Here is a 121,498-nt window from a genome sequence, read left to right as displayed (position 1 = left end):
TATTGTATGCAATGCAATCGCCATGTAATTGCTTTACTTTATCACTGAGTGGTGGCGATAGTCGTAGAAGCAATAGTTAGCGAGACGAGAATGATGCTTCGATGGAGATCAAGGTGTCAAGCCGGTGACGATGGTGACCATGACGGTGCTTTGGAGATGGAGATCAAAGGCACAAGATGATGATGGCCATATCATATCACTTATATTGATTGCATGTGATGTTTATCCTTTATGCATCTTATTTTGCTTAGTTCGACGGTAGCATTATAAGATAATCTCTCACTAAATTTCAAGGTATAAGTGTTCTCTCTGATTATGCACCGTTGCTACAGTTCGTCATGCCGAGACACCACGTGATGATCGGGTGTGATAAGCTCTACGTTCACATACAACGGGTGCAAGCTAGTTTTGCACACGCAGAATACTCGGGTTAAACATGACGAGCCTAGCATATGCAGATATGGCCTCGGAACACTGAGACCGAAAGGTCGAGCGTGAATCATATAGTAGATATGATCAACATAGTGATGTTCACCATTGAAAACTACTCCATATCACGTGATGATCGGACATGGTTTAGTTGATATGGATCACGTGATCACTTAGATGATTAGAGAGATGTCTATCTAAGTGGGAGTTCTTAAGTAATATGATTAATTAAACTTTAATTTATCATGAACTTAGTACCTGATAGTATTTTTCATGTCTATGTTGTTGTAGATAGATGGCCCGTGTTGTTGTTCCGTTGAATTTTAATGTGTTCCTAGAGAAAGCTAAGTTGAAAGGTGATGGTAACAATTACACGGGCTGGGTCCGTAACTTGAGGATTATCCCCAATGCTGCACAGAAGAATTACGTCCTGAAAGCATCGCTAGGTGACAAACCCGCTGCAGGAGCAACACCAGATCTTATGAACGTCTGGCAGAGCAAAGCTGATGACTACTCGATAGTTCAGTGTGCCATGCTTTATGGCTTAGAACCGGGACTTCAACGACGTTTTGAATGTCATGGAGCATATGAGATGTTCCAGAAGTTGAAGTTAATATTTCAAGAAAATGCCCAGATTGAGATATATGAAGTCTCTAATAAGTTCTACAGCTGCAAAGTGGAGGAGAATAGTTCTGTCAGTGAACATATACTCAGAATGTCTGGGTACCATAACCACTTGACTCAGCTGGGAGTTAATCTTCCCGATGATAGTGTCATTGACAGAGTTCTTCAATCACTGTCACCAAGCTACAAGTGCTTCGTGATGAACTATAATATGCAAGGGATGGTACAACTTATTATATCTGGTGCCAACGTTGAGCATGAACATTATATCTGGATCTTTTTTGATGCGAGACGGTTATTCATTTAAATCAGAGAATAATGGTGGTTCTATTTATATGAGTAATATCTTTTATGGTCATGCACCCTTGATGAGTGGTCTATTTTTACTAAATCTTGATAGTAGTGATACACATGTTCATAGTATTGAAGCCAAAAGATATAAGTTTAATAATGATAGTACAACTTATTTGTGGCACTGCCGTTTAGGTCATATTGGTGTAAAGCGCATGAAGAAACTCCATGCTGATGGACTTTTGGAATCACTTGATTATGACTCACTTGATGCTTGCGAACCATGCCTCATGGGCAAGATGACTAAGACTCCGTTCTCCGGAACAATGGAACGAGCAACAGACTTGTTGGAAATAATACATACTGATGTATGCGGTCCGATGAGTGTTGATGCTCGCGGCAGGTATCATTATTTTCTTACCTTCACAGATGATTTGAGCAGATATGGGTATATCTACTTGATGAAACATAAGTCTGAAACATTTCAAAAGTTCAAAGAATTTCATAGTGAAGTGGAAAATCATCATAACAAGAAAATTAAATTTCTACGATCTGATCGTGGAGGTGAATATTTGAGTTATGAGTTTGGTCTTCATTTGAAACAATGCGGAATAGTTTCGCAACTCACGCCACCTGGAACACCACAGCGTAATGGTGTGTCCGAACGTCGTAACCGCACTTTATTAGATATGGTGCGATCTATGATGTCTCTTACTGATTTACCGCTATCATTTTGGGGTTATGCTTTAGAGACGGCTACATTCACATTAAATAGGGCACCATCGAAATCCGTTGAGACGACACCTTATGAACTGTGGTTTGGCAAGAAACCCAAGTTGTCGTTTTTTAAAGTTTGGGGCTGCGATGCTTATGTCAAAAAGCTTCAACCTGATAAGCTCGAACCCAAATTGGAGAAATGTGTCTTCAAAGGATACCCAAAGGAGACTGTTGGGTACACCTTCTATCACAAATCCGAAGGCAAGACATTCGTTGCTAAGAGTGGATCCTTTCTAGAGAAGGAGTTTCTCTCGAAAGAAGTGAGTGGGAGGAAAGTAGAACTTGATGAGGTAACTGTACCTGCTCCCTTATTGAAAAGTAGTTCATCACAGGAATCGGTTCCGGTGATTCCTACACCAGTAAGTGAGGAAGCTAATGATGATGATCATGAAACTTCTGATCAAGTTACTACCAAACCTCGTAGGTCAATCAGAGTAAGATCCGCACCAGAGTGGTACGGTAATCCTGTTCTGGAGGTCATGTTACTTGACCATGATGAACCTACGAACTATGAGGAAGCGATGATGAGCCCTGATACTTCTCCAATGTATCTATAATTTTGATTGTTCCATGCTATTATATTATCTGTTTTGGATGTTTAATGGACTTTAATATACCTTTTTATATTATTTTTGGGACTAACCTATTAACCGAAAGCCCAGTGCAAATTGCTGGTTTTTTGCCTATTTCAGTGTTTTGCTGAAAAGGAATATCAAACGGAATCCAAACGGAATGAAACCTTTGCGAGGATCGTTTTTGGAACAAACGCAATCCAGGAGACTTGGAGTGGATGTCAAGGAAGCAGCGAGGAAGCCACGAGGTAGGAGGGCGCGCCCCCACCCTTGTGAGCCCCTCACAGCTCCACCGACCTACTTCTTTCGCCTATATATATACTCTTATACCCTGAAACCTTCGGGGGGAGCCACGGAACACCTTTTCCACTGCCGCAACCTTCTGTACCCATGAGATCCCATCTTGGGGCCTTTTTCGGCGATCTGTCGGAGGGGGATTCGATCACGGAGGGCTTCTACATCAACACCATAGCCTCTCCAATGATGTGTGAGTACTTTACCACAGACCTTCGGGTCCATAGTTATTAGCTAGATGGCTTCTTCTCTCTCTTTGGATCTCAATACAAAGTTCTCCTCGATCTTCTTAGAGATCTATTCGATGTAACTCTTTTTGCGGTGTGTTTGCCGAGATCTGATGAATTGTGGGTTTATGAACTTGATTATCTATGAATATTACTTGATTCTTCTCTGAATTCTTATATGCATGATTTCATATCTTTGCAAGTCTCTTTGAATTATCGGTTTAGCTTGGCCTACTAGACTAATCTTTCTTGCGATGGGAGAAGTGCTTAGCTTTGGGTTCAATCTTGCGGTGCTCGATCCCAGTGACAGAAAGGGAAACGACACGTATTGTATTGTTGCCATCGAGGATAAAAAGATGGGGTTTATATCATATTGCTTGAGTTTATCCCTCTACACCATGTCATCTTGCCTAATGCGTTACTCCGTTCTTATGAACTTAATACTCTAGATGCATGCTGGATAGCGGTCGATGTATGGAGAAATAGTAGTAGATGCAGAATCGTTTTGGTCTACTTGTCACAGACGTGATGCCTATATTCATGATCATTGCCTTAGATATCATCATAACTATGCGCTTTTCTATCAATTGCTCGGCAGTAATTTGTTCACCCACCGTAATACATGCTATCTTGAGAGAAGCCACTAGTGAAACCTATGGCCCCTGGGTCTACTTTACATCATATAAGTTTCCAATCTACAATTCTAGTTTACTATTTATTTTGCAATCTTTATTTTCCAATCTATACCACAAAAATACCAAAAATATTTATCTTATTATCTCTATTAGATCTCACTTTCGCAAGTGACCGTGAAGGGATTGACAACCCCTTTATCACGTTGGTTGCGAGGTTCTTGTTTGTTTGTGCAGGTACTAGGAGACTTGTGTGTAGTCTCCTACTAGATTGATACATTGGTTCTCAAAGACTGAGGGAAGTACTTACAGTACTTTGCTGCATCACCCTTTCCTCTTCAAGGGAAAACCAAACGCATGCTCAAGAGGCAGCAAGAAGGATTTCTGGCGCCGTTGCCGGGGAGATCTACGCACAAGTCAAGACATACTAAGTACCCATCACAAACTCTTATCCATCGCATTACATTATTTGCCATTCGCCTCTCGTTTTCCTCTCCCTCACTTCACCTTTGCCGTTTTCTTTCGCCCTACTTCTGTTCGATCTTGTGTTACCATGTACCTTCTTTTTGCTTGCATCTTCGCTTGCTAAAAGTTTATGGATCATCATCCACTTGTTAATCTCTTTAAGATATCTAATTATGATGAACCAATTGCTAGTGAGTTGAGTGCAATAGATTATCTTTATGGAGTTTTGCTTGAAATCCGTGAATCTAAAAATTGTGATGAAGTGCTTTATAAAGTGATTCACGATAGATCTTTGAATAAAAACCATGATTGCAATGATGTTATTATAAATTCTATGAATGTTATTGTGCTAATAATATGCAAAACCCTAAGCTTGGGGATGCTAGTTGTGCTATGTCCTCTACTTGTTGCAATGATCATGATTGGGGTGATTTTTCTTATGATCTTGAAATTTTATTTAAGCCCCATGATGAATACGAGATTGATAATAGTGTTTGCAATAATATTTCAAGTGGGTTTGGAAGAGTGTCAAATTTAGATCCCACATATTTGGAGAATGTTCAATCTTATGAAATTTTTGATAAAAGTGGGTTTGGCGAGGTCATGACTTTAGTTAATGTTAATCCCACTGTCGGTGTCAAAACCGGCGGATCTTGGGTAGGGGGTCCCGAACTGTGCGTCAAGGCCGGATGGTAATAGGAGGCAGGGGACACGATGTTTTACCTAGGTTCGGGCCCTCTCGATGGAGGTAAAACCCTACGTCCTGCTTGATTAATATTGATGATATGGGTAGTACAAGAGTAGATCTACCACGAGATTAGAGAGGCTAAACCCTAGAAGCTAGCCTATGGTATGATTGTTGTTCGTCCTATGGACTAAAACCCTCCGGTTTATATAGACACCGGAGAGGGCTAGGGTTACACAGAGTCGGTTACAATGGTAGGAGATCTACATATCCGTATCGACAAGCTTGCCTTCCACGCCAAGGAAAGTCCCTTCCGGACATGGGACGAAGTCTTCAATCTTGTATCTTCATAGTCCAGGAGTCCGGCCGAAGATATAGTCGGGCTACCCGGACACCCCCTAATCCAGGACTCCCTCAGTAGCCCCCGAACCAGGCTTCAATGACGACGAGTCCGGCGCGCATATTGTCTTCGGCATTGCAAGGTGGGTTCTCCTTCAAATTCTGTGTACCTGTCGAATAATGTCCGGTTTCTTGTAAATGTAGCGCTCCTTGGCTTCTACGCCCAATAATGGCCGTCTTCCACGTGTCAAACGAATACGGAAAGTCAGGGTGTTTTCATATTTACACCCCTAGCCGCGTAAATGAGCCGCCTATTTAAGGAGACGAGGATTTAGATCCAAACCACATCTTCTCCCTTCCGCGAGTATTCATCAGAGCGCGTCCGACAGAGGTCCATTCTATCATGGCCGGCCGTCACAGCTCCTCCTCTCGCCCTTCCAGCCCTCAGCCTGAAGATTGGAAGAGATGCTCCATCCCGCACAGCGAGTTAGTGACGCTCCAGACCAAGGGATTTCTCCCTCCGGCCTATATGGTCCCGGTTCGAGCCGGACTTGCCACCTATAATGGCGGAGAGCAAGCGGAGAGCGCCCCCAATCCCTCCAAAGGAGAGCGGGTATGCCTTGTCCCTTACTTAATAAGAGGGCTCGGATTTCCGATTCATCCGTTTCTCCGGGGGCTCCTGGAGTTCTATGGCCTCCAGCTGCACAACCTCACGCCTGCCTCCATATTGCATATCGCGGGCTTCGTAGCCCTTTGCGAGCTGTTTTTGGGCTGCCAGGCTCATTTCGCGCTGTGTAAAAGGCTATTCTGCCTTGTGCCCCGTTCTCAGAAGGGGTCAATATATCAAGTGGGCAGAGCCGAAGTGTGGCGCATCGCCGGGACCGGATATCTATCCGGAACCCCAAAGAAGGCGTTCGAGGACTGGCCTTTGGAATGGTTTTACATAGAGGATGTCCCGTTGCCGGATCCTGTTCGGATCGGCCTCCCTGAGTTCAACAGTGCTCCCCTGAAGAAGCGCCTAAGCTGGCGTCCACGGAGCCCTCAGAGGGAAAGCGACAAGGACGTTCTTTACCTGATGGGCCGGATAAGATTGTTGGCTCATTCCGGACTGACCACGATCGGGGTTATGGCCGAATGCATCATGCGAGGGGTGCAGCCGCTTCAGTATAGAGGCCACCCCATGTGGGACTTCAACGGGGAGGACGACGCCACCCGCAACAGCCGTAAGGGGCCGGATTCGGCTGCCGCTCTACTAAAGAACTTGTCCACTTTGTACAAGGGAGAAGAGGAGGAATTTGTCCACGTCAACCCACAGGGTGGATTTTCTATGTACAATCCCCCAAGCTGGGTAAGCGGTCACTTTTACTTGCCCATGCGTTTCATATTCCCATCGTTAAATATTCAGTCTAACGACTTCAACACAGGAACTGCGCCAGGCTGTTAAAGAAATAAACAGCCCTCCTCCACAACCCGAGGACCCAGGAAGGTCTCTCGACCCGTCCTCTCAAGTGGATCCGGTCTTATCTGTGGAGCTGATTGATGGGGTATTTCATCAATTGAGCAAGGACAACACCTTGGTGGCCATTACGGCCGATTACCCAGGGTTACTCCTAGCCTCCCAGGTAACTGAGACCGAAGTCCCAGCACTTTGAAAAGGGATATGTCCTCGCATGTTTTTGACTGCCATATGACAACCATGTTTTGCACGGGAGGTCCTTGAGACGGGAGGCCGAGCCTGCGGCGACTAGCCAACGAGGGGCGGCGAGGCCCCGCGGGCTGAAAAGAAGTGTGGTCCGGACTGAGATGCCGGCGCAAAGGTATAGCGCGCCATCCTATTCCCAGGTGTTATCCCTTCAAGGTATATTAACGCTCGTGCTTTCTTCAGGACGAAGAGACCGGGCCGGACTATATCCGGAGAGGTTGCCAATCGCGCCTCCACCAGCCAGGCTCCAAAGCCTGGTCCGGAAGCGGAGGCAAACACAAGGTGCGCACCGGACGCTCCTCTGACAGAGGATACGGATAGGCTATCTTCCACCAATTCCGAGGTGGAGAGTGCCATGAACCACAGGCGTCGCCGGACTGTTCTTCGCGACGCTTGTTTCTCCCAAGAGGCATTGGATGCCTTCAATTCGGGAGATGCGTACCTCCGTGCCGCTCAAAATGGTCTAGCCAGAGCCACGGAGCAATATGTAAAAGACATGCAGGTAAGAAAATTTTGGTAATTATATATATACCAGTAGCCCCCGAGACTTGAAACAGTTAGAATAACTGATTTAAGGATCATTTGTTATGCAGGTTCTTACAGAAAAGAATACCCTACTGTCCCAGGAGCTGGAAGAGTGCAAAGCCCAACTTGAGGCCGCATTGGCCACAACAGGGGAGCCTAAGGAGACCCCCTCTGGTAATATACGCTTTGAAAGATAAGTATTTTGCGAAGTGCAGCATGGGTGCAAATCTGACAAATGGAATTGTAGATGACGCCGGATTTAATCCGGACAAGCAACATCTCCTACGCCAGCTGAAGGCTGGTGAGAATGTGCTGACAAAGGTGAGGCGGGAGAAGAACGATCTCCAAGATGCCAACACCAAGCTGGGCGTGGAACTGAAGGATGTTCGTGCCCAGCTGTTGGACTCCGTTAAGGAGAATCAACGGCTTCGACGCGGCATATATAGTAAGTGCTTAAACGAACTTTGAAAAAAGAGTTCGGCGAGGAAATCGACTAACAGAGTAATGTCTGTAGGTATGCTAACAGGTCGTCCTGCAGAGGAAATGCCCGGTTCTACGGGTGACCTTCTTCCCGGGCTCTCACAACTGCACGAGCGAGTTCGGCTGGTGATGCAAGGCGTCGCCCAGGCTTTGTGACCATCCATCTCCATGCCCGAAGGCCTTGGAGAGCTTGTAGAGAAGCTGAAGGGAGCGCGGTGGCGCTTCCGATTGTGGAAGATGTCGGACTGCCGTCAAGGCACTAGGGAGGCCTGGGCCATGGTGAAGACGTGGTACACGAAGGCTGACCCAAACCACATGGCCGAGGTCGGACCCGTAGGGCCCGATGGGAAGGAGATCCCTGTGAGCTTAGTATCCGGCCAAGTAGGGTTGGCCGCAAAGTATTCCCAACAGGACTGTAAACTAGACAGCCTGTTAGATGCTATTGAAGAGGAATACAATCAGTCAGATTGATTATGTAATTTTAATTGACATGTGTAATGCCTTCTAGCCGGATTGTAGATCGTTTGTCATGGCCGACCTTTTCGCTTCAACCTCGGGACCTGACGGTCCGGAGTGTGTCCGAATACCCTCGCGGTTATATAAGAACCGGGGTATGCATGGAGACCAGGCGTAGGGGTCATTAGTGCTTGAACAGACAAGTGCCCAACTAGTTGTGTTATATTACATGGTTAGTAAGAAACATCTTCCAGGGAGAATAGTTCCGTTAGGGGTTCCTTTCCCTGGGAGGCATGCCCTAAAGTGCATGTCCATTCTGCGAAAAGAGGCGCAGGAAAAACATCTGGGGGCGTGTAGATAAAAAAAGAGATCATCTTTAGTTCACCGACCGAATATTCCCTTAAGAACGCTAGCTTTCGGCTTCACCCAGTCTGAGGTACACATCCGGCTGACCCGGCAGTGACAATCGCAGAGGTGCTCCCTTTACCACCTAGCCGAACAATCGGGAACGTAGGGTAAGCACAGGAGACAGGCAACCCAGCTTGGCCAAAACTTAAGTCATATCGATGCATATCATGGCGAATAAAAGGTACATGCGGAAGTGTGACACATGTGTTGGGCATGAAGCCCGTATAAATAAACTTCTGTTTAAAGAAGCCCCCAGGTTTAATGAGCGTGGATAGCGTGTCATTTTATGAGCCTTTAAAGGCTATAAGAGAGAGAGGAGAAGAAGAGAAATGTAAGACAGAAAGTATGTAAAAAATGGAGAGAGGAAGGAGACGAACACAGAGTCCGGCGCTAGGCATAGAATCTTCGGAGACGGGCTGGGTTCCAGGGGTTCGGCTCGAGTCGGTTATCCGATGCATCTCGCAGGCGGTACGCTCCACCAGTCAGGACTTGGTCAATTATGAAGGGACCTTCCCACTTGGGCTTGAGTTTGTCCTTTTTCTTGTCCGGCAGGCGTAGAACTAATTCGCCAACGTTGTAATTTTTGGCCCGTACTTCTCTGCTTTGGTATCTTCGAGCCTGCTGTTGATAGAATGCGGAACGGGCTTTTGCCACGTCTCGCTCTTCCTCCAAGGCGTCCAAACTGTCCTGTCGATCGAGCTCGGCTTCTCTTTCTTCGTACATGCGCACTCGAGGTGAGTCATGAATTATGTCGCAGGGCAAAACTGCCTCTGCGCCGTACACCATGAAGAATGGTGTGTATCCGGTGGTGCGATTCGGCGTGGTCCGCAGCCCCCAGAGTACGGAGTCGAGCTCCTCTACCCAGTGCGTATTAGATTCCTTGAGGGACCGCACTAATCTGGGTTTGATGCCGCTCATGATAAGACCATTTGCACGTTCGACCTGGCCATTGGTTTGTGGGTGATAGACGGAAGCATAATCGAGCTTGATGCCCAAGTTTTTGCACCAAATTTTTACCTCATCGGCCGTAAAGTTCATGCAGTTATCAGTGATGATGCTGTGGGGGACGCCGTAACGGTGTACAACCCCGGATATAAAGTCTATCACCGGTCCGGATTCGGCCGTCTTAACAGGCTTGGCTTCTATCCATTTGGTGAACTTATCCACCATGACCAGTAATTATTTTTTCTTGTGGGTTCTGCCTTTAAGGGGTCCGACCATGTCAAGCCCCTAGACCGCGAAGGGCCAGGTGATGGGGATAGTTTGGAGGGCGGTGGGTGGCATATGGCTTTGGTTTGCAAAAAGCTGGCAACCGACGCATCATTGGACTAAGTCCTGGGCGTCTGCCTGGGCCGTCGGCCAATAAAAGCATGTACGGAAGGCCTTGCTTACAAGAGTCCGGCATGAATTTCAGCCAGGAGGTTCCGCCCTTCCTCTTGGGAGATGCACCTTTGAAGGACTTCGGTAGTGCTTTTCTTATAAAGCTCTCCCTCGTGGACTTTATAGGCTTTAGATCGCCACACTATGCAGCGTGCCTCATTTTGGTCCTCAGGGAGTTCCTGCCTGGTAAGGTAGGCGAGGAATGGTTCTGTCCACAGGGCGATGACGGTCATTATAACATGGGCTGAAGGTGTTATTTCATTGGCAGAGCCTCCAATTATGTCAGAGTGTTCGGTGTCGGGCAGTGCGGTTGGGTCTGGGCTGTTATTGCCAGGTTCCCCTTCCCATACTACGGACGGTTTGAACAGCCTTTCCAAGAAGATGTTGGGGGGACTACATCACGTTTTGCGCCGATGCGTGCCAGGACATCTGCCGCCTGATTATTTTCCCGGGCTATATGGTGAAATTCGAGGCCTTCGAACCGAGCTGACATTTTTAGGACGGCGTTGCGATAAGCTGCCATTTTTGGATCCTTGGCATCAAAGTCTCCATTTATTTGGGATATTGCGAGGTTTGAGTCCCCGCGCACCTCTAGGCGTTGAATGCCCATGGATACTGCCATCCGGAGACCATGTAAAAGGGCCTCATATTCGGCTGCGTTGTTGGAGTCTGTGTACATTATCTGGAGTACATATTGAACTGTGTCTCCTGTGGGGGATGTCAAAACGACGCCAGCCCCTAGACCGGCCAACATTTTGGAGCCGTCGAAGTGCATGACCCAGTTTGAATATGTGCCGTACTCTTTAGGGAGTTCGGCCTCCGTCCATTCTGCGACGAAGTCGGCCAAAACTTGCGACTTGATAGCTCACCGTGGCTTGTAAGTTATGTCGAACGGGAGGAGCTCAATGGCCCATTTTGCAATCCGGCCCGTCGCGTCGCGGTTGTTTATAATATCGTTAAGTGGCACTTCCGAGACTACTGTTATTGAACACTCTTGAAAGTAGTGTCGCAGCTTCCGGGATGCCATAAATACCGCGTACGCAATCTTTTGATAATGCGGGTACCGTGATTTGCATGGAGTAAGGACAGTGGACACATAATAGACCGGCTTTTGAAGGGGGAATTTGTGTCCGTCCGTTTCTCGTTCGACGACGAGCACTGCGCTTACGACCTGATGGGTTGCTGCAATGTATAATAGCATTGGTTCACCAATGTTTGGCGCGGCCAGGACTGGGTTTGTTGCCAAGATGGCTTTTATTTCGTCGAGTCCAGTCGTGGCTGCATCCGTCCACTCGAAGTGTTCGGTGCGCCGAAGGAGGCGGTAAAGGGGTAGGGCCTTTTCTCCTAAGCGGGAGATAAAGCGGCTTAGAGCCGCCACGCATCCGGTTAATTTTTGTATTTGTTTGAGGTCCTTCGGGATATCGAATTGTGATAGAGCTCGGATCTTGGCTGGATTTGCTTCAATTCCTCTACCGGATACAATGAAGCCCAAGAGCTTTCCGGCTGGAACGCCGAAAATGCATTTTTCTGGGTTGAGCTTGATGTCATATGTTCGGAGGTTATCGAATGTTAGCCTCAAGTCGTCTACTAGAGATTCGACATGTCTTATTTTGACGACCAAATCATCTATGTATGCCTCCACTGTTTTGCCGATCTGGTTGGCCAAACATGTCGGAATCATGTGCTGATATGTTGCGCCGGCGTTTTTGAGCCCGAAGGGCATTGTGTTGAAGCAGAATGGGCCGTATGGTGTGATGAATGCTGTTGCGGCTTGGTCTGATTCTGCCATCTTTATTTGATGGTAGCCGGAGTATGCGTCGAGGAAACACAATGAATCGTGTCCTGCGGTAGCGTCGATAATTTGATCGATGCGGGGGAGAGGGAAGGGATCCTTTGGGCAAGCCTTGTTAAGTTCTTTGAAATCAACGCACAGGCGCCAGGATTTGTCCTTCTTTAGTACCATCACTAGGTTTGCTAGCCAGTCCGGATGTTTTATATCTTTGATGAATCCGGCCTCCAATAGCTTGGCTAGTTCCTCTCCCATGGCATGTCTCTTAGGTTCGGAAAAACGTCGAAGAGCCTGTTTGACTGGCTTGAATCCTTTTAGGATATTTAAGCTGTGTTCGGCCAGCCTGCGTGGGATTCCTGGCTCAAATCCGAAACCTCACCCAATCTGAGACCCAGGGGCCAAGGAGTTTCCGAACTCGGAAGTTTGGATTCTTGGATGTTGTCCAATGAATCTAGCCCGTTACTTGACTTTAAGTTCAGGTCTTGAGTGATGTCCTCCCCTCCACGGGTATCCGACTTGGAGGGATTGGTAATCCAGACATATCTAGTCCTTAAGATAGATGAAGGGTCGCCGCACTGTCCCTCTACCATGGCAACGTGATGGGTGACCTGGGGGGAGTTAATCTCTCTCAGATCGGGTTTAGACCCAATCTGGTCGTAATCCGTAGCGACTCCTGGGACGGCGAAGCGATCCAAGAGCTCGTTTAGGGAAGAGAGCTCCATTGGATCTAGCTGCTCGGCGAATTCCGAGCTGACGTGAAGATTGCTTTCGATGACCCGAGAGGTCATCGTCGGCGCAGCAGCCGAACGGGTGGTCATAAGGAAACCACCTGGCCTGAGAGTCTGGCCGACAGCCAAAGCTCCCTTAGCAACGGTGCCGTCTTTAAAGACGGGATGAGGCATCCTTCCTGATGGTGACGGTATAGAGGAACTCTCAATGAAAGCACCAATGTCGGTGTCAAAACCGGCGGATCTCGGGTAGGGGGTCCCGAACTGTGCGTCTAGGCCGGATGGTAACATGAGGCAGGGGACACGATGTTTTATCCAGGTTCGGGCCCTCTCGATGGAGGTAAAACCCTACGTCCTGCTTGATTAATATTGATGATATGGGTAGTACAAGAGTAGATCTACCACGAGATCAGAGAGGCTAAACCCTAGAAGCTAGCCTATGGTATGATTGTTGTTCATCCTATGGACTAAAACCCTCCGGTTTATATAGACACCGGAGAGGGCTAGGGTTACACAGAGTCGGTTACAATGGTAGGAGATCTACATATCCGTATCGCCAAGCTTGCCTTCCACGCCAAGGAAAGTCTCTTCCGGACATGGGACGAAGTCTTCAATCTTGTATCTTCATAGTCCAGGAGTCCGACCGAAGATATAGTCCGGCTACCCGGACACCCCCTAATCCAGGACTCCCTCACCCACTATTTTAGAAGAGTGTCAACTTTGCATGCATGTGGATCATGAAGAGAAAATTTCATGTGATAGCTATATTGTTGAATTTGATTATGATCCTACATGTAATTATTATGAGAGAGGAAAATATGGTTGTAGAAATTTTCATGTTACTAAATTACCTCTCGTCATGTTGAGATTGCTATTGTTTCTTTTTTCTTCCATGCATATGCTAGTTTTTGCTTGTCTTGATAATTTGTTTGCTTATAAAGTGCCTATGCATAGGAAGTATGTTAGACTTAGATGTGTTTGTCATGTGTTTTGTGATGCTCTCTTTGTGCTTCAATTCTTGTCTTTCATGTGAGCACCATTGAAATTATCAATGCCTAGCTAGGGGCGTTAAACGATAGCGCTTGTTAGGAGGTAACCCAATTTTATTTTTGTTCCTTGCTTTTTGTTACTGTTTAGTGATAAATAAATCATCTATCCTATGTTATGATTGTGTTTTTATGCTTTAATTAGTGTTTGTGCCAAGTAAAGCCTTTAGGATCTTCTTGGATGATTGTTGTTTGATCTTGCTAGAAAAAAAACAAAAAGTATGCGGTCACGAGAATAATTTTCATTTTATACCAGAGAGCGATAAATACCAATTCCAACTGCAGTAGATTAATACAAATTACCCTGGTCGTCCTAATTTGGTAGAATTTTTGGAGTTACAGAAGTATTTGAAACCTACAGATTGCTACAGACTGTTCTGTTTTTGACAGATTCTGTTTTTCGTGTGTTGTTTGCTTATTTTGATGAATCTATGGCTAGTATCGGGGGGTATGAACCATAGAGAAGTTGGAATACAGTAGGTTTAACACCAATATAAATAAAGAATGAGTTCATTACAATACCTTAAGGTGGTGGTTTGTTTTCTTATACTAACGGAGCTCATGAGATTTTCTGTTGAGTTTTGTATTGTGAAGTTTTCAAGTTTTTGGGTAAAGATTTGATGGATTATGGAATAAGGAGTGGCAAGAGCCTATGATTGGGGATGCCCAAGGCACCCCAAGGTAAAATTCAAGGAAAACCAAAATCCTAAGCATGGGGATGCCCCGGAAGGCATCCCCTCTTTCGTCTTCCTCTATTGGTAACTTTACTTGAGGCTATATTTTTATTCACCACATGATATGTGTTTTGCTTGGAGCGTCTTGTATGATTTGAGTCTTTGCTCTTTAGTTTACCACAATCATCCTTGCTGTACACACCTTTTGGGAGAGACACACATGAATCGGAATTTATTAGAATACTCTATGTGCTTCACTTATATCTTTTGAGCTAGATAAATTTTTCTCTAGTGCTTCACTTATATTTTTTAGAGCACGGTGGTGGTTTATTGATCTCTCATGCTTCACTTGTATTATTTTGAGAGTATTTTAAAATAGCATGGTAATTTGCTTTGGCTATAAAATTAGTCTTAATATGATAGGAATTCAAGATGGGTATGATAAAAACCTTCATATAGAGTGCATTGAATACTATGATACTTGATATATGTTTTGAGATATAAAGGTGGTAATGTTAGAGTCATGCTAGTTGGGCAATTGTGAAATTGATAAATACTTGTGTTAAAGTAGGCAAGTCCCGTAGCATGCACGTATGGTAAATGTTGTGTGACAAATTTGAAGCATGGGGTGTTCTTTGAGTGCTTTCCTTATGAGTGGCGGTCGGGGACGAGCGATGGTCTTTTCCTACCAATCTATCCCTCTAGGGGCATGCGTAGTAGTACTTTGCTTCGAGGGCTAATAAACTTTTGCAATAAGTACATGAGTTCTTTATGACTAATGTGAGTACATGGATCATATGCACTCTTACCTTTCCGCAATTTGCTAGCCTCTACGGTACCGTGCATTGCCCTTTCTCACCTCGAGAGTTGGTGCAAACTTCGCTGGTGCATCCAAACCCCATGATATGATACGCTCTATCACACATAAGCCTCCTTATATCTTCCTCAAAACAGCCACCATACCTACCTATTATGGCATTTCCATAGCCATTCCGAGATATATTGCCATGCAACTTGCCACCGTTCCGTTTATTATGACATGCTCCATCATTGTCATATTGCTTTGCATGATCATGTAGTTGACATCGTATTTGTGGCAAAGCCACTTTCATAATTCTTTCATACATGTCGCTCTTGATTCATCGCATATCCCGGTACACCACCGGAGGCATTCACATAGAGTCATATTTTTGTTCTATTATCGAGTTGTAACATTGAGTTATGAGTAAATAAAAGTGTGATGATCATCATTATTAGAGCATTGTCCCATATGAGGTGAAATAAATAATAAAAAAGAGAGGCCAAAGAAGCCCAAACAAAAAAATGAGAGAAAAAGAGAGAAGGGACAATGTTACTATCCTTTTCCACACTTGTGCTTCAGAATAGCACCATGGTCTTCATGATAGAGAGTTTCTTATTTTTTTCACTTTCATATACTAGTGGGAATTTTTCATTATAGAACTTGGCTTGTATATTCCAATAATGGGCTTCCTCAAAATGCCCTAGGTCTTAATGAGCAAGCAAGTTGGATGCACACCCACTTAGTTTCTTTAGATGAGCTTTCATACACTTATAACTCTAGTACATCCGTTGCATGGCAATCCCTACTCCTCATATTGACATCAATTGATGGGCATCTCCATAGCCCGTTGATTAGCCGCGTCAATGTGAGACTTTCTCCTTTTTTGTCTTCTCACATAACCCCCATCATCATATACTATTCCACCTATAGTGTTATATCCATGGCTTGCGCTCATGTATTGCGTAAGGGTTGAAAAGGCTGAAGCGCGTTAAAAAGTATGAACCAATTGCTCGGCCTATCATCGGGGTTATGCATGAGGGGAGCATCTTGTGTGACGAAAATGAAGCATGGCCAAACTATATGATTTTGTAGGGATAACCTTTCTTTGGCTATGTTATTTTGATAAGACATAATTGCTTGGTTAGCATGCTTGAAGTATTACTATTTTTATGTCAATATTAAACTTTTATCTTGAATCTCTTGGATCTGAACATTCATGCCACAATAAAGAGAATTACATTGAAAAATTATGTTACGGAGCATTCCACATCAAAAATTCTATTTTTATCATTTACCTACTCGAGGGCGAGTAGGAATTAAGCTTTGGGATGCTTGATACGTCTCCAACGTATCTATAATTTTTGATTACTATTATATTATCTGTTTTGGATGTTTAATGGGCTTTAATATACCTTTTTATATTATTTTTGGGACTAACCTATTAACCGAAAGCCCAGTGCAAATTGTTGTTTTTTGCCTATTTCAGTGTTTCGCAGAAAAGGAATATCAACTGGAATCCAAACGGAATGGAACCTTCGCGAGGATCATTTTTGGAACAAACGCAATCCAGGAGACTTGGAGTGGACGTCAAGGAAGCAGCGAGGAAGCCATGAGGCAGGAGGGCACGCCCTAGGGGGGTGGGCGCACCCCCACCCTCGTGGGCCCCTCGCAGCTCCACCGACCTACTTCTTTTGCCTATATATACTCTTATACCCTGAAACCTTCGGGGCGAGCCACAAACACCTTTTCCACCGCCGCAACCTTCTGTACCCGTGAGATCCCATCTTGGGGCCTTTTCCAGTGATCTGCCGCAGGGGGATTCGATCACGGAGGGCTTCTACATCAGCACCATAGCCTCTCTGATGATGTGTGAGTAGTTTACCACAGACCTTCGGGTCCATAGTTAGTAGCTAGATGGCTTCTTCTATCTCCTTGGATCTCAATACAAAGTTCTCCTCGATCTTCTTGGAGATCTATTCGATGTAACTCTTTTTGCGGTGTGTTTGCCGAGATCTGATGACTTGTGGGTTTATGAACTTGATTATCTATAAATATTATTTGATTCTTCTCTGAATTATTATATGCATGATTTGATATCTTTGCAAGTCTCTTTGAATTATCGGTTTATAGCTTGGCCTACTAGATTGATCTTTCTTGCAATGGGAGAAGTGCTTAGCTTTGGGTTCAATCTTGCGGTGCTCGATCCCAGTGACAGCAAGGGAAACGACACGTATTGTATTGTTGCCATCGAGGATAAAAAGATGGGGTTTATATCATATTACTTGAGTTTATCCCTCTATATCATGTCATCTTGCCTAATGGTTACTCCATTCTTATGAACTTAATACTCTAGATGCATGATGGATAACGATCGATGTGTGGAGTAATAGTAGTAGATGCAGAATCGTTTCGGTCTACTTGTCACGGACGTGATGCCTATATTCATGATCATTGCCTTAGATATCATCATAACTATGCGCTTTTCTATCAATTGTTCGGCAGTAAATTGTTCACCCACCGTAATACATGCTATCTTGAGAGAAGCCACTAGTGAAACCTATGGCAGGTACTAGGAGACTTGCGTGTAGTCTCCTACTGGATTGATACCTTGGTTCTCAAAGACTGAGGGAAATACTTACGCTACTTTGCTACATCACCCTTTCCTCTTCAAGGGAAAACCAACGCATGCTCAAGAGGTAGCAAGCCCAGATTCCGCAAAATGGCTTGAGGCCATGAAATCTGAGATGGGATCCATGTATGAGAACAAAGTGTGGACTTTGGTTGACTTTGCCCGATGATCGGAAAGCCATAGAGAATAAATGGATCTTCAAGAAGAAGGCTGACGCTGATGGTAATGTTACTGTCTATAAAGCTCAACTTGTTGCAAAAGGTTTTCGACAAGTTCAGGGAGTTGACTGCGATAAGACCTTCTCACCCGTAGCGATGCTTAAGTCCACCCGGATCATGTTAGCAATTGCCGCATTTTATGATTATGAAATTTGGCAAATGGATGTCAAAACTGCATTCCTTAATGGATATCTTAAAGAAGAGTTGTATATGATGCAACCGGAAGGTTTTGTCGACCCAAAAGGTGCTAAAAAGTGTGCAAGCTCCAGCGATCCATTTATGGACTGGTGCAAGCCTCTCGGAGTTGGAACATACACTTTGATAGTATGATCAAAGCATATGGTTTTATACAGACTTTTGGAGAAGCCTGTATTTACAAGAAAGTGAATGGGAGCTCTGTAGCATTTCTGATATTATATGTAGATGACATATTCTTGATCGGAAATTATACTGAATTTCTGAATAACATAAGGGTACTTGAATAAGAATATTTCAATGAAAGACCTCGGTGAAGCTGCTTAATATCAATACGCTTAATTGGACTTTCACAAAGCACATACCTTGATATAGTTTTGAAGAAGTTCAAAATAGATCAAGCAAAGAAAGGGTTCTTGCCTGTGTTACAACGTGTGAAGTTGAGTAAGACTCAATGCCTGACCACTACAGAAGATAGAGAGAAAATGAAAGTCATTCCCTATGCTTCAGTCATAGGTTCTATCATGTATGCAATGTTGTGTACCAGACCTAATGTGTGCCTTGCTATTAGTTTAGCAGGGAGGTACCAAAGTAATCCAGGACTGGATCACTGGATAGCAGCCAAGAACATCCTGAAATACCTGAAAATGACTAAGGATATGTTTCTCATTTATGGAGGTGACAAAGAGCTCGTCGTAAACGGTTACGTTGATGCAAGCTTTGACATTGATCCGGATGACTCTAAGTCACAAACCGGATACGTATTTTTATTAAATGGTGGAGCTGTCAGTTGGTGCAGGTCCAAGCAGAGCGTCATGGCGGGATCTACGTGTGAAGCGGAGTACATAGCTTCTTCGGAAGCAACAAATGAAGGAGTTTGGATGAAGGAGTTCATATCCGATCTAGGTGTCATACCTAGTGCATCAGGTCCAATGAAAATCTTTTGTGACAACACTGGTGCAATTGCCTTGGCAAAGGAATCCAGACTTCACAAGAGAACCAAGCACATCAAAAGACGCTTCAATTCCATCCGCGATCAAGTCAAGGAGGGAGACATAGAGATTTGCAAGATACATACGGATCTGAATGTTGCAGACCCGTTGACTAAGCCTCTCTCATGAGAAAAAAATGATCAGCACCAAGACTCCATGGGTGTTAGAAACATTACAATGTAATCTAGATTATTGGCTCTAGTGCAAGTGGGAGACTGAAGGAAATATGCCCTAGAGGCAATAATAAAGTTGTTATTTATATCTCCTTATATCATGATAAATTTTTATTATTCATGCTAGAATTGTATTAACCGAAAACTTAATACATGTGTGAATACATAGACAAACAGGGTGTCACTAGTATGCCTCTACTTGACTAGCTCGTTAATCAAAGATGGTTAAGTTTCCTAGCCATGGACAAAGAGTTGTCATTTGATAAATGGGATCACATCATTAGAGAATGATGTGATTGACTTGACCCATCCGTTAACTTAGCACAATGATCATTTAGTTTACTGCTATTGCTTTCTCCATAACTTATACATGTTCCTATGACTATGAGATTATGCATCTCCCGAATACCGGAGGAACACTTAGTGTTCTATCAAACGTCACAACGTAACTGGGTGACTATAAAGATGCTCTACAAGTGTCTCTGATGGTGCTTGTTGAGTTGGCATAGATCGAGATTAGGATTTATCACTTCATGTATCAGATAGGTATCTTTAGGCCCTCTCGGTAATGCACATCACTATAAGCCTTGCAAGCAATGTGACTAATGAGTTAGTTACGGGATGTTGCATTACGAAACGGGTAAAGAGACTTGCCGGTAACGAGATTGAACTAGGTATTGAGATACCGATGATCGAATCTCGAGCAAGTAACATACCAATGACAAAGGGAACAATGTATGTTGTTATGCGGTTTAACCGATAAAGATCTTCGTAGAATATGTAGGAACCAATATGAGCATCCAGGTTCCGCTAATGGTTATTGACCGGAGATGAGTCTCGGTCATGTCTACATAGTTCTCAAACCCATAGGGTCCGCACGCTTAACATTCGGTGACAATCGGTATTATGAGTTTATGTGTTTTGATGTACCTAAGGTTGTCCAGAGTCCCGGATGAGATCACGGACATGACGAGCAGTCCCGAAATGGTCGAGACATAAAGATCGATATATTGGAAGGATATGTTTGGGCATCAGAATGGTTCCGGGTGAGTTCGGGCATTTACCGGAGTACCGGGGGGTTGCCGGAACCCCCCTAGGGAGTCAATGGGCCTTATTGGGCCCTAGTGGGAGAGAAGAGGAGGCAACCAGGTGGAGGGTGCCCCCCAGCCCAATCCGAATTGGGTGGGGGGCCTTTCCTTTCTCCTTCTCCCTCTTCCTTCTTTTCCTAGTGGGACTAGGAAACGGGGAAGTCCTACTCCTACTAGGAGGAGGACTCCTCCCCCCTTGGCATGCCTAGAGGGCCGGCCGGCCTCCTCCTCCCTCCTTTATATATGTGGGGAGGGGGGCACCCTAGAACACACCAAATTTGATTGTTTAGCCGTGTGCGGTTCCCCCCTCCATAGATTTCCACCTCGGTCATATCGTTGTAGAGCTTAGGTGAAGCCCTGCGTCGGTAACTTCATCATCACCGTCATCATGCCGTCGTGCTAACAAAACTCTCCCTCGACCTCAGCTGGATCTAGAGTTCGTGGGACGTCACCGGGCTGAACGTGTGCAGATCGCGGAGGTGCCGTACCTTCGGTGCTAGGATCGGTCGGATCGTGAAGACGTACGACTACATCAACCACGTTGTCATAACGCTTTCGCTTACGGTCTATGAGGGTACGTGGACAGCACTCTCCCCTCTCGTTGTTATGCATCACCTAGATGGATCTTGTGTGTGCGTAGGAATTTTTTTGAAATTACTACGTTCCCCAACAAGTTCATTCTGGAAAGAGTTGTTCAGAATATGGGGAATTGAGTCACAAATGAGCACGGCATATGACCCACGGACAGATGGGCAAGCAGAACGGGTCAATCAATGTTTGGAAATATATCTGAGGTGTGCAGTACATGATTTTCCTACCAAGTGGGCAACCTAGCTGCCTCAAGCTGAATTCTGGTACAATTCTACATATCACTCATCACTGGACTATACTCCATACAAAGCTCTTTATGGTTATGATCCAAACACGGGCCGGCTCTTGGGACACATGCCCTCTCTCAACCCCGATGTCAATGAATGGTTGGCCACGCATACTCAACATACAACTGCTCTTAAGGATCACTTGGCATGTGCCCAGTGCAAATACAAACACTTTGCCAACAAGAAGCGCTCTGACAGAGTATTTGCACAAGGGGAAATTGACTATTTGAGACTGCAGCCTTATGCTCAATCAACAGTGGTGAATCGCCCTTGTCGGAAGTTGGCGCTGAAGTTCTTTGGACCATACAAGATACTGGACAGGATCGGCAGTGCTGCATACAAGTTGGAGTTGCCAAGAGGAAGTCAAGTCCATCCGGTTTTCCATATGTCACAGCTCAAGAATCATGTGCCAGATCATACGCCGGTGTTCACCACTCTGCCAGTACCGATCGATCTCTCTGCTCCGGGGGTTTGTCTTGAAGAAATACTGGACCAACGATTGGTCAAGAAAGGGAACGCGTCCCATCTTCAGATACTGGTCAAGTGGGCGAAAATTCCTGCTGCTTCAGCCACCTGGGAGGACTACGAGGTGCTCAAGGAACGCTTTCCAATAGCACCAGCATGGGGACACGCTGGTTCTTCAGGGACGGGTACTGTAAGAGCATCTCCAGCCGTTGGCCCCCCCAGGACGCATAAAAATCACCCCCTAGGGGCGAGCCGGCGATACAATCGGCGCTGGGGGCGGTTTTGCGCCCAGTCGTCGCCCCCAGCTCCCCCCAGGCGTCGAAATTGGCCCACTTTGCAGCCCCATTTCGGCGAATAAAGGGCCCATATGGGCGAGAATAGGCCCATATTCGGCGTGGTTCACCGTGTCTCGGCGTTCAATTATCAACACAATTTTTTCTTACCACATATTTCATCACAGAAAAATCAAATACTTCAACAAAATAGTACAACAACAAATAGTTCAATACAAATTATATAGTTCAACAAATAAAAACTCGTATTTCATCACACGGCGTCCCCCTTGAGCCTCCATAGGTGCTCAATCAGATCTTTCTACAGTTGATGATGCACTTGTGGGTCTCGGATCTCCTGACGCATACTGAGATAGGCAGTCCAAGTTGCCGGTAGCTGGTGATCAACTTCGGCTAGAGGACCCTGCCTGTAGTATGGTTCAGTGTCAAACACTGGGTCTTCTTGCTCGCTCTCGATGATCATGTTGTGCAAGATGACACAGCAAGTCATAATCTCCCACATTTGATCTTTGGACCATGTCTGAGCGGGGTACCGGACAACAGCAAATCGAGATTGGAGCACACCAAATGCCCGCTCGACATCCTTCCTGCACGCCTCCTGAATCTTCGCAAACCAGGCGTTCTTGCCTCCTGGCACAGGGTTTGAGATGGTCTTCACAAATGTCGACCATCTCGGATAGATGCCATCAGCTAGATAGTACCCCTCGTTGTTGTGCCGCCCATTGATCTCGAAGTTCACCGGAGGAGAATGACCTTCAACAAGCTTGGCAAAGACAGGAGAGCACTGCAGCACGTTGATGTCATTGTGAGTTCCTGGCATACCAAAGAAGGAGTGCCAAATCCAGAGGTCCTGTGTGGCCACCGCCTCAAGCACCACACTGCAACCGCCTTTGGCGCCTTTGTACATCAACTGCCAATCAAATGTGCAATTCTTCCATTTCCAATGCATGCAGTCGATGCTTCCAAGCATCCCAGGAAATCCTCTTGCTGCATTTTGTGCTAGGATCCAAGCAGTGTCTTCCGCATTGGGTGTTCTCAAGTATTGTGGTCCAAACACTGCCACCACTGCCCGACAGAACTTGTAGAAACACTCTATGCTGGTGGACTCGGCCATGCGCCTATAGTCGTCGAGTGAATCACCGGGAGCTCCATATGCAAGCATCCTCATCGCTGCCGCGCACTTCTGGATGGAGGTGAATCTAAGAGCGCCGGTGCAATCCATCTTGCACTTGAAGTAGTTGTCGAATTCCCGGATGGAATTCACAATCCTGAGGAAGAGCTTTCGGCTCATCCGATAACGGCGCCGAAATGTTTTCTCGCCGTGAAGTGGAGCATTGGCGAAGTAGTCGGAGTAGAGCATGCAGTAGCCTTCGAGACGATGCCGGTTCTTTGCTTTCACCCGCCCAGGCGCCGAGCCACCTCGCCGCGGCTTTTCATTGCTCGCCAGCAGCTGGGCGAGGGCGGCAAGCACCATGAGATGCTCTTCTTTCTGGACGTCGGCCTCGGCTTCCTCCTCCAGCAGCGCGGCGAGCGCTTCCTCGTCATCCGAGTCCATCGCCGAGGCAGGCAAATCGCCGAACACCTTGCGCCCGGTAGGCGTGTACCCGCCGTTAAACTGCTCCTCCGCGGCCGGAAACGCCCAGCTGCTGTTGGAGGGGCTGCCGCGGCGAAGCGCTGCTATTTTTCCGGCGGGGAATGACTATCTAGCGGTGAAGGGTGGCGGGCGGCGCCGGGATATAGCTAGTGGTGGCCGAGGGCGCGGGGGGTGGGAGGCGAGTCTGGGAAGAAAATCTTGACTTTTCCCCTGACGACGTGGGCCAGCCACGCTTTTCCCTTGCGCCGGAGCCCCCAACTGCTCCCTAGTGCGCCGGGTTCGGCCTGTGACCGCCGGGCGGAAAAAATGACCGAGCCGGCGATTTTCGGCGTCCTGGAGACGCGACTGGGCCATTTTTTTCGCGCCGGCGACGAAAAAGTGGTCTGAGGGGGTCTATTGGGGGCGCGGCTAGAAATGCTCTAAGTGACAAGGAGTCAAGTACAGAGGCGATCGCAGCGGCAAAGGCGCGAAGAGTTTAAAAGATGACCAAGGGGCTTTTGGGTCGTGTGATCTACGGGCCGCTGGGCCGAGTGTTGGGTTGTAAGCCGCGCTATATAAGCGAGCGAGTAGCGTGCTGTACGGTATGAAGTTTGAAATTGAAATCATTCTAGCCTCTCACTTTCTATTATTTTCTCCTGTGCTCTCTCTCTCTCTCTCTTTCTTCCTCAGCTTTGTATCTATCCTCCCCTCAAAGTCCTCAAGCAACCATGGAAGCAAAAACAAAGCAAAAGCAAAGCAGCCACAGGTTGCACGGCCGTAGCCTGCCCTCCCGTTATAAAACCGAGGGGGCCGAGGCCGCAGGACAAAAGCTCCTCACCCCTCTCCCTCTCCCCCTCACAGCTTCCCCAAACCTTACCTTTCCCCACACCCAGACCTCAACAGCTTGCTCCGCGGTCTTCTTCTTGCTTGGTACCCCGGTCGCCTCTTGCTTCCTCGAGCCCCTCTCCTCCTCGCCCAAGTTTCTCTCTCTGAACCATACCAGTCCCCGGCCACAGGGGGTTCTTGGATTGCCGGAGAAGAGCCATGCTTCACGGCGGCAGGCCGCTGTCCCTCAGGGGGTCCCTCAAGGCCCTCGAAGCCGATATCTTCCCCTACTTGCTACTCCGGCTAGCCGCCGTCGATTCCGTCCGTCCCTAGGGCGTGACAGGCACATGCATGCACGCGTGCCTAGCCAGCTACAAACGTACGTGCATGCACTCCCTCCGCTCCATGCTACTCCCTCCGAGTCCCATAATATAAGAGCATCTACGGCTGAACGTATCAAACTCATCTCATATGTCCAGGAGGACAGCCCAATCATTGCCCGATCATATTTTTTCACCCAGACAGATGTCTCAAATGGGTCTCAAATGCCTGGGCTTACTGGCACCCCTCATATCCAGCCCAAATATGGGCCGGATATGAGGGCGCCCGGGCGCGCCCGCCACGTCGGACCTGGCTCACGCTGGCCCACCTGACCCTATATATATCCGTTCCCAACCCGACCAGTCCTACGAGGTCACCGTCTGCTACAAATTAGTTTAGGTTTTAGTTGAACCGATGAAATATCATTCAATTTATATAAAATATATCCAATTTATGTCTGTTTGCATGAATTATACCATCTTTGCATGAATTATTAGGGGTTGGGGCGCCCCTGGCGGCGCCTCCTGAAAGGAAGTTAGGGCGGTGCCAGGTGGGAGACGCCCCTTCCACTCTTCTATTTATAATGAAACAATTATAGTTGGTATAAAGATCCAGACAAGTTATTCAATGAAATTCCACAAAATATTCAAAGCTAATTCAACACTGATCGGTCACTGGTTCAGTAATGAAATTATACTTTCTAATTAAAATACAACATTTTTAACTAATATGCGGAACAGCTTTAGCACTGATTAATCACTGGCTCAGGAAAAGAACTTCTGATTGCTATTTAAACTACTATGGTAAAGGGATTCAAAACTCTACATTTAGTCAACTCTTACTATAGTGCCTTTTTTTCCATTCAGTGAGAACATGCACAATCCTTTGAATCACAACATCATGTAGCACACAAGCAAGCTTATAGCATCACCTCTTAATGTTCTCTTCAACTATTTCAATTCTTCACTGCATTGCAACGAACCTACAGAAACCCAAAAGAGCAAGCTACGATGGGAGTGGATGTGGGTCATCTGGTTTGAATGAATGTGCGGTCACCTGAAGATCCGATTCCTTGCTCGAACTCTTCCTCTCCCAAGGATCTGTGTTCGAGAAACAACTCAATGTCACAAAAGTCCATTACCCTACAGTTTTACTCCAAACCAAATCAACCATCCTTCAGTTTCAATAAACCGATCTAATTTGAGTCTTCTGAGATACACGAGATATGATTTTAGATGGATAAACAGATATGAACACAAACACGTTGTAGACACTTTTCCAGTTGGGATTCAGGACAAACATGCTTATATGATACATGATGCAGTAATATTTCAAACATGATGAACAGCGCACGTGCTTACCGCGGATGATGTACTCTGGATGTTCGTCGTCGCGCTATCGAGCATGTGTTGACAGAATTGTTAGTGTGAGAAATAAGAAAGATATTTGTTTGCAATGGAAACGACGTATATGAGATTGAATAGAATAGAACATGGATTCTGAGACATGTCTGCAAAGCACCCATACCATTCAATAAACCAGAAATTGTGTAGACATCAACTGGAGTCAAAAAAATGCTTTCATTGATAACCGGCGGAGGAAGTCAAAAAATGCTTTCATTGATGCTTTCATTGATAACCGGCGGAGGAAGTCAAAAAATTCTTCAACATGTCTCCTAGCATGTCTCCTAAGAACAGACAAACCACCATGGGTACTCGTATTCGAAGTTCTCAGAGTCTTGCAAAAGGAATATATGATGCCTTTCTCGGGTTCTTGTGACTCATGACCCAAGCTTTTGAGCCCACCTTACTAATTAAGGGGATTCAAACAGGGAAATGTATGATTGTACATGTAAACAAGAACATGAGACATAACTAACAAAGTACACTGCTACATGTAAACAGGAAAATGAAACAGAACTAACAGGACCATTGGACCATCTTGTGGAACATATAACACAACTTGGGACAATAGTCAGGTTAACTCAAATGCCCCCAGCAGAAAATATAAGGGCGCCATGCATCAAAATGTAATGAAAAACAAAAAAATTAACCAAATGAAGTGGCATATGAAACAGGCTTGAATGTTTGAAAAATCAGAAGATGTTATGAATCATCTGACTAAACTCTTCCTCGTGAGATGACAGGTGAATAATTTCATGGCTCAGGTTAGGGAGCAATGGTGCAGTAACAACAGATGATGCAATATGTACCTTCGTGTCCCTACAATGGAAATCTGAGTCAAATTCCTAGAATAGATTGCATGGTTCATCTGTGCTGGTGCAGAGTTCATAAATGAACATGTATGCGTTTTAAATTTAAGTGACCGGAGAGGAGGGGGGAAAGATAAAATTTGCATGGTTTCAATAACCATAAAAACTAACTCTGCACCAACCATTCCCTCAAAAATCTGAACTAACCAACTATGCAGAACTTATGAATCAAAGATAGCAACGATTGTCCAGTCGACGAACATATGACCAAAGATAGCAATGAGCGTCAAGCCGGCGACCATATGAACCAAAGATAGCAGCGAGTGTTCAGCAGAGGACCATATGAATTGAAGATATTCACTATATAAGCAGTACACTTCTAAGTATATCCCGGATTGTAGTAGTGAAGGATGTACCTAGAATCTGGATCATAGAATCATCTGTACCTGCAGAAAATAGGATAGGTGACATACAATTATACTGATAGAAATATAAATTGCAGTGTTTGATTATAAATTCAAATCTAAAATAAATTCATGAGGATGGCAGGGAACAACCAATAGCTTAATGATGCTCCCAGGGACAATCTCTATGAGGACAAAGCTAATATCCACCAAATTAGACAGCGAGAACCCTTGATATGGCCACAGGCTAGAATAGATGGGAGCCAACATATAGATGGGCTCTAAGCTACTGTCTCTAATTCTGGGAAAATAGCAAATAAAAGAGCAATACATACTGAGATAACAGGCCGAGAAGATACTTCGTATTCATTTGATTTGGTTAGTTGCAACTATTAAATATCAGGTTGACGTCATGCTGTTCGCCATTAGTAATCGCACCTTTTAGTCTGGCCTATTTACCCCAAGTGCAAAGCGAGTTAATTAGCATAATTCTAATCAGGCCACCAAGAAGAAGATGATTATGTACTACAGTAAAGACGTTCTTGTCTTGCAAGCAGGTGTGTACAGGTTTCTGAAACACAAAGCAAAAAACTTACAGTCTGAATAATTATGTCTTTAGAGCTTAATATTCCTACCAAAAAAATACAGAGCATGTCTGAATTTGCACGAAACAGGGTTCAGTCAGAGGGATATCATGTGTCGAGTACTGCCTATCCGCGGCAGCCGGAGCTATGTGTGCCTAACAAACAAATATGTAAGCAAATTTGTTAACACCCCAAATTCCAGAACCTATCATCATGTCAACAAAAATGATAGGAGAAAAACATTTATATGCTTACAAAGTGCATACAGTCCTCTTAATTTCCAAAAAGAGATGAACAAGGTAGCAACATTCGGAATGAAATAAACAGTGCGATCTTTGCATATATGGGCAGAAAGAGAGAGAGTGACAAAGATCAGGAGTTAAAGGGGGAGAAGGATTGACAAAAGCTCACCTTGACATCAGCCATCCCTCGGTGACGCTTCCCTGCAGATCCATGACGCTACTGCTCCTTGTCAGTATCATGCCTGGGTCTCCGGCCTCGCTGCTCCATCCCACCGCAGACTGGATGCATGGTACATATGCATCAAAATGAAAAGAGTAGCTCCGCCCTCAATTCCTCAATGGCAATCTTAGATTGGCATCGACGAACGATTTTTATCCATATGAAGGTTGGTCGGGGGTGGATATGCAGTTCGATTAGTTCGGTGATGGAACAGTTTAGCTACTGCTCCTCTTTCACACTCTGTTTTAACAATAAAATGAAAAGAACCATATTAAGATTCTATGTGAACCATTGTAAGCATTGATACGATGAAAAGAAATGTTAACATAGATAACACAAGTTCGGCATTTTTTTTCCTTTTTGCATAGGCGTGGACTATCGAAGGTAATTATTTATTAAGATTTAACTAAGATAAAATACAACATATCAGGAGGAGCTCAGCCAGCAGAAGGAAGGCTCTATCAGAAAATTTATTACCTTAAAACATATTTAGAAAATATCTTCCAGCGTTCATTCTCCTGAGCTTCAAGTAAGTGTATGTAAAACTCAATTGATCATGTGAGGTGAAACGGTTGGCCTCATTGAACCAAAGGCATGAAAATAAATTAGACATTGGTGTATGGGCACGCACGATGAAAGAACCTTCGGGCACATCTGCACAATTATTATACACTTGATCAATTCATTTACTCATAGGAGAATTTATCAAAAATAAGTAAATGCTACCTACAACTCGGTAGAACAGGATCTTGGCCAGAGGCATTAAACTTCACAGGACGTCAGACTGATAAAAGTAAAATTGCTCGTCGATAGCAGTGTGATTGTACTTGCTTAAGCGCTTGTTCTGAAGAACTTCCTCCCAGACACAGGTGTGATCATAGTGCGCTGAAATGGCATACTCTGCTGTCTTTCTCCGTAAGAAATACTCAATGATAAGCATTGAATCAGCATTAAAACACGATTTGCTATCCAACCAGATGGAGTACCTAACAGGTAAAATGTGTTATGTTAGCAATGGAGAAAGAATGTGTGCAGTGAAAATACATATATGTGCCAGTTAAAAGAAAACTATGAAAAACTACAAGATCCTAAGGCAATTCAGTTATGCAGTCTGAGAAGAGAGTAACTGGGCAAGCAGCAGTGATATAAAACTTTAATAGAGTATGTTGTTTCACAGATTGCGCACACAGATAATCAGGCATACGTCTTGTACTAAGTGGAATTAGCTAGTACTGGACTCCCTTTACAGAATGGCACATACAGATAATGAGCCATGCATCTCGCAGTGAAAAGAATAGGTAACAGTACACTGAATGAGTCCAATTGTAGGATCAAACAGGAAGAAAGAGTGCAGGAAATGAAAATGAAATGGTATCAGTTTATATGATGGTGACTCAGCAATGATGTATGTAAAATTGTGACTAAGCACACGCTGTGTGTCGATGTGGTAAGCACTTCCTTAGATAGATTTAACATTTTTTAGGATTCAACGAATTCCTAAAATGAAAGAAGCTTCGTTTGATTCAGTTCTGCATAAGCTTTCTATGGAGCATGTTGATACATGAGTACAATGTAGTGGCTGAAAATGAAATGATATGATTTACAAGTTTCATGTCATTGTCAAAACTGATTCTTAGAGATTGAAAAATTAAGATTTAGGTAGAAACAGAGCTTCTATTAGTGGCTGAGTTGATCGAAGGCTTTTTGTTCCTTCAAAATCTGTTGACGTATCTACTGGACGAACATGATATGTCACAATTTTCTCGCCTGGCTGAGATGGTACAAGTGCACTGCACTGACCAGAGAGACATTTTAGGCATAGAGATGGGAACATCCTTCCAGAATCCATGGGCAAGCGGTACGTACCTCGTTCCCTCGCAGAAGATCTGGATGGGGAGGTGCCGATCTTGGTTCCGCCGGCCACCATGCCCTCGTCGCCCAGCTCCTCCTCATTTTGCCTGCTGCCGACCCGTCTCCTCGACATCTTCCGATGCATCTTGCCCGTTCTCCTTCCTCCGCCTCCGCCTCCGCCCACCGCTTCCTCTGCCTCGCCATCCCTTCTTCTTCCTCCGCCTCCTAGCCTCCACCTTCTCTGCATCGCTGCGGCCGCTGCTAGTCCACGCACTTCTGCCAGTTGCCAGACGCCAACCGGCACCTCTACGGAGGCGCCTTTGCCGCTGCTCACCTCGCTGCTGCTGCCATGGATCTGGAGCTCGGGGGAGAGGGGCGCCGCTGCTTCCTATCAACCTTGCCTGATCCCGGCCGCCGAGGTACGACACCATCGACCCAGCGCGGCAGCGCCGGTGGCGTGCTTGCAGCCGCTTCCTCTCCTCCACATGCAGCGTGTTTGGTTCGGTGGAATTGGAGAGAGGGAATGGAAGTTTGAGGCTTAGAGAGTTTTATTCCTTTGTTTGTTTAGGTGGAATGGGAATTTGACAGGGAAGTGAAAGGGAAATTCAGGTGTAAAAGTCCCACTTATCTATTACCTGGGGGAGGGCTGGTAAAACTCCTATTCCTCTTCCCTTCGTTTGCCAAACAGGCTGTGGGAGAGGAAACGAGAGAGAGGGGAAGATCGCGTGCTGGGCCGCCTTTGTGATGACTGGGGAAGAGAAGGAAAGAATTCACCGTGGGGAGGTGTTATCTAGGGTAGTGTAGATATATGCGACAGTAAAAATCCACGACATGGCATTGGCGAGGAGGCGGCCTTACCGCGACTGTTAATGGGTTGTATGTCTGAATCTATTTTTATTACAGACGAAGGTTTACAGTTAACTTTGAACGGCCGGCTCTTCGTATCACTTTTCGCAGACACGTTTATAAACAAATATTATATCCGGCGTTGAAGATGCCCTAAGAAAATACACACATAATAAAATACAATGCTTGTATTTGCTTAGAAGGTACACGGGTTGACGGTTGTTTATATATACTACTCAAGTAAGTATTGCGAATTATTACTACAAATACATCACGCATCACTAAAACCTTGACTGGAAGTTTTGAATACTACTTAAAGGAAAATCATATGTTTTTTTTACGATGAGAAAAACAAACTCTCGACCTATAAGTATACAATAAGACTGTAGTAGTAACAACAATCTTCTGAACTACAAATGATCTAAAAGGAAAAACAACATTTCTATCAGTTTTCTATCAATTTTTCCTTGGTTTTCTTTGGGTTTTTTCTTCTTCTTTTCTTCCATTTTATGTTTTATAATACATGTCTATTTTATGCAACACAAGTTGTACATTTTTGTGTATATAAGAAATATTATTTAAATACACATTGAACAATTTTCAATTATGTGATTAATATTTTAGGAAATACATCATTTTCAATATTTTTTTGAATATGTGTTGACCATTTTCCAAATACAAGGTGATGCTTTTTTGTTGAATGACAGGGAACATTTTTCAAACTACGCGGTCATTTTTTTACATCATATAGTAACATTTTTTTAAATGTCAAAGACATCTTTTGAAATGCGTGAGCATTTTTAAATGCAGCGCACCTTTTTTTGAATGGTATGAATTATTTTTTTAATTACAGAAACATATTTTTCACACTATAAAAATATTTCACGTACATCTTTTTGAAATGAATACTTTTTAAATATCACATACATTTTTTGAGTGATATCAACATATTTTATAACTATGCTAACAATATTTTTACATTGCATAAACAATTTTCAAATTCATGGTTTTACATTATTTAAGTAATTTATCATTTTGAAATGTATGTATTAGAATATTTATCCTTTTGCACGACGGGGAACTCGTCAAGATTGGAACACATCCGTCGCCGTCGGCTACAAATTAGTTTAGGTTTTAGTTGAACGGATGAAATACCATTCGATTTATATAAAATATATCAAATTTATGTCCGTTCGCATGAATTATGTCTGAATCTATTTGTATTACGGATGAAGGTTTACGGTAAGCGTTGGATGGCCGGCTCTTTATATCACTATTTATGAACATGACCACACACAATATTCGGCGTTGGAGATGCCCTAAGAAAATACACACATAATAGAATACAATGCTTGTATTTGCGTAGAAGGTTTATATACATATAATACTCAAGTAAGTATTGTAAATTATTACGACAAATACATCACGCATCACTAAAAGAACCCTTGACTGGAAGTTTTGAATACTACGAAAAGGAAAATCAAGTGTTCTTATTTTTGCGATGAGAAAAACAAACGCTTGACCTATAATAAGTATATAAAACTGCAGTAGTAATAACAATCTTCTGAACTACCAATGATCGACGCAAGTGCGCAATATATTTAACCGGCGGCAGGCGGCATGAGTCCGTTGCACATTCGAATTCTTGACCAAGGACGTTGCTCGTGTGCGATTCTGATCGACCGTGGAAGAAGAACTAATGCTGCAGGCCCTGAAGCAGGCCTCGGAACCTCTCCGCGTTGCCACCGAACCGCCCGTCCTTCAAAATCCTGAAGGCCAGAAGTGCGCGCACGCCGGCGGCGCCTGCGAGGCGAGGGCTCCCCCACGGCGGGTGGATGCGCAGGTTAGTGGCGATGTGGTCCAGCCCCACCGGCATGCCCGTGCAGTTGGCCGCCATCGTGGCGACGTCGTAGACATGCTGGCCGAGGTAGTACTGGATGGCGCCGAGGAACCCGGCCACGTCGTGCGGCAGCGGGGCGCCGCCCGTGACAATCTTGAGAAGGTACGCCACGTCGTAGGCGCCGGCGTGGGTGATCCACGACAGCGGCCGCCCGTGTCCGGCGCCGATGAGGCCGGAACCCATGAGCAGCGCGCCAAGCATGTAGGCGTCGACGCCGTGGTTGCGGAGCGTGTCGAGGTCGAGGCCGCGGCGGGCGAGGTAGTCGAGGGCCTTGTCGTCGTGCGGGTCGGCGAGGCCGCAGAAGTCGCGGAGGTTGAACTCCCAGGCGACCTGCTGGCCTTGGTGGTCGCAGACGGCGATGCCGACCTGGAGCGGCTTGAGGCCGTCCACGTTGGCCTTCATGAGCGCGTAGCGGTGCTCCACCGGCAGGCTGTTGAGGTCCTGGTCGGCGGCGTGGACGAGTCCAGGGTAGTGCACGTCGACAGCGATGTAGCGGGCGCACGCGGCGAAGCTCTGGAGGTAGCCCCACTCTTCGTTGAAGTTCCCCGCCCACACAGGGCGCACCTGGACCGGCAGCTCCGGCTGTACCGGCGGCAGGGGAGCAGCGTGGAAGGCAAACGGCGGGGGCTGCACCACCTGCACGGGAAACATGTGGTTGAAGTTGAAGCGCGGCGGCGGCGGCGGAAACATGGCGAACGTGACGGCGGCCGGGTTCACGGCGATGCGCCCACGGTGCATATCTCGATCTCGATCTCTTGTTGACTTGTTGTTAGATTAGAGATCTCTTGTTGTAATTGTGTTGCTATAAGCGGCGCAGAGGCGTATATAAAAGGAGGGTGCGGAGCTGCGGTCGGACAAGAAAAGGAGCTGCGGTCGGAGTCGGACACAGGATTGGGTTTCGAGTTAGATACGGTACGACGCTCATATAGAAATTGTGGGACTCGGACACACGTCGGTGGGGTGGCGACGCGCGCTCCCTCGTCGCCGCCGTCTTCGGTGGGTTCTTCGTCTCAGTTTCTTTGCGCCATAATCGATTAATCGAGGGGGACTGTGTGCAGCCGGTACGGTGATCGGCAGCGTGCCCGGCCTCCTGTGAGGCTGAGTCGACGATGATGTGAGTGCCATGATCCATCAATGGAAGATTTTGTGCTCGGGCGATCAATCGGTGCTACTTCGGAGACACTTGCGACTACTAGATCGTCGAAGAAGAGAACTTCTGCAGATCGCCTGGTGAAGATGAGTGCGAGCAAGGAGGATATGCAGCTGGGCTTCCTAGGTCTCACTCTCGCTGTTGCGATCGTTTTTTTCCTGTAATATGTAAGCTCGCCGTGCTGTATCCCCTCCATGGCACTAAGGCCACCCGGAGACTAGGCGGAGCCGCGGCGGCGCCAGCGCGAGGAGGAGAAAACTTAAGCTTGGAAGAGGAGGCAGCACTAAAAATTGTGCCTCGTTTTTAATAAAATACGTTAGGAGGCAACCCCTTTCTTTTCAAAAGAAAATCCGTGCAAAAAATAAAGAGATCATGAAGCATCAATGCTTCCCTGATGTTCTAAAAAGAGACCATGAAGTCAATAGATATATGAGCCACGGACGAAAATGAAAAAAAAATTGCGACGCCTGAGAGATTCGAACTCTCGCGGGGAAACCCCATGTACTTAGCAGGCACACGCCTTAACCACTCGGCCAAAGCGTCGCTTGTTGTTCTAGCACCTACTTCTCCCTGAAAAATGGTTGTGATATCTAAACCCAACTCGCTCCCTGAAATCCCACCACCAGCCAAGGCCCCAAGAAACAGCAGTCAGACCATGGACGGCGGCGGAGGCGTGAGGCCATCGCTCCCGTCCGCGGCGGCGGGAGGAGCCTCCGGCGCGGACGAGCCTCGCGACGCGCGCGTGGTGCGGGAGCTCCTCCGCTCGATGGGGCTCGGCGAGGGCGAGTACGAGCCGCGCGTCGTGCACCAGTTCCTGGACCTGGCCTACCGCTACGTCGGGGACGTGCTCGGCGATGCCCAGGTCTACGCCGACCACGCGGCCAAGCCCCAGATGGACGCCGACGACGTCCGCCTCGCCATCCAGGCCAAGGTCAACTTCTCCTTCTCCCAGCCGCCGCCGCGCGAGGTACGTTTTCTTTTTTTTCCTTTTATTGTAGGAATTTTGGAGTACCATCAATCTCACCAAAAACCCTAGAGTATATCTTCGTTAGATTCGGACAAATTACCAGGTCCCGTAGCTTCATTCATTTGGTGAATGACGAGGATAAGGGGCCACTTTAAATTCTAGATCGAGGAGCGGCTTTCCTGTGAACCTATCAGATTCGGAGGGAGTAATGTTGTGGACTCCGATTGGGAAAAGAATAAGCACAGTAGAGGATGCGCCGATGTGTCGCGGATTCAGTTCAGTGAGTTCATATATGGTTCTTGGCTGAGAGATATTTTGGGGAAAATATAAATTTCAAATAAGGGTCAGCTTATCGATTAAATGAATGCATTCCACAATAAGAACACATCAATCAAAGTTTCAGACATGGTGGTTAGAAGCAGCCATCTGCAACCAAGGAATTGCGGTTTTGAGTCCTTCAGCTCACGAAATGTCATTTTGTCTACACTCGTAGCCATCCAGGGTACCAGCATATCAGTCAGTGTTATACTGAAATTTCAGGAAAACATATGAGGGAATGTGGGATTCGAACCCAGAACGTCTCGAGTAGAACTCTCAAGTCTCAACCCTACCGCTAGGGCCAAGATGAGTGCTGTATCCTTTAGGAAGTTGGACCAAACTTTTGCCAATCTGGTGGGCAACCAGGGAGTGCTGAGATTTAAATCCATGGGTGAAGCTCGTAGCAAATGATGCAAGGATAGTTAAGTTGGGGCAGAAGATCGACCTCCAATTTAGTCCATGTCTTGTTAGGAATGTTCAGCTGAGCCCATATCTTGTTTGGAAAGTTGGATGCTTATCTGCTTAAGGGTCCAAAATCTTAGAATCATGTGCAACTATTTCCATACACACAATGCAACCTTAGTGCAGAGATGCTGCTGGTAATGTAGCAGCCTCCTGACTGTTGGAACTGGAAACAAGACTACTCAGTTTCTTGATGAGGCTTTACTTATATTATGTGCATTATCCATAACTTTCATTATATTTGGACGCTCTTCATGGCATGGGTTATGTCGAATAACCACATAGAAAGGGATCATCTGTTAGGGCCTCTTGACCGGAGGGTATGCCTGAGGCCAGGAGGCGCTAGAGGGCTGATGAGGTATCGACGAGGAGGCACTGTCGCCAGCGCAGATCAGAAAGGTAACTTGGTAGTTGGGAATAGAAATTAGGGGAAGACTTCTCGATTAAATGAATGCATTCCCACATCAACCAAAGCTTCAGACATGGTGGTTAGAAGCTACTATTCGCAACAGCAGAGATTGTGTTTTTGAGTAATTGAGCTTACAAAATGTTGTTTCATGTACACTTGTAGTCATTCGAGGGACCAGCATATCAGTCAGTGTTATACTGAAATTATAAGGAAAACATATGAGGGGAATGTGGGATTTGAACCCAGATTCATCTCAAGTAGTACTCTACCACTCTACCACCAGGACCAAGATGACTCCTTTATCCTTTAGGAAGTTCGAACCGACCGAACTTTTGCCAGTTTGGTGGGTAACCAGGGAGTGGCGACATTTAAAGGTGCAGATAGTAGCAGATGATGCAAGGAGAGTCCAGTTGCGGCAGAAGATTGACATTCAGTTTAGTCCATGTCTTTTTAGAAATTTGCAGCTGAGCCTATGTCTTGTTAGGAATGTTAGCTGAGCCCATGTCTTGTTAGGAATGTTCAGCTGAGCCCATGTCTTGTTTGGAAAGTTGAATGCTTATCTGCTTAAGGGTCCAAAATCTTAGGAATCATGTGCAACTAGTTCCATATACACAATGTAACCTTTGAGAACCAAGCAAGATGTAAATAACCTCTTCTGTTAGCGCAGAGATCCTGCTGGTACTGTAAGCAGCCGCCTTTACTGTTGGACATGGAAACAAGAATACTCGTTGTCTTCATTAGTTGGCTTTACTCTTTAGATATATTATGTGTACGAACATCATATGATTCTTAATGTGTATGAGGCTGGCACATGAAGATACACCTAAAATGTTATGAATCATATTAGGTAGATATTAGGGTCGTGCACAAGTCTACTCACTTGCGTGTTAGTAGCTGCTAGGTGCAACTAAAGAAGATATTGCATAGATAAAGGCTATGAACAACTTTGTGGTTATGCTTTGAAGTTAAAGTGCTTGTTTTACGCGTTATCAGATCCCATGAAATTTAAATCTGACACAAAATAGTCTATAATTATATGCCTAGGTGGATGACAAGTCATTCCCCACATAACATTCCGTAATGACGGTTAGCTGCCAATTCACTGATGCACTGGTGCCTCCACTCCCACCCCTCCAATTCTTTGGGAACAGGCTACATATAGTGTGTTTTTTTTTGCGGGTACAGGCTACATATAGTAGAAACCAATGTTTTGGAATGCATGGCCAGACTTTTATAGAAACACGAAACGAACAGGGTATGATTCTTATTTGTGTACGAGGCTGGTATCTGAAGATTATGTAAAATGTTGATGAATCATATTAGTAGTACAAAGATATTAGAGATTGAGGGTCATGCACAAGTATACTCCCTTGCATGTTAGCTGCCAGTGCCTTCAACTAAATAAGATCTTGCGTAGATAAAGGGCTATGAGCAACTCATGTGGTTATGCTTTGAAGTCAAGTGCTTGTTTTATGTTTAATCAGATCCCTGGAAATTCAAGTTGACACGAAGTACTCTATATGCATAGGTTGATGACAAGTCATTTTCTGATGTTACACAGGTTCTACTCGAGTTGGCACGCAGCCGGAACAAGATCCCTTTGCCCAAGTCTATAGCTCCACCCGGCTCGATTCCCTTGCCACCCGAACAGGACACATTGTTGAGTGAAAACTACCAACTCCTACCTGCATTGAAGCCGCCAACTCAGACCGAGGAAGCAGAAGATGACAATGAGGGAGCCGGCGCAAGCCCTACCAATCCTAATCCAAACTATCCGCAGGATCAGAGGGGCAGCGAGCAACACCAGCCTCAGAGCCAGAGGGGGGTTTCTTTCCAGCTGAATGCGGTGGCCGCCGCAGCTGCAAAACGTTCTCTAGTGACAGTTGATCAGTTGAACATGGGCTAACTAGCTGTAGATCGTTGGCTGGTTCCTAGTGCTTGCTCCCGCAAGCCTGCTTGCTGATGCTTGTGTAGCTGCTGGGATGACCCTCCTATTTCACCATGAAAACTGCCGATTGTTGAGGAAAGGGAGCAGCCTTGCATGTAGTGTAGTTGTAGCCGTGCACCTCTCTGGTTAATTAATTCCTGTCCATTATTTGTCAACTTATGGATTTTGTTGAACTTGGTCTGTTCCGTCGTTGTTTCGGACTGTGAAATCAGTGTTCCTACTGCGACTGTTCCTATCATGTTTTTGATGGCATGTACTCCCTCTATAAACTAATATAAGAACGTTTAGATTACTAAAATAGTGATCTAAACGTTCTTATATTAGTTTACGGAGGGAGTAGCACATTTGGTTGGTTAAAATGAGGACCTAAACATGTAGAGATAAATATGTACTGTCAGATGCACCCATTTTTTTATCAGGAATTTGCTGATATCTTTTGTGCGTGTAGCATGGAACACTTATTGATAAATAAAAGTGAAAACAACAAAGCCCGTCTAGCTCAGTTGGTAGAGCGCAAGGCTCTTAACCTTGTGGTCGTGGGTTCGAGCCCCACGGTGGGCGCTTTGTGTATTTTTTTACTCTCCAGGAATCCAGTTTTCATATGCAGTGCATAAATGAATGATGATGGATGGCCATTGCACTACAAATAGCCCATGGTTACTTTGAGATTCATTTTACTTTTCTGGTTGTTGTCCAAATTTATCTCGTTCCAAAATGTTTTGCTCGGTTTTTGTCTTGTTTCAACGTGTAGCACCATGTGACACTTGTTTTGGATCAGGTTTGCTAATATGCGATGATACACAATGAAACATTAAAGGACACTTTGGAACAAGAAGAAAACCTAATGTAACACTTTGAAACAAGACAAAATCTAAAAACAATCACACAATTAGCACTAATCTCAAAAGCAAACATGGATGATGGATCATTCCCGGAATATCCCGTGCACGTTTGAATTGTATTTCTCCGCGTCAAATGTTGTAAACATACTGCTTTTAAATGAAATGATTCAGATGATGGAACTTCTTCCCCTTAAATGTCAAAAAAAATGTTTTTTTAGTGAAATGATCCAGGTGATGACCCCCCCCCCTCCCATTGAAAATTGAAAAATAAAATAAAAGGGTAAGATCGTCCAACAACTTTGATGATACCTTCCTCTTCCTCTTGTTAGAGCATCCCTAGACTCTAATCGATCCTCCCAAAATTATATTTGGGACATGAATTTTCTGTTTAAAGAATTAAGACCCATCTTTTATATCTCTTATTTTCTTTAATCCCTCAAAAAGTAACTTTTCACCCCCACAAAACTTTCCCCTATGTCTCATTTTTCTCTAAGAAGAGCACTACTCAATAGAAAAAATAGGGAGACTGCTCCGTCCCACATTCATGGCCTGGTGACCGGTGCGCTGACCAATTGGCCCGCCTCTGACTATAACCCACCCCTCCAAACCATAGCCTACCCCGCCGCTCATCCATTTTCACTATCGGCGCTCGGCCACTCTGGCCTCTCGAGGCTTGCACCACCTTTGTGGCACCGCCACCGCCTTCTTGTGCGGCTCACCACCTTCCCCTCTAGCTCATGCCGTTGTCCGGAGCTGTTGCCTCCTTCACTGAGCGCCTGTGCAGCCGATCATGTCACAGCCGCCGCCGCTGTCGAAGTACCACGACGTGAGGCTCTAGTCGTGGGGCAAGTGGGTGACGATCTGTAACCCGGACGCGGGGGCGCAAGTGTGTCTTGGCATGTTTGCGCGCGGAGGAGGTTGTCTGCATGCGTCGACACTGTATTTTTTTTACTCTCCAGGAATCCAGTTTTCATATGCAGTGCATGAATGAATGATGATGGATGGCCATTGCACTACAAATAGCCCATGGTTACTTTGAGATTCATTTTACTTTTCTGGTTGTTGTCCAAATTTATCTCGTTCCAAAATGTTTTGCTCGGGTTTTGTCTTGTTTCAACGTGTAGCACCATGTGACACTTGTTTTGGACCAGGTTTGCTGATATGCGATGATACACAATGAAACATTAAAGGACACTTTGGAACAAGAAGAAAACCTAATGTAACACTTTGAAACAAGACAAAATCTAAAAACAATCACACAATTAGCACTAATCTCAAAAGAAAACATGGATGATGGATCATTCCCGGAATATCCCGTGCACGCTTGAATTGTATTTCTCCACGTCAAATGTTGTAAACATACTGCTTTTAAATGAAATGATTCAGATGGTGGAACTTCTTCCCCTTAAATGTCAAAAAAATGTTTTTTTAGTGAAATGATCCAGGTGATGACCCCCCCCTCCCATTGAAAATTGAAAAATAAAATAAAAGGGTAAGATCGTCCAACAACTTTGATGATACCTTCCTCTTCCTGTTGTTAGAGCATCCCTAGACTCTAATCGATCCTCCCAAAATTATATTTGGGACATGAATTTTTTGTTTAAAGAATTAAAACCCATCTTTTATATCTCTTACTTTCTTTAATCCCTCAAAAAGTAACTTTTCACCCCCACAAAACTTTCCCCTATGTCTCATTTTCTCTAAGAAGAGCACTACTCAATAGAAAAAATAGGGAGACTGCTCCGTCCCACATTCATGGCCTGGTGACCGGTGCGCTGACCAATTGGCCCGCCTCTGACTATAACCCACCCCTCCAAACCATAGCCTACCCCGCCGCTCATCCATTTTCACTGTCGGCGCTTAGCCACTCTGGCCTCTCGAGGCTTGCACCACCTTTGTGGCACCGCCACCTGAAGGAAATATGCCCTAGAGGCAATAATAAAGTTATTATTTTATTTCCTGATATCATGATAAATGTTTATTATTCATGCTAGAATTGTATTAACCGGAAACATAATACTTGTGTGAATACATAGACAAACTAAAACGTCACTAGTATGCCTCTACTTGACTAGCTCGTTAATCGAAGATGGTTATGTTTCCTAACCATAGACATGTGTTGTCATTTGATTAACGGGATCACATCATTAGGAGAATGATTTGATTGACATGACTCATTCCATTAGCTTAGCACCCGATTGTTTAGTATGTTGCTATTGCTTTCTTCATGACTTATACATGTTCCTATGACTATGAGATTATGCAACTCCCGTTTGCCGGAGGAACACTTTGTGTGCTACCAAACGTCACAAGTAACTGGGTGATTATAAAGGAGCTCTACAGGTGTCTCCAAAGGTACATGTTGGGTTGGCGTATTTCAAGATTAGGATTTGTCACTCCGATTGTCGGAGAGGTATCTCTGGACCCTCTTGGTAATGCACATCACATAAGCCTTGCAAGCATTGCAACTAATGAGTTAGTTGCGAGATGATGTATTACGAAACGAATAAAGAGACTTGTCGGTAACGAGATTGAACTAGGTATTGAGATACCGACGATCGAATCTCGGGCAAGTAACATACCGATGACAAAGGGAACAACGTATGTTGTTATGCGGTCTGACCGATAAAGATCTTCGTAGAATATGTAGGAGCCAATATGAGCATCCAGGTTCCGCTATTGGTTATTGACTAGAGACGTGTCTCGGTCATGTCTACATTGTTCTCGAACCCGTAGGGTCCGCACGCTTAACATTACGATAACAGTTTCATTATGAGTTTATATATTTTGATGTACCGAAGGAGTTCGGAGTCCCGGATGTGATCACGGACATGACGAGGAGTCTCGAAATGGTCGAGACATAAAGATTGATATATTGGACGGCTATATTCGGACACCGGAAATGTTCCGAAGAAGTTTCGGATAAAACCGGAGTACCGGGGGGTTACCGGAACCCCCCCGGGGGTTAATGGGCCTCATGGGCCCAAAGTGGAGAAGAGGAGGGGCGGCCAGGGCAGGCCGCGCACCCCTTCCCCCTCTAGTCCGAATTGGACAAGGAGGGGGGCGGCGCCCCCTTTTCCTTCCTCTCCTCTCTCCCTTCCTTCCCCCTCTCCTAGTTGGACAAGGAAAAGGAGGGAGTCCTACTCCCGGTAGGAGTAGGACTCCTCCCTGGCACGCCTCCTCCTGACCGGCCGCCCCTCCCCCTTGCTCCTTTATATACGGGGGCAGGGGGGCACCTCTAGACACAAGTTGATCTTGGTGATCGTTCTCTTAGCCGTGTGCGGTGCCCCCTCCACCATAATCCTCGATAATATTGTAGTGGTGCTTAGGCGAAGCCCTGCAACAGTAGAACATCAAGATCGTCACCACGCCGTCGTGCTGACGGAACTCTTCCCCGACACTTTGCTGGATCGGAGTCCGGGGATCGTCATCGAGCTGAACGTGTGCTAGAACTCGGAGGTGCCGTAGTTTCGGTGCTTGATCGGTCGGGCCGTGAAGATGTACGACTACATCAACCGCGTTGTCATAACGCTTCCGATGTTGGTCTACGAGGGTACGTAGACAACACTCTCCCCTCTCGTTGTTATGCATCACCATGATCTTGCGTGTGCGTAGGAAATTTTTTGAAATTACTACGTTCCCCAACACCACCACCTTCTTGTGCGGCTCACCACCTTCCCCTCTAGCTCATGCCGTTGTCCGGAGCTGTTGCCTCCTTCACTAAGTGCCTGTGCAGCCGATCATGTCACAGCTATCGCCGTTGTCGAAGTACCACGACATGAGGCTCTAGTCGTGGGGCAAGTGGGTTATCGTTTTGCCCCTTAATGGCAACAATACAAATACATGTCTCGCTACCCTTTTTGTCACTAGGTGAGGACACTGCAAGATTGAACCCACTACAAAGCACCTCTCCCTCTGAAGATAAATCGATCTAGTTGGCCAAACCAAATGGATAGATCGAAGAGAAATACAAAGATATAATAATCATGCATAACAAAGTTCAGAAAAGACTCAATTACTTTAAATAAATAATTTGATCATAAACCCACAATTCATCGGAACCCAACAAACACACCGCAAAATTGTTTCGGATGGCTCTCTGGGGTTTTCCCAATATTTGAGAATTTATGGAAGTGGAATTAGATCAAACGGAGCCACATGGAGTCCACAAGGCATTAGGACGCGCCCTGTTGCCTTGTCGTCTCCTCGCTTCGCGTGTGGTCTCCTCCCCAAGCTTCTAGGGTCTCTTTTGTCCAAAAAAACTTGTCAAAAAGTTTCGTAGCGTTTGGACTCTGTTTGGTATAGATTTTTCTGAAAAACCAAAAACAAGCAGAAAACAACAACTGGCACTAGACACTGGGTTAATAGGTTAGTTCCCCAAAAGATATAAAATAGTATAAAAATATCTAAGATTGGTAATATAATAGCATGAAATAATAAAAAATGATAGATACATCGAAGACGTATCATTTAGCTTCGTTTGTCTCTCAAAAAGCAAAGCACAGTGTCGACGCATGCAGACAACCTCCTCCGCGCACAAACATGCCAAGACACTGTGCTTTGCTTTTTGAGAGACAAACGAAGCTAAATGATACGTCTTCGATGTATCTATCATTTTTTATTATTTCATGCTATTATATTACCAATCTTAGATATTTTTATACTATTTTATATCTTTTGGGGAACTAACCTATTAACCCAGTGTCTAGTGCCAGTTGTTGTTTTCTGCTTGTTTTTGGTTTTTCAGAAAAATCTATACCAAACAGAGTCCAAACGCTACGAAACTTTTTGACAAGTTTTTTTGGACAAAAGAGACCCTAGAAGCTTGGGGAGGAGACCACACGCGAAGCGAGGAGACGACAAGGCAACAGGGCGCGTCCTAATGCCTTGTGGACTCCATGTGGCTCCGTTTGATCTAATTCCACTTCCATAAATTCTCAAATATTGGGAAAACCCCAGAGAGCCATCCGAAACAATTTTGCGGTGTGTTTGTTGGGTTCCGATGAATTGTGGGTTTATGATCAAATTATTTATTTAAAGTAATTGAGTCTTTTCTGAACTTTGTTATGCATGATTATTATATCTTTGTATTTCTCTTCGATCTATCCATTTGGTTTGGCCAACTAGATCGATTTATCTTCAGAGGGAGAGGTGCTTTGTAGTGGGTTCAATCTTGCAGTGTCCTCACCTAGTGACAAAAAGGGTAGCGAGACATGTATTTGTATTGTTGCCATTAAGGGGCAAAACGATAAGTTTTAATCATATTGCTTGGTTTTATTCTGTCTACATCATGTCATCTTGCTTAAAGCGTTACTCTATTTGTCATGAACTTAATACAATAGATGCATGCTGGATAGCAATCGATTGGTGGAGTAATAGTAGTAGATGCATTCAGGAGTCGGTCTACATGTCACGGACGTGATGCCTATATATGTGATCATTGCCATGAATAACATCATAACTATGCGCTTTTCTATCAATTGTCCAACAATAATTTGTCTACCCACTGTATGCTATTCTTTCGAGAGAGAAGTCTCTAGTGAAAGTTATGGCTCCCGGGTCTAGCTTAATCATATTACTAAAATAAAAAAATACCTTGCTGCAATTTTTCTCCTTTTATTTTTCTTTTCAATTTATATACCCACCACTACCCGATTTAACCCTTGCAAGTAACGAGTTCAAGGGGATTAACGACCTTCTTGCCCGTGTTGGGTGCAAGTATTTGCTCTTGTGTGTGCAGGTACCGTTTACTAGGATTTGCGTGGTCCTCCTATTGATTCGATAACCTTGGTTCTCACCGAGGGAAATACTTATCAGCTACTATATTGCTTCACCCTTGCACTTCGGGGGAAATCCCAACGCGGCTCACAAGTAGCACTAAACATCCTCGCCGACGCCGTAACCGCGATCACCATCACCATTGTGCCTTCCGAGCCAAGGAGAAGGGTTATCGCTCGACCGAGCGCGCTGATGTTGCCTTTGTGGTCACACTCCTCGAGGAGGACCTATTGATCTTCTCCGAGAGTCACACGTTCTTCAAGTTCATGGAGAACGTACCCACCTCGAGGCCAAACATGAGGAAATGTTCAAGGAGCTCGGCGACGACGAGGAAAAGGATGACTTGATGTTGTAGCGTCGACCCACCACCAACAACCAGGACGACAACCACTCCGGGGGAGGGTGGTAGCCATCTCCTCCTCCGACGAGGAATACAACCAATTTTTCAGTCTAGTTCTATTTTTAGTTTATCATCGCGATGCTTTAGCTAGCTCGATGTCGGTGTATTGTTAGTAGATAATGGACTGTTTAATTAAGTTATGTATGATGTTTAAACTTGTGTTTGAAATGAACTCGTGTGCAAAAAAATTGTGTGTTTTTTGGGGGGATTAAGTTTTGACGGATCTGCTAACAAAAGTTTAATCAAAACATACAAGCAATTAAAGGATGAATGATAGAACGATGGATTCAAGTTTTGAGCACCCGAAAAAAAAAGTTTTGAGGGATTCGGCTCTTAGAAGTCTTCGACTCCATGGCGTACACGCAGTAAAAAACAGATTAGGATTCTTAAACTCCGCATAATTAGTGTGTATAATTGTGCACTAACAGATACGGATGTTTCCTTCTCCGTACCCGTTTCCAAATTGGAGTAGAAACGAGCCTTGTGTGCATGTATTTTGGAAAATGTACTGACAAATGAAAAATGAAAACTAAAACGGCAAAGCCCGTCTAGCTCAGTTGGTAGAGCGCAAGGCTCTTAACCTTGTGGTCGTGGGTTCGAGCCCCACGGTGGGCGACCTTCTATTTTTTTCTTCCTCCACGTCATTGCTGGTGCATGCCATGATACGGCGTGCATGAGGATCAGTTGTACGTGAGCCAGTGTGCAAGTCAGCATGTGCGACCTCTCATCGCACATCCAATGTCCATCTCCGTCGACTGCACGGCGACCCAGTTTGCTGCTTGCTCGTAGTTAAACTGGTTTGGCGTGTCAACCCACCCGCAGGTTAGGGAAACCATGCATGCTACTATCTGATTAAGGTTAGAGAAATCCATAGCCATGCTCTATCTGGTGAAGGTGGCTTCGATTGAACGAGTACTACGCATTGACCTGCTGACACATCGCGCCAACCAGGAGTCTTCCCCGCAAAGCCACCACCAAGTATCTCGAGAACACGGACTAACTATCTTGCTGCAGCGTAGCCAGTTGTGGTTGTATTGGAACCCGTAGGCATGGAAGGCCGATACCCACAGATTACCCTTCCAAATCTTAGGTTTCCTCAGTTTTGTCCTCTTGCTTTGGTGTTTTTTTTAAGGAAAGGTCATCATGCTTTACTGACTTAAAAAGGGAATTACATCGTTCACAAGTTTAGAAACTAGACAGCTCGGAGGCTTGTCCATCCAGCGAAGAGAAATCCTATTACAATAAGTGTGATTCAATAACACATGCACTGCTTGGTTACAAGAACGTGAGATTTGACCTTCCCGATCAACAAAGAAATATCCACACATTAGGCGAAAATTGCTGCTGCTTCATGCCACCATCTTGCTTGGCCATCACATGATTCTACCACAATCGGGGAATCACACTCCGCTTCAATCCTAGGGAAGCCAAGTGAGTTTGCAAATGCCAGCCCATCTCTCATCGCAAGGGCCTCGGTGGTGACCACATTAGCGGCATAGTGTATAAATTTACATTGCGCCGCTAGGAACAAGCCCTTTTCATCCCTAATTGGCTAATTGCAGTTGTCGTAGCACCCACACCTTCATCAATATAAAAAGTGGCATCAACATTTAACTTGACAAACCTGAGGTCTCGCGTCCTCCATCTTTCTTCATTATTACCCATCTTCTTCTCATTAGCCTGGTGAAAATTGTTTGCAATAGCCAGTACCGACATCAGCCATTTAAAAGTAAGAGGTGGTGATCCATCATGTCTGAACTGCCAATGAATCCACCACAGATACCAGCTTCCTACCGCTATATATGATTTACTTGACATCTAAATTAGGTTTCAAAGGGCCCTGGGCTGAGACAATTTTAAGACCAAATTGCCCCTCCTTACAAATGGGACCACTGACTAAAAGCCACCGACATCTTTTCTTGTGTAAGGCCTATGCCATATATTTAGTATCACAAGACCTTACAAACATATCCTTATAGTCCTCGCAAAAAAATTACGCTTATATTTTATTTATGTTTACATTTAAATCGTTAGTGGTGTGGAAATCTTATTCCTCTTGCATCCATCAGTAATGCTCGGTAAGCAAAGACCAATGACACCTTTAAGCATCAGTCTCATTGGATTGAACTTATTTTAATTCAAGAGTTAGAAGCAGGGCTTCGATGTAGACCAGAAGACACCAACTACCGCTATTTGCATAACAAATCATCATCCCAAAAAAGAAGACCCAAAAAAATCATGTAGGTGTTCCAAAGGCCACGAACGACGATTAAGTCTAGACAACACCGGAGACCAAAGTCGATCGAATCGAGGAAGATTTATCGGACACACACTTACACACGCCCTCCAGCGGCACTGAGTGCACCTACTTAATGGGGATAAGACATGGAGGCCATTATTCCTAAACTGGGGAATGCCGCCACCTCACCAACCCAACCAAAACACGAGACTCCCTAAAATCAGCCTAAACCAAGCTATCAACGTCATTATACATTTTGAGATACCGAGCATCTCAGAGATACCGAGTCGGCACACCATTTTGAGAGTGATGAAGCCATCACAGCCGCCTCGTGGTCGGTGGGCAGAAATGCGCAAGCAGCAGCGTCAAATCTATGACTTGAACCTGGTGGACTGGTTCCCACAATGAACCTAACCATCTCAGCTACATTCAGCTCGCAAAAAATGGCATGAAATTGCATAAGTTGCCAATCAAGGTGTGAAACATTTCCACCCATGCATCAATCCGGTCTACAGCCAACTGAAAACCAGGAGCAGCTCACTACTCGGCAACTCCTCCTAGCTTGGGCTGAATTTGTAGAGGGGCAAATGGGCTGGAGGGGCAAAAATACATAACTTTGGGCTGATTTTAACTGGACATATGGGCTGAATACTAGGGGATATATGCTAGCTTTCTCATGGGCTGGGGGGCAACGGCCCAGGTTGCTCTCCACTAAGCTCCGCCACTGCTCCTATATACCGCAAACAAAATCGTTAGTCCCGATTCTGTAGACGCTGCTTGATTGACGATGGCGTGCACGGGAGAACTCTTCGTCGGCGCGATCTGTGAGAAGGTCAATGCATCTCATGGAAGCAACTTCCCCACAGGCCACAGGGATGGACAGATAGGTAGAACATGGGTTTCTCCCCATCAGATCGATCACGCCCATGCATGCCTTCCCCAGTACGCCGCAGCACGATCCGACACTGCCGCAGGCCAAAACCATTTAACTACTCCTCACCGTCGGCGGGAACCCGCCATTATTTCCGGTGCCGAGAGATCTCACCTCCAGCCTCCACAATATATAAACAATGCCACACTCCACTCAGCAAGTCGCAAGTTACAGTTCGACACCAAACATCCCCTGCGAACCCAGAAAGGAAGATGGCAGCACGGCTCCTCCCCCTCCTCGTCCTGGCCGTCTCGCTGGCGTGGCCGGCGTCGTGCAAGCCTCTCCCGGTGCTCGTTCCGGTGACCAAGGACCCCGCCACCCTCCTCTACACCATCCCCTTCCACTACGGCGCTGACCTCGTCGTCGACACCGCCGGCCCGCTCGTCTGGTCCACGTGCCAGCGCGGCCACCTGCCGGCCGAGTTCCCGTGCAACAGCCCCACCTGCCGCCTCGCCAACGCCTTCCACATCCCAGGCTGCCGCGCGCGCGGCTGCGGCCACGACACGCGCAAGGACAGGACCTGCACCGCGTATCCGTACAACCCCGTCACCGGCGCGTGCGCGCCCGGGGACCTGGTGCACACGAGGTTCGTCGCCAACACCACCGACGGCGTCCACCCGGTGAGCCAGGTGAACGTGCGGGCCCTGGCGGCGTGCGCGCCCAGCAGGCTCCTCAAGTCGCTGCCGCGGGGCGCCTCGGGCGTGGCCGGGCTCGCGGGCTCCGGCCTCGCGCTGCCGGCGCAGGTGGCGTCCGCGCAGAGCGTCCCCAACAAGTTCCTCCTCTGCCTCCCCCGCGGCGGGTCCTCCGGCAACACCGGCGTGGCCATCTTCGGCGGCGGCCCGTTCCAGGTCTCCGCGCAGCCGGGGAGGGACTTCACGCAGGAGCTCGTCTACACGCCGCTCGTCGCCGCCAAGAAGGGCATGCCGCCCGCGCACTACGTCTCGCTCCAGTCCATCGCCGTGGAGAGCACCCGCGTGCCCGGCGCCGGCGCCGCGGTGGTGTGCACGAAGGTGCCCTTCACCCTGCTCCGCCCCGACGTGTACCGCCCGTTCGTGGACGCGTTCGCCAGGGCCCTGAAGGCGCAGGGCGCGCAGGGCGGGCCCGTGGCGCGGCCGGTGAAGCCCGTGCCGCCATTCGAGCTGTGCTACGACACGCAGTCGCTGGCCAACACCCGGATCGGGTACCTGGTGCCGGGCGTGACGCTGACGCTCGGCGGCGGCACGAACTGGACCATGAACGGGCTGAGCTCGATGGTGGACCTGAGGCCGGGGACGGCGTGCCTGGCGTTCGCGCGGATGGAGGGGGTGAAGGACGGGGACCGCAGCGCGCCGGCGGTGCTCGTCGGAGGGTTCCAGATGGAGAACACCGTGCTGGAGTTCGACGTGGCCAGGAAGCGCCTCGGGTTCGTCAGGCTGCCCTTCTTCACGCAGTGCGGCCACTTCAATTTCACCAAGACCACCGGCTACTAGGCCTTTTGCTGCCTCTTCTTTGGATAATAAATAAATAAATATGTACCTCCTCTACTCTACTGAACTAAGCACTAGCTAGCTGCTACTGGATGCTAAGAATTAATGTTGTTGATCATGGCGGTAGCCAGCGGCGGCATTTGTCACGCCGTTCCATCTCATCTTGCAAAAGTTGCTCTTCGATCTTTTGTGTGTGATATGGATTCAGAGTTTCAGATTCAGAGCAAAACCATTCACTCTGCGAGACAAGAAGTACACGGGTTGGCACGTTAGAGCAACTCGAATGGGACGACCCATTTCGTCCGCGGCCGTCCGTTTAGATCGTAAAATGGATATATAGATAGTTCTAGCGTACACAGATAAAAGAAAAGACCACTACTCGTCGCTTTTTGACTCCGACTCGGTAATGTCGTCCTCCGACATCTGAATGTAGGCGTCAGCATACTGCTCGTCTTCAAAGTCCCAACCTGACGTTTCTCGTAGCTTCTGTTTCAATTGAGCGGCCTGCTTCTGCGAACGCTTGTCCTCCCGATAGGCGGCTCGCTCCGTCCTCCTCGCGTCCCTCTCCAGCCTACTTTGTTTGTAGAACTGGCGCTCGTCGATGATGTCCAGCGGGAAGTGTTCGCGCTACACCACCATAGCTTCCACGTCCATCTCGGCGATAGCGAGGTAACGCTGCCGCCTCCAGTGGACACGACGATCCTCGTCGGTGAAAAGCCGCGGGAGAGGCGCCAGATCCTGCGTCCGCTGGCTCAACACGTCGGGAAAATTCATATCCCGACGAGGCCTCAGGAGGCGCCACGCCGCCTCCTCTGCGGTGTCGAAGGTGCCGAGGATGAGACGTTTCTCGCGAAACCAGATCTCGGAGGAGAAGGCGCCGGAACGGCGCTCGCGGACTCCGCGAAAATCCGAAGCGCCCAGCCGGCGGATCGACATGGTGGCGCAGAGGCGAGACGAGTGGGCGGCGGACAACGAGCGGGGCAAAGTGTGGAGGGAGCGCCTTCTTATAACGAGCGCCGGCCGCGGCGCGCGCGCGAACCATTCCCGCGCGCTGGAGCGCCAGCTGGCATGATCTAAAGCGCGCACGCTGTCATGAAATGGATCGGCCCGTTGGGCGCACTGCCGATCAAAAACTAAAAGAGAACGGACGGCGGGCCGGCGGCCGATCCAAACAGGCAAAAAGCGAATAAAAACACCATCCGTTTAGGTCGGCCCGTTAGAATTGCTCTTATAGCTCGTACTTATACCAAGTTCCAATCTGTTTAAGCATATTCTCGAACATCTCCGGCCAGCGCAAATCGTCGCCGTTGTCTCCATAACGGTGTTTCCTTTAGACCGGAGCAAGTCCTCCATTCCACTTACCACCTTCTCTTAGGCATTCAGAGTAGAGGGTGCGTCGACAAGCGATGTTCTACGGAAGATGGTGGTCTTCAGAGGCGTCCGGCGTCGGTCAAGACGGGGTGTGTGTGTCAGCTCAGGATAGACTTTTTGTGTTGTAGCTTGCTTTGCAGTGTTGTCTGTATGCAGACTTGATCATGAGTGGTGCAGTGTGTGCTACGCTCATTGTTCGCAGTGAGTGGCAGTTTCTTATAATTTCAATTCTACCATTTATAAAGTTATGGTATGTCTAGGTGTACTTAAAAAAAAGATTGGACCCTAAAAGAACAGGGTTTTAGGTTGGCACATGGTCATTAGAAGTAAATTTGACCAATCAACCTATGCCTGCTACATACACAGGTTCCACACAAAAAAATCTAAATCAAAATTTGAATTATAGAGATAGTAAATCTACATAAAGCATAAAAGAAAAATGAATTGCTAAACACAGGCGATTGGAAATTTTAGAAGTCCCAGTGGATTTTTTCTTCAATATTTGGAGTGAATTGCACGTACAGTCCCTGTACTCGCTGGTTTGGTCCAGAACGGTCCTGGAACTTGCGCGTTGCCTCGTTACGATCCTGCTACTTGCGAAACTGGTCCATCGACGGTCCTGCGGCAGGCCCACGTACGTACACGACTACATGTCCTGCCACATCAGCACAGGACGACGCGGGCCGATTCAGTTTTTGCAAAGGAGGCCCTTGCTATCAGTCGAGTCCTGCACCCGTCGAGGTAGGCAGAGGCAACGACGAGCAGCGGCGGCAGTTGATTGAGATCGGTGGCGATCGGCAACGCGATAGCGAGCATTGAGGGAGAGAGTAGAAGGCGATCGGCGATGGCTGCGAGGACATAGCCACCGTGAGTCGTCATCGGCGGCGATGGTTCCCGTCCGGCGGCACGACAAGGGTCCTGTACCCAAATATGGTGAGTTCGTTTCCGGCTCATACCTCTCCTCTGGCTGTTGTTAGTAGGGAAATATTGTTTATTGATTTGGAGCCTTTCCATGATCATCAATTTAGTTCAAGTTGGTACTGATTTGGTTAGGGTTTGGATGCAGCCGTAGGGTTTTTGAACGGATAAACTGAAAAATTTGTTTTTCCTTTGTTTGACAGCACACGAAACTGATCACTTCACTGCAGAGTTCGTTCATGGTGGATTTTTCATGGGGATAGGAGGCAATAGGTCCTATGTTAATGGAAGGAAGGTTTGTTATGATTATTGCGAGGCTGACATGACATGTATGGCCATGTTTGATGAGTTAATTGAGACATTGGGTTATGAAAGGAAAGCAAGTATTAACACGTACTTGTTGCTGCCTGGTATGCAAATCAATGAAGATGGTCTTCGATTGTTATCAAAGGACAGCGACACAACCTGCATCAGGGCAATGGTTAGAGAGGGACATAGGTTTCTCATGTTTTATCTTGAGCATGGGGATAACATTACCACAGAAACATGGGATATTGTTATTGCAAACCCCACCCCTCAATTGCATGATGTTATCAGGCCTATGAAGTGCAACAGAGAGCAGGAGCATGAGAGTGTTTTGGATCAGAGCAATGTGCCATACAGTCATGTTGATGAGGGTACAAAAGAAGGGACAAGTACATGCAGGGTGAGAGGAAAAACAGAGAAAGAAGATGACGCGGGCAGTGATGATGAATCGTCTGACTCCGATTATGCTCCATCATTAGTAGATAGTGACTATGATCTAGAGGATGGTGATGAAGATTTGTTCATTCACAGGAAGCAGAATGGTGCGGAGAAGGAATGGAAAGGGAAAGGAAAAGAAGTTGTAGAAGATGACATTTCTGAAGATGATAGACTGGACCTTCCAGATTCAGATGAAGAAGACATGAAATTCAATTTCAAATACTTTACAGAGGCAGATATGAATGAGCCAAAGTTCCATTTGGGTCAAGTGTTCTCGTCTATTGATCAGTTGAGGAAAGCAATTAGAGAGTACAGCTGCAAAGAGAGGTTGAACATAACATTTCCGAAGAATGACAAAACTAGACTTGGAGCTAAATGCAATGATGGATGTCCCTGGTATTTGTATGCATCATATGACAACAGGACACAATCAATTATGATCAAGACATTCATAGATGAACACACTTGTTGCAAGAAGTGGCAAGTAAAAGCTTTTACTGCCAGATATATAGCTCATAAGTATGTGGAGAAGATCAGAGCAGATGAGAAAATGACACTAAAGGGTTTAGGTTCACTAGTGCAACAAGAATGGAACATGAAAGTCAAGAGGGGAAAACTTGGTAGAGCTAGGAAAATTGCACACAACATAATATATGGAGATGAAATTGCACAATACAATAAGTTGTGGGACTATGGGCATGAGTTGAGGAGATCTAATCCAGGAAACACTTTCTTTGTTGAGCTTGCCAATGATGGTCAATTTAGGAAATGTTACTTCTCATTTGATGCATGCAAGAGGGTTTTTTTATCATCTTGTAGGCCAGTTCTCTTTCTTGATGGAACCCATTTGAAGACCCAATTTGGAGGCATTCTCTTGACAGCTATTGGAATGGACCCCAATGATTGCATCTTTCCAATAGCTTTTGGTGTTGTCGAAGTTGAGAATACCAAAAGTTGGAGATGGTTTTTGACTGCTTTGAAAGAAGACTTAGGCATTGCGAACACCTCGCGATGGAGCATTATGTCAGACAAGCAGAAAGTAAGATCATATGTCTCATGTATTTTATTAATGCTCACATGCATTTTATTGTTCTAATCAATTCTACATGCTTACGTAGTTTTATTATCATAATTAATTTGGCATGCTTACATTGCTTTATCTCAACCATGGATTAATTAGAGCTGTTAAGGAACTATTTAGTGACTCGGAGCATAGATTTTGTGTTAGGCATTTATGGCAGAATTTCACAAAAAACTTCAAAGGTGAAATCTTGAAGAACCAACTATGGAGATGTGCAAGAAGTACTACAAAAGGTCAATTTAGGGCCAACATGGATCAGATGCTTATTTTAAATAAAGAAGCTCATGATTGGTTGGATGAGTTAGATCCGAAAACATGGGTTAGAGCTTCTCAAAATGAATTCCCTAAGTGTGATATGCTATTGAACAATAATTGCGAGGTGTTCAACAAGTACATCTTAGAAGCAAGAGAAATGCCCTTCCTAAGCATGGTGCAGACAATAAAGGGGCAGATAATGGCAAGAATTTATTTGAAGAAGGAAGAAGCAGGGAAGTGGCATGGCAAGATATGTCCAAAAATTAGGAAAAGACTTGAGAGGCGTGTGGAAGCTGCTAACACATGCACTGCTGACCCAGCAGGACTTGGGATATTCCAAGTTAATGATAGAGGTGCTGATTTTGAAGTGGACATCAAGTCGAGGACTTGCAGCTGCAGGAGATGGGATTTGACTGGAATTCCATGTTGTCATGGAGTGGCTGCTTGTAGGCATGAAAAAATACCTCCTGAAGAAATGGTGCACTCATGCTACTCCATTGAGACATATTTGAAAGCATATGAGCATATTATCATGCCATGCAGAGATGTGGCTGAGTGGCAGAGGATGTATGGCAGAGAAATACTGTTGGAAATATGACCTAGAGGCAATAATAAAAGCATTATTATTATTATATTTCTTTGTTCATGATAATTGTCTTTATTCATGCTATAACTGTATTATCCGAAAATCGTAATACACGTGTGAATACATAGACCATAATATGTCCCTGGTAAGCCTCTAGTTGACTAGCTCGTTGATCAACAGATAGTCATGATTTCCTGGCTATGGACATTGGATGTCATTGATAACGGGATCACATCATTAGGAGAATGATGTGATGGACAAGACCCAATCCTAAGCATAGCACAAAGATCGTGTAGTTCGTTTGCTAGAGCTTTTCCAATGTCAAGTATCTTTTCCTTTGACCATGAGATCGTGTAACTCACGGATACCGTAGGAGTGCTTTGGGTGTATCAAACGTCACAACGTAACTGGGTGACTATAAAGGTGCATTACAGGTATCTCCGAAAGTGTCTGTTGGGTTGACATGGATCGAGACTGGGATTTGTCACTCCATATAACGGAGAGGTATCACTGGGCCCACTCAGGTAATGCATCATCATTATGAGCTCAAGGTGACCAAGTGGTTGATCACGGGATCATGCATTACGGTACGAGTAAAGTGACTTGCCGGTAACGAGATTGAACAAGGTATTGGGATACCGACGATCGAGTCTCGGGCAAGTAACATACCGATTGACAAAGGGAATTGCATACGGGGTTGATTAATCCTCGACATCGTGGTTCATCCGATGAGATCATCGTGGAGCATGTGGGAGCCATCATGGGTATCCAGATCCCGCTGTTGGTTATTGACCGGAGAGTCGTCTCGGTCATGTCTGCTTGTCTCCCGAACCCGTAGGGTCTACACACTTAAGGTTCGGTGACGCTAGGGTTATGAAGATATGTGTATGCAGTAACCCGAATGTTGTTCGGAGTCCTGGATGAGATCCCGGACGTCACGAGGAGTTCCGGAATAGTCCGGAGGTAAAGAATTATATATAGGAAGTGCTGTTTCGGCCATCGGGACAAGTTTCGGGGTTATCGGTATTGTACCGGGACCACCGGAGGGGTCCCGGGGGTCCACCGGGTGGGGCCACCTATCCCGGAGGGCCCCATGGGCTGAAATAGGAGGGAACCCAGCCCATAGTGGGCTGGGGCGCCAGCCCCTATAGGCCCATGCGCCTAGGGTTTCCACCAAGGAAGAGTCCAAGTGGTGGAAGGCACCCCTAGGTGCTTTGGGGGGGAGGGAAACCTCCCCTTGGCAGCCGCACCTAGGAGATTGGATCTCCTAGGCTGCGCACCCCCCCCCTTGGCCCTCCTATATATAGTTGAGGAGAGGGAGGACTTCATACCTCAGCCTTTGGTGCTTCCTCTCTCCCCGTTGCGTCTCTCTCTCGTAGTATAGGCGAAGCCCTGCTACTGTGACGCCCTGCATCCACCACCACGCCGTCGTGCTGCTGGATCTTCATCAACCTCTCTTCCCCCCTTGCTGGATCAAGAAAGGAGGAGACGTCATCCGTTCCGTACGTGTGTTGAACGCGGAGGCATCGTCCGTTCGGTGCTAAGATCATCGGTGATTTGAATCACGTCGTGTTCGACTACATCATCCCCGTTCTTTGAACGCTTCCGCTCGCGATCTACAAGGTACGTAGATGCATCTAATCACTCGTTGCTAGATGAACTCCTAGATGGATCTTGGTGAAACCGTAGGAAAATTTTTGTTTTCTGCAATGTTCCCCAACAAATACTTCCTCCACCAATTCTGAAAAAGAAGGGAAGAAGAAAGAAAAACAGGAGGCAACAACCAGAAGAGAAAGAAGGCAGGGCAGGGAGAAAAATGGATAGAGGAAGGGCTGTTATCCATTGCAGCTATTGTGGTGCTGCAGGCCACAATATTGGAGGATGCACTGATTTCAAGCTTGGTTTGAGACCAAAGAAAAAGGGCAAGATAGTTAGAGCCGAGCCACCAGTTTCCTCTGATTCAAAAAATGAGGATCCTGTCCTAACACAGGTAATATCTCTAATAGCATGTATCATTTCCCATATATATATTTAATTAATTGTGTGTGTCATTTCCCAATGTATTTAATTAATAGCAAGTGTCATTATTAATATAGGAGCAAAATATGCACACCATGGGTTTGAGTCAACCAGAACATACTCCATATGAAGCAGAGGTCATTTCTACATTGATTGTTGAGGTTTGTTTGTATGTGCTTTCTTAGTGACATTTCTGAAATATTTATCTATGCCACATGCATAACTCAAATCCAATATTTAACATTGCAGACGCAGTCACGCCAGAGACAAAATGTGCAGCCAACTGCTTTACCAGAAAATGCTTTCATTCAAGCAAATGTCCAAATGCAGCCCCCTATGCAAGAGACAACTGCCACAATCCATGAAAATGTTCATAGGAAGAGAGAGGTTTTAGCTTTGGCCAAATTGAAGGCAGCTGCTGAGAGAAGGGAGGTTGCGGATCAAGCCAAATTTAATGCAGCAATGGCAAAGCTTAGAGAAGAAGAGAACAAATTAATGATAGCAGCTCAGCGGAGAAAGCAAGAGATGAAAGAAAAGAGGCAAGGTGCTGAAGAGAGGAAAAAAGCAATACTGGAGGAGAAAAAGTTAGCAGTCGAGGCAAGAAAAAGAGCTGCTGAAGAAAAAAAAGGAAAGCTCAAGAGGAGAAATTTGCACTTGCCGAGGCAAAAAGGTTAGCTATGCAAGACAAAAAGAGAGAAGCACTAGAGGCAAAGCAAAAGAGGTCAGAAAAAAAAGAATTCAAGAAGAGAAGAAGAGAGAGGCAGAGCAAGCATATGAAAGGGAGGAAATGAATTTCCTGTTCATGCAACAAGAGGAGCAAGAAAGGCAGCAGAGATGGAAAGAATATCAGTAGCAAGAGGAGAAAGCAAAGCAAAAGGCTTGTGAGGAGCAGATGCAAGCAAAAGAAAAAACATGCGAGACAGAGGTTAATAGGGTTCAAACTACTCCAGTAATGGAAGAGGAGGTTAATAGGCCTCAATCATCTACAACAAGGAAAGCCTTTGAGGAGAAAAATAAGCTAGATGATATGGCAGCAATGAGGTTAAGAGCTGATGAGGAGAGGTATAGGGCATGGCTGCAAAAATAGAAGGAAATGGACCAAGCAAATGGTCAACAAGGCACTTCCAACAAAAGAAGTCTTCCAAGCCAGCAAAACACTCAATTTAAGATGCCAAGAAAAGTTAGAATGTTTGATTATTTCAAGTAGTAGTCTAGTTCATGTGATGTGCCAAATTCAGTTTCTTATGGACTATTATGTAGTTGAAACCATGTTTATTTTTCCACATGATCATCTTATGTTCATGATCATGGTGCCCAGGATGTAATGATCATCTTATTTTGGAGGATATTTGGAAAACTATGACATTTCGTTTCCTGAGATTTTCAAATTTCCTATGATATTTTCTGTCCTCAGATTTGCATATTCCCTGTGATATGTTCATACATTGCCCAGTTTCTATTAACATTGCATCTTCATATATCTAAATCATGTAGAAAATGCAGTGCAACACCAAATGGTACAGCACATAACCATATAATGCCTGCACTGTGCATATACATGTACTGTTCATGCTCATACATTGCCCAGGTTCTATGAACATTGCCCAGGCTCATGTCTAAATTATGTAAAAAAATGCAGAGAATGACCATATGTAACAGCACATGACCATATAATGCTTGTACTGTTCATACATACATATATATAATCCATGTACTTTATCCTGCACTTGACATGATCAAATGGCACATCACAGTACCAATTCCAGGAGAAAATACACAGCATACATGACCAAATGGCACCTGACCAAATGGCAAAGCTCTAATATAGCCCAGCTCACAACACAGTATATCACATTAGAATTTTTGTTCAAATTACAAAGCTCATGTAAGAACAAGCACAGATCACAACTATGAAATTACCAAAAGATTACACACACCCCAGATCATCTAACTTAACTAACAACATTTCAAACAGGATGGTAACAAACATCCCAATGCCATTACACAAGCCAAAGTACTAAACTTCAGTACTGTCCAGACTTGACACGCCTCCAACAACTCCCGCGTTCTCGTCGGTGACGCCGGAGCAGGCGGCGACCGTCCTCCTTGCCAGCATTCCAACCTTTGGCAGAGGCACCACCACCTTGAGCACCTTCCTATCGATACACGAGTCACGCAGCAATGCATTGACCTGCAATTCCCACCTGTCAGAGGGCAGCTCGATGTCAATCAGCTTGCCGTGAAGCTCCTTCAGCACGCCCATGCGAAGTCCGGCTCACACGCACCGTCAGGGAGGCCTTCATTGCGGGCGCGGCTCGGCTCCGGCCGAAGACATGGTGGCTCTCCGCGGCGCCACACCTGCTGCGGGAAACCCACCCGTGCACGCTGACGGTGGACGGTGGAATCGCAGGCGCAGGCCACTGTTGGGCTAGCTTTGCCTCCGCCCGCACAGGAAGAGGCGCTCATGCTCTAGCCGGGGCGGGTGACGGCTGGGACAGCTTCGCCTCCGCCCGCATAAGAAGGAAGGGGCCGGCGCAGGCTGGGACAACACTGCCTCGGCCCGAAGGACTCCTACTCTTGTCGGGGCCGGGAACGGAGCTACCGGAGGTCGCCGCCGCCGGCGGCGGCGGCCGTGGTTCTAGGGTTAGCGATTTCTATCTAATTTTGGGGATCGAATTGGGGGATTTCCTCTTTTCTCGCTCAGGTTAGGAGAAACTGAATCGGCCCGCGTCGGCCTGTGCTGATGTGGCAGGACATGTAGTCGTGTACGTACGTGGGCCTGCCGCAGGACCGTCGATGGACCAGTTTCGCAAGTAGCAGGATCATAACGAGGCAACGCGCAAGTTCCAGGACCGTTCTGGACCAAACCAGCGAGTACAGGGACTGTACGTGCAATTCACTCCAATATTTGCTTAAGACACACTATGGAAAGTTTCAGTCACTTTTAGGTGTGCAAATGCACTCCATTAATATGCTCATATGCTTTCAAATATGTCTCAATGGAGTAGCATGAATGCACCATTTCTTCAGGAGGTATTTTTTCATGCCTACAAGCAGCCACTCCATGACAACATGGAATTCCAGTCAAATCCCATCTCTTGCAGCTGCAAGTCCTCGACTTGATGTCCACTTCAAAATCAGCACCTCTATCATTAACTTGGAATATCCCAAGTCCTACTGGGTCAGCAGTGCATGTGTTAGCAGCTTCCACATGCCTCTCAAGTCTTTTCCTAATTTTTAGACATATCTTGCCATGCCACTTCCCTGCTTCTTCCTTCTTCGAATAAATTCTTGCCATTATCTGCCCCTTTATTGTCTGCACCATGCTTAGGAAGGGCATTTCTCTTGCTTCTAAGATGTACTTGTTGAACACCTCGCAATTATTGTTCAATAGCACATCACACTTAGGGAATTCATTTTGAGAAGCTCTAACCCATGTTTTCGGATCTAACTCATCCAACCAATCATGAGCTTCTTTATTTAAAATAAGCATCTGATCCATGTTGGCCCTAAATTGACCTTTTGTAGTACTTCTTGCACATCTCCACAGTTGGTTCTTCAAGATTTCACCTTTGAAGTTTTTTGTGAAATTCTGCCATAAATGCCTAACACAAAATCTATGCTCCGAGTCACTAAATAGTTCCTTAACAGCCCTAATTAATCCCTGGTTGAGATAAAGCAATGTAAGCATGCCGAATTAATTATGATAATAAAACTATGTAAGCATGTAGAATTGATTAGAACAATAAAATGCATGTGAGCATTAATAAAATACATGAGACATATGATCTTACTTTCTGCTTGTCTGACATAATGCTCCATCGCGAGGTGTTCGCAATGCCTAAGTCTTCTTTCAAAGCATTCAAAAACCATCTCCAACTTTTGGTATTCTCAACTTCGACAACACCAAAAGCTATTGGAAAGATGCAATCATTGGGGTCCATTCCAATAGCTGTCAAGAGAATGCCTCCAAATTGGGTCTTCAAATGGGTTCCATCAAGAAAGAGAACTGGCCTACAAGATGATAAAAAACCCCTCTTGCATGCATCAAATGAGAAGTAACATTTCCTAAATTGACCATCATTGGCAAGCTCAACAAAGAAAGTGCTGCCTGGATTAGATCTCCTCAACTCATGCCCATAGTCCCACAACTTATTGTATTGTGCAATTTCATCTCCATATATTATGTTGTGTGCAATTTTCCTAGCTCTACCAAGTTTTCCCCTCTTGACTTTCATGTTCCATTCTTGTTGCACTAGTGACCCTAAACCCTTTAGTGTCATTTTCTCATCTGCTCTGATCTTCTCCACATACTTATGAGCTATATATCTGGCAGTAAAAGCTTTTACTTGCCACTTCTTGCAACAAGTGTGTTCATCTATGAATGTCTTGATCATAATTGATTGTGTCCTGTTGTCATATGATGCATACAAATACCAGGGACATCCATCATTGCATTTAGCTCCAAGTCTAGTTTTGTCATTCTTCGGAAATGTTATGTTCAACCTCTCTTTGCAGCTGTACTCTCTAATTGCTTTCCTCAACTGATCAATAGACGAGAACACTTGACCCAAATGGAACTTTGGCTCATTCATATCTGCCTCTGTAAAGTATTTGAAATTGAATTTCATGTCTTCTTCATCTGAATCTGGAAGGTCCAGTCTATCATCTTCAGAAATGTCATCTTCTACAACTTCTTTTCCTTTCCCTTTCCATTCCTTCTCCGCACCATTCTGCTTCCTGTGAATGAACAAATCTTCATCACCATCCTCTAGATCATAGTCACTATCTACTAATGATGGAGCATAATCGGAGTCAGACGATTCATCATCACTGCCCGCGTCATCTTCTTTCTCTGTTTTTCCTCTCACTCTGCATGTACTTGTCCCTTCTTTTGTACCCTCATCAACATGACTGTATGGCACATTGCTCTGCTCCAAAACACTCTCATGCTCCTGCTCTCTGTTGCACTTCATAGGCCTGATAACATCATGCAATTGAGGGGTGGGGTTTTCAATAACAATATCCCATGTTTCTGTGGTAATGTTATCCCCATGCTCAAGATAAAACATGAGAAACCTATGTCCCTCTCTAACCATTGCCCTGATGCAGGTTGTGTCGCTGTCCTTTGATAACAATCGAAGACCATCTTCATTGATTTGCATACCAGGCAGCAACAAGTATGTGTTAATACTTGCTTTCCTTTCATAACCCAATGTCTCAATTAACTCATCAAACATGGCCATACATGTCATGTCAGCCTCGCAATAATCATAACAAACCTTCCTTCCATTAACATAGGACCTATTGCCTCCTATCCCCATAAAAAATCCACCATGAACGAACTCTCCAGTGAAGTGATCAGTTTCGTGTGCTGTCAAACAAAGGAAAAACAAATTTTTCAGTTTATCCGTTCAAAAACCCTACGGCTGCATCCAAACCCTAACCAAATCAGTACCAACTTGAACTAAATTGATGATCATGGAAAGGCTCCAAATCAATAAACAATATTTCCCTACTAACAACAGCCAGAGGAGAGGTATGAGCCGGAAACGAACTCACCATATTTGGGTACAGGACCCTTGTCGTGCCGCTGGACGGGAACCATCGCCGTCGATGACGACTCACGATGGGTATGTCCTCGCAGCCATCGCCGATCGCCTTCTACTCTCTCCCTCAATGCTCGCTATCGCGTTGCCGATCGCCACCGATCTCAATCAACCGCCGCCGCTGCTCGTCGTTGCCTCTGCCTACCTCGACGGGTGCAGGACTCGACTGAAAGCAAGGGCCCCCTTTGCAAAAACTGAATCGGCCCGCGTCGGCCTGTGCTGATGTGGCAGGACATGTAGTCGTGTACGTACGTGGGCCTGCCGCAGGACCGTCGATGGACCAGTTTCGCAAGTAGCAGGATCGTAACGAGGCAACGCGCAAGTTCCAGGACCGTTCTGGACCAAACCAACGAGTACAGGGACTGTACGTGCAATTCACTCAGCTTCAGAAGTAGTATAAATACACTCAGATCCCAAGCCATCATAGATCGAGCACAGAAAATGTCGACCCAAGCCAAACTTTTCCACACTACTCCCAAGAACCATGTGTTCCATCGTGTCATCGTGTCGTCGCTCGTCCTGCTGCTCATGCACGCCGGCGAGCGGCGAGCAAACCCCGCACAGACCACTGGTCACCAAGCTCGCCAAGGACCCCAGCACCTCTCTCTACACCATCACCATCAAGGCCGACAAGTCGCCGCTCTACGTGCCCGTCGTCGTCATCATCGCACAGCACTGTGGCATGCCAGTCCGGTCCGTGCGGCGGCGCGGCCAGCCAGCAGTGCCCACGCCGCTGCCCGCACGTGGAGCCGGGGTCGGGATGCGCCTGCGCCGGCAACCCTGTCACCCGCGACCGCTCCAACGGCGACCTCACGAGCTTCGCGATGTCGGCCAACACCAGCGATGGCACCATGGAGCTTCTCCCGGAAGAGTCGTTCGCCGTCGTCGGCGCGTGCGTGCTGGACAGCCTGCTGAGGTCGCTCCCCGCGGGCGCCACCAGCGTTGCGGGGTTCTCCCGGCGCCCTCTCTCGCTGCCGTCGCAGCTCGCCGCCCAGCGCGGTTTCGGAGGTAAGGTCGCCTTGTTTTTTTTTAGCAACAAACTAGGCTTTATTCATAAGTTGGTATTGCTACCGGTATTACAGAAGTATCATGTGGTTGCCCCAACCAAATATAGCGGCCATGATCTAATTTTACAGCATGCCTAGCTAGTTTATGAGGCTCGAAATTCGAGACTCTAGATTCAAACTTAAAACAGCAAGAAGTAAAAGAAGAATGCCATGAAATAATCTCTTTTACAACTGCATCATAATTTCTACCTGACTTCTTTTTGATATGCTTCACCACCTCTTGACAGTCGGCTACGCCGCCGTCCCTCCGGACCTGTAGTCCCGTACCAGGGCCGGGCCAGCGAAATGTGGGCCCTGTGCGGAACTAAAAAATGAGGTCCTACCTCACTAAAACTGAACTAATGAGAAATTATAATGCATGTGATATAATGTCTTACTACATAACAATTGGGTATATAAATATGTTGCATATTATTTTTGTTCTTTTTCTTTTTCTTTTCTCTTGCACTTCTGGGAATCAGATCAATGTTTCCCCATGATGACTCAAATTTATATTATTGAAACACAAGATACTCCCTCCGTCCCAAAATTCTTGTCTTAGATTTGTCTAAAAACGGATGAATCAAGTCATGTTTTAGTATTAGATACATCCGTATCTAGACTAATTTAAGACAAAAATATTGGGACGGAGGGAGTACAAAAGATGAACAAATATTAATTGAAGATTATGTGTCAATGTTTGGCAATTAGATGAACTGTCTAACTCACCTAGTCCCAGGTCCTGTTTGGTTCATAAGTCCTAGGACTTTTTTGAGTCCCAACTTATAAGTCTCAAGTCTCTAAAAAGTCCTTACCTGTTTGGTTCCTGGGACTTAATATGGACTAAAAGACCATATTACAACTATAAGTCCCTATAAGTCCCTCCTTAAGAGTCTTATTTCATAAGTCCCAAATGCCCACTTTAAGTCCCTATAAGTCCCTCCTGTTTGATTTAGATGGGACTTATAAGGACTTTTTTAAGTCCCTAAAGACTTATTGGATTAGGGACTTAAAAAAGTCCTTATAAGTTCCATCTAAACCAAACAGAAGGGACTTATAGGAACTTAAAGTGGGCATTTGGGACTTATGAAATAAGACCCTCAAGGAGAGTCTTATAGGGACTTATAGTTGTAATATGGTCTCACAGGGACTTATAAGTCCCATGAACCAAACAGATAGATACTTTTTAAGGACTTATGACTTATAAGTTGGGACTAAAAAAAGTTTTAGAATTTATGAACCAAACAGGGCCTAAGTTCCTGGAAACAAACACCCTCTAAACTGCTAGACTATGATCTTTAATCGAGGCGGCAAGAACAGATCTTTGATGAATCCTGCCAAAAGTTAGTTAGGAATCAGGAGTAGGAGTTGAAGCCAAAGCTAATCAGAAAAGAGGACTCTACGAACTGTAACTATGTACTATTGCCTCTAACCTGCCTACTGAAGTCATAATCTTCAAGATCATTTACGTTCTGAAACCTATACAAAGACTTGGACCATCACAACTTAGGAAACTCATCTTGGTAGATTTATTCACGTCATGATCTAACTAACATACATGGTAAACTCAAAAGGCTGATGATATAAAAAAAAAACTCAGACGGAATGACAGATCATCCATCTGTACCCTAACTCATGGAAGGGTTCTAGCACTAACACACAGCCAGCGGCAGGCTACCTGGCCAGAGGAACTGTCGCCGGCTCGCCGTGTCGCCGTCGCCGGTCGATCTGACGATCCCGTTTACGATCCAATGACCCCGTTTCCGATCGTACGATCGTGTTTCCTGTAGGCTGTAGCCACGTGAGTGCCGATTTGCTTTTGCGATCGATCCGAGGATCCAATTTCCGATCGAGCAGCGGCCGGAGGACGTCGACGCCTCGACTCAGGTGGACGCGATAGCGGCCCAACGCCCAGAAGTCATGGGTCTGTATAAAAGTTTTGGGGCCCCTAAAATTTGTGGGCCCTGTGCAGCCCGCACAATCTGTACATATATGGGCCCGGCCTTGTCCCATACCACACCCCGCTCCTCACGAGGGCATCTCCTACTACATCCCTGTCAACGGCATCTCCTTCGCGTCATGGCATGAGGCCCATGCTCCAGCGGCCCTGCCCCGCGGCGCCCTCGACCTCCATGCCGCCACCGGTCGCGGCGGTGTCGTGCTGAGCACCGCCACGCCGTACATAATCATGCATCCCGACGTGTTCCGCGCGTTCGCCAGGGCGTTCCATGCCGACATTACCAGGTACCCATTCTTTCATCGTGAACCGCGTCGCCATCTGTGAACAGTCGACAGCGCGGCGGCCGGCTCCGCTATAAAACTCCATGACGAAATGCGAAGCATCCTACGATCATCCTCATGTACACTATGACGGGACCTCGACCTCGAGCATACTGTCGTGGAGTGAGTCTAACAGTAAGAGTAGGGGGTACGTAGGGGGAGACAAGGCCCTAGCTACGATGAGGTTGTACATGCAAGTTTACGAGTTCAGGCCCCTCTCGGAGAAGGTAATAGCCCTACGTCTCGGTGCCTTGGAGGCTTGTCGACTGGATTATGCGTGAGAGTTATAAGGAGTGCGAACCCTTGTGCCATAGGAGGGGGGGGGGTGGCTTATATAGAGTGCGCTAGGCCCCTCCAGCCCTCGGTTACACAGGGTTCAATATGAGTTAAGACAGGGACGTTACTGCTAACGCCAGTTATTAATGGTTTTTATGACTATGGAGTGAACGCTTGACCGTTGCCATCCTGAGGTGACTACGGAGTGATTCTTTGTATGGTCGAGTGATACTACTGCAGTCGAGTGAAATTGAGGTATGCGAGTGGAATCTCTTGTCAAGTGGATTGCACTTCGAGGTGATATCCATACTGACTAATAAAGGGATTGGTTCTTATGCCCGTCCATCACAAATTGTCCCCCAAAGTTGCAGAATATTACCCACCGATGCCACCTATAAGTGACAAAAGAAAAACATTTTGCACAGGGGAATCCTCCTGCTTCGTGCGGCTCACGTAGTAGGGACCTCCTATACGGCGCTCTGCGTGCTGAGAGAAGATGCATTCCCGTTTGGGTCGGCCCATGTGGAGACAGCCTATTTTTTTAGTTTGGTTTTTGTTTCTCTTTTTCCTTTTTCTTTTTCCAATTTTTTCCTACTTTAAATAAATTGAGACTTGAAAATTTTAAAAAATTGAGAATTTTGAAATTAAATGTTCAATAAATCATAAAATATATGTGGATTCAAAAAAATTCGTGATTTTTTAATATTTTTTTTTCTCAAATGTACATGATTTTGAAAAAAATATTCAAGAAATAAAAAAGTCAAGATTTTGAAAAGAAGTTCGTGTATTGAAAAATGTGAATAAAATTGAATAAAATGTTTGCCAATTCATAAAATATAATGAATTTTTGAAATTGTCCTAAATATTATTAAAATGTTCATCGATTCTAAAAATAATCACAGTTTCAAAAAATAAAAAAAATGTTCACAGTTTTATAAAAATATTTGCAAATATTTATGGATTCAAAAAATAATCATGATTTAAAAATGTTCACGAATTTGTAAAGATGTTCATGCGCGTTCACTACGCCCGGATGTTGCCTTCTATGTCCGTATATTGCACCTAAGCAGAGGATACCGTATCCAGCTCGAAAATCAATCCTGTGTCCGAGTCCGACTGCGGCTCCCTTTCTTGTCCGAGCGCAGCTCGGCACCCTCCTTTTATATACTCCCTTGCACCGCTTATAGCGACACAATTACAACAAGAGATCTCTAACAATAACAACAAGCGATCGAGATCGAGATATGCACCAGGGACGCATCGGCGTGAACCCGGCCGCCGGCATGTTTCCACCGCCGCCGCCGCGTTTCAAGTTCAATCACATGTTTCCCGTGCAGGTGCAGCGCCCGCCGTTTGTCTACCACGCCGTTCCCCTGCCGTCGGTACAGCCGCAGCTGGCGGTCCAGGTGCGCCCTGTGTGGGCGTGGAACTTCAACGAAGAGTGGGGCTACCTCCTGAGCTTCGCCGCGTGCGCCCGCTACGTCGCTGTCGACGTGCACTACCCTGGACTCGTCCACGACGCCGGCCAGGACCTCAACAGCCTGCCGGTGGAGCACCGCTACGCGCTCATGAAGGCCAACGTGGACGGCCTCAAGCCGCTCCAGGTCGGCATCGCCGTCTGCGACCACCTAGGCCAGCAGGTCGCCTGGGAGTTCAACCTCCGCGACTTCTGCGGTTCTGCCGCCCCGCCGACCCGCACGACGACAAGGCCCTCGACTACCTCGCCCGCCGCGGCCTCGACCTTGACACGCTCCGCAACCACGGCGTCGACGCCTACATGCTCGGCGCGCTGCTCATGGGTTCCGGCCTCATCGGCGTCGGACACGGGCGGCCGCTGTCGTGGATCACCCACGCCGGCGCCTACGACGTGGCGTACCTTCTCAAGATTGTCACGGGCGGCGCCCCGCTGCCGCACGACGTGGCCGGGTTCCTCGGCGCCATGCGGTACTACCTCGGCCAGCAGGTCTACGACGTCGCCACGATGGCGGCCGATTGCACGGGCATGCCGGTGGGGCTGGACTGCATCGCCACTAACCTGCGCATCCATCCGCCGTGGGGGAGCCCTCGCCTCGCAGGCGCCGCCGGCGTGCGCGCGCTTCTGGCCTTCAGGATTTTGAAGGACGGGCGGTTCCGCGGCAACGTGGAGAGGTTCCGAGGCCTGCTTCAGGGCCTGCAGCATTAGTTCTTCTTCCACGGTCGATCAGAATCGCACACGAGCAACGTCCTTGGTCAAGAATTCGAATGTGCAACGGACTCATGCTACTACAGTTTTTTTTTGCTACGCCGGTCAAGTATTAATTGGGCACTTGCGTCGGTCTATGGTAGTAGTTCAGAAGATTGTTTTTTTTCGATGTGTTCAGAAGATTGTTACTACTACTACAGTTTTATATACATATTATTATGGGTCAAGCGTTTGTTTTTCTCGTCGCAAAAAAACAAAAGAAAACATTTGATTTCCCTTTTAGGTAGTATTCAAAACTTCCAGTCAAGGGTTCTTTTAGTGATGCGTGATGTATTTGTTGTAATAATTCGCAATACTTTCTTCAGTATTTTTTTGTGAATATACTTACTTGAGTATTATATGTATAAACAACCATCAACCATGTATACAATCACTATATTCTATTGTGTGTGTATTTTCTTAGTAGTGCATCTCCAACACCGGATATAGTATTTGTCCGTGGACGTGTCTGCGAAAAGTGATATGAAGAGCCAGCCATCCAATGCTTATCGTAAACCTTCGCCCGTTCAACCAAAAATTAAAATAATTTGTAGCTGGCGGTGACCTCGTACGCCTGCCCGGGTTGGGCGGCGGCACCTCCACTGGCGAAAGGGCACGGGGAAATGATCGAGTAGTTTAAAAATGGTACCTATCATTCAAAAAACAAAGTATCACTGTGTAGCTGAAAAATGCTCAACACATATTAAAAATATATTGAAAAAGGTGCATGTCAAAAATATTAATCATATAATTGAAAAATGTTCAATGTGTTTTAAAATAATATTTCTGATGTACACAAAAATGTACAACTTGTGTTGCATAAAGTAGACATGTACTGAAAAACAGAAAAAGGAAAGAAAAAAAGAAGAAAAAAACCAAAAAAAACTGATAGAAACAAAAAAAAGAAGAAGAAACATGGAAGGTTCTAGAACCGCCCCAAACCGGTGCATAGAACCTTTCTCAACCTGCTATGGGATCTACTATGTCGGGCCGGCACATTTAGTGGAGCGCCAATGGCAAGACCGAAAGATTTCTGGCAATAGGCGAGAAATAGCACTGGTGAGATTTGCACCCACAGTTCCTGGGTATAGACCTAGGTGATAGATTGCTTTGGATCGGATAGGTTAAATCATTCCGGTGAACCTACCTTCTGCCTGTCCAGACGAGCTCAATCCAGCGCCGGCCATGGTGATGTGGTGATGGCGGCGATGTGGACAGAGAGTAGATGGCGGTGGTGGTGGAGCTTCCCGTGAGCACCGCGCTAACCCTAGATCGGTAGGGATTGTAGGTGGGGATTGTGGTAGCGATTAACCTCGTAAGTCATGTCCCGGCCCCCACCTCTGTTTATATAGCACGGGTCACAGGGGCCCACCAACCATGATTTGGTTGGGCGCCCCCGATCAAGGCGCGAGTCAGGGGCCCGTTCGTCCCGTTGGGTTCGAACGGGAGAGAGATCAACCTAACATTCTCCCCCTTGATCTCAACTTTACTTTTAACTTTATACTTTCTAGTTTATTTGTTTCATCACATATTGGTACATAGAGTATGTTTCATCGTCACAGCTTAATTGCCGTTAGAATCATACAGCTACAACATACGTTATGTTCAGAAGCAAATTCTGTTCCTTTTGGGCATATCCAGAAATCATAAGGCTTTCCCTTAAACCCATGCCGGCTAAGTATTCCTTGAACACATTGGGTGGTAAGCCTTTCGTTAGCGGATCCACAAGCGTATCCTTTGTCCTTATATGCTCGAGACTTATAGTTTGATCCTGGATTTTATCTTTCACAACATAATACCTTATCTCTATTGTTTTGGCAGCATTACTCGACTTGTTGTGAGCGTAAAATACCGCGGGCTGGTTGTCACAGTACATCTTTAGTGGTTTGTGAATATAATCTACCACTTTCAAGTCGGGTACAAATTTCTTTAGCCATATCGCCTGTCCCGTGGCTTCAAAGCATACTATAAATTCTGCATACATCATGGATGATGCAACTATCGACTGCTTGGAGCTTTTTCACGAAATAGCTCCCCCAGCGAGAGTGAATACGTATCCTGACGTGGATTTTCTATCATCTCTGTCCCCCGTAAATCTGCGTCTGAATACCCTTTTATCTCTATGGAATCACTTCTCATGTATATTAGCATGTAGTCATTCGTGCCTTGCGCATAACGCAATGCTTTCTTTACCATATTCCAGTGCTCCATGCCTGGATTCTCTTGATATCTACCGAGTACCCCGGTGATAAAAGCTAAGTCAGGGCGAGTGCACACTTGTGCATACTGTAAGCTGCCAACTGCCGAAGTATATGGTATTGCTTTCATTTGATCGATCTCGTACTGGTTCTTGGGACTTCGAATTTCCCTAAACTATCGCCCTTGACTATAGGAGCAGGTGTGGCTTTACCCGCATGCATATTATACTTTTTAAGAACCTTTTCTAAATATGCTTTCTGCGATAGTCCTAAGACTCCATTGTTCCTATCTCGGTGAATTTCTATACCCAAAACATATGATGCTTCACCAAGATTTGTTATGTCAAAATTTGAGGATAAGTATTTCTTTGTTTCTTGTAGTAGACTAACATCACTACTAGCAAGCAGGATATCATCCACATACAAGATTAGGAAAATATATTTCCCATTTTTAAACTTTGCATAAATGCAATTATCCTCAATATTTTCTTTAAATCCAAAACTTTTAATCATTTGATTAAACTTTAGATACCACTGCCGAGAGGCTTGTCTTAATCCATAAATGGATTTCTTCAGGCGGCATCCCATATTTTTCTTGCCTTCCATGATAAAACCCTTGGGTTGTTTCATGTAGACCTTTTCTTTTAAATCACCATTCAGAAATGTTGTCTTAACATCCATTTGATGTAACTCTAAATCAAAATGAGCAACCAATGCCATTATGATTCTGAAGGAATCCTTACATGAGACTGGATAAAATGTCTCATTGTAATCTATCCCTTCTCTTTGTGTAAATCCTTTTGCCACGAGTCGTGCTTTATACTTTTCTATATTCCCTTTAGTCATACTTAATTTTGTAGACCCATTACAACCTACTGTTTTGGCTTCTTTAGGAATTTCCTCTAAGTCCCAAACATCTTTGGAACTCATCGATTTCATCTCGTCATCCATTGCCTTCATCCACTTGGATGAATGAGGGCTTCTCATGGATTCTTCATATGAGGTGGGATCTTTTTCCATATGAATCATTTTTGTGTTATAAAATTTAAAGTCAGTAGAAATAGCTGACTTTCTTAGTCTTGTAGACCTTCTAAGGGCCTCAGTTTCTGGCACATTCTGTGCCTCAACTTCTGGCACTTTTTCTAAAATTTTCGGTTGCACCTCCCTTTCATGCTCAACAACGGGTTCAGCGGCTCTTGATGGACAGGTTCCTGGTCTACCCCCATAGTTGTCATGGGTGGAGTTGCAACTGGTAGTGAGAAAAATGGCTCCTGAATCATCGGCTTAGGTGCATGCACCCTCTTCTCCTAAAGATCAATTTTCCGAGCTACCAAGCTCCCCCTCATCATTTCGTCCTCTAAAAAGACTGCATGTCTCGTTTCTACAAACTTTGTATATCTGTCTGGGCAGTAGAAACGAAAACCCTTTGATCTGTCTGGATAGCCAATGAAGTGGCAACTTATTGTTTTGGGATCTAAGTTTGCAATGTTTGGATTAAACATTTTGGCCTCAGCAGGGCACCCCCACACCCTGAAGTGTTGTAGGGAGGGCATCCTTCCTGTCCATAGCTCGTACGGTGTTTTGGGCACCGACTTGCTTGGTACTCTATTGAGAATGTGAATGGCGGTTTTAAGCGCCTCCATCCATAATCCCAATGGCAAGTTGGAATAACTCATCATGCTGCGCACCATATCCATAAGTGTACGGTTGCGCCTTTCAGCTACTCCATTTTGCTGAGGCTCGGGCTACTATGCCAGTCTCCTGCAAGAACTTTGCAAAAGGTCCAGGGACTTGGCCATATGGAGTGTGCCGACCGTAGTACTCTCCCCCATGGTAGGACCTGACTATCTTTATTCTTTTATCATGCTGATTTTCAACTTCAGCTTTGAATATTTTAAATTTATCCAACATTTCAGATCTTTCTTTAATTGGATAAATATATCCATAGCGAGAGTAATCATCTATGAGTGTTAGGAACGAGTCATATCCATCCACACTTTTCACCGAAAATGGTCCACAAATGTCAGTATGGATGATTTCTAGTGTGCCTGTGCTATGGATTGCACCTTTTTTTATTTGTTTTATATACTTTCCTTTAATGCAATCTATGCATTGTTCCAAGTCTGAGAATTCTAACGGAGGAAGAATTTCACTTTTGACTAATCTTTCTATTCTCCCCTTGGAAATATGGCCCAAGCGACAATGCCATAATTTTAATGAGTCAAATGTTCTCTTTCTTTTCTTTTGTTCTTTATCCGATGCGGAAACATGTTCATTCACATTGCATACAGAATGCACTTTTTCACGAAGTAATAACAAATAAAGCTCATCGTGTAGTAAAGCATCACCCACATAAGCATTATTATACCATATGACACACTTGCCATGTCCAAAATAACACTCATAATTTTCTTTGTCCAAACACGAAATGCTAATTAAGTTTCTATTACATGATGGAACATAAAAAACATCTCTAAGTAGAAGCTTGAATCCATCAGCTAACTCCAAGGAGATGTCACCGACAGCTTCAACTTCCGCTTGAATTCCATTTGCTACCTCAATGCCTCTTTCTCTTCTTAGCGTAGTCCGGGTCGAATGGAATCCCTTGCTTTGCCATTAAGGACTTCAGCCAAATAGGACAGTCTTTCTTGTAATGCCCGGTCTGCTTACAGTGGAGACAAGTGTCTTTGTCCACTGGGAAAGGCTGTTGCTGACGCTGATGCTGATAGGGAGCTTTTCCTTGTGGCTTTGAAGGAGAACTTTTGTTGTTTTGATTGTAATTCTTTTTCTTGTGACCCTTCACATAGTTGAGTGTACCACCATGTGAGGCTTTGAGTCTGTCCTCTTCTTGGACACACATTGCTATTGTTTTTTCAATGTCCCATGTTCCAGGTGACATATTGTAGTCACAACAAAAGTTTCAAACTCCTTTGGCAGTGAAGCCATGACCAGGTGGACCAGGAGCTTTGGTTTGATCTCCATATCCTCATCCATGGTCTTTAACTTTGCTGCCATATTGCTCATCCTGAGGATGTGCTCTCTTATTCCATGACTACCACCTGTGTAGCGTTCTGTCACCAGTTGCTCTAACACCTGGGTGTTATATATCTTTGAAGAGCCAGTGAACTGGCTCTTTATCTTTGAAAGCAACTCCCCTGCGGAAGTGCACTCTGCAATGGAGCCCACAATGGTGCTCTCAATTGTATTCTTTATAAATGCCATGCACTTTTTGTTTGCATTGACCCACTTTTGGTTTTCTATGATGTATGACATCTCCAAAGGAGCATAATCTCCCCTCTTTTTAGCCCACGCAACATCATCATCAGTGGCCTCTCTTACTGGCTCTATAGGTCTGACCGGCCGTGATTCATCCAGAACCCAGTCCAGATCAGCACAGACAAATGCCAGTTCAACTTTCTTCCTCCACTCAATGTGATTGTCACCTCTGAGTGTTGGAACATCTTTTAAGCAACTCATCAAGTGAAAGCCTCCTCAAATCACAATTTAAGTGAGATCAGTATAACAATCATATGCATTAATCTAACGTTGGTCAAATTAAACATACAATTGTCTATGCAATTAAATCTATATTACTGTTGGGCAAAAAAATTATAAATAAATGCACCTTTAAATTTCAATAATAAAACATGATCATGTTATAAACAACGTTGGTCATAAAAATAACAAAATCTATTACTGCCATGAGAACAAGCTGCTGACGCGTATTGTCACTGCTTGACTGCTTCTATACCAGAGCTGGCCTGATCTTGCTAATGTGAACCAGGAAGTCTTTGTACACGTGCCCCTAAAGACAAAACTGGAGTCGTAGTTGTTATCGTTGAACCCTTAAATCGATATGAAGTGCCTGACACTAGATCTCGTCGTCGCGCACGCACTACAAGAAACCCTAACCTTCCCGCCTCAATAAGAAACCCCTAATACAGTGAGTCTAGGTTTGCCTGATTATTGCGCCCGTCACAGCACAACCCCCTATGTACTGTACGTGAATGTTAGGCTGGTTGTAATGGGGAGTATCATATACTAGTATCATGCATATAATATTAGTGTATGATACTACCTCCATAATGCATAGTATTATATATTAGTATCATGTAGTACTCCATTTATTGCCATGCATGACACAAAGTAGTATATCATTTATTATGATACGATATCATGATACTCCCTCCTTTCCGGTTTATAGGGCTTATCTCAAAATTTTAGTTTTTCCATTTTACAAGGCTCAATTTGGTTGTTTCCCATCACATGTTCAGATTTCAAGGTGCATTAAATCATTGCATGCAAGTATTAAGAGAAAATTGACCAATGCATGTAATTTATGCATGCATGCATTGCAATTAATGCATTGGTAAACATACTTTTTTGAGGAAAACAAGAGCATTAATTGGATGCTTTTGCAAACTACAAAAAGTATTCCACCACTCACCATCTACCTTGGTTGGTGAGATTTTTGAATTGAGCCTTATAAACCGGAAAGGAGGGAGTATGATACTACACCCTCTCTTTCTTTATTTAATGCTATGCCATCTCATCAAAATTGACTAGTTGGCATGCATGATACGAGCTACGATACTACCATTACGACCAACCTTATGATAAAACGGATGTGTGTGTCATTCCTTTCCATTTGGGTCTATCTAGGTCTCAGTCGACTTAGACTTCGTGAAGTCTAAGTCGGCTGATGTCATCTAAGACAGATTAGGCCCGTTTGTTTAATCGACAGCTGCTGGGTTTTATTCTTAGCTGGGCCATTTTTGTTTCTCCATTGTTTTTTTGTTTATTTATTATTTGGGCTGGGTTGTTTGTTTCATTGTCTTTTGTCTTTGTTTGTTCTTGACACCACAAAAAAGTGTTCAACAAGAGAAGTAAATAAAAATACATTTTTATGTCACTAGTCCAGCACATCGCCCAGTCCTTCTCTTTGTGCGTCATCTTGCTTCTCCTTTTATTTTTATTTTTTTATAATTTGTTTAAAAAACATTTTGTATATTAGAACAAAAATCAATTTTTAATGTAACAAAGAAACAAAATGGAAACAAGACAAACTAGATAGTGTGGCACCGTTTTTCACAAATCAATCTTTATAAGTTGCTATCCGCAAAAAAAATCTTTATGTTGCATACAAATGGAGGTCATGCAAGTGTGCTTCCAAAGTGGGTTGCGTTGTTTTTCTCAAAAAATGATAATAACAAAAAGAATAAAAATTCAAAACACAATGGTAAAAAAAGAAAAATAGTATAAAAAGAAAAAGAAAAGGTCAATAATAACCTGCTTAGCAGGCCGCCCAAGCCGGGTGTGTAGTTGCAAAAAGTCAGTTGAAGCCGGGGGCGAGACTTGAAGTTGCAAGCCTACTATCGGACATGCAATTGCAGTCAAGGGCGACACTTGCAATTGCGAGCCTAGTGTCAGACATGCAACTCCCCCCACCCCCCGTCCCTGTCCCCAACATGATTTTTTTTCAGTTGCAACCATGTTGGAAGACATGCAATTGCAGTCGGGGGGTGACTGTTGCAGTTGCGTGTCTAGTACTGGACATGCAAGTTCCCCCACCCCCTCTCCTGCCGCCCTTTAACAAAAACATAAGACCAGTTGCATTTGGGAGGGAGACACACAGTTGCATTCGGGGCGACACTTGCAGTTGCATGGCTAGTATTCGACATGCAACTCCACCCCACCCACCTCTCCCACCGCTCTTACAAGACAAAGGTTAATTGTAGTAGCGGTGTGTGGACATGTACTTGCATTAGGTGGCGACACTTGCATTTGCAAAGCCTAGTGTCAGACATGCAACGACCACCTCTCCCGACGCCCACTTACAAAACAAAAAATGTCAGTTGCATTGGGTGTGTAGGCATATGGTTGCAGTCGAGGGCGATAATTGCAGTTGCAAGCCTAGTATTGGATATATATGCAACTCCCCCTCCATGTTGCTCCCTTAACAAAACCAAAAAAGGCCAGTAGCAGTCGAGTGTGTAGGCATGCAGTTGCAGACAAGGGCAACACTTGTAGTTGCAAGCCTATCGTCGGACACACAACTTCCCCATCTCGTGCCGATCACTTACCAAAAAAGTTCAGTTGCAGCCGGGTGTGTAGGCATGCAATTGCAAAGAAAAAAATTCAGTTGTAGTCGGGTGTATAGGCATGCAATTGCAGTGGAAGACGACACTTGCGGTTGCAATACAACTGTCGTACATGAAATTGTAGTTGCAAGCGTATTGTGGGACATGCAATTCATCCCCTCTCCGTCAAAAACACAAGGCCAGTTGCAGTTGATAGGAGACATGCAGTTCTAGTCAAGGCCGAGACTTGGAGTTGCAAGCCTAGTATCGGACATGCAACTTCCCACTCTCTCGCCGCCCACTAACAAATCAAAAAATGTCGGTTGCCATGGAGTTTGTGGGCATGCAATTGCAGTCGGGTGTGCAGGCATGCAGTTCCAGCCGAGGGTGACACTTGTAATTGCAAGACTACTTTTGGATATGCAATCCCCCCCTCTCTCTGACAAAAAACACAAGGCCAGTTGCAGTCGGAAGGGGGACATGCAGTTGCATTCGAAGGCGACGGTTGAAGTTGCAAGCCTGGTATCACACATGCAACTCCCCCTGCCTCTCCCACCGCACTTAGAAAATAAAATGTTAGTTGCAGTAGGGTGTGTGGGCGTGCAATTGCAGTAGGGGACGACACTTGCAGTTGGATGCCTAGGGACAGACATGCAATTGCCCTTGTCTCGACCAAAGACTAATAAATTACATTCAATGACGACACTTACAATTGCGCCTAATAGTGAGCATACAAGAAAAGGATTTTAAATGCACTAAGAAGACAAAATATAAATAAATAAATAAGAAACATGGATTTTTTATAAAGTAAATAAATGAATAAAATAAAATAAAAATGAAACAAGAAAAATGGTGACAATACAAATGCAAAATAAAATCAATGTCACGAGAACGCCGATATTTTTTTGTTAAAAATCACTTATGAAAAGATAAATAAGAGGCAAGAAAATAAAATAAAAAACACATAAATAAATCCAGAAAAGGCCAGGCTATCACACATCCCTGCCCACGCATAAAATAAAGAAGAACGAAGGAGCAGGCCAGACACACCCTAAAACAGCCCATCACCAAAAAAAATGGAAGCAAACTTATTGGATATGAGAGAAAAAATAAAACAAACAAAAAAATTACCAATTCTTGGTCTCTTTGAAGACATGGAGTTGCATTCTGGGGCAACACTTACAATAGAGGTCCATTGCTACCAAATCGACTAAGACTTGGCTAATTCTTTGTCGACTAAGAATAACAAATTCACATAAAATAGATTTTTTGGATTAGATATTTCCATCTATACTTCTTTTAGACTGGCATACTTAACACAAAGCCAAAGCTAAAAAACCTAGAAAAGGAGACATGGATGCTTGTTCTATACAAAAATGCGTGCATGTACACACATCTGAAAAAAGGAAATTATGGTTCTAAAAAATGGATGCTGCACTAGAAAAACTACATAAAAAACTATACATTTAGGGATATTTTCTATCAACAACAACCACCCATACGCACACGGTTTCTAGGAAAAAGAAAAAGGAGAAAAACTCACAAAAGATGCTACTGCAGTGTATGAATTCTTTTCCTTTTCACTCTTAGACTTTGTAAACTTTGCAGGCAAAAAAAAAAAAGACACACCGTTCAAGGTCCGCCACTCTCCTGCCTAGCCCACTCAAAGCTGACAAGAAAAACAAGACACGAAAGCAGCCCACTAGTCCGTCCATCTACACGGGCCAATTTACAATTAAAAGTTTGCACGTATCTAAAAGTAGTAGTAGATCTAATGATCTACGAGTACTGATTTTCAGCAGTACCGTTTCCATTTACTGTCCGCGCCCCCACATGTGAAATTATTTGGTTCTCCACTGTACCCATTAATAAGTGTTACCTGATCATGGAACATATTTAGAGCAAGGTTGGAAGCACAACCAACAATTGTCTACTCCCTTATTGCATGAGTGGGTCCATACCGAAGGCAATCAGAACTGATGCCATCCAGCAGCCGCCGACTGGGCAAAAATGGGTGCACGAACTATTGGCATCCATCACAGCCACATACAGATCAATATTTCACAGCGACTTTTAACCAAACTGCAGAGGTAAAGGGCTCCCAACCCTGTGCTCTTCGGCCTTGCCCACGCACGCACGCGCGACGGGTCCTCGTTTCGCGCTGCGCCTGAGCTAGCTAGCGGTGGATCCTGAAGTAGTGGAGCACGTCCTCCCTGCTGGCGGCGGCGGCGCTGTAGGCCTTGATGAACTCGCTGAACTCGAACTCCTTGAACTTCGCCGGTCCCGTCGCCTCGTTCACCATCTCCGGGGCCGGCCCGATGCGGCACTCCATCTTGGGCATGATGAGGGTCACCACCGACAGCCTCACCGCGGCGGTGTTCGTCACGGCGCGGTGCTCCACGCTGGCCAGGAGCCCGTTGGTGATGATCTCCATCTGGTGGCCCAGGTTGACGACGAAGGAGCCTGGGATCGGGCGGACGAGGAGCCACCCCCCGCCGTGCCTTGCCTGCAGCCCGGCGACGTCGCCCTGCGAGAGCACGGTGAGGAGGTGGCGGTCACAGTGCGGGAGGAGGCCCAGCGTGAGGCTTGGGTCCGGGCACGGCGGGTAGTAGTTGACGTTCATCTGGGTGCTGCCGCCGCTGAGGTCGCCGGCGAAGAATCCACCGTCGAGGCCGAGCCCCTCTGCGATGAGCCGGAGCAGCGTCTGTGCAAGCTCGTGCACCGCCGCGGAGTACTCGGCGAGGGAGCTCCTGAAGCTTGCCGGCTTTTCCGGCCACTCTCGGACGTGCTCGTCGGTGACCGGGTGGCAGTTGATCTTGAGGTAGTCGAGCCAATAGCGGTCCCCGTTCCGGTCATAGGGGGTGCTGGAGGACACGCGGAAGTGCTTGCTCAGGTCATCGGAGCGGTACGGCAGCTTCTCCTCCGCCGGCATCCCGAAGAACCCCGCCGCCGCCTCCCGGAACCCCTGCACCACGTCCTCCGCCACGCCGTGGTTCACCACCTATATATGGAAAGATCGACCGGTCAGCTACCTCGGCTCAAGCAATGTACCTTCCGTGCCTAAGCGTGAATCAACCGACGTGCCTGGAAGATGCCGAACTCCTTGCAGGCCTTGATGATCTCGGCGACGATCAGGTGGCGCTGGCGGTCGTCGGCGGCGCGGTGGAGGTCGATGACCGGTATGGCGACATCGGAGCTGGGCTCGTCGTTGAGGAGCGAAGGGCGCTTCTCCGGGGGCAACACGTACTTGTCCGGCACGGAGGTGTGCACGGGGCAATCGGACAGCAGCTCCATCTCCGTTTCCGATCGATCAATGCAGGGCCGGTCCATACATATCCGGGGCCCTGGGGCAAGACAACAAAATGGGGCCCTTATGGACAATAAAAAATTCTGAATATATTGTATTTTGAAAGCAATTCAGTACATAGCATATGATGGTCTTTGAACTAGAAAACACATGCCACACATTATTTATTTGTAATGATCCAGAGAACTACATCATAATAGGAGTAGTATGGAAAGAATATAGTTCTAGATCGCTCTTCTAAGTACGACAAAGAGACCATCATCTCGCTCTTCTAAGTATGAAAACCTTGTCAATGTCTCTAACAAACTCAAGAATTTCCATAGCACGCAATGGCAGTTTCTACAAATTTAGCACAACATTTGTGTAATTCAATATCATTCAATAACTTCAAGTCTTTTGAGTCAAGTAAAAAGCCAAATATACTTCTGAACACTTTAAGTTCTTCGAAGAACTACCGGTTCTAAAAAATTGTCAATGAACCTTTCTGGGATCCTACCAGTTCATCTATATTTTTTTTTCACTCCCCTTTCTCACTGATAAACATTTTTTAGAAGACATGTCACTAAACAATCGCAGAAGAATAGTCAATACAGGGAATAAAAGCACCTGAATATGGGCATATGGCTTGATGTCAAATTGGCGATGTAGCTTCCCAGGTCTGCAAGCCTGCAACACTCATTCCCCGTCACCCCTTCTCATCCCTGGATCCAATGAAGATTTGAAGAACAGGCCAACAAAAGAGTAGGAACTAGGAAGAGAAGAATTGGAGATGTCAGATGGAGCAATCGGAGGCGGATAGCCGGGCTATTTAACAGGGAATCAAAAGAGTACTTGATTAGGGGAAGGAGGAAGACGTACCATCTCTGATGCGGTGATGCCTCAAACGTCTACTTGGTGGGGAGTGTCGAGGATGCAAAGAGATATGATTGGGGAAGGGAATAGCATCGTTGGTCTCCATTAATGGACGCACTGGAGCGGAGCGCCGAATCTGGAAGTGCGCGGGAGCGGCGGCGCTGTTCTCTGAGGTGAAGAATTTGGGGGAGGAGTGAGAAGGCGAGGAGACTGGAGACGCGCAACAGAGAAGCAAAGCGATCGATTCCTTCATTTTTTCTAATACGTATACTATACTACTACCTGGGCCGGGGCCCCTGCCTCCCAGGGGCCCAGGGCGGTCGCCCCGTTGCCGCGGCCTTTGGGCCGGCCCTGGATCAATGGATCTTCTCTTCTGGCTTGCTGGCTGGCTGGTTAGAAGAGTGTGATATATAGAAGGGCGTGCTTCAGTACACCCCCTTAAAAATATTGAAAATGGACCGCGTGACACACGTGGTTAGCAAGATCACAATCCATAGAAATATTGAAAAGGAATACTTCATCTAATAGAAAACATATGTAGTCTTTTTAGTCTTAGGAAATTCGATCCTAATTTTTTAGATAATGCTAACGCGCACAGGTATGGTGTAAGCCAAACCCGTTCACACGTTCTATAACACACAGACTATGCCACGTCACCGCATGCATGTAAGAATCTTTCTGGATTTTCAGTTTTTAAAATGTTTTATCTCTTAAATGAAAAATTTGATTGAAGATCCGTTTTCACCATTAAATCCCTCGCGACGAGATTTTTGAAACTAGATCTCATATCAATATATTTCGACGAATTTTTTGGGGGTTAAAAGCTGCCATCATAAAAAAAACTAAAATTGCCATGCTCTACAAACTAAAATTGCCACATGGCAACTTTAGTTTAAACACTATGGCAACTACAGTGTAAACATCGTGGCAACTTTTGGGCAAAAAAAAATCGTCAAAGCATATCAACATGGGGTCTAGTTTTGGAGATCTCGTCGAGACGAATTTAATGATGAAAACGGATTTTTAATTTGATTTTTAAATTAGGAGATAAAACATTTTTAAGCCGAAAATCAAAAAAATTCCTATTGATGTCATCTATTCATACGTGACAAAATGAGTGATGATGGAGGCGTATGTGTGATGTGCAAGTTACCACACATGTGGGCGTTAGTTTTTTCGATTTTTTAACATATATTGGTCGATCCTAATTTGATTGCATTATTGATTTGTTTGTCAATTTTGCATCATGTATGTGCTGGCCAGTGGCCACCATGCATGTTGTGCCAAGAAGCAACCAGCAAACAATTGCAGTGAAAGAATAGCGAAGCTGGTACACGCGAAGATCAAGTTTTTTAGAGATGTGCCCGCAAAAAACAAAGAAATTAGTCACATATTTTAGATCAAGAAAATCTGTGTCGGACTGGTCCGTGTCGTTGTCATCGTCAGACTGTCCTTCCACATACGGAAGCCTTGCCTGACTACTGCCTGATGCTCGCCGAGGAGCCGCTCCGCTTCCTTCTGCGTTGTGCGGAGAGCCGCCTCGGCCAACACCGTCCTTGGCCGGGGAGCCCTGCTCTTGCCCCTGCCAGTGGCGCCGTGGCGACAGAGGTGTAAGGGAGCGGCCACTCCTTCCCAATCTTGGCGAGTTCCCCGTCGAGGCGAAGCAGTCGCCTCGTGGATGTCTCCGTATGGTCGGGGGCCGCGGTGTTGGGCTTCGTAAATGTCGCCTGACGCGCCACATTGTGCCACTCTCTCCGCACTGTCTTCGTAGAGGCCTTCTCCTCCGTTGAGACGATGCCCCACGATGAGGTGTCGTCATCGCTGCAACCACCGAGGTAGTGAAGGACTTGCTCATGCACCTTCGCGGTTGGTAGGGGCAACTCCTTCACGGCCTTGGCAACACTGACGGAGCTACAGCCAAGCAAAATTGTGTTATGGCCCGTCCAAATTTGGTGAAAATACACTAGGATATTTAAGCAAATGGGACATCAGATTAAAATAGTCAGACTTCCCTTCAATTTGGCCAGCCCAGGTTTTTATGTGTAGCTCCGCCACTGTTTGGCAAGCTAGTACACGTTAAGATCAAGGTTCTTTAGGAAGCTAGTAGTATATGTTAAGATTAAGTATTGCCTCCGGGTATAAAGTTGTACTAATTCAGGCGAATAGATAGGACGGGAACGTTTGGTTCCTGGGTGTATATACACCTTGTATGAAAAAATAAATTAGCAATTCAATAAAAAATCAAAAACTCCGGGAATATTTTTGAAATGAACTTGACCTTCTATTGTACTTGTGAGAAAATTTTACAAAAATAAAATCACCCTTTGACTTCTTTTCAAAAAAGGCAAATTTTTGGTCAAAATAGTGTGACTGGTGACCTATAATCACTGTTTAAGAATTTGTCCGATTAATCAGTTAACATGCCAGTTAATTGCTACTCTTAGGGTGACCGAATCGAATAGCACCTATTCATCATGTTAACTTGTCAGACCAATTAATTGGCCAGTTAGACCGATTAATCGGTTGTTAGGCTGATTAATCACTGGTGACCCATTAATTTTTGGGCAAACAAATCCCAAAAAATTACCCTATAACCCCTCCCATCTCCCTCTCGCTCCTCAATAGCTAGGGTTCGACCAAATAGTAGCATATTTTGGTATATTACATAGTTAAGAGCATGAGAGTATGGTATAATACATAAAACTAGATATATGTTGGCAATTCCTATTTAATCTACCGATTAATGGTCGACCGATTAATCCAGTTAATAGGCCAATTCGCCGATTAATCACTACTCCCAAGCCGGCCGAGCAGCTACCAGTTACCGATTTATTGAACAATGCCTATAATAGCAAAAAAATGTCTTTTTTTGCCCTGAGGACAATGTTGGTTTTTTTCGTGAAAATTTATATACTAGTGCAAAACAATGTCAAGTGTAATCCAAAAATACTTTTGAACTATTTTGACTTTTTCTAATTACTAAAAAAATTCCCTATATATGCATATACAACCAAAAACCAAAGTGTATTTCCCCGAAGAGAGAGTTTTTTTTGAGGGGGGGGGGGGGCACGTGATCATGTCGTTAATTGCATTCATAAACTAGTTTGTCTAATTCATATCTAGATATTTTTTTAAGGATGTCACATCTAACCCCCCACAAATATATAATGCAGCAACAAGAAACAAAAAAACTAGGGCAAAAAAATAGACCACAAACAGAGTAAAAATTAGTTTATTACTTAAATGACTAGAGGAGGCCCACCAAAAAGTTACACTATACTTTTCAACGAAGAGGTGTTTTTCTTTCTTTTTGACATAGCCAGATTTATTAAAAAGATCACCGGAAGTAAAAAAACAACTTAAAAATAATAAAAGCCATCGAGGTCCCTAGACCAGCGAACAACTATTACCGCCGTCAGAACAAGCCGCCGACGCGTGTTGTCAGCTGCTGCTTTCATACCAGAGCCGACCTGATCTTGCAAATGTTAACCGGAAAGTTTTTGTGCACGTGCCCCTAAAAACAAGCCTGGAGTCGTACTCGTTGTGGTTGAACCATAATCAATTTGAAGTGCCTGACACTAGATCTAATCGTCACGCACGCACCGTGAGAAACCCTAACCTCCTCGCCTCAACGAGAAACCCCTAATGCAGTGAGTCTGGGTTTGCCCGATTATTGCGCCGGTCACATGCAGCACAACCCCCCTATGTACGTGAATCTTACTATGATAAAACGCATAGTATGTGTGTCATTCGTTAGTACCACCATTTACTGTCCGCGCCCCCACATGTGAAATTATTTGGTCCACGACTGTAGCCATTAACGAGTGTTACCTGATCATATTTTAGAGCAAGGCTGGTAGCACGACCAACAATTGTCTACTCCCTTATTGTATGACTGGGTCCACACCAAAGGCCATCAGAACTGAGGCCATAAAGCTGCCGACTGCCGTCAAGGGCTGCCGCAAACGACGCCGGCGCGTCACCCAAGTCGCCGGGCAGAGGTACGAGCTCCTGAAGCACCAAAGCGGGCAAATGGGTGCAGGAACTATTGGCATCCATCACAGGCACCGATCCAACAAACTGATTGGACTTCTTATTTACGACTATATAAGATCATCTCCAACAGACGCGCAATAAGCGACGCATTAAAACAGTTTTTTATGCGCGGCAAAGCACTGGCTCCAGCAGCGGCTGCAAAATATTGCGCACGCGACCCGCTCCAACAGACGTGCAAAAAAAAAACATCACGTGCAAACAACCAAACACAAACTAGTTTAACCAAATAGATAATTTAATGATACAAATAGCAAAGTTCAACCAAACAACACAAACTAGTTCGATACAAATAGCAAAGTTCAACCAAACATTACAAACTACAAACTACGAGGACTACTCCGAGTTGTCGTCGTCCTCCTCCTCGCTTGTGTCATCCGACGTATCAAGAAACGCGTCTTCCCACCGATCATCATCCTCGGAGAAGAATGATGCATGTCTTAGATCACACTGCAATATCGCCAGTCCTTCCAACGACTCATGTCCGCCCGTTCCACGCGCCGCCTTGCCCTCCTCTCCGCCAGAAGGCGTTCTCGTTGACGACGTCCTCTGGGTGGCGCTGGCGCCACTCCGCCATGGCTCGCTCGTCCGCCTCGGCGATGAGGAGGCGGCGCTGCTGCCGACGGTGTTCCTGACGGCCGGCGTCAATTACTAGCCGCGGCGGAGGGACGAGGTCCTGCGCCTGCTCGCACGTACAGATGTCCTGAAAGTTTATCTGTGTGCGAGGCCTCAAGAGGCGCACGCCGCCGTGTCGTACGCGCGGGAGGCCTCGTGGGGGTGTCGAAGGTGCCGAGGCTGAGGCGCACGTTGCCGAACCGAATCTCGGCGTAGAAGGTGCAGGAGGGGCGTGCGCGTATGCCGTGGTAGCCCAAAGCTCCCGGCGGCGCGGCGGCATGGTGGCGCATCGGCGGCGAGGCGAGAATGCGGCAGAGGAAGCGGGAAGAGAGCGGGAGAGGGCGCCCTGGCGAGGTAGAGACCGATGGGAGGGCGCTGCATTTTATAGGCGCGCCAGATGCCACTCGCCAAATCTAGCGATCGTGCTTAACATGTACTCTATGAATTTCTAGATCTCACCATGTGGTAAAAACTTCACTAAATAAATGCAATAAGTTGGGATTTCACGTAATTGTCATGTATAATACTTATGTCGAGAAGCATTAGTATTGTCGTAGAATACTTTGATCTTCAGTTATTTCGGCCTCACTGCATATGTTACTAAAATAGATACATAACACAAACCTCGCACTTAATTTGCATACACCATAAATTTACAATGTTCTGTAGGCTTAGCTAGCTGAGAAAGTTCATGGACAAGAGTGTTCGGCTAATCAATACCAGCTACCCGTAAAATAATAATAATCAATACTAGCTAATTACATGTGCATTTCAACGGGGGCATACATATTTTAATGGTTCAATATCAATCGTGTCCGACATAAATCTTACGCCCATCATATTCCAGATGTTGGTAGAATCTTATTTTATTCGAGTATGGGTAGGAGAAAGCAAATGTAAGTTTTGCTTTTATGTAAGGTTTTGATAAGATTTAATTTGATTCAGGTATGAGTAGGGGAAGGCAAGTAAAGTTTGATTTAGTTTAGGTTTTGGTAAGATTGATTGAGTTAATGCATGCCGTGGGGGTGGGGGGTGGGGAGCGGATGGAGGCGAAGGTAAGCGTACAACGATCAACTCCCCTTTAATAGTAGAGATTAATGATAGTTCATTTTGCGCATCCATGAATACCTTCACACCACACCACGAGATGTAGTTTGCATTATGAAGTAGCCATACATTGTTGCCTTAAATAAAGTTACAGTTCAATCTCATCTAATATGATGTAACTTAATGTGGACGTATCCTGGATGTACCTGACGATCATGCCTTTGCGAGTGATATGGCCAACATAGCATAAGGACCTAACAAGTTGCTCTCCAGGCTCCAGTGACGCTCTGCAGCGCTCAGGAATTCACACATGACATCTCCAAAATGTTGGACTAATATCGGCTCACATAAAGCTCTCAAGAGATTGACGAACTTGCTTGGGGTGCTAAGAGCATTGTTCATATCGGTTGTAGGGTCATGCACCTGCATCTCCCTGATCGAAAAGGAGCCCTCTTCTTGGATGATCTCTCTCACCTCTTTACTAGAAGGTTCATACACTGGCACATAAAAAGAATCAAACTTTTCTTTGTCGTTCACACCCTATTAATAATACCATAAAAACACGAGGTGAAATGTTTGCGCTCGATTGCAAAAGATGAAATGATGTATTATAATATATGAAAAAATATACCTCTAAGACCATGACACTTAGAATCTGATATATAGTTCTTGAAAGGTAAGAGAATTTGGTGGCAGTTACATCAGAACGCCTCCCTACCAGGGAAACAACCATTCGGCCTTTTGAGACCAATTCTTTGGCTCTCAGCTCCAGGAAATTTGTGAAATCTTTCCTAAACTGTTTTGCATAAGCCTCAAGCACTATACGGTGTCTTTGACACTTAGCATCCTTGTCCATGTCATATGCCTGGATGAGATTCCTGAATAGATCTTCAGGAGCCTGCATAGATAATTTTTTGCTTACAGAGTCGACTAGTAATGTAATGGATTGATCGATCAAGTAGTATCAGACTCAAACCTTTGAGAGCCAATGCAAACTGTTTGAAGAGCAGACAAGATGCAAAGAGTCACTAGTATAGAGGCGCTCGTAAAATGACCCCGGTGTGATACCAGTCACGACGACATGCTCGTTGCTTTGACGGAGCATGACTAGGCTCTTGACCACCGTGTTGAAGTTATTGTTAGGGAGATCGTTGAGGAGCAAACATACTTCTGGTGGTGGTCGTTGGACCTGAAAACAGTGATCTTGGACCGCCTTGACGGCAATTGATACAAGTGTGACCACGTTTGGGCCAGTGGAGCAGCCCATGTCCGCGATCACCATCTTACCGGGCACCAAGGTGCTAGTGCTACTGCATAATTCAGCGATGACCGCTTCAATTAGGGGTTGCATCCTCTTCTGCTCAGCTGTCTGCAGTTTACTTGCACTTGTTAAGAAAATCTTTTTTACTCAAAAACGGAGGACATCCTCGACAATGCATCGATTGATGCAAGCACCCATAATTAAGAAAATCTAGTCTAATATTTTAGCTAAACAACGTGCATATTAACTTTCTGGTTTGTTCTTTCAAATACCAATAGTATAACCCAAATTATGAACGATGAAAAAAAAATCTAAATTTTATGTAAGTTGTTGATGAGATAGTTGCGAGAAGTCGGTCGTCAACGCCAGTCCTAGAACCATAACTTGTGAGACAATCAAGATATGAGAAGAAGGTACCTGAATACTAGAGTTGCGAGCATAGCTTATTTCCCCTTGTCCCTGATTCATATGCACCATCTGCTTCATCTGCTTGGATGCCATTGTTTGTTCGAGCAGAACTAAACCTCACCCCCAGATTTTATAGCTGAAACAACCAATTAGCAGGACAATGCTAAAAACGTGCTAGTAGTGGGAAAGACCTACAAGTGCTATCCACACAAGCCATTTAGCACGTTTAGTCCACTATATATATATATGGCCTTTCGTACGTTGTACTGTTGCATGCAGTGTTTCTTCGTGGCAAGTGACAAACACGTGCAACCAATTACCAATGCATGTGAAGCAGAGGAATCCTTCCATCATCTTCCCGGTTCTTGGTGCATCGAAAAACCTAGAAACGGTGAGAAAGAAAAAAAACCGAGAAAGAAACTAAACGGAAAAAAGAAATTTCCAGGATTATCGCGCAGTTTCTGTTGTTGCTGTTGAAATGATTCGACTTATGGTGCAGTTTTCCTCTGCAGGAGAAAATTGTGCAGTTGAACATGAATCTGAACTTGCAAGCGAACATTTCACCCTTGATTTTTCGCACATTTTCACTGCCATTACGTTGTGGATGGTAAGTTTTGTTGCAGCCTGTAGTGAACTCCTTTCTAGAACGAAAGCACAATGGATACGACTTTTCCTCCTCCTCCTCATTGCCATACGAGCACGCACGTACGCGCGTGCTTCTCCAACTAAACGTGTCAGCCGACCAGAAACAAACGTACATGATGTGCTCATAGCAGCAAGGAGAAGAGAATATGTGAAGCGTGGTGCTGTTTGGCCGGCGATCCGAGCCCTGTCTGCATCGTGCTCCAGAGAGCCCCAAACTGGTCGGTCACGAGACGCCAGCATAAGCGTCTCCGTGGGCAGGCGGCCGCTGCTGTTGGTAGTCAATGGGAATATTATTGCTTCACACATGTGCATACGACATACACGCTAGTCTACATCACAACTGCCTGTGAAACAACATTTTGCTACTAACTAATCGTTGTGGACGATAGCCTGGTAGCCTACAAAAGGATGTGCTTTAATGACCCACCGTAAACTAATATAACAGTGTTTAGAGGAGGACGATTTGTGGTCTATGGGGACATATACACCCTATAGAAGATTTTTTTTAGTAATTCAACAAAAAGTCAAAAAATTCTGAAAATATTTTTGAAATAAACTTGACCTTCTGCTGTACCTGTGAGAAAAAAATCCACAAAAAGAAAATATCCCTTTGACTTCTTTTCAAAAAAGATAAATTTTTGGCTAAAATAGTGTGAATAGTGACCTATAATAGCAAATAAATTTTGTCTTTTTTGCTGTGAGGTCAACTTTTGTTTTTTTTTCGTGAAAATTTATATACTAGTGCAAAAGTAAGTCAAGTGTTTTGTCAAAATAGTTCTTACCTATTTTGACTTTTTATAAAAATATTTTTAAAAAGTCCCCGTATAGGGTGCATATACAACCAGAAACCATTGGGTATTTCCCAGCGTTTAGATCACTATTTAAGTGATCTAAACGCTCTTTATTAGTAGTTTACAGAGGGAGTACATTGTTTCTTTGAAACGAGAAGGTAATGTTTCAGTCTCATCAAATATGGCGTCCCTCGATGAGCGACATAGCCAAGGTACCTGATCAGCACGCCTTCTTCGTGAGCGACGCCACAAGCTGAGCCCGCGGGTATCTGCCAACCTCGTCCTGCAAGCTTCCCTCCACACTCCAGCCCCGCTCCACGGTCCTCACAAATTCATCCATCACATCTCCGAAATGATGCACGACTATCGGCTCAAACGCGGCTCTCATCTGGTTCGTGTACCAGCTTGTGGTGATGAGAGCGTTGTCCCGACCCCGTGAAAAGTCATGCACCCGCATCTCGGTGATCGAAAAGGAGCCCTCTGCTTGGATGATCTTCCGGAGCTCTTCATCCGAAGGTCCATACACCGGCACGTAGAACGAATCATACTTCACTTTGTCAATCACGCCCTGTCAATCATGGCACGAGACCGAGAGTGCAAATAGGCGTGTTCAGTAGGAACCGATATAATGGCTGTAGGAAAAACAGTAAAGAAATGTACCTCCGAGGCCATGACACTTAGAATTTGAGCAAAGATTTCCCACACGTGAGAGAATTTCGAAGCACGGCCATCAGAACGCCTCCCTGCAAGGGAAACAACCATCCGGCCTCCTGAGACTAGTTCTTTGGCTCTCAGCTCCAAGAAAAGAGTGAAGTCTTTCCTGAATTGTTGTGCATAAGCCTCAAGGACCATAGGGAGCCTTTCACTCCTAGCATGCTCATCAACGTCGTAAGCCGGAATCCAGTTCCTCATTAGATCTTCAGGAACCTGCAAGGGATTAGATTTTACTTACAGAATCAAAAGTTAATTGAAATGGATCGATCCATCGAGCAGTATCAAACTCGCACCTTTGAGAGCCAATTCAGGCTGTTGGACGAGCATAAAAGATGCATGGAGCCACTAGTGAAGAGCCTCTCATAAAACGACCCCGGCGTGATCCCAACAGTCACAACAGCAGGCTTGTTGCTTTGATGGAGCATGACCAGGCTCTTCACCACAGTGTTGAAGTCATTGTCAGGCAGGTCATTGAGGAGCACGCACACTTCAGGTGGTGGCTGCTGTAACTGAAGGCAGTGGCTATGGATGGCCTCGACGGCAATCGATACCAGTGCTAGCGCGTTTGGTCCAGAGGAGCAGCCCAAGTCCGTGATCAGCATTTTTTCAGGGAATGAGGTGTTATTCTTGCTGCATAACTCAACGATGGCTGCTTCTATCAGGGGCTCAGCCTGTTCTGCAGAGCATTCTGCAATAGAGTTTTAACTCTTCAGAAAATCTTGTTTAATCCTTTAGCTAAATGGTATGCTTTCTTAACTTCACTAAAAAATCTTTTTAATCTCAGCAATGAAAGGATGTATTGAGAAGGCAAGAGTCAAAGAACAGGTTAGCATAGATCGATGAATTAATCGAGATAAGAGAAGGTACCTGAATACCGGAGTTGCGAGCATAGCTTGTTTCCCCTTGTCTTGATTCATATGCACCGTCTGCTTGGAAGCCATGACTTTGCTTGGAACAAAGCTAGGCTAGAGTCCTTAATCTGCAAGAACCAGATTGAGAAGGCAATGGGTTTAATCTGTTGATTGCTGATGCCCCCCTTGTCCACATATAGGCCTCTTGAGCCATACCTCTGAATCTATCCACGTGTTGGCTTTCCGCGTCACATGTGAGAGGGGGTGTTGAAGTGTATATGTGGATTGCCTAGCCCTTTCCATAAGTTCGGACTTTTGGTTGTGTTGGCTAGTGCATGAAGCTTAACACAATCAACACTTAAACCGCTTGAGTTGAAAGGTAGGATTTTTAAAAGCTTAAAGGGATGGTGGAAAGACATGAATGGGGTCAAATTCTGATCAGCATATAATACAAACAGCCTGTCACTAGCAGAGGCGACATTTTTTAATTAGCAGGCTTGCTATTTGTATCCGGTTAAATTGTCAAAATGGAATCCAATGAAATAGACATTCTAGAGCAGCACCAATGCAACAATTTGTTGTGTAGTAAGTAGTAATATGTAGAGTTCTTTATTTACACCCACTGTTCACCTAGTTTTTGTTTGGTGCTTATGCAGAAATACCTTCTGGAATTGCGATTGTTCACAAGCAACTACAGAACTAATACATATATACATCAAGCAGTCAAATAATTGGTGACCAGGCATATGAATGAATCAATGCACTGGAGAAATAATCCAAACTGTTTCATGCCTAGTTAGTCAAGAGGAAAGAGAATATACCTGAAAACCAGAGTTGTGAGCATATTGTTTTGACGTGTCCTTGAATATTCAAGGACCTTGATTCATATCCACCACCTATTTGGAGGCAGAGGCTTTGCCTGGAGCAGGTCTAAACTCCATACATCTGGTTAAACTGTTAGCATGCGATCCAATGAAAAAAAAACATTTCGGATAATTTAGAGCAGTACAAATGCAACCTTTCTTTTGAAGATAAATTCATTGGTGTACTAGTAAGGAGTCCGATTGTGTTTTTCAAATTACCATATGAACAGAAGGGAATTTCCTATACCGCAGGAGAACTACAATATCAAAGTCAACCACATTATCTGATGAGGGGGAAATACAAACACTTGGCAACGATAATAGAAATAGTACTTCAGCAGGTATTTATATTTTTTGTCTCCCGCAAATATGATTGAATTTGATGTTCAATTTTAGAAACATGTCATGCCATGTTGACAGATACAAAGCTAAGAAGTCACACAATACCTTGGTAGGCGATACAACGAGCATCCCTCTCGGGTTTTTGGCACACAGCTTGCAAGCTGGGCTGCTGGCTCTGGTGCTTCTCATCGGCCCTTACGAATTCACCCATGACCATGTTCCGTAAAACAAAGGGTTTCCTAAAAACTGTGCATACGCTATACATCAAAATGTTTAATTCTTCAAAGCGTACCATGGGTGTAGTTTACATAATCAAGTGGGCACACAATTGGCCTCAAAGAAAGCATCAGTTTCACTGTCATCAAATGTCATGTACCTAAAGGTACATGATAATCATGCCTTTGTGAGGGATACGACCAGCATAGCATAAGGGCATTTGGCGCGCTCCTCTTGCAAGCTTCCCTCTAGGATATACCGCCGCTCCACGGTCCTCACGAATTCATCCATGACATATCCAAAATGTTGGACTATTACCGGCTCAAACAAAGATCTCAGAAATCCCGCGAATATGCCTGGGGTGCTGAGAGTCTTATTTATATCGGTTCTAGGGTCATGCTCCCGCATCTCCCTGATTGAAAAGGAGCCCTCTTCTTGGATGATCTCTCTCAGCTCTTCAAGCGAAGGTTCATGCATTAGCCCATAAAAGGAATCAAACTTTTCTTTGTCGATCACACCCTGTTAATACAACCATAAGATCATGAGGTCGAATATAATACTCACACCTTCGATCGCTAAAGATGCATGCTAGAAAAGAAAGTATTGAAACGTACCTCTGAGACCATGACACATAGAATCTGAGCTACAATTTCTGGAAGGAAAGGGAATTTGGTGGCGATTATATCAGAACGCCTCCCTAGCAGCGAAATAATCATTCGGCCTCCTGAGACCAACTCTTTGGCTCTCAGCTTCAAAAAAAGTGTGAAATCTTTGTTTTGCATAAGCCTCAAGCACTATAGGAAGCCTTTCATGCCTAGAATGCTCATCAATGTCATATGCTGGGATGAGATTCGTTTTAAGATCTTCTGGAGCCTGCCAAGATAAGGTTTTGCTTACAGAGTCAGCGAGTAATTTAACAGGATCGATCCAGCAAAGTAGCATCAGACTCGCACCTTTGAGAGCCAATGCAAGCTATTGGACGAGCAAACAAGATGCACAGATTCACTAGTGAAGAGCCGCTCATAAAACGACCCTGGCGTGATACCGGTCACAACAACAGGATCGTTGCTTTGACGTAGCATGACTAGGCTCTTCACCACCGTGTTGAAGTCGTTCTCAGGAAGATCGTTGAGGAGCACAGACACTTCTGGTGATGGTTGCTGGAACTGAAGACAGTGAGCGTGGATCGCCTCGACAGCAATCGATACCAGTGCAAGCGCGTTTGGACCAGTGGAGCAGCCCAAGTCCACGATTACCATCTTCCCAGGCTGCAAGGTGCCGGTGTTGCTGCATAATTCAACGACGACCGCTTCAATCAAGGATTTCATCTTGTTCTGCTCAGCGTTCTGTAGTTGACATGTACTTATTCAGAAAATTCAAATCTATTTCAATTCTTGTTCTTATATTGCATAATCCGGTTAGTTTAAATACCAGTAGTCACTACAACATGGTTGTTGAAAGAAGGCGTTTTGGCCAGGGTGTTTTTCTAAACGCCTCAAAACCGTGTTTAAGGAGGAGTTTCGAGGGAGTCGCCTTAAATCATCTCTATCTTAAGGCCTTCTACAAAATCGCCTCAGATTGTATGCATCTTTGGAAGCGTTTTTCAAAAAAGCCTGAAATTGGAAGAGATATTGAGGCGATTCTCACAAACGCCTCTTAATCGATTGTGGCGTTTCTCAGAAATCACCTCCAAACGTGGCGCTGCGCTCAGAGGGTTGGATGGTGCGGCAGGATGGTCAGTCTGCGAGCTGGCCATATTTGCAGCTGGTGCAATGGACAGGCGGCCGAGCCTGCGACGCGACTTTTCAGTCAGCTTGCGTGAGACTCTTGCTTCCGGCCTACTAGGTGTCGCCGTTTAATCCCAACGTTGGGGGCAGAGGCTGAATGCACAACCAGGCTGTTCTTGCCTTCGTGTTATGCGGATAGGACGCTATACAGATCGTGGGACGTGCCCATGTATATCTGTATTAGCTACTAATATACTCACGTGGTTGTTAGTGTGCTACAATGTTTTGGCCGTTACTGTGTTCGAGTCTAGCAACGTTCTTTCTATTAGTCCCATACTGCTTAGCCAACAAGAGTTCAACGTACTTAAAAGGAGGAAACGTGGTTACTAATTCAGAAATCACAACTAGTTCTGGCTAATGGGTTTAGGGCTTAGGTTAATTTTCTGTGTAAAACACGGACAGTGTGTTTTAAGAAAACGCCGCATGAATGATTAGAAAGCATTTTTTGTGTCTTTTGGGGGCGATTTAGACTGCCTTGGAATATCAAGCGTGCTGTAGTGAATATATAAGATAGTACATGATTATGTTCAAATTCTTGGCGAGACAACCTTCGGAAGCCAAGTTTCAGGAGATCGTAGAAACAACACTACCAAATTAATCAGTAGAGGAGAAAATACCTGAATACTAGAGTTGTGAGCATAGCTAGTTTCCCCTTGTCCTTGATTCATAATCGGAGCCATCTGTTTGGAGGCCATGGCTTTCCGTGCAGCAGGCCCAACCTCCAAAGACCTTGAACCTGAGAAAACAAGGTTAGTAAGGAGATGGTGATGATACCCTTCAGTTCTACCTTTTATATGCGGTCCGGGCTGCTTATTGGGTGGACCGATAGGGGCTGCTAACAGGAAGGTTGAATGAAAGACTCAGTCAAATTAACATCATGACTTTGATTGCACAGTGGAAGTTCAATTCTTCTTTTCATATGCTCAACTGGGGATGACTCTTATGGCTGCCTATTGGGGGCAATTATTAAGGTAAACGTGTTTATCAATTGTTATCTGCCACTACAATTGGGGGCAGTTATATTGTTGAAAGGTTGAAGGGTCAAAATTCAGATAAGAACAACGACCTGTCACCGCCAATTATGATACTCTTAAACCGGCGTGTACAGAGACACCAAAGGAGGAGGGTAGGCGGCATTTCGTCGAACTGGTGACGGGCGGTGGAGCGGCGAGCGAGCGAGTCAAGCTTCCAGGCCCCCTTTTGCTTCTCTTGTTAGCAATCTGGCGACTCAGGTAGAGGTAGACTAGCTTCTTCACCTCCAGCGACGGCGCAGGGAGTGGAGGCAGACGACTGCGCCGCCACGTTCTTTGGCAACCTGCGCGCAGGACGCAGCCACTAGTAGAAATCCAGTCAGGACCCGCGGCACATGGGGGCGAGAGGAGGGGGGCATTTGACCGAGCAGAACCTGCGGGGAGATTAGGGCGACGTCAACGCCGTGCGCTATGACGACGAGGAGGTGAGTCGAGGAGCGCCGGGATGGCGGCGGCGTCGTCGTAGAGGAGCGCGTCCATGCCCGTCCGCCCCACCACCCACGAAGCCGCCGCGCCTCTCGCCTGCAACCCGAACATCCCCGACTCTCTCCGGACGCGGCGGCGTGGCTGGTAGCCGGCGCGGGTCTCGCCGGCCGTCGTGTCTCGCCCGGGAGACCGACGGAGAAGCTCGCATGGGACGGGAGGTCCGTGTCCAGTTCACAAGCTGGGCCGGCATTTCCATTTCGCTCTTTCCGGGCCGCAATATCTAGGCCGGCATTGAGAGGGCCTGGCTTGCTGTGGGCCAACATCCACACCGTGGGCGCCGCTGTACACAGTTTCTACACAGTACAGTGCCTCTGTGTGTATAGTTCGAGCTCTGTGTTATCCTCGTAAAAAAAAGTCCGAGCTCTGTGTTTGATTTTCGGTGGACCCATAAACCGCCCGCATCCGTTAGAACCGTGCTGTCCGGACCGTGGGCGTCATTCAACGCGGGCCTATATCGATTTTTGAGACGGTCCGGACGTGATTTCTTCCGCAAAACGGAGACAAAAATGTGGGAGCTTTATGTGAGTTCGGACATGTGAAACATAAGAATCCGACACCCCAGGCTCACCCAAAACCCTTCCTGGACCCTGCGACTCCATCGCCTCCATTTTCTCTCCTTCCTTCTTTCTCTTTTGCCGCCGCCACCGCTCCACCACGCCACACCCCTGCTGGAAAAGCTCCTCGTTGCCACTATACTATCAACTAGACCATGATGACGCGCGTTGCTGTGCCCATCCATTTCTTCGATAGGATGTTAGGAATTTTCTTATTTATATACATACATGAACATGGAAGTTGAATGTGTAAAAACAAAATTTGAACATGTGGAATTACAATGCCTTTGCTCTTGGAAGGATGCCACAACTTTCTTTATAGTGTGATTTACATCCTAATAGCACAAAGCAAAGCACACTCGCTCATAGCAATTAATCACAAATACACAACTTATTCAAGATACGTATGCGGCAATGATGATACTGTTTACTCGACCACAAGGTAATCTCATTCTTTAAAATCAAGTGCTCACAAGATACCTGCAAGAAGGTGCTTTGTGAAACTTCATCTTTCTCATGCTCATTTTACACTACATCAGCAGTGAGACCTTTTAGCATACTCGACTATGATGTTTTCACTGCTAATATGTTAAGCTATTTGTGATGAACGCTTATTTCTCACAACTATTGGACAATAATAACTACAAGTTTGAGTACATATCTTACTTTATAGATTTGTATAGGATTCAATCAATTGGAATTAGGCTGGTTAGAAATAAACAAATTCCAAGATATAGGAAAAGCCAAACTGGGCTAAAACAAATTAAACAAAAAACACAAAAGACTGCATATTTTCACATCACATCATCGTTAAAAAAATTGGTGTATAAATTATGTCACCATTTATATGGTGTCGTCTCAACAAATTTCGATGGTGCCCTATTTAACGTGAATGCAACCGTCTCTAAAGTACAACCCCAAAACGATAGCGGTAAATCAGTAATAGACATCATAGATCGCATCATATCTAATAAAGTGCGGTCATGACATTCGGACACACCATTATGTTGTGGTGTTTCAGGTGGCGTGAGTTGCGAAACTATTCCACATTGTTTCAAATGAAGACCAAAATCATAACTCAAATATTCACCTCCACGATCAGATCGTAGAAACTTTATTTTCTTGTTACGATATTTTTCCATTTCATTCTGAATTCTTTGAACTTTTCAAATGTTTCAGACTTATGTTTCATTAAGTAGATATACCCATATCCGCTCAAATCATCTATGAAGGTCAGAAAAAATAACGATACCCGTCGCGAGCATCAACACTCATCGGACTGCATACATCAGTATGTATTATTTTCAATAAGTTTGTTGCTCGCTCCATTGTTCTGGAGAACGGAGTTTTAGTCATCTTGCCCATGAGACATGGTTCGCAAGCATCAAGTGATTCATAATCAAGTGATTACAAAACCCCATCAGCATGGAGTTTCTTCATGCGCTTTACACCAATATGACCTAAACAGCAGTGCCACAAATAAGTTGCACTATCATTATTAAACTTGTATCTTTTGGCTTCAGTAGTATGAATATGTGTATCAGTACTATCGAGATTCAATAAAAATAGACCACTCATCAAGGATGCATGACCATAAAAGATATTACTCATATAAATAGAACAACCGTTATTCTCTGATTTAAATGAATAACCGTCTCGCATCAAACAAGATCCAGATATAACTTTCATGCTTAACACTGGCACCAAATAACAATTATTCAGGTCTAAAATTAATCCCGAAGGTAGATGTAGAGGTAGCGTGTCGACGGCGATCACATCGACTTTGGAACCATTTCCCACGCGCGTCGTTACCTCGTCCTTAGCCAATCTTCGTTTAATCCGTAGCCCCTGTTTCGAGTTGCAATTATGATCAATAGAACCAATATCAAATACTCAAGCGCTACTACGAGCATTAGTAAGGTACACATCAATAACATGTATATCAAATATACCTTTCACTTTGTCATCCTTCTTATCCGCCAAATACTTGGGGCAGTTCCTCTTCTAGTGACCAGTCCATTTGCAGTAGAAGCACTCAGTCTCAGGTTTAGGTCCAGACTTGGGCTTCTTCACTTGAGCAGCAACTTGCTTGCCGTTCTTCTTGAAGTTCCCCTTCTTCCCTTTGCCCTTCTTCTTGAAACTACTGGTCTTGTTGACCATCAACACTTGATGCTCCTTTTTGATTTCTACCTCTGCAGCCTTTAGCACTGTGAAGAGCTCGGGAATTGTCTTATCCATCCCTTGCATATTATAGTTCACCACGAAGCTTTTGTAGCTTGGTGAAGAACTCTGCCAATGACACTATCATTGAAGGAAGTATGCCCTAGAGGCAATAATAAAGTTATTATTTATTTCCTTATATCATGATAAATGTTTATTATTCATGCTAGAAATATATTAACCAGAAACTTAGTACATGTGTGAATACATAGACAAACAGAGTGTCACTAGTATGCCTCTACTTGACTAGCTCGTTGAATCAAAGATGGTTAAGTTTCCTAACCATAGACATGAGTTGTCATTTGATTAACAGGATCACATCATTAGAGAATGATGTGATTATGACCCATTCCGTTAGCTTAGCATTTGATCGTTTAGTTTGTTGCTATTGCTTTCTTCATGACTTATACATGTTCCTATGACTATGAGATTATGCAACTCCCGAATAACGGAGGAACACTTTGTGTGCTACCAGACGTCACAACGCAACTAGGTGATTATAAAGGTGCTCTACAGGTGTCTCCGATGGTACTTGTTGAGTTGGCATAGATCGAGGTTAGGATTTGTCACTCCGATTATCGGAGAGGTATGTCTGGGCCCTCTCGGTAATGCACATCACTATAAGCCTTGCAAGCAATGTGACTAATGAGTTAGTTGCGGGATATTGCATTACGGAATGAGTAAAGAGACTTGCCGGTAACGAGATTGAACTAGGTATTGAGATACCGACGATCGAATCTCGGGCAAGTAACATACCGATGACAAAGGGAACAACGTATGTTGTTATGCGGTTTGACCAATAAAGATCTTTGTAGAATATGTAGGAACCAATATGAGCATCCAGGTTCCGCTATTAGTTATTGATCGGAAATGTGTCTCGGTCATGTCTACATAGTTCTTGAACCCGTAGGGTCCGCATGCTTAAAGTTCTGTGACGATCGGTATTATGAGTTTTGGTGTTTTGATGTACCGAAGGTAGTTCAGAGTCCCGGATATGATCACGGACATGACGAGGAGTCTCGAAATGGTCGAGATGTAAAGATCATATATTGGACGACTTTGTTCGGACACCGGAAGTGTTTCAGGAGGTTTCGAACATATACCGGAGTACCGGGGGGTTACCGGAACCCCACGGGGAGTATATTGGGCCTAATGGGCCTTAGTGGGAGAAGAGGAGGGGCGGCCAGAGCAGCCGCGCGCCCCTCCCCCTCTAGTCTGAATTGGACAAGGAGGGGGGCGGCGCCCCCCTTTCCTTCTCTCCTTCTCTCCTTCCTTCTCCTCTCCTACTCCTACTTGGAAGGGGGGAGTCCTACTCCTGGTTGGAGTAGGACTCCTCATGGGGCGCGCCATAGGAGGGCGACCCCCTCCCCCTCCTCCACTCCTTTATATACGGGGAGGGGGCCACCCCTTGGAGACACAACAATTGATCATTGATCTCTTAGCCGTGTGCGGTGCCCCCCTCCACTATAATCCACCTCGGTCATATTGTAGCGGTGCTTAGGCGAAGCCCTGCGTCGGTAGCTTCATCAACACCGTCACCGCGCCGTCGTGCTGACGAAGCTCTTCCCGGAAGCTCTACTGGATCATGTGTTTGCGGGACGTCACCGAGCTGAACGTGTGTTGAACGCGGAGGTGCATACATTCAGTACTGAGGATCGGTCGATCGTGAAGACGTACGACTACATCAACCGCATTTTCATAACGCTTCCGCTTACGGTCTACGAGGGTACATAGACGACACTCTCCCCTCTCATTGCTATGCATCACCATGATCTTGCGAGTGCGTAGGAATTTTTTTGAAATTACTACGTTCCCCAACAGTGACATCCGAGCCAGGTTTATGCGTAGATGTTATATGCACGAGTAGAAGACAAGTGAGTTGTGGGCGATACGAGTCATACTGCTTACCAGCATGTCATACTTTGGTTCGGCGGTATTGTTGGATGAAGCGGCCCGGATCGACATTACGCGTACGCTTACACGAGACTGGTTCTACCGACGTGCTTTGCACATAGATAGCTGGTGGGTGTCAGTTTCTCCAACTTTAGTTGAACCGAGTGTGACTACGCTCGGTCCTTGTTGATAGTTAAAAAAACACTAACTTGACGAACTATCGTTGTGGTTTTGATGCATAGGTAAGAACGGTTCTTGCTCAGCCCGTAGCAGCTATGTAAAACTTGCAATAACAAAGTAGAGGACGTCTAACTTGTTTTTACAAGGCATGTTGTGATGTGATATGGTCAAGGTATGATGCTATATTTTATTGTATGAGCTGATCATGTTTTGTAACGGAGTTATCGGCAACTGGTAGGAGCCATATGGTTGTCGCTTTATTGTATGAAATGCAATCGCCATGTAATTGCTTTACTTTATCACTAAGCGGTAGCGATAGTCGTAGAAGCAATAGTTGGTGAGACGACAACGATGCTACGATGGAGATCAAGGTGTCGCGCCGGTGACGATGGTGATCATGACGGTGCTTTGGAGATGGAGATCAAAGGCGCAAGATGATGATGGCCATATCATATCACTTATATTGATCGCATGTGATGTTTATCCTTTTTGCATCTTATTCTTCTTTGATTGACGGTAGCATTATAAGATGATCTCTCACTAAAAATTTCAAGGTACAAGTGTTCTCCCTGAGTATGCACCGTTGCAAAAGTTCGTCGTGCCGAGACACCACGTGATGATCGGGTGTGATAAGCTCAACGTTCTTATACAACGGGTGCAAGCCAGTTTTGCATACGCAGAATACTCGGGTTAAACTTGACGAGCCTAGCATATACAGATATGGCCTCGGAACACTGAGACCAAAAGGTCGAGCGTGAATCATATAGTAGATATGATCAACATAGTGATGTTCACCATTGAAAACTACTCCATTTCACGTGATGATCGGTTATGGTTTAGTTGATTTGGATCACGTGATCACTTAGATGATTAGAGGGATATCTATCTTAGTGGGAATTCTTAAGTAATATGATTAATTGGACTTTAATTTATCATGAACTTATCCCTGATAGTATTTGCATAACTATGTTGTAGAACAATAGCTCGCGATGTAGCTCCCCATTTATTTTTGATATGTTCCTAGAGAAAAACTAAGTTGAAAATTTTTAGTAACAATGATGCGGATTGGATTCGTGATCTGAGGATTATCCTCATTACTGCACAGAAGAATTATGTCCTTGATGCACCGCTGGGTGACAGACCGATTGCAGGAGCAGATGCAGACGTTATGAACGTTTGACAAGCTCGATATGATGACTACTTGATAGTTTAGTGCATCATGCTTTACGGCTTAGAATCGGGGCTTCAATGAAGTTTTGAACGCCATGGAGCATATGAGATGTTCCAAGAGTTGAAATTAGTATTTCAGACTCATGCCCATGTCAAAAGGTATAAGACCTTTGACAAGCACTTTGCCTACAAGATGGAGGAGAATAGCTTAGCTAGTGAGCATGTGCTCAGAATGTCTGAGTACTACAATCACTTGAATCAAGTGGGAGTTAATCTTCCAGATAAGATAGTGATTGACAGAGTTCTCTAGTCACTATCACCAAGTTACTAGAACTTCGTGATGAACTATAATATACAAGGGATAACGGAAACGATTCCCAAGCTCTTCGTGATGTTGAAATCGACGAAGGTAGAAATCAAGACAAGCATCAAGTGTTGATGGTTGACAAGACCACTAGTTTCAAGAAAAGGGCAAAGGGAAGAAGGGGAACTTCAAGAAGAACGGCAAGCAAGTTGCTGCTCAAGTGAAGAAGCCCAAGTCTGGACCTAAGCCTGAGACTAAGCGCTTCTACTGCAAAGGGACTGGTCACTGGAAGCAGAACTGCCCCAAGTATTTGGCGGATAAGAAGGATGGCAAAGTGAACAAAGGTATATTTGATATACATGTTATTGATGTGTACTTTACTAGTGTTTATAGTAACCCCTTAGTATTTGATACTAGTTTAGTTGCTAAGATTAGTAACTCGAAACGGGAGTTGCAGAATGAACAGATACTAGTTAAGGGTGAAGTGACGATGTGTGTTGGAAGTAGTTCCAAGATTGATATGATCATCATCGCACACTCCCTATAATTTCGGGATTAGTATTGAACCTAAATAAATGTTATTTGGTGTTTGCATTAAGCATGAATATGATTTGATCATGTTTATTGCAATACGATTATTCATTTAAAGTCAGAGAATAATTGTTGTTCTGATTACATGAATAAAACCTTCAATGGTCATACACCCAAGTTGAATGGTTTATTGAATCTTGATCGTAGTGATACACATATTCATAATATTGAAGCCAAAAGATGCAAAGTTAATAATGATAGTGCAACTTATTTGTGGCACTACCGTTTAGGTCATATTTGTTGGGGAACGTAGTAATTTCAAATAATTTCCTACGCACACACAAGATCATGGTGATGCATAGCAACGAGAGGGGAGAGTGTGTCCACATACCCTCGTAGACCGAAAGCGGAAGCGTTAGCATAACGCGGTTGATGTAGTCGTACGTCTTCACGATCCGACCGATCAAGCACCGAACGCACGGCACCTCCGAGTTCTGCACACGTTCAACTCGATGATGTCCCTCGAACTCTGATCCAGCCGAGCTTTGAGGGAGAGTTCTGTCAGCACGATGGCGTGGTGACGATGATGATGTTCTACCGACGCAGGGCTTCGCCTAAGCACCGCTACGATATGACCGAGGTGGATTATGGTGGAGGGGGGTACCGCACACGACTAAGAAATCCAAGGGATCAATTGTTGTGTCTCCAAGGGGTGCCTCCCTCCCCGTATATAAAGGAGTGGAGGAGGAGGAGGAGAGGGCCGACCCCTATAGAGCGCCCTAGAGGAGTCCTACTCCCACCGGGAGTAGGATTCCTCCCATTTCCAAGTAGTAGGAGTAGGGGACAAGGAAGGGGAAGAGGGAAGAGAAGGAAGGAGGGGGCATCGCCCCTCCCCCTAGTCCAATTCAGACTAGTCATTGGGGGGGCAGCCTGCCTCTCTCTCCCCTAAAGCCCAATAAGGCCCATATAGTTCTTCCCACGTATTCCCGTAACTCCCCGGTACTCCGAAAAATACCCGAATCACTCGGAACCTTTCCGATGTCCGAATATAGTCGTCCAATATATCGATCTTTACGTCTCGACCATTTCGAGACTCCTCGTCATGTCCCCGATCTCATACGGGACTCCGAACTACCTTCGGTACATCAAAACTCATAAACTCATAATATAACTGTCATCGAACTTTCAGCGTGCGGACCCTACGGGTTCGAGAACTATGTAGACATGAACGAGACACGTCTATGGTCAATAACCAATAGCGGAACCTGGATGCTCATATTGGCTCCTACATATTCTACGAAGATCTTTATCGGTCAAACCGCATAACAACATACGTTGTTCCTTTTGTCATCGGTATGTTACTTGCCCGAGATTCGATCGTTGGTATCTAAATACCTAGTTCAATCTCGTTATCGACAAGTCTCTTTACTCGTTCCGTAACACATCATCCCGCAACTAACTCATTAGTTGCAATACTTGCAAGGCTTAAGTGATGTGTATTACCGAGTGGGCCTAGAGATACCTCTCCGACAATCGGAGTGACAAATCCTAATCTTGAAATACGCCAACCCAACAAGTACCTTTGGAGACACCTATAGAGCACCTTTATAATCACCCAGTTACGTTGTGACATTTGGTAGCACACAAAGTATTCCTCCGGTAAACGGGAGTTGGATAATCTCATAGTCATAGGAACATGTATAAGTCATGAAGAAAGCAATAGCAACAAACTAAACTATAAAGTGCTAAGCTAACGAAATGGGTCATGTCAATCACATCATTCTCCTAATGATGTGACCCCGTTAATCAAATGACAACTCATGTCTATGGTTAGGAAACATAACCATCTTTGATCAACGAGCTGGTCAGGCATACTAGTGACACTCTATTTGTCTATGTATTCACACATGTATTATGTTTCCGGTTAATACAATTCTAGCATGAATAATAAACATTTATCATGATATAAGGAAATAAATAATAACTTTATTATTGCCTCTAGGGAATATTTCCTTCAGTCTCTCACTTGCACTAGAGTCAATAATCTAGTTCACGTCGCCATGTGATTTAATACCAATAGTTCACATCACCATGTGATTAACACCCATAGTTCACATCGACATGTGACCAACACCCAAAGGGTTTACTAGAGTCAATAATCTAGTTCACATCGCTATGTGATTAACACCCAAAGAGTACTTAGGTGTGATCATGTTTTGCTTGTGAGAGAAGTTTAGTCAACGGGTCTGCCACATTCAGATTCGTAAGTTTTTTGCAAATTTCTATGTCAACAATGCTCTGCACGGAGCTACTCTAGCTAATTGCTCCCACTTTCAACATGTATCCAGATTGAGATTTAGAGTCATCTGGATTAGTGTCAAAATTTGCATCGACATAACCCTTTACGATGAACCTTTTTGTCACCTCCATAATCGAGAAACATATCCTTATTCCACTAAGGATAATTTTGATCGTTGTCTAGTGATCTACTCCTAGATCACTATTGTACTCCCTTGACAAAAACAATGTAGGGTATACAATAGATCTAGTATACAACATGGCATATTTTATAGAACCTATGGCCAAGGCATAGGGAATGACTTTCATTCTCTTTCTATCTTCTGCCGTGGTCGGGCTTTGAGTCTTACTCAGTTTCACACCTTGTAACACAGGCAAGAACTCTTTCTTTGACTGTTCCATTTTGAACTACTTCAAAATCTTGTCAAGGTATGTACTCATTGAAAAAACTTATCAAGCGTCTTGATCTATCTCTATAGATCTTGATGCTCAATATGTAAGCAGCTTCACTGAGGTCTTTCTTTGAAAAACTCCTTTCAAACACTCCTTTATGCTTTGTAGAATAATTCTACATTATCTCCGATCAACAATATGTCATTCACATATACTTATCAGAAATGCTATAGTGCTCCCACTCACTTTCTTGTAAATACAGGTTTCACCGCAAGTCTGCATAAAACTATATGCTTTGATCAACTTATGAAAGCATATATTCCAACTCCGAGATGCTTGCACCAGTCCATAGATGGATCGCTGGAGCTTGCATATTTTGTTAGCACCTTTAGGATTGACAAAACTTTCTTGTTGCATCATATACAACTCTTCTTTAATAAATCCATTAAGGAATGTAGTTTTGTTTATCCATTTGCCAGATTTCATAAAATGTGGCAATTGCTAACATGATTCGGACAGACTTAAGCATAGATACGAGTGAGAAACTCTCATCGTAGTCAACACCTTGAACTTGTCGAAAACCTTTTGCGACAATTCTAGCTTTGTAGATAGTAACACTACTATCAGCGCCGGTCTTCCTCTTGAAGATCCATTTAATCTCAATGGCTCGCCGATCTTTGGGCAAGTCAATCAAAGTCCATACTTTGTTCTTATACATGGATCTCATCTCAGATTTCATGGCCTCAAGCCATTTCGCGGACTCTGGGCTCATCATCGCTTCCTCATAGTTCGTAGGTTCGTCATGGTCAAGTAACATGACCTCCAGAACATGATTACCGTACCACTCTGGTGCGGATCTCAATCTGGTTTACCTACGAGGTTCGATAGTAACTTGATCTAAAGTTACATGATCATCATTAGCTTCCTCACTAATTGGTGTAGTAGTCACAGGAACAGATTTCTGTGATGAACTACTTTCGAATAAGGGAGCAGGTACAGTTACCTCATCAAGTTCTACTTTCCTCCCACTCACTTCTTTCGAGAGAAACTCCTTCTCTAGAAAGGATCCATTCTCAGCAATGAATATCTTGCCTTCAGATCTGTGATAGAAGGTGTACCCAACATTTTCTTTTGGGTATCCTATGAAGACGCACTTCTCCGATTTGGGTTTGAGCTTATCAGGTTGAAACTTTTTCACATAAGCATTGCAACCTCAAACTTTAAGAAACGGCAGCTTAGGTTTCTTGCCAAACCATAGTTCATACGATGTCGTCTCAACGGATTTAGATGGTTCCCTATTTAACGTGAATGTAGCTGTCTCTAATGCATAACCCCAAAATGATAGTGGTAAATTGGTAAGAGACATCATAGATCGCACCATATCTAATAAAGTACGGTTACGACGTTCGGACACACCATTACACTGTGGTGTTCCAGGTGGCGTGAGTAGTGAAACTATTTTACATTGTTTTAACTGAAGGCCAAACTCGTAACTCAAATATTTTACTTATGTGATCATATTGTAGAAACTTTATTTTTTGTACGATGATTCTCCACTTCACTCTGAAATTCTTTGAAGTTTTCAAATATTTCAGACTTGTGTTTCATCAAGTAGATATACTCATATCTGCTCAAATCATCTGTGAAGATCAAAAAATAATGATACCTGTCGCGAGCCTCAATATTCATCGGACCACATACATCAGTATGTATGATTTCCAACAAATCTGTTGCTCGCTCCATTTCCGGAGAACGGAGTCTTAGTCATCTTGCCCATGAGGCATGGTTCGCAAGCATCAACTGATTCATAATCAAGTGATTCCAAAAGCCCATCAACATGGATTTTCTTCATGCGCTTTACACCAATATGACCTAAATGGCAGTGCCACAAATAAGTTGCACTATCATTATTAACTTTGCATCTTTTGGCTTCAATATTGTGAATATGTGTATCACTATGATCGAGATCCAACGAACCATTTTCATTGGGTGCATGACCATAGAAGGTTTTATTCATGTAAACAGAACAACAATTATTCTCTAACTTAAATGAATAATCGTTTTGCAATAAACATGATCAAATCATATTCATGCTCAATGCAAACACCAAATAACATTTATTTAGGTTTAATACTAATCCCGAAAGTATAGGGAGTGTGCGATGATGATCATATCAATCTTGGAACCACTTCCAACACACATCGTCACTTCACCCTTAACTAGTCTCTATTCATTCTGCAACTCCCGTTTCGAGTTACTACTCTTAGCAACTGAACCAGTATCAAATACCGAGGGGTTGCTATAAACACTAGTTAAGTACACATCAATAACATGTATAACAAATATAGCATTGTTCACTTTGCCATCCTTCTTATCCGCCAAATACTTGGGACAGTTCCGCTTCCAGTGACCAGTCCCTTTGTAGTAGAAGCACTTAGTCTCAGGCTTAGATCCAGACTTGGGCTTCTTCACTTGAGCAGCAACTTGCTTGCCGTTCTTCTTGAAGTTCCTTTTCTTTCCCTTTGCCATTTTCTTGAAACTAGTGGTCTTGTTAATCATCAACACTTGATGCTCTTTCTTGATTTCTACCTTCATCGATTTCATCATCATGAAAAGCTCGGGAATCATTTTCGTCATCCCTTGCATACTATAGTTCATCACGAAGTTCTACTAAGTTGGTGATGGTGACTAGAGAATTCTGTCAATCACTATTTTATGTGGAAGATTAACTCCCACTTGATTCAAGCGATTGTAGTACCCAGACAATCTGAACACATGCTCACTGCTTGAGCTATTCTCCTCCATCTTTTAGCTATAGAACTTGTTGGAGACTTCATATCTCTCAACTCGGGTATTTGCTTGAAATATTAACTTCAACCCCTGGAACATATCATATGATCCATGACGTTCAAAACGTCTTTGAAGTCCCGATTCTAAGCTGTTAAGCATGGTGCACTGAACTATCAAGTAGTCATCATATTGAGCTAGCCAAACGTTCATGACGTCTGCATCTGCTCCTGCAATAGGTTTGTCACCTAGCGGTGCATCAAGGACATAATTCTTCTGTGCAGCAATGAGGATAATCCTTAGATCACGGATCCAATCCACATCATTGCTACTAACATTTTTCAACTTAGTTTTCTCTAGGAACATATCAAAAATAAAACAGAGGAGCTAAACGCGAGCTATTGATCTACAACATAGATATGCTAATACTACCAGGACTAAGTTCATGATAAATTAAAGTTCAATTAATCATATTACTTAAGAACTCCCACTTAGATAGACATCCCTCTAATCATCTAAGTGATCATGTGATCCAAATCAACTAAACCATAACCGATCATCACGTGAAATGGAGTAGTTTTAAATGGTGAACATCACTATGTTGATCATATCTACTATATGATTCACGCTCGACCTTTCGGTCTCAGTGTTCCGAGGCCATATCTGCATATGCTAGACTCGTCAAGTTTAACCTGAGTATTCTGCGTGTGCAAAACTGGCTTGCACCCATTGTAGATGGACGTAGAGCTTATCACACCCGATCATCACGTGGTGTCTGGGCACGACGAACTTTGGCAACGGTGCATACTCAGGGAGAACACTTTTATCTTGAATTTAGTGAGAGATCATCTTATAATGCTACCGTCAATCAAAGCAAGATAAGATGCATAAAAGATAAACATCACATGCAATCAATATAAGTGATATGATATGGCCATCATCATCTTGTGCTTGTGATCTCCATCTCCAAAGCACCATCATGATCACCATCGTCACTGGCGTGATACCTTGATCTGTATCGTAGTATCGTTGTCGTGTCGCCAATCTTATGCTTCTACGACTATCGCTACCGCTTAGTGACAAAGTAAAGCATTATAGGGCGATTGCATTGCATACAATAAAGCAACAACCATATGGCTCCTGCCAGTTGCCGATAACTCGGTTACAAAACATGATCATCTCATAGAATAAAATTTAGCATCATGCTTTGACCATATCACATCACAACATGCCCTGCAAAAACAAGTTAGACGTCCTCTACTTTGTTGTTGCAAGTTTTACGTGGCTACTATGGGCTTAGCAAGAACCGTTCTTACCTACGCATCAAAACCACACCGATAGTTTGTCAAGTTGGTGCTGTTTTAACCTTCGCAAGGACCGGGCGTAGCCACACTCGGTTCAACTAAAGTTGGAGAAACTGACACCCGCCAGCCACCTATGTGCAAAGCACATCGGTAGAACCAGTCTCACGTAAGCGTACGCGTAATGTCAGTCCGGGCCGCTTCATCCAACAATACCGCCAAAAAAGTATGACATGCTGGTAAGCAGTATGACTTATATCGCCCACAACTCACTTGTGTTCTACTCGTGCATATGACATCTACGCATAAAACCTGGCTCCGATGCCACTATTGGGGAACGTAGTAATTTCAAAAAAAATCGTACGCACACGCAAGATCATGGTGATGCATAGCAATGAGAGGGGAGAGTGTGTCCACATACCCTTGTAGACCGAAAGCGGAAGCGTTAGCACAACGCGGTTGATGTAGTCGTATGTCTTCACGATCCGACCGATCAAGCACCGAACGCACGGCACCTCCGAGTTCTGCACACGTTCAACTCGATGACGTCCCTCGAACTCCAATCTAGCCGAGCTTTGAGGGAGAGTTTCGTTAGCACGACGGCGTGGTGACGATGATGATGTTCTACCGACGCAGGGCTTCGCCTAAGCACCGCTACGATATGACCGAGGTGGATTATGGTGGAGGGGGGGGTACCGCACACGGCTAAGAGATCCAAGGGATCAATTGTTGTGTCTCCAAGGGGTGCCTCCCTCCTCGTATATAAAGGAGTGGAGGAGGAGGAGAGGGCCAGCCCCTATGGAGCGCCCTCGAGGAGTCCTACTCCCACCGGGAGTAGGATTCCTCCCCTTTCCAAGTAGTAGGAGTAGGGGACAAGGAAGGGGAAGAGGGAAGAGAAGGAAGGAGGGGGCGCCGCCCCTCCCCCTAGTCCAATTCGGACTAGTCATTGGGCGGAGGGGGGCGCAACCTGCCTCTCTCTCTCCCCTAAAGTGCAATAAGGCCCATATAGTTCTCCCCCGTATTCCCGTAACTCTCCGGTACTCCGAAAAATACCCGAATCACTCGGAACCTTTCCGATGTCTGAATATAGTCGTCCAATATATCGATCTTTACATCTCGACCATTGCGAGACTCCTCGTCATGTCCATGATCTCATCCGGAACTCTGAACTACCTTCGGTACATCAAAACTCATAAACTCATAATATAACCGTCATCGAACTTTAAGCGTGCGGACCCTACGGGTTCGAGAACTATGTAGACATGACCGAGACACGTCTCCGGTCAATAACCAATAGCGGAACCTGGATGCTCATATTGGCTCCTACATATTCTACGAAGATCTTTATCGGTCAAACCGCATAACAACATACGTTGTTCCTTTTGTCATCGGTATGTTACTTGCCCGAGATTCGATCGTCGGTATCTCAATACCTAGTTCAATCTCGTTACTGGCAAGTCTCTTTACTCGTTTCGTAACACATCATCCCACAACTAACTCATTAGTTGCAATGCTTGCAAGGCTTAAGTGATGTGTATTACCGAGTGGGCCCAGAGATACCTCTCCGACAATCGGAGTGACAAATCCTAATCTCGAAATACGCCAACCCAACAAGTACCTTTGGAGACACCTATAGAGCACCTTTATAATCACCCAGTTACATTGTGACGTTTGGTAGCACACAAAGTGTTCCTCCGGTAAACGGGAGTTGGATAATCTCATAGTCATAGGAACATGTATAAGTCATGAGGAAAGCAATATCAACAAACTAAACGATCAAGTGCTAAGCTAACGGAATGGGTCGTGTCAATCACATCATTCTCCTAATGATGTGATCCCGTTAATCAAATGACAACTCATGTCTATGGTTAGGAAACATAACCATCTTTGATCAACGAGCTAGTCAAGTAGAGGCATACTAGTGACACTCTGTTTGTCTATGTATTCACACATGTATTATGTTTCCGGTTAATACAATTCTAGCATGAATAATAAACATTTATCATGATATAAGGAAATAAATAATAACTTTATTATTGCCTCTAGGGCATATTTCCTTCAATATTGGTATAAAGCGCATGAAGAAAATCCATGCTGATGGGCTTTTGGAATCACTTGATTATGAATCAGTTGATGCTTGCGAACCATGCCTCATGGGCAAGATGACAAAGACTCTGTTCTCCAGAACAATGGAGCAAGAAACAAACTTGTTGGAAATAATACATATTGATGTATGCAGTCCGATGAGTGTTGAGGCTCGTGGCAGGTATCGTTATTTTCTAACCTTCACAAATGATTTGAGCAGATATGGGTATATCTTCTTGATGAAACATAAATCTAAAGCATTTGAAAATTTCAAATAATTTCAGAGTGAAGTGGAAAATCATCATAACAAGGAAAAAAAGTTTCTACGAGCTGATCGTGGAGGAGAATATTTGAGTTATGAGTTTGGTCTTCATTTGAAACAATGCAAAATAGTTTCGCAACTCACGCCACCCGGAACACCATAGCGTAAGGGTGTGTCCGAACGTCGTAATCGTACTTTACTAGGTATGGTGCGATCTATGATGTCTCTTACTGATTTACCGCTATCGTTTTGGGGTTATGCATTAGAGACAGCTACATTCACGTTAAATTGGGCACCGTCTAATCCGTTGAGACGAGACCGTATGAACTATGGTTTGGCTAGAAGCCTAAGTTGTCATTTCTTAAAGTTTGGGGTTGTGATACTTATGTGAAAAAGTTTCAGCCTGATAAGCTCAAACCCAAATCGGAGAAATGCGTCTTCATAGGATACCTAAAAGAAATTGTTGGGTACACCTTCTATCACAGATCCAAAAGGAAAGATCTTTGTTGCTAAGAGTGGATCCTTTCTAGTGAAGAAGTTTTCTCGCAAAAGAAGTGAGTGGGAGGAATATAGAACTCGATGAGGTAATTGTACCTTCTCCTGAGTTGGAAATTAGTTCATCACAGAAATTAGTTCTAGTGATCTCTACACCAATTAGAGAGGAAGCTAATGATGATGATCATGAAACTTCAAATCAAGTTACTACCGAACCTCGTAGGTCAACCGGAGTGAGATCCATGATGTCTACTACACAACCTTCTTCTTGTACACGTTGTTGGGCCTCCAAGTGCAGAGGTTTATAGGACAGTAGAAAATTTCCCTCAAGTGGATGACCTAAGGTTTATCAATCCGTGGGAGGCGTAGGATGAAGATGGTCTCTCTCAAGCAACCCTGCAACCAAATAAAAAAGAGTCTCTTGTGTCCCCAACACACCCAATACAATGGTAAATTGTATAGGTGCACTAGTTCGGCGAAGAGATGGTGATACAAGTGCAATATGGATGGTAGATATAGGTTTTTTGTAATCTGAAAATATAAAAACAGCAAGGTAACTAATGATAAAAGTGAGCGAAAACGGTATTGTAATGCTAGGAAACAAGGCCTAGGGTCCATACTTTCACTAGTGCAAGTCCTCTCAACAATAATAACATAATTGGATCATATAACTATCCCTCAACATGCAACAAAGAGTCACTCCAAAGTCACTAATAGCAGAGAACAAACGAAGAGCTTATTGTAGGGTATGAAACCACCTCAAAGTTATTCTTTCAGATCGATCTATTCAAGAGTTCATACTAGAATAACACCTTTAGACACAAATCAACCAAAACCCTAATGTCACCTAGATACTCCAATGTCACCTCAAGTATCCGTGGGTATGATTATACGATATGCATCACAGTGTCGCGACCCGACCCGAATGGATCAAGCGCTCTGTGCTCAGGTGTCATCCCTGGATCAGTAATGCTGACACCACACAGTACATCGAAGGATTTATAGCAGAGTGGCAATCACACACTTATTACATCGTTGTCTCAAAAGAGAGCTTATTACAATAAATATGGCTTAAGGCCATCTAGTGTCGATAACAGCGGAAGACTTGGAAGATAAATGGGTCCATCAACTCCAACGGCATCACTGAGTAGAGAACCACGACCTAAAAGCACCTTACTCGTCGTCTGAAAAGTTTGCAACATGAGAAGTTGCAGCCCGAAAACGGGTCAGCACATGGAATATGCTGGCAAAGTAACACATAGAGAGTAATGGAATGAAACAGCTAAACTATATGCATATATGGCTGGTGGAAAGCTCTATGGTTACAGTTTTGCGTAAAGCCAATTTTTCCCTACTGCAAAGGAATAAATTTATTTAACTATCAAGGTGGTTGTGAAACATCGAGAATGGTTGACAGCATTCTCAATCCCAATTAAGTGATTAAAAACCCAACAACATTAGTTAGAAGTAACATGATGAGATTCACATGATATTCAAGTACTAGATACTCAAGTTGTCCATAACCGGGGACACGGCTAATCATGATTAGTTTGTACACTCTGCAGAGGTTTGCGCACTTTTCCCCACAAGACTCGATCGCCTCCGTTTGGTTTCTCGCACTACAGGGTGTTTGAGAAGACGGATGACCGAGACACAGTCTTTCAGAAGCGCTAGCACCTTACATGTGGGTAGACTGGTACACCTACATTCCCCTACATCTGCTAGTCTACCCGTAAGAGTTCGCATGACTTAATCAACTATGCCAGAGCCCATAATGGCTTGTGGCTGCACACGGAAGTTTCTAGCATGAAAGATCTTATGATCCCTTTGAGCCTAGGTGGCGGTCCGAAATAAAAACAGGCAAGTCCTGATAGACATCAGGTGCCTCAATCCACCCAGATGTGTGTTTAAGTTGCCACCTTAGATAAACCATTAAAATTATCAACTCACATCTGTCATGGATATCACTCACCATATCCACGTCTACTAGCATAGCATGGCATAAAAGCAAACGTAGAAGTAACTCCCAAAGGTTTGATAATAAACAGGTAATAGGTACTACCTCATCTACTTCCCATCCGACAATTTAATTAGATCCTAATCATGCAATGTGAGAGGATTGATCTAATGCAATAAAACATGGGTTGTAGGAAAGGTATGATCAAAGTGTTACTTGCCTTGCTGATGATCCGCGAGACCTAGGGTTTCGAAGTAACAAGCGGCGCAATCCGGGTAATCTATCGCAGACAAACAACAAGCACACAATAAGTACTCATCTAATGCACAGGTAAAACTCGAACAAGAGAACGAACCAGAAAGTTCAACTTAAGAACTCCGGTTGCAAAGAAAGAAAGAACCGAACAAAGAAACGGAAAACAAACGGCGGAAGAAAACAACTCGGTTCTAGCAAGTTGAAACTAGGTCAAATTTTACTGTAGAAAAAGCTTGTTCAAGTTGATTAGACGGAACGGCGGTTTCGAGACGAAACTCCAGGCGCTTGAATCACCTGATTCCGATAAACGAGCGAGAAGAAAGACTAGAACGAAGATCGGATCTGAGATCACGATCGCGGAATAAATCCGACGAAAAGAAAGAGACGAACGGTTAAACGAACGGGCGTCGTTAACCGGGGAAAAATCGGTGATCACGTTTGTTGAGACGAACGGTCCGAAAGAAGAACGAAAACCGATCTAGGGTTTTCGGAAAAGAAACCGAAAAAGAAACGGAAAACCGATCTAGGGTTTCGGAAGAAAACCTGAAACAAAAACCGGAAGAAAAGAAAAGAAACGGAACGGTTTAGAAGAAAAACCGAACCGAGGGAAGAAAAAGAGACGCGGCGCGGGGCAACCTTGGCGAGGGGCTCCGGCGAACGGCGGCGTAAGGCGGCAGCGGCGACGACGTAGGGCGGCGGCGGCGGCTTGGGGCGCGGCGCGGGTGTGGGAGCGGGCTAAGGCGGCGGCTTAGGGCTGTGCGCTGCTGCTTAGGAGGAGAGGGCTTGGGATTGATGTGGGGAGAGGGGGGGGGTTTGGGGTGTATTTATATAGGTGGGGGGGGGGGAATTTACTTGGGGTAGGGGGCAAGCAAAAGAGGGAAAACAAAACAAGGAAAGGGGGCTAGCCTAGAGTCCTACTAGGACTCGGCTAAGAGCAGAGGCGGCGGCCTGGTGCCTGGCGCTGGCGCACGCACCAGGGAGGCTGGGGCACAGCGGCGGCTGGCTGGGCCTTTGGCCCGGCTGGCCTGGCGGGAGTTTTTTTTAAATGGTTACGCGCGCAGAAAAACAAAAGAAAAGAAAACTAAACGAACTCCGAAAAATCTAAAGTAAATTTTCCCCGACTCCTAAAAATGAGTCGAACAAAATGAACTTTTCTCCGGGCCTAAAAATGCAATTTTTGAAAATGCGCATTTTTCCCTATCCAAATAAAACGCAAACAAAACTCCGGCAAAACCAAAATTGATCTATTTATTAAATCTTCATTTTTCCTAAATTTGGGAAAGTCATATTATTCCCTCTCTCATATATTTTTGATATCGGAAAAATTATTGAAGATGAAATAAATAAATCAAACGATCCTCTTTTCAAATTCGAGAAAACTCTCAAATATGAAAATAACGAAATCTCCAACTCTCTCCGAAGATCCTTGAGCTGCGTGAAATTTCTAGGATCGACCAAAATGCAAGAAAATATGATATGCATGATGATCTATGTATAACATTCCAAATTGAAAATTTGGGATGTTACAAACCTACCCCCCTTAAGAGGAAATCTCGCCCTCGAGATTCGGGTTGGCTAGAAAATAGGTGAGGGTGGTCCTTGAGTAAATCTTCTTCTCTGTCCCAGGTGGCTTCATCCTCTGAGTGGTGGTTCCACTGAACTTTGCAAAACTTGATAACCTTGCTGTGAGTAACTCTGCTGGCATAATCGAGAATCTTGACTGGCTTCTCCTCATACGTTAAGTCATCCTTCAACTGAATCGCTTCGAGTGGCACGGTATCTCTTAGCGGTACCTCCGCCATCTCGGCATGACATTTCTTCAGCTGAGAAACATGGAATACATCATGAACTCCTGACAGTCCCTCTGGTAATTCCAACTTATAAGCGACTTCTCTCATACGTTGCAAGATCTTATACGGTCCAACGAAACGCGGTGCTAACTTTCCCTTAACTCCAAAGCGCTTAACTCCTCAAAGTGGGGATACTCGAAGATAAATTCTGTCTCCGGTTTCATAGACTGTCTCCTTGCGTTTAGTATCTGCGTAGCTCTTCTGCCTGGACTGGGCTACCTTGAGCCTATCGCGAATCAACTTAACTTTCCGTTCAGACTCCTTAATCAAATCTGGTCCAAAGAATTGGCGGTCTCCAACTTCGTCCCATGACAACGGTGTCCTGCACCTCCTTCCGTATAAAGCTTCGAAAGGTGCCATCTTCAAACTGGTTTGGTAACTGTTGTTATAAGAAAACTCCGCATACGGCAAGTTATCGTCCCAGCTAGATCCATAATCTAGTGCACAAGCTCTCAGCATATCTTCCAGAATCTGATTGACTCTCTCGGTCTGTCCATCTGTCTGCGGATGAAAAGCTGTGCTGAACTCTAGTCTGGTACCCAAAGTTTCATGTAACTGATTCCAAAACTTTGAGGTAAATTGGGTTCCTCTATCTGATACAATACTCCTCGGAACTCCATGCAAACAAATGATCCTAGTCTTGTATATCTTTGCCAACTTAGCACTGGTGTAAGTGGTCTTAACTAGAATAAAATGTGCTACCTTCGTCAAATGATCAACTACTACCCATATCGAATTGTAGCCTGCTTTCGTCCTGGGTAGTCCCGTGATAAAATCCATGCCTATCTTATCCCACTTCCATTCGGGTATCGGCAATGGTTGTAACAATCCTGCTGGCTTCTGATGCTCTGCCTTTACTCTCTGGCATACGTCACAAACTGCTACATATGCTGCAATATCCTTCTTCATTCCGGTCCACTAGAATGTTTCCTTCAATTCCAAATACATCTTGGTATTCCCTGGGTGAATCGAATACGGTGAATCATGTGCCTCTTGCAAAATCAACTTCCTGATCTCCGGGTCATTGGGCACATAAACACGGTCCTCAAACCATAGGGTATCGTGCTCATCCTCACGAAATCCCTTTGCTTTTCCTTTGCTCTCTCTTTTATAGCGGCAATCTCCTTGTCAAATTTCTGAGCCTCTCTGATTTTATCCATCAATGTTGACTGAATCTCCAATGCTGCTACATAGCCTCTCGGAACTATTTCCAAACATAGCTCACGAAGGTTTTCTGCTAACTCCTTAGGTACTTCTCCTGTCATTACCATATTGACATGGCTCTTACGGCTCAATGCGTCAGCTACTACATTAGCTTTTCCGGGATGGTAATGCAATCTCATGTCATAATCCTTGATGAGCTCCAACCATCTCCTTTGTCTAAGGTTCAACTCCTTCTGAGTGAAAATGTACTTCAAACTCTTGTGATCCGTGTACACCTCACAATGATTTCCAATGAGGAAATGTCTCCATGTCTTCAATGCGTGCACTGCGGCTGCTAACTCCAAATCATGCGTGGCATAATTCAACTCATGAGGCTTCAGTTGCCGTGAAGCATGCGAAACAACTCTTCCTTCCTGCATAAGCACTGCTCCAAGTCCTCGACGTGAAGCGTCGCAATACACCTCATAATCCTTGGTCTGATCTGGCAAAACCAATACTGGTGAGGTAACCAAGCATTTCTTCAACTCCTGGAAACTAGCCTCACACTCCTCAGTCCATTTGAACTTAGTATCCTTCTTCAACAACTCCGTCATAGGCTTCGCAATCTTTGAAAAGTTCTCAATGAATCTCCGGTAGTATCCTGCAAGTCCAAGAAAACTCCGGATCTCTCCAACTGTCGTTGGTGCTTCCCATTCGGTTACAGTCTCAACCTTTGTGGGGTCAACTGCTATACCTTCTCCGGATATAACATGTCCAAGAAATCCAACTTCCTTCAACCAAAACTCACATTTGCTGAATTTGGCGTATAACTGATGTTCCCTTAGTTTCTCCAAAACCAAACGCAAATGTTCCTTATGCTCCCCTTCATTCTTTGAATAAACTAGGATGTCATCAATGAACACTACGACGAACTTATCCAAAAACTCCATAAACACTTTGTTCATCAGGTTCATAAAATAGGCAGGTGCGTTAGTCAATCCAAATGACATAACGGTATACTCATACAGTCCATATCTCGTGGTGAATGCTGTCTTAGGTATGTCCTGCTCTCGAATCTTCAACTGATGGTACCATGATCGCAAATCGATCTTGGAAAACACTTTAGCTCCTTGCAACCGATCAAACAGATCGTTGATCATTGGCAGTGGGTACTTGTTCTTGATGGTCACTTCATTCAATCCCCGATAGTCTACAACCATCCTTAATGATCCATCCTTCTTTTCCACTAGAAGTACGGGTGATCCCCAAGGCGAAGAACTTGGGCGAATGTAACCTTTATCCAATAACTCCTTAATCTGATTCTTAATTTCCACCAAATCCTTTGCTGGCATCCGGTACGGTTGCTTCGATATTGGGCCTGTACCTGGCAATAACTCAATCAAAAACTCAATGTCTCTATCCGGTGGCATGCCTGGTAATTCCTCAGGAAATACATCAGGAAAATCCTTTACCACTGGTACTTCTTCCTGCACAACTCCTGTTAGGCAGTTTACTTGTGTCCTGTTTGGCACATGCCGGGATACATACTTGATCCTTCTTCCTTCTGGTGTGGTAAGCAAAATTGTCTTACTGGCGCAATCGATGTTTCCTCCATACATCGACAGCCAATCCATACCAAGAATCACATCCAGACCTTGGGACTCCAGAATAATTAAATCTGTTGGGAAAACATGCCTTCCTATACTCAATTGCACTTGAAAACATCCTTGTCTGGCCATGTACTCTGCTCCTGGTGAGCTTACTAGCATAGGTGTTTTAAGAATCCTAGTGGGCAGGCTATACTTTTCCACAAATCCCCTTGATATGTATGAATGCGATGCACCAGTATCAAAAAGAACGAGTGCGGTAAAAGACTTAACCAGAAACTTACCGATTACTGCATCGGGCTGATCTTCAACCTCCTCCACATTAACGTGGTTCACCTGTCCTCTATTGAAAGGGTTCGGCTTCTTCCCAGAGCTTCCATTGCCATTTCCATTCTGGCCTTCAGGACATTCATTGGCATAATGTCCGGTCTTGGAACACTTGAAACAGGTGACTTGACTCAGGTCTCTCTTGGTTGGGGTCGATGGGGTGGTATGGTTCTGGCCGTTGCTTCCTCCATTCCCATTATCATTCTTGTGGCCATTATGGTTGTGCGAGCTACCTCCTCCATGGGTATGCTGAAACTGAAATCCCGGTTTAGGGGCAAAACGGGGCTTCTGCTGGGCTCCAGAGTTATACTTCCCCTGTCCATACTTCCTCTTACGGTTCTCAATCTGCTGTTGCTTCCCTTCAATCATGATGGCGCGATCTACCAACTCCTGGTAGTTGTTGAAACTTGCTACCATCAACTTCATGCTTAGTTCATCATTCAGTCCTTCCAGAAACTTCTCCTGCTTAGCTGCATCCGTAGCAACGTCATCTGGGGCATAACGTGCTAACTTGCTGAAATCGTCAACGTACTGGCCAACTGTCCTTCCTCCTTGGCGTAAGTTGCGAAACTCACGCTTCTTTATGGCCATAGCTCCTGCTGAAACATGGGCAGTGCGGAAAGCTTGCTAAAACTGATCCCATGTGACAGTGTCAACTGGGTAAGTGGCTGTGAAATTCTCCCACCATGCTGCCGCGGGTCCGTCTAGCTGATGTGCGGCAAACTTCACTTTCTCTCCATCCGTGCATCCTGCGGTGGTCAACTCCCTTCCTATCTTGCGGAGCCAATCATCTGCTACTATTGGCTCGGTGCTACTGGAAAACACCGGCGGGTTCAGCCTAAGGAAACGGGCTAAGTGGTCAACAGGTGGTGGTGGGTTGTTGTTGTTGTTCTGCTGGTTCTGGACTAACATCTGCATTAATTGATTCTGCTGCTGGATCAACTGAGTGAGCTCCGGTGGGAATCCGTTGTCACGTCTCGGAGGCATCTGAGGGTTTAGAAAAGACGAGAATTGAGAATAGAGTGAGGTCTAAAGGGAAAACACTACCCCAATGCACATGAGCAAATGCACACAAAATCACTTCATTCAATCAAACAAGGGCTTACAAACGGTCTAAAACTATCGCAAAAGTGCTCGACTATAATGTTTACATGGGGGAAATACTACTACTATCTGGTGGTCATCTAGAAATTTGAACTGGTGGAAGACTCCATGATATCTGCTCCAGCTTCGTCTTCAAAGTCAGGTTCACTTGGATCCGAATCGGTGTCATCGATGATGATGTAGTTGTCCAGACATGCGACGTACTCGTCTTCCTCCTGGGATGCTAACTTCCTCTTGAGTTCTTCAATCTCTTGCTTAAGATCGCCATTGTGTCTTGCTAGAGCTACGATCTCGTCCATGTAGTCCTTGCGTGTAGACTTCAGTTCTCCTTCTAGCTCGATGATCCTTGCCTTTGCATTCTTCAACTCTATCATATCATTGCACATCTGGTTCTCGTGGCGTCGACTGTGCTGGTTTAACTCCTGGATGAAAGATGCAATGGATCTATCCTTCTTGGTGCTGACTAACTCCCATTGTTCATCTCGGCGTCCGCAAATCTGGTAGATAGTGTCCTTGAGGTCTTCTTGATAAACTTCTCCAATGCGTCCTATGGTGATATGAGCTGCCATACTCCTTCCCAGACTCCAGGTTGGTGCATTGAAAACACTATCTATAGGCTTCGTAATTGGCGCGAATGTCCTTCCCGGAACGTGAGCTTGAATCTTCCAGCGCTCCTCTTCAGGCA

The 121,498-nt window shown here is 45.0% G+C and overlaps 12 protein-coding genes, 3 non-coding genes and 5 pseudogenes across 17 annotated transcripts; 8 read left to right on the top strand and 12 right to left on the bottom strand.

The window, feature by feature from the left end:
• The first annotated feature begins 21,565 nt into the window (after positions 1-21,565).
• Positions 21,566-28,036, top strand: LOC147980980 (uncharacterized). The gene is made up of 2 exons (XM_087515822.1): positions 21,566-22,153; positions 27,995-28,036. Exons 1-2 carry the CDS (start codon positions 21,566-21,568, stop codon positions 28,034-28,036), a joined length of 630 nt encoding a protein of 209 aa, XP_087371948.1.
• LOC125547047 (putative hexosyltransferase MUCI70) lies at positions 25,612-30,735 on the bottom strand (annotated as a pseudogene). The gene is made up of 7 exons (XR_015599368.1): positions 30,504-30,735; positions 30,207-30,216; positions 29,368-29,623; positions 29,115-29,291; positions 28,587-28,877; positions 26,337-27,633; positions 25,612-26,075 (listed from the first exon to the last, which is right to left on the bottom strand). The product of XR_015599368.1 is annotated as a putative hexosyltransferase MUCI70 (transcript).
• A 2,020-nt stretch (positions 30,736-32,755) lies between these two features.
• On the bottom strand, positions 32,756-34,016 carry LOC125547092 (putative CCR4-associated factor 1 homolog 11). The gene has a single exon (XM_048711109.2). It carries the CDS (start codon positions 33,970-33,972, stop codon positions 33,031-33,033), a length of 942 nt encoding a protein of 313 aa, XP_048567066.1. The 5' UTR covers positions 33,973-34,016; the 3' UTR covers positions 32,756-33,030.
• Positions 34,017-34,845: 829 nt separating this feature from the next.
• TRNAS-GCU (transfer RNA serine (anticodon GCU)) lies at positions 34,846-34,927 on the bottom strand. Its single transcript has one exon. It is a non-coding gene; the product is annotated as a tRNA-Ser (tRNA).
• Positions 34,928-34,998: 71 nt separating this feature from the next.
• LOC125545628 (transcription initiation factor TFIID subunit 9) lies at positions 34,999-38,721 on the top strand. Its single transcript, XM_048709639.2, has 2 exons — positions 34,999-35,351; positions 38,102-38,721. Exons 1-2 carry the CDS (start codon positions 35,040-35,042, stop codon positions 38,444-38,446), a joined length of 657 nt encoding a protein of 218 aa, XP_048565596.2. The 5' UTR covers positions 34,999-35,039; the 3' UTR covers positions 38,447-38,721.
• Positions 38,722-38,976: 255 nt separating this feature from the next.
• Positions 38,977-39,049, top strand: TRNAK-CUU (transfer RNA lysine (anticodon CUU)). Its single transcript has one exon. It is a non-coding gene; the product is annotated as a tRNA-Lys (tRNA).
• A 7,001-nt stretch (positions 39,050-46,050) lies between these two features.
• Positions 46,051-46,123, top strand: TRNAK-CUU (transfer RNA lysine (anticodon CUU)). The gene has a single exon. It is a non-coding gene; the product is annotated as a tRNA-Lys (tRNA).
• Positions 46,124-48,605: 2,482 nt separating this feature from the next.
• Positions 48,606-50,329, top strand: LOC125548450 (chitinase CLP pseudogene; annotated as a pseudogene).
• Positions 50,330-50,771: 442 nt separating this feature from the next.
• LOC147980979 (uncharacterized) lies at positions 50,772-51,080 on the bottom strand. Its single transcript, XM_087515821.1, has one exon. It carries the CDS (start codon positions 51,078-51,080, stop codon positions 50,772-50,774), a length of 309 nt encoding a protein of 102 aa, XP_087371947.1.
• A 1,214-nt stretch (positions 51,081-52,294) lies between these two features.
• LOC147980978 (uncharacterized) lies at positions 52,295-57,793 on the top strand. Its single transcript, XM_087517005.1, has 6 exons — positions 52,295-52,448; positions 52,637-54,216; positions 54,347-55,091; positions 56,821-57,089; positions 57,196-57,279; positions 57,368-57,793. The coding sequence occupies exons 1-6, from the start codon at positions 52,403-52,405 to the stop codon at positions 57,791-57,793; spliced, it is 3,150 nt and encodes a 1,049-aa protein (XP_087373131.1). The 5' UTR covers positions 52,295-52,402.
• A 2,269-nt stretch (positions 57,794-60,062) lies between these two features.
• On the bottom strand, positions 60,063-62,726 carry LOC147980977 (uncharacterized). The gene is made up of 3 exons (XM_087515820.1): positions 62,681-62,726; positions 60,913-62,492; positions 60,063-60,782 (listed from the first exon to the last, which is right to left on the bottom strand). The coding sequence occupies exons 1-3, from the start codon at positions 62,724-62,726 to the stop codon at positions 60,063-60,065; spliced, it is 2,346 nt and encodes a 781-aa protein (XP_087371946.1).
• A 442-nt stretch (positions 62,727-63,168) lies between these two features.
• LOC147980976 (chitinase CLP-like) lies at positions 63,169-64,053 on the top strand (annotated as a pseudogene).
• Positions 64,054-67,145: 3,092 nt separating this feature from the next.
• LOC125547091 (putative CCR4-associated factor 1 homolog 11) lies at positions 67,146-68,511 on the top strand (annotated as a pseudogene).
• A 4,794-nt stretch (positions 68,512-73,305) lies between these two features.
• LOC147980975 (uncharacterized) lies at positions 73,306-73,623 on the bottom strand. The gene has a single exon (XM_087517004.1). It carries the CDS (start codon positions 73,606-73,608, stop codon positions 73,306-73,308), a length of 303 nt encoding a protein of 100 aa, XP_087373130.1. The 5' UTR covers positions 73,609-73,623.
• Positions 73,611-74,225, bottom strand: LOC147980974 (uncharacterized). Its single transcript, XM_087515819.1, has one exon. The coding sequence runs from the start codon at positions 74,223-74,225 to the stop codon at positions 73,611-73,613; it is 615 nt and encodes a 204-aa protein (XP_087371945.1).
• A 4,451-nt stretch (positions 74,226-78,676) lies between these two features.
• Positions 78,677-80,138, bottom strand: LOC125548950 (2'-deoxymugineic-acid 2'-dioxygenase). The gene is made up of 2 exons (XM_048712461.2): positions 79,913-80,138; positions 78,677-79,829 (listed from the first exon to the last, which is right to left on the bottom strand). The coding sequence occupies exons 1-2, from the start codon at positions 80,120-80,122 to the stop codon at positions 79,005-79,007; spliced, it is 1,035 nt and encodes a 344-aa protein (XP_048568418.2). The 5' UTR covers positions 80,123-80,138; the 3' UTR covers positions 78,677-79,004.
• Positions 80,139-85,518: 5,380 nt separating this feature from the next.
• LOC147980973 (uncharacterized) lies at positions 85,519-85,945 on the bottom strand. The gene is made up of 2 exons (XM_087515818.1): positions 85,847-85,945; positions 85,519-85,722 (listed from the first exon to the last, which is right to left on the bottom strand). The coding sequence occupies exons 1-2, from the start codon at positions 85,943-85,945 to the stop codon at positions 85,519-85,521; spliced, it is 303 nt and encodes a 100-aa protein (XP_087371944.1).
• Positions 85,946-86,678: 733 nt separating this feature from the next.
• On the bottom strand, positions 86,679-88,464 carry LOC125548948 (S-adenosyl-methionine 4-1-methyl-2-pyrrolidinyl-3-oxobutanic acid methyltransferase-like). The gene is made up of 4 exons (XM_087517003.1): positions 88,381-88,464; positions 87,679-88,071; positions 87,334-87,600; positions 86,679-87,242 (listed from the first exon to the last, which is right to left on the bottom strand). Exons 1-4 carry the CDS (start codon positions 88,462-88,464, stop codon positions 86,916-86,918), a joined length of 1,071 nt encoding a protein of 356 aa, XP_087373129.1. The 3' UTR covers positions 86,679-86,915.
• Positions 88,465-89,911: 1,447 nt separating this feature from the next.
• Positions 89,912-91,530, bottom strand: LOC125548949 (S-adenosyl-methionine 4-1-methyl-2-pyrrolidinyl-3-oxobutanic acid methyltransferase-like; annotated as a pseudogene). Its single transcript, XR_015598779.1, has 4 exons — positions 91,389-91,530; positions 90,815-91,209; positions 90,468-90,734; positions 89,912-90,375 (listed from the first exon to the last, which is right to left on the bottom strand). The product of XR_015598779.1 is annotated as an S-adenosyl-methionine 4-1-methyl-2-pyrrolidinyl-3-oxobutanic acid methyltransferase-like (transcript).
• Positions 91,531-92,963: 1,433 nt separating this feature from the next.
• LOC125529332 (anthranilate O-methyltransferase 3) lies at positions 92,964-93,666 on the bottom strand. The gene is made up of 2 exons (XM_087513700.1): positions 93,408-93,666; positions 92,964-93,312 (listed from the first exon to the last, which is right to left on the bottom strand). The coding sequence occupies exons 1-2, from the start codon at positions 93,573-93,575 to the stop codon at positions 92,971-92,973; spliced, it is 510 nt and encodes a 169-aa protein (XP_087369826.1). The 5' UTR covers positions 93,576-93,666; the 3' UTR covers positions 92,964-92,970.
• Positions 93,667-121,498: the final 27,832 nt, after the last annotated feature.

This window comes from Triticum urartu, chromosome 3A (assembly GCF_056163025.1).
Source record: "Triticum urartu cultivar PI428250 chromosome 3A, HENAU_Tu73, whole genome shotgun sequence".
Taxonomy (NCBI): domain Eukaryota; kingdom Viridiplantae; phylum Streptophyta; class Magnoliopsida; order Poales; family Poaceae; genus Triticum; species Triticum urartu.
This window is presented reverse-complemented; position numbering and strand designations above follow the sequence as displayed.

What these genes read in the sequence shown, in the direction of transcription:
- LOC147980980 (XM_087515822.1), top strand. Translation starts at nt 21,566, where the DNA reads ATGCCCTCTCTCAACCCCGATGTCAATGAATGGTTGGCCACGCATACT. An exon ending in GTTCTTCAGGGACGGGTACT is followed by an intron (nt 22,154 to 27,994) that starts GTAAGAGCATCT and finishes ATTAAATATCAG; the next exon opens with GTTGACGTCATGCTGTTCGC.
- LOC125547092 (XM_048711109.2), bottom strand. Translation starts at nt 33,972, where the DNA reads ATGCACCGTGGGCGCATCGCCGTGAACCCGGCCGCCGTCACGTTCGCC.
- LOC125545628 (XM_048709639.2), top strand. Translation starts at nt 35,040, where the DNA reads ATGGACGGCGGCGGAGGCGTGAGGCCATCGCTCCCGTCCGCGGCGGCG. An exon ending in CCCAGCCGCCGCCGCGCGAG is followed by an intron (nt 35,352 to 38,101) that starts GTACGTTTTCTT and finishes GATGTTACACAG; the next exon opens with GTTCTACTCGAGTTGGCACG.
- LOC147980979 (XM_087515821.1), bottom strand. Translation starts at nt 51,080, where the DNA reads ATGTCGATCCGCCGGCTGGGCGCTTCGGATTTTCGCGGAGTCCGCGAG.
- LOC147980978 (XM_087517005.1), top strand. Translation starts at nt 52,403, where the DNA reads ATGGTTCCCGTCCGGCGGCACGACAAGGGTCCTGTACCCAAATATG. An exon ending in GGGTCCTGTACCCAAATATG is followed by an intron (nt 52,449 to 52,636) that starts GTGAGTTCGTTT and finishes TTTGTTTGACAG; the next exon opens with CACACGAAACTGATCACTTC. An exon ending in TTATGTCAGACAAGCAGAAA is followed by an intron (nt 54,217 to 54,346) that starts GTAAGATCATAT and finishes TATCTCAACCAT; the next exon opens with GGATTAATTAGAGCTGTTAA.
- LOC147980977 (XM_087515820.1), bottom strand. Translation starts at nt 62,726, where the DNA reads ATGGTTCCCGTCCAGCGGCACGACAAGGGTCCTGTACCCAAATATG. An exon ending in GGGTCCTGTACCCAAATATG is followed by an intron (nt 62,493 to 62,680) that starts GTGAGTTCGTTT and finishes TTTGTTTGACAG; the next exon opens with CACACGAAACTGATCACTTC. An exon ending in TTATGTCAGACAAGCAGAAA is followed by an intron (nt 60,783 to 60,912) that starts GTAAGATCATAT and finishes TATCTCAACCAG; the next exon opens with GGATTAATTAGGGCTGTTAA.
- LOC147980975 (XM_087517004.1), bottom strand. Translation starts at nt 73,608, where the DNA reads ATGTGTGTCCAAGAAGAGGACAGACTCAAAGCCTCACATGGTGGTACA.
- LOC147980974 (XM_087515819.1), bottom strand. Translation starts at nt 74,225, where the DNA reads ATGAGTTGCTTAAAAGATGTTCCAACACTCAGAGGTGACAATCACATT.
- LOC125548950 (XM_048712461.2), bottom strand. Translation starts at nt 80,122, where the DNA reads ATGGAGCTGCTGTCCGATTGCCCCGTGCACACCTCCGTGCCGGACAAG. An exon ending in AGGAGTTCGGCATCTTCCAG is followed by an intron (nt 79,830 to 79,912) that starts GCACGTCGGTTG and finishes TTCCATATATAG; the next exon opens with GTGGTGAACCACGGCGTGGC.
- LOC147980973 (XM_087515818.1), bottom strand. Translation starts at nt 85,945, where the DNA reads ATGCGCCACCATGCCGCCGCGCCGCCGGGAGCTTTGGGCTACCACGGC. An exon ending in CCGAGATTCGGTTCGGCAAC is followed by an intron (nt 85,723 to 85,846) that starts GTGCGCCTCAGC and finishes ACGTGCGAGCAG; the next exon opens with GCGCAGGACCTCGTCCCTCC.
- LOC125548948 (XM_087517003.1), bottom strand. Translation starts at nt 88,464, where the DNA reads ATGGCATCCAAGCAGATGAAGCAGATGGTGCATATGAATCAGGGACAA. An exon ending in CTCGCAACTCTAGTATTCAG is followed by an intron (nt 88,072 to 88,380) that starts GTACCTTCTTCT and finishes AGTAAACTGCAG; the next exon opens with ACAGCTGAGCAGAAGAGGAT. An exon ending in GTTTGCATTGGCTCTCAAAG is followed by an intron (nt 87,601 to 87,678) that starts GTTTGAGTCTGA and finishes TTATCTATGCAG; the next exon opens with GCTCCTGAAGATCTATTCAG.
- LOC125529332 (XM_087513700.1), bottom strand. Translation starts at nt 93,575, where the DNA reads ATGCAAAACAAAGATTTCACACTTTTTTTGAAGCTGAGAGCCAAAGAG. An exon ending in TATGTGTCATGGTCTCAGAG is followed by an intron (nt 93,313 to 93,407) that starts GTACGTTTCAAT and finishes TTGTATTAACAG; the next exon opens with GGTGTGATCGACAAAGAAAA.